The sequence below is a fragment of the Triturus cristatus genome, chromosome 3_1 (genome assembly GCF_964204655.1).
Source record: "Triturus cristatus chromosome 3_1, aTriCri1.1, whole genome shotgun sequence".
Classification (NCBI taxonomy): Eukaryota; Metazoa; Chordata; class Amphibia; order Caudata; family Salamandridae; genus Triturus; species Triturus cristatus.
The window spans coordinates 902923806-903067984 of NC_140583.1; positions in this window are offsets into that span (position 1 = coordinate 902923806).

The following is a 144179-nucleotide window of genomic DNA, read 5'->3' on the forward strand; positions in this document are numbered from 1 at the left end:
TTGCAGGAGAATGTCATGGGAGACCGTGTCAAAGGCGGCGCTTAGGTCTAACAAAACAAGCGCCGCCGTTTGACCTGCATCCAGAACTACCCGAAGGTGCTCGACCATAGATAACAGTGCTGTCTCCGTACTGTGGCCAGCCCGAAAACCATTCTGGGTGTCGTCCAGAATGTTGGCACGCAACAGATGACCAGAGAGGGCGGTGTTGACATGCGCCTCCGCGAGTTTGGCTGGCCACGGGAGAAGTGAAATCGGGCGGTAGTTCTCCGATTTTGTAGGGTCGAGAGATGGTTTTTTCAAAATGGGCATTACTACCGCATGCTTCCATTTCAAAGGCACTTGGCCTGATGATAGCGACGTGTTGATTAAGTCGCAAACCGGGCGAGCAAAAACCTGGTCTCTGAACATAGGTGGCTTGAGCGGGTCGTCCGGCGACCCCGACTTAACTCGGAGAGCCAAGGCCGTGTAAGACTCCAAAGAGAGAGAGGGGAGAGAGTCTAGCACCACCTGATCCAACCGGATGGGAGGCCCCATACTGGTTTGTGCAGTGGAGGAGGGGAAGGCCCTATATATGGTCTGGACCTTCTCCAGGAAGAAAGCCGCCAGCGCTTCACAATGAGTATTGGAGCTGATGGAGTTACCGGCCGGCTTCCTTGCCACAAGGTCTTTAAGGGCCTTAAAGATGGTTTTAACAGGATTCCCACTATTGCGAAACTCCAGAGCGTAGTATTCAGCCCGGGTTCTACAAACCGCGCGGTGATAAGACTTGACCGCAGCCATATACAGGGTTTTTTTGCTGCTGTCATACCTCTTCCTCCAGTCTCTCTCTGTACGTCTGCAGACACTTTTCAGAGCCCTCAGATTGCCATCATACCAGGGACTGGGGGCGCGGGAGCCACACTTACTGGAAACCATCGGGATAAGGGAGTCGAGGGCCCTGGTTACCCATCCTTAGAAATGGTCATAACCAGACTCCACGTTCTCCACTGCACCCAGCGGGTCGTCAGTGAGAAGGCGGTGGAGATCTTCCGCCTTTAATTTGCTCCAGCGCCGTCTGGGCATGGCTCGCAGTGGCACCTTAAGTGGGGCTTCATCAAGACTACAGTGAATGGTCACGAGTGAGTGGTCTGACCAGGTCAGGGGGAGGGGGGGGGCCACTGTAACCCCTTCTAAGTTAGAAAAAAAGGGGTCCAGAGTGTGGCCACCACTATGAGTGGGGTCCGAGACCAGCTGGAACAATTGAAGGGCCTCAAGGTCCGCCACCATCCCTCCCACAGAAGAAAGACACAAAGTGTCAAAATGGAGATTCAAATCACCAATGATAGAAAAATTGGCAGACCCTACTGCTAGTGAACTAACCGCCTCAGGGAGAGCCTCTCGAAATGCCACTGAGCTACCAGGTGGACGGTAAATCAGCAATCCTGACAAGGTAAAATGCGGAGTAACCGCAACCTTGAACAGGGCGCTTTCGCAGCCCGTGATGTTCTGCACACTCCAGGCGCAAGAATAGCACGATTTAACAGCAAGAGCGACGCCACCCCCTCTCGAAGAGCGGTTGAGCGTGTAGATGGAATACTCAACGGGGAACGCCAGATTCAATACCGTAGAATCGGTGTCTTGCAGCCATGTCTCTGTCAGACAAAAGATGTCAGGGGGGTCATTGTCCACAAGATCAGCAATATCCTGATAATGCTTGACCGCCGATCTGACGTTTAAATTCCAGATGGTGAGATGTCGCGAAGAGACCTTACTGCTTATGGCAGGCTGCACTATGCAAGACCCCAAACAGGAAGGGGCTTCGAGTAGCCAGCCGCCACAAGCACAGCGATGGGGGCCACACAAAGGGTCACCGCGGACTTCGGCGCAGGGAGGCAGACAGGTATTAAATGCCAGGAGACTCTCCCTGGTATACATAAGCATGGTTAGAGATGCACCTGATGTAAATATCGCCGCGAAGCCAGCGCAACCGGGCGCGGACGGACGCAGACGGGCAGGACTCTGGCACGACTCCGGCCACGCGAGGACGCGCCCGCTGCGCGATCCCGCTGCGCTAGGGGAGGAGCCTTAAATAGATGTTCCCAGGCGTCACATGTGCATTCAAGCGCTGTCAGCTGGAAAAGCCTCAATCCACTCACCCCACTCCAAGATGTCCGCCAAAAACGAACCAGGCACCCACCCCAAGACCAGACCCGCCAAAACGGCGGTGAAGGGGCACGATTTATGGTGCAGGTAAGGGGCAATTTAAAAAAGGGTCAAAATGACCAAAACAAACAAGAAGAATATATAACGTTTTTAAAACAGCAGTTTTACTGCAAAAACGCGCAAGCGCTCTCGCAGCAGCAGCCGCCTTGTCAGGGGCTGAAAGCAGGAGGGACTCGCCCTAAATAGGTGTTCCCAGGCGTCACATGTGCATTCAAGCGCTGTCAGCTGGAAAAGCCTCAATCCACTCACCCCACTCCAAGATGTCCGCCAAAAACGAACCAGGCACCCACCCCAAGACCAGACCCGCCAAAACGGCGGTGAAGGGGCACGATTTATGGTGCAGGTAAGGGGCAATTTAAAAAAGGGTCAAAATGACCAAAACAAACAAGAAGAATATATAACGTTTTTAAAACAGCAGTTTTACTGCAAAAACGCGCAAGCGCTCTCGCAGCAGCAGCCGCCTTGTCAGGGGCTGAAAGCAGGAGGGACTCGCCCTAAATAGGTGTTCCCAGGCGTCACATGTGCATTCAAGCGCTGTCAGCTGGAAAAGCCTCAATCCACTCACCCCACTCCAAGATGTCCGCCAAAAACGAACCAGGCACCCACCCCAAGACCAGACCCGCCAAAACGGCGGTGAAGGGGCACGATTTATGGTGCAGGTAAGGGGCAATTTAAAAAAGGGTCAAAATGACCAAAACAAACAAGAAGAATATATAACGTTTTTAAAACAGCAGTTTTACTGCAAAAACGCGCAAGCGCTCTCGCAGCAGCAGCCGCCTTGTGTCTCTATAAGTGATTGTTTAAAAGACTGAGGTGCCAATTACGATCCGGCAAAAACCGGGTACGAACCGTCGGACGGAGGCTTTTTTCCGTCCGACTCATACCCGGTCGTAAAACTTTACAAACATGCAAGTACGATTCGCACGGAAACACCATTTCCGTACGAGTCGTACAAAACACCGACCGACGAAAAGATACATACAAATGGGATCCGGGAAATGCGCCGACGTGACGTCGGGACGCTCTCAGGCCGCGTTTCACGAACCAGGAAGTACGATTCGAACCGACAGCGCTCCGGAAGGCAATATATTTACGGCACCCGAAAAGTGCCGCAAAAGCGAAGTACGCCGCGATGCGAGTGGAATCGGGGGCCCGGTACGCGCCGTACCCCCCCCAGCCCCCGTGAGTACGCGCTGACCCCCCCCAGCCCCCATGAGTATGGTGCGTACCCCCCCGTATGTACGGTGCGTACCCCCCATGTATGTACGGTGCGTACCCCCCCGTGTATGTACGGTGCGTATCACCCCGTGTATGTACGGTGCGTACCCCCCCGTGTGGGTACGGTGCGTACCCCCGTGTATGTACGGTGCGTACCCCCGTGTATGTACGGTGTGTACCCCCCCGTGTGGGTACGGTGCGTACCCCCCCGTATGTACGGTGCGTACCCCCCGTGTGGGTACGGTGCGTACCCCCCGTGTATGTACGGTGCGTACCCCCCCGTTTGTACGGTGCGTACCCCCGTGTATGTACGGTGCGAACCCCCAGCGCTACGCGCTGGGGGTTCACACCGTACATACACGGGGGGTACGCACCGTACATACGGGGGGGTTCGGCGCGTACAGGGGTGTACATACACGGGGGTTCGGCGCGTACTCACGGGGGCTGGGGGGGGTACGGCACGTACTCACGGGGGCTGGGGGGGTGGTTCGGCGCATATGCGGGCACATGTCTCCATGGTTGCAATGGGAGTTCGGTGCGGCTGGTGTTTTTTCCATACGGTTGTGACATCGGACGCACGGGATGGATCGTAATTCCGCGGTCGGACTTCACTTTTCACGTTTGTACAGTAAATCGTCCGGGGAGGTGTCGGACACATTTTCCGACCCGAGGACGTGTGGGGAATTATTCCCAATGCGACTCGTATGGGCTTTTTACCATGCGAATCGTGATTGCCAGTTTGTACGGCACTTGTACGATTCGTACGGTAAAAAGACCGGATACGAGTCGGACGGGCAATTTTTTTACCGGATCGTGATCGGCACCTAAGTATGAGTAGGTTTCTGTAGAAGTAAGTGTGGTGGGGTGTGTATAACTATATGCAAATAAATGGATGTTTGATTCTTTATTAGCATAAGGGACTATGTGTGTGAGTAACTCTATGGATGAGTGGTGGTGTGTAACAGGATGTATAGGTGTATGATTACATATGATGAGTGAGTACATGTATGAGTGACTGTATAGGACTGTTGGTGAATGAGTGGATGTGTATGTGGATCTTAGAATTACTGAATATGTTGTTGTAACTAGGCCTGGGCTAAAATTCCGTTCCGCTCGCGGAAATTGCGATAATTTGACATTTTTGCTTTCCGCGGAGAGCGCGAAAATGTCAAAATTTCCGCAATCCGCATTTTTGCGCAATTTTTTTGCTTGCTCGCGCTGTAAAATAATACATTCTCGCGTGCGCGCGATCGCCTTACCTGAATCCCCGCGTTCGCCGCCAAGTTTCCCTGATCCGGTCGTGTTCTCCACGAGATGTTGGATTGTTGGTAGCCATTTGCGCTGTCTCGCTACAGTTCGCGCCCGCAGTAACATCATTCGTCGTGTGATCACGTCTTTCTTCTCGTGATTATGCACCGTGAGACAAGTGAAAACAAGATGGTCGCGCCCGCGAGCAACCGCATGGGTAAGTTGGTGAGCCGCGACCACGCAGAAAATACCGCGAACGGGCGGGAAAAAAACTTCCGCATCTTCGCGATATTTCTGCGTGTCTGCAGAGACTTTTAACATTTTCGCGATAATTTGCGAAAGTGAATTTCGCAAATTCTGCCCACCCCTAGTTTTTAGTTTCTATTTTTGAATCTGTGTATCAAAGGATATATTAGGGTGAGAGGAGGTCTGCCACTCTATCACAAGGATGATGTCATCAGTGTTGTCATGAGTGATGTTATTTGAGATGCCATCAGTGATGTCACGAGTGATGTCACTGACCATGTCATGAGTGATGTAATATGTGACGTAATCAGCAGTGCATTGTGGGCACGCGAGTTATAGTTAGCTGAACTAACTATAACGGGGGAATTTCAATGGTTTTGTACGAGTGAAATGCCCAGCTAACTATAACGCCCCTGAAACCTATGGTTTTTTCAGTGAATTTCTAAGGTTTTTTAAATGCTAATTTCTAACTATGTCTACAGAGATAGGACATGTGAAGAAAGAAGAAAAAATGCACAGAAAGAAAAAAAAGAAATGCAGAAAGAAACAACAGAAGTCCTCAAAGATGAAGAAAAGTGCAGGAAGAAGGAAAACGTGAACAAAGAACAAACAGAAGAGCAGAAAGAATCCTTGTTGCAAAATCATCCTGTACCCTCAACTTTTTCAGACGGATACTGGTGTTAACTGAGTCTGACTAACCAGTCCTAGAGCCAGTGCTATGTTAAAAGACACTTAGAACACAGTGAAAACACCTACATGCACTAGGGAACACTATGCGTTGGGGTCCCCCTGTGATTAGCATGACCTCCTCTGTGAGCCCCTAGTATATAATAGGGCAGGAGGTTAAAACTACCTCTTAAAACATGCCACAGGGTGTTTGCACTTGTCACCTCAGGCCCCGTCCCCTCCCTTCACCAATGTGAAAACACGCTCTGTGACCGTTTTAAGTTGGGAGATTAAGTCCCCTTGAATCCTAAGGGTCCCTAGGGTCCAACTAGCCCACTAGGTACCGCCAGTAAGTGCCACAGAGCTGCGTTGCAGAGAGAAGTAAAAAGGGGCACGGCCTAGACCACCTCTCTGCAACGCAGCGCAGTGGCACTTAATGGAAGCACCTGGTGGGCTAGTTGGCCCCCAGGGTCCCTCAGGATTGAAGGTGAATTATTTCCCCAACTTAAAGCGCGCCACAGGGCGTGTTTGCTCACGTCACCTCAGGCCCCGTCCCCTCCCTTCCCCACTGTGTAAACACGCCCTATGGCTGTTTTTAGTTGGGAGATTAAGTTCATTTGAATCCTGAGGGTCCCTAGGGTTCAACTAGCCCACTAGGTACCTCCAGTAAGCGCCACAGAGCTGCGTTGCAGAGAGGTGTAAAAAGTGGCACGGCCTGGACCACCTCTCTGCAATGCAGCACAGTGGCACTTACTGGAAGCACCTGGTGGGCTAGTTAACCCCCAGGGGCCTCAGGATTGAAGGGGAATTATTTCCCCAAATTAAAACGTGCCATAGGGCGTGGTTGCACACGTCACCTCAAGCCCCGTTCCCTCCCTTCCACACTGTGTAAACAAACCCTGTGGCCATTTTAAGTTGGGAGATTAAGTCCCCTTGAATCCTGAGGGTCTCTAGGGGCAAATTAGTCCACTAGGTACGTCCAGTAAGCACCATTGCAGAGAGGTGTAAAAAGGGGCATGGCCTGCACCACCTCTCTGCAACGCAGCGCAGTGGTGCTTACTGGAAGCACCTGGTGGGCTGGTTGGCCCCCAGGGTCCCTCAGAATTGAAGGGGAATTATTTCCCCAACTTAAAATGCACCACATAGCGAGTTTGAACACGTCACCTCAGGCCCTGTCCCCTCCCTTCACCACTGTGTAAATGCGCCCTGTGGCCGTTCTAAGTTGAGAGATTAAGTCCCCTTGAATACTAAGGGTCCCTAGGGTCAAACTAGCCCATGAGGTACCTCCAGTAAGCGCCACAGAGCTGCAATGCAGAGAAGTGTAAAAAGGGGCATGGCCTCAGAACATCTGTCTGCAACGCAGCTCCCTGGCGCATACTGGAGATACCTGTTGGGCTAGTTGGCCCTCAGGGACCCTCAGTATTGAAGGGGAATTAATTCTCCAATTTACAACATGCCAGGGGACGCGTTTGCACAATGGTGAAGGAAGGGGGCATGGCCTGAGGTGACATGTCTGCAAACATGCCCTGTGGCGCGTTTTAAGTTGGAGAATTAATTCCGCCTCACTCCTGATACAGATATTGCCCCAGGATTTGGCCCACCCAGGGGCTAAATAGTAACAAAGCGCGGGAGTCCGCGCTTTGTTTTTGTTTTTTTATTTCAGCCGAAATTCACGCTGGGTGCGAGAATCTTGCCGATTTAAAAAAATATATATGTTTTTTGGTCCCCTTGGGTCCTTGTGGGACCCCCTAAGCAGGCCTGGGGGTCAGGGTGTTTCTACCCTGCCCCCTTTGTGCGTTATGTGCATTACTTTTTCTGTTTTCTTGTGCTCATATATATAGTGGTCGAGTGGTCGCCATTGGGTAGGGATGGTTAGGTCAGCATTCCATAGGAAATGCCTTTTTTGGCTTGCTAGTAACTTTGGTGCCATTTGAGTAATCTCAGGAAAATTTCCAAATAATGTATCCTTTTTTCTAGCTTGTTTATGGAAGGTTTTGGGGTGACCCTCAAGCAGGAGCTGAGAAAAAAGCAGGGGTAGGCAAAACATTGCATTGCGTGGCCAAACTTCTTCTCACATGTGGTTCGAAAGTGGTAAGTAGCGAGTGGGAGTAAGATTTGGCATTCCCTAGCATGATTTTCAGTCACTCGGAGGAAAGCCAGTGAGGTTTTTCAAACGCGGGTGGTCACGACTGTTTATGATCAGAAGGCTGCCGCTCAAGTAGAAAATCTACTTAGGCAACAGCATTTTAAAGTCGAGTGACTCTGGTGACTCTGGTGCTCTGCGTGGCTTTACTCTGATTTTTTATAGTGGAATGCACTCTCGGTACTAAATCACAGCACGAGCAATGCAACATGCCTATTTCTACCCTTTGATGGAACTTCACAGAATCTCGCTGAGCTATTATGTAACCCCGAGGAATTCTCTGATGTCCAATTCCATGAGTTCTACCCACCCCTAGAAAAAAGGGGATCCCAAAATGCAAATTCCTATGCATTTTCAATTAACTTTTATAAGAAGCACTACCACAAAATCTGCTGTCAGAACTAAACCAAATTTGGCAGGAAGCTAGATCTTGATCCATAGATTTTGCCCTTTGTGATTTTGGTCAAATCTGTTCTGTAGTTTTGGAGATCTTAAGCTTCAGAAATATTTGTACATTTAGATGGTTGGGTTCAAGTCCGTGTTTAAACAATAGAGACTTTTGATTGGCCCATATTGCTTTTTTCCCTTGGGACCATTCACTTCTGTGGTAGTCAGACTCCCCCATGCCCCCCCGGAGTGAGCACTCTGACAAGCTGCCTGCATCATGAGAAAAATATTGCTAGCAGCATTACAGGACTATTGGACTTAGTCCCCTGTCCTGCACTGCTTCTTGAAAAATAAAATAGGGGCAGGGTAGGGGTACCCTGCCCCCCAGGCCCTTTGTTGGTGGCCCAGAGTAACTCCCCCGGGCCAAAGTTAAAAAAATATGTCAGTTTTTGCCACAATCCTATAGGGAATGAGTGGAGAAGGTGTTATTGTTTACTACCTTTGACAGCAATCACGCCCCTTCCTGAGCACCTTCAGCAATCATGTGCCCACTGGCAACCGCCATGCTCTGTTTGGAGTATTCAGGCCAGCGAGTACCCTGTCGATACCCGAACATGCAGTGTTACCCAGAGGTTGCAACTCGAGGAGGAGAGTCAGAGGACGCTTCTCGAATCAGCAAGCTCCCTGGGGTGAGTGATTCAAGATATTCATGGTGGCGGTCGGAGCGGGACTGTACGGAGCAAGTGAAAGTGTTGAAGTCAGTGGAGTACTGTGGGTATACAAGAGCAGAGAAATATAAAATGATGTCAGAGAACTTTCAAGCCTGGCACGAAGCGGCAGATAAACATTTTGTTGATGTATGCAGCAGAGGCAGTTCAGATAATGACACAAGACAAGTGATATCATAGTCAAGTCATGATCTGCAACCCTAACTATTGAGATTAGAACAGTTACACAAAAATTAGCCTAACAAATGGTAGGAAAGCACATAATTGAAAGAAACATAGAGTTGGGCCAAGTATCGAGTGGTTTATGGATTACGATTGCTCTTAGTTACAAATACCCCAATCCGGCTATGCTGAAAGAATGGGCTGAACACAACACTACCAGTTCAATTTGAATACTTTGCATTCTAATCAAGTATGCAGAGATTGATAGAAAGGATCTCTTGAAACAAATCAGAGAATTGAATAGGTATCGGACAGGAAAGTTAATAAAGAAAGAATATGTGAGCTTAATAAACAAATAGTGGAAAGATAAATTGCTCTAGAACTAACCATAAAATTGAAAAGGGCACAAAAGTGTCTAAGAGAACAGGGGGTATGAAAAAGGGCAAATCTGTACTTGGCACAAAAGCTTTATACACTGTAGGAACAGAAAGGTTTGGAATGCAATAGAACCAAACAGGATGCTACAGTCAGTGAGATAGGCATGGACTAGAATTCGAACACAGCCCAAGATGAAATACAAGGTCCATCCTCAGAGAGATATTGAATCACACCTCAATACTGGGTGAATTTCATTTTTTACATGTGTATCGATACACAAATCACAGGCCAAAGATAGGATTGAGAAAATAAAAAGGAAACAAAGGAGAGGTGGTGAAGGCAGACGGATCAAGAAATGTAAAGAGTGGAAAAACGTTAAGGAACGAAAATCAATGAGAGATGAGAATACAGTAATCAATCAATATTGATGTTACAGAGACTGAAATACAAGCAATCACATTGGGATTACCTTACTGTGAAACCATATTTGGGGGGGCTGAATCTCCTTAGGATCGCTCCCAGGTACCTTCTCAGACACTGTGGTACTCACACAGAGGTCTGCCTCATTTGCAAGCGCCATGGGATCAATAAGATTGCAGTCAACCAGGTGTTGGCGTATCTCTATAAAACAATGATTGAACATGTGCTCACAAGGGGCAAGTACACGAATAAGACAGGGATTTTACACAAAGTAACCATTCGAAAATTGAGTAATAACAAAGATGTGGTTATCAGGAGTTCAGTCAAAGGGAAAAATGTGAATTTGTGGCCATTGGAAATGTATTTGACATAAACCAATTGCCAATTATCTGATGTTGAGTGTTATAAAGAGGTAGAAATGAACTATTATTTGAAAGTGAAAACTGAATACTTTTCCAAACTGGTTGAATTGAGAGATCTGGGATTAATTCATTTTGATGAATACATTTTTCTGATAACAGACCATCTCAAAATATCAGTGTTGTGTCTGATTCCTAAACTACACAAAAACTAAAACATAACCCCACAGATGACTGATTATAATGGCACAAGGAAGCCTATTTGAAAATACATTGAAATAGGTTGATAGTTTCCTTCGAACATTTGTGGAAAGTTTACCCTCATACACAAAGGATTCTTCAGATTTTTTAAAAAGAATCTTTAGAAAAGGTTGGGAGAAAAACATGTTCATGGTGAAACTGGGTGAGTCATCATTGTACACAAGTATTTCTCACAAATATGGTATAAGAGTGGTTAGGTACTTTTTGAAAACAAGATCAATAAAGGTTTTCTAACTTACTTGTATGTTGTTGAGTGGTGTCCGACTAAAAACATCTTTATATTCGATGATATTTCTTATGAACAACAATGAGGAACTGCGATGGGTACTTTCTTCACCCCCAGCTGTGCAAATCTGCATATCGGCTGGTGGGAGGAGCAGGCACTCAATGGTCCAGACATGGAGGGTCTTACAGGACACATTTTATTGTGGGTGAGGTTTATAGATGACGTGTTTGTTATTTCAAAATGCAAGTTAGCACCAGATGAATAATTTGTAAAGAAAATTAACAACAATGATTCAAACATCACTTTCATGAGTAACATCACTAACCAAAAGCTGACATTTTTGGATATTTCATTGGAGGTATCAGGTGGAAAATGCATTTAGAAAACCCAGTGCAGAGAACAGCACATTCCATGCGATTAGTTTTCATCCAGCTCCATTGAAAGCAAGTATCCCCTATAGGGAACTCCTCAGGGCTAAGAGGATATGTAGCACAGAAGAAAAATATGAGACTACTAAAAAATATATGTACAGATAAAGGGTACAAGAAAAACATCTGGGAACATGCCAAGAGGATGGTATCTAAATAAAAAAAGGGAGAATATTTAATTTAGGAAACAGGTGAAGAAGAACAATGACAATAAGTACAGATTCATCACTACATACAATAAATCACATCACAAGGTGAGAGCCATTTTCAAAAAACATTGGCATTTATTGAAGAGTGATCCCATCATGGGACAAGAAATAACACATAGATCTGTCATCACATAAAAAAAACAAGTCCATGAGAGACATGCGGTTTAATAGTGAAATGAAATCAGCAAAGGGTACGGAAGGATGGTTGAAATCTGAATTAGGTTTATTCTAATGTTTGAGCTGCAAATATGATGAAAACTTCACCAAGTTGACAATGAAAAGGGGGTGGGTGTGGCCAGCTGCCGCAAGATGGCAGGCGGGCTTTAGGACTGCTTCATTGGGATACTCATAATCCCTCAACACCTTCCCCCATCTGCACTTCCAGAGCCCCACTTTGGCCATCTCCAAGATGGGGAGCTGTTGCGGCATCATTTGAGCCATAGGGTGGAGCTCTCTGGGAACTGGGCTCACACTACACCTCAGGAAACCCCTTGGGCCTGCGCATTCTGCATCAGGGCCTGCCACTTAAGCAGGAGGCCCCAGAGCTGCAGCACACTCCAAATGCAGGGGCTGGCAGGAGAAAAAGAGGCACCCCTGTCGGCAGAAGCAAATAGGAGGATGTGAGAAGTTGGCCTGGTATATGCTGTCCACTAATTAGAGTGGGCACCCTATACCAGTCCAAACAGCCCTTATGCTGATTTAAAAGGTCAAAGAGAACCCTAGAAAGCTATCCAAGTAGTAGCTGTGGAGAGCAGCCTTCAAGCTTAATCTTGAAGAAATGTTAAGCAGCTTGGTTTACCAGAATGCAATCTTATAGTATTGGTTAAACAAAAGGAGAACCACACAGTAGTTGTAAAAATATGTATTTATTGATATAACACTCTTTAAGTATAACAGAGTATGTTCTGTATGAAGATACTCACAAAACACACAATACTGTACCACAGAAACAATCATAAGTAGCACTAATACACAGTGGGCTCCAGGGGGAGACCAAACCATATACTAAAATAGTGGTATAAGAACCACGACTCGGGTCAAGACAGTGTCTAGAGGATGTAGAATCGCTGGTACCCCAAGGAACCACCCAAGGTGAGTAAGTAGGGACCCCACGGAGGATGGGTGCAGTGTGGGAACACAACTGAATGTGCCGTACAATTCTATGGGAGAGTCGTGGTTGAAGTTTAAAAGTTCACGACCCTTCCAAGTGGACTTCGAAGAAACACTGTGGAACTTAGGAGGTTGGAGAGTCACCCTACCCATGGATACTGTAGTACTAGAGTTACCTATCCCAGGGAAGCCGGGTAACATAGGGCTGAAGTGGCGTTAGAAACCGCTGTCGAACGCAATGGAGGAAAAGTAGTCAGTGAAATCCAAAGGTGGATTTTTGTTGAAGAGTACCTGAAAGAAGCAGAGGGGATAGAGTCTGGGTCACTCAGGAGTGACCAGGGACTCGGTAGACCAATGCCCACCAATGTCGAGTGCTTAAAGTGTGTTCGGGGGGTTCTTGATTCTGCAGCCACAGGGACATGGAGACGTTGAGGATGACCAGGAGCTGGATGCGAGCTGTTCCATGAAGGATGTCGAGTGATGAGGGGTCGGTGTCTGGCAGGAGCACCAGCAAGCCTTGGCAGTGGGAACCCACGCAGGAGGTCAAAGAAGGTTACGGTTCGGACCAGCAAGGTCCAGGAGACTTACAGGGGAATCAGGCAAGCCTGGAGCAACCAGGGGAGCCCAAGGCGACCCTTGACCCTGGTTAAGGCCAGTCGCTCCCCACGCCGCACAGCTCCACCTGAGTGCGCCCGTCCCTGCTGCTGCTGAGAGTCCAGTTTTCGAGGCTACTTGTCATCCCCGATATTGCTTAGTGTGCCGGGGTTGCGCTGTAATTTCTGTTGTATTTCTCCGCAATTTCTGATGTTTTTCACTGTATAATCTGTTGTGTTTTTGCCCTTCTCTGTAGTATCCTTCGTCATTTTCCCTGCTCCCGCCACCTTCGCTGCCCCTCTCCTGCCGCCGCCCCCTGTGGCCCCACCCCCTTGCCTTCCTGGCTTCCCGCCGCTGCGTCCCTGCCCCCCCAACCCCATTGGCTGCCTCACACCCACCTCCCAGCTGCTCCTCCCTCCCTCCTCCCTACTTATGGCGGCCGCTGCGCGGCAGTGAGTGCGACCCCACCACCACCTCATCAGAACAGCCAAGAGATCGTCCTTCAAAGCCCGACTGGACAACAACGCACACGACAGCAAAGAACTTTTCAACATAGTGAAGGAACTCTCCAACCCCAGCGCCAACACCAATGACATCCCGCCCTCGCAAGATCTGTACGACTCACTGGCCACCTTCTTCCATCACAAGATCGTCGACATCCACGAGAGCTTCAACTCCTCATCCGCCCCGACCACAACAAACCACACCCCGAACGCCAGCTGCACCAACCAGCTGGCCTTCTGGTCCCACGTCAACGACGAAGAGACACGCAAGGTCATGAACTCCATCCACTCAGGATCTCCGTCAGACCCCTGCCCACACCACGTGTTCAACAAAGCAGACGCAACCATCGCTCCCCAACTGTGGAAGATCATCAACATCTCCTTCGACACAGCAACATTTCCAGAATGCTGGAAGCACGCCAAAATCAATGCCCTCCTCAAGAAGCCCAAAGCGGACACCAAAGACCTCAAGAACTTCCGGCCCATCTCTCTGCTCCCCTTTCCGGCGAAAGTCATCGAGAAAATCGCCAACATGCAGCTGACCCGCCACCTAGAAGGACAACAAAATCCTAGACCCATCCCAATTCGGATTCAGATGCAACCACAGCACCGAGACTGCCCTCATCGCCACCACAGACGACATCAGGCACCAACTAGACAACGGCGAAACTTCAGCCCTCATCCTCCTGGACCTGTCAGCTGCCTTTGACACGGTCTGCCAACGCACACTAAGAACACGCCTCCAAGAAGCCGGTATCCAGAAGAAGGCCATGGACTGGACCACGTCCTTCCTCTCCGGCAGAACCCAGAGAGTCCGCCTCCTGCCCTTCCGCTCCGAAGCCACCGACATCATCTGCGGCGTACCCCAGAGCTCATCCCTCGGCCCGAAGCTGTTCAACATCTACATGGCCCCCCTCGCACAAGTGGCCTGCCAGCACGACCTGAACATCATCTCCTACGCCGACAACACCCAGCTCATTCTCTCCCTAACCAAGGACCCGCACACCGCCAAAACCTACCTCCACAAGGGAATGAAGGCCGTCGCCGAGTGGATGAGGAGCAGCCACCTGAAACTGAACTCGGACAAGACGGTGGTCCTCATCCTAGGTCCCACCCCCTCTGTGTGGGACAACTCATGGTGGCCGACCACACTAGGAGCAGCTCCAACTCCCACAGACCACGCACGCAACCTAGGGTTCGTCGTCGACTCCTCCCTCTCCATGTCGAAACAGGTCATTGCCATCTCCTCCTTCTGCTACAACACCCTCCGCATGCTTCGCAGGATATACAAGTTGATCCTAATCGAAACAAGAAAAACAGTGACCCAAGCCCTCGTCAGCAGCAGGCTGGACTACGGCAACGCACTCTATGCAGGAATCCCGGCCAAACACCGGCGATGACTACAACGCATCCAGAACGCCTCAGCCCGACTGATCCTCAACGTTCCCCGCCGCAGCCACATCACCTCCCACCTCAGAGACCTGCACTGGCTCCCCGTCAACAAGAGGATCACATTCAAACGCCTCACCCACGCACACAAAGCTCTCCACAACACCGGACCAGCCTACCTGAACAACAGACTCAACTTCTACACCCCCGCCCGCCAGCTCTGCTCCGCCAACCTCGCCCTTGCCACTGTACCGCGCATCCAATGAACAACCTCTGGCGGCAGATCTTTTTCTTTCCTCGCTGCCAAGACCTGGAACACCCTCCCCACCCATCTACGACAGACCCAAGACCTGCTCACCTTCAGAAGGCTCCTCAAGACTTGGCTCTTCGAGCAGTAGCAGCACCCCCTCCCCTCACCGCCTTGAGACCCTCACGGGTAAGTAGCGCGCTTTACAAGTTCACTGATTGATTGATTGAAGAAAAGCAAAGTTGGCCCTCAGGCCTGAGGCACAGGAGTAGCGAGGGGACCTCGAGAAGTTTGACAAAGCACCAGCCCATGGAGCACTCGGTGCGAGGAGGCTAGAATTATTTGTAGGAAAATGTGCCAGAGGTTGGGGCTAATTGGAGCCCAGTGCACATGTCTGGAACAGGATATTGAATGGTTTATCCTGGAAAAAATTACCATTGATAGAAGAGGAGGTAATATTAATCAGAAACGAAAAGAGAACAATGGTACATTTCCAAACCAAACACAGTTCATAAGGGGCTTAATTCTAGGCAAGAATGGGACCGTTTACTTACTGACAATTAACCATTGGTCCCCAATCTCTAAGAGTGGGATCAATTTCAAATTCTGTATTTCTTGTATTTCTAAATGATTAAAAAGGATATACTTTAGGGGGATACGATAAGTTTGTTCCATTTTTTTTTAAACGCATCCATGACAATATTGTGACTCTTTAGAAAGATATCAGTGTAATATTAGTTGGTGGGTTACTATAAGAACCATATAGAATGAACTCAGTATGGCTATCCTATGTTAGATGCACTTGGGAGTGCCTCCCCTATTTCCATGCCCTGGAGAGACCTATTTTTTTAATGTAGAAGAGCCAACAGATTGGTTCGTGGATTAGAACAACTATTCTCGATAAGGGATGTCAATGTCCTTTTGGTTAAACCCATTCGGGTAATTCAGCTTAGGTTACCTTTAATGTTTATCTTTTATGGGTTTATTTTTAGAAAATTCCGGATTTAGTCCTTATGAAACAATCTAGCTCTACTATGGATTGGTAAGGAGATGGGCTCCATTTCAAGATGGCGCCCACGATATAGGCTGACATTACTTGCGTTTGTAATCACATGATCGGCGTCTTTTGAAATAAAAAAGCACCAGTGTTGCATGGTAGGGTTGATAGAACGCGAATGTTTTGGCCCCGGACAATACTAGATTTTTAAGGTAAGGAGATTTTGTTGTGGATAGGTACTTCTTTAAATAATAAGAATGCTCTGGGAAAGGTCCTAAATAATGATGAGGATCGAGAGAGATGTGTGTTTATGGTATATTCGAGCCCTATTTTAATCCATGATTTTTAACTTTACGTACGACATAGCATGCCCAGGTTTATGCAAGATAGCCACTGGGTAGAGACTTCTGTACAAGCTGGGTAACGCGCAGATGATTTTGATACTTTCTGAGCCCTAGAAAGTGACGTGATATTTTCGCTTATGCAATCTCCACGATTGTATATAGAGTAAGAGGATTTTCTGTAGTGAGTAACTCCGAGATTTATTGGCATTGCGCTATATGGACAAGATTATATGTCTAGGCCTTTTTAATGTATTTAGTCGGATTTTGAGTGACCTAGTAAAAGTAGTGCAATATAGGCACTAAAACTGACATGAATTTTTTATATATATTTTTGTCCTACAGACAACAAGTCAGTTGAGGGTGAGGCAAGAGCGACCCACTCTATAAGAGAAATCCTCTTTTCTGTACTTGTACAGATTCCCGGGCTGTATATTTGTCAGAGGGAATCATCATTTACCTGATCTTAAGGTACAGAATACATTTATGAATAAGAATTAGTTTTAATTATTTTAAGAAATGTTACTGAAATATATCTTTTCTTACTAGATACAGATATCGGAGTCTTTTACCAAGTTTATATTCTACTCATCACCGCTATTCCTTTCAAGGGGACGTTTAAAATAGGTAATTTCTAAAAACCGGTTGAATAGCTGATGTGGGTGTGTATCTGCCACTTATATGGTATTAACTTTGGGCAGCTCTGACTCATTTGCAGGTCCATGTGCGATTAAAAGTAATACATTCTACTTTGATTACCCCATTAGGGTTGCTCTATCATTCACAGTAATACCTGTCTGATGCGGTTTTCAACTTTTATTGAGGTACTACTTCATCAACTAGCTGGGAGACTCCCTACACTTACGCCTGTATTTATGTGTGGGTTTTTGTCGATTTGTGGTGCATTACATGCTCTGATAATTAATCATGTGTTTCTATCTGTCAGAGGTTACCAATGCACTCTTACCTGCAAGGTTCTGTAATCTTACCTGTAAGGTGATTGGAAGAGTTTCGCAGAGGCGCTATGGACCAACCTCCCAGTATTCCTATTCAACAACCCAAGTTTTTATTTTCACTATGGCTTTTCGAACAGAAGTTTAGGAAGGAGGGCCGGTTTTCGGACGCTAGTAAGGTTTCTTGTTGTCGACCTGCGAGGCAGCAAGAAATATGTTCAAAGCTAGATTCTACTACTATACTCTTAGTTTATTAGATCTGGCTAGTGTGTTTTAAGCGTCAAAAACGAAGGAATAAATCCTACCTGCGATCAACACTCTTATTACGTCGCGTCCTGTTGTCGTCTTGAAGGTGTAGTCAAGTAGGTATTTCCGATGAGGCAGGTTGTGGGGGATGTAGTCAAGTGTTACTCTGGTATGGAAGATGCGAAGTTTCTCTGTAACCAGAATTCATAAATAAATACTTCCATTCCTTAGATACAAATTTACACTTTCATTTTGTAATCAGCCTTTTTGTTGTTTTGACAATAATGACTTACTCCTAATGTGCCCCTTGTCTAGAGTTCCTTCACGCTGCTGTAAATGAAAAGATTCACCAGAAACAATAATATAAACTTTTACAATCTGGTACAATTTTTTTTTTAATGGCCTTTAAATGTCTTTCTTATCTTCAGAAAGTTATTCCAAAAATTATTCCAAAAGTCTCAGGAATAGGTGTTTTATTCTATTGCTGCTTTCTTGCACTGGGCGCCTTGTCAGGAAAGAAGAAATGTGCACGTATCTTTCTTTTCTTTCTTTTCAGGTTTCCAGTGCCACCACTGAAGATCGTTTGACTGCAAACAGATGAGTCATCGTTCTTTAGGGAAGCTGCGTCCTTGGAACGAAACCGGAAGGCAAAGAGTCTTCCAGAACTTGGGTGTGGGTTTTATAGCTGCCACGCCCGAAGGCGGCCGTTACGTAGAGCGCATCTCCACGTGTTTATGCTCTCGGAACGTTTCTCGGCAATTGCGAGTGAGCACACTGTAATTGCGAGCGAGCGTCTTTTACATTGTTAATTCAAGCGGTAATACAGTAACAAGTCTAAGGCCACGGTTCAAAAGATAATAAAGCGCATTTAAGGAACATTCCTCTTCAGTAAATGACCACTGCGAGCGCTACGATGATTGAAGTCTCAGAATTCACAATGAAAACATAAACACCAACAAATAAGCATTTCTACAACACACAGAATACAGTTAGTCATCGTTATTATTCTTGGTAAACACAATTCTATTTTTGCTATAATACACCTCGGAGTGCTGGATGCATGGGACAGGGGTGGGTTTTAATCGGGGAAAATGGATTAATCAAGGGGGAAACGATAGATGTGTGACGTGGAACCATGACACTATCATTAGAAAGGGAAGTTGGGAGTATATATGCCCCACACCTTTGATAAATTTATCATGTGGGTATAGGCCAAGGAAGGCTCTAGCCTGTGTATTATAGAGTAGGTTATCACTAAGGGAGGTCAGGAGCTGGCTAATTTGGACACCTTCTGGTCACTCTTTTTGTGTTCTAACAACCCATTGTGGGTGATTAAAATAATATTGTGGGTTTTGCTAGGTAAAGAGTGGCTGTGATTATGAATTGATCTGTATCACCAGGATATAAATGTTTTAGTTTGGGTGGAGTTAATATCTTATGCTTAATTTTGATGTCTGTTTTTTTATATATTATATTGTATAGCGAATAAACTGTTGCTGGGAGATATCTCTTTCCTGAAGAAGGTGGCAGTGATATTGTAAGGCCCACCGAAACGCGGCGATGCTCTACTATTTCTTAGAATGCTAGATCTCTGGGACGTTTGTGAGGCAAGAGACATTGAAGTTTTGTCAGGAAACAAATGATCCGACACAGACTAGTGCTGATTCAATTACATGATATTCTGTCTTATTTGTTCTTCACCGGTGTCACACCCATGTGTTGTTGTTTTTTAAATGAAATTTCACTACTTTTATATGAAATTGAATAGTTGTATTCATGCGTTATTAACTGTGATGTCATATGTTTATTGTCTATCTGAAAGGATTCAAGAGTTGGGTGGTTTTAACTTCTAAATGTACATACTAGAATAACTTTTTATGCTGAATGTGATGTCCAAGAATATTTATATGCAGTACATATTGGCTTAATAAATGTGTTCCTTTTTGCAATAGTGGAAATATTCCTGTTTATTTGTCGTATATGCTTTTTATTTTGACCTTTATATTTTGGTGATATGGGCTGTATGGCAATTAAGTGATCGAGTGAACCAAAGAGGATTTTATTTGACCTTGGTCAACTGGTGCCACACCTCTTTGGTGTTTAAAGGGCCCCTCTCTTGCTTTTTGAGATTGCCCCATGTTAACCACTGTATGCAGCGATTCTTAAGTGGGGAACGGAGGAGGCGATATCATTGAGACGAGAGGAGGTCCGCGGATTGAGCAGGATCCCCATTGTAGCAGACTGGGAAGTGTTAATACAGGACCTACAAACTTACAAAGAGGAACTAAATAACTGAGCCCTGGTCTAGATCCGCACATAGTGTTGGCCTCTGGGTACTCAGAGATATGACCTTTCTCTTGCCCCTCCTACCTCTTCTTCTCTATTCCTTCCCCCTCATTCCCTCTCCCCCTTCCTCACACTATTCCCTTCCCCCCACTGATCCAGAATCCTTCCAATTCCTTCCCTGCAGCGATTTCGAACCTCCCTCACATGACTACACGCATGCCGATTCCTGTTATGTATATCCTAATACTGAATTGTATGTCTCATTTGCATAATATGTAGCAAAATTGTAGAAGGTGACAAAAATGTCAGTAATAGATGGAAGCAGGTTAACCATTCAGAGTAACAAAAAATGTGATGATACCACTGGACGACTTGTTTTTACCTACTGTTTACAGTGTTCTGTTGAAAAAACCTGTAACAGTGATTCCTGTTATTAAGATTCTGCTGGAATGCAAATATAAGTTATGTAAGTGCATCCCCTCATGTAAGTGATATAATTATACTGTTGCAAAATGTATCTACATGCCATAATGATGAAACTCAATAAAATTGGTTTAAAAGAAAGTTAACGTTAAAAGGCAGGTTGGTTGTAAAAGTCAAACATCACTTAACCTGCATGAAACAATGTGGCATATTTACAAGGATTTAACTCCTCTGTCGCAATTTGTTTTACACTGCAACTGGTTTATTATTGCCTTATTTACAAAGTGATGCTAGACCCCTCTAGTGTCACTTTTCGACAACTAGTGCCTATTTTCAACAATGCCAGTTCAGCAAGTGGCACTTACTGAAAAAGATATGCAAGGTATGCACCTGCAAAACACACTCTGCCATATATACAAGGATTTTCAGGAACGAGCTAAAAAGAAAACACTGCTGCCAGGTTCCATTACTGGCATTTCTTTTGTTGCTGGGAAATTGTTGGTTTTAAAAATTACGCTAACACACTTGTATAAAAGTAGAATAGACCCAAATCACCTTGGCAAGCTCAATTATGCCATGGATCTACTGCTATTGCAGCTAGGAGCATAAAGGAGACCTTCTGCACAGAGGCCAACCCAGGAGAAGGGAGCAGACATACCATCAAAGGATTTCCCTCATTGACCTCAGGGAAGAGGAGGTCAAAACCTATTAAAGACCCAAGTGGGGGTCTATTGTCTGTCTCCAGCACCAGATTGCGCCAAGGCTGCAGCCCACATCCCAGTGCTGCACCAACATCCCCCTGCCCCGCAGGCGAAGCTAGACACTGTCCAGCACATTCTGGCATCAGGAACTTTTCAACCCACCACAGCCTCACGCTACAGTACCTCTACTTCCCCAACACTGTGCAGCAACAACAGGACAAAAAGGATGACTCTTATGCCATTGCTGGATTCCAGCATGTTTTGGGGCAATGGAATGCACACATGTACAACTTATGCCTCCTGTGGAAACATCACACATATTCTGCAACAGGAAGCACATCTATTCAATGAAGGTACAGGCAATCGTGTACAATCTGGGCTTCTTCATTTATGTACTTGCGAAGTACCCTGGCAGTGTGCATGACTCCCACATCTCCTGGCAATCCCCCATTAATGAGAGTTTCCAGAATGGGACATATGGGAATGGCCTTCTTTTTGGTAAGTACATCTCAAATGCACAACAGACCACAAGGCACTAAATCATGTAGGAAAACATTGACAAACTGGTCTTGTGTTGAATTACACTGTGCATACATTGTTGCTGTGGCCCCATATACTTTTCTATATAAAATGGCAAATGTGCAACAATTAGTTAACAATTCACACATGTTGACCCTTACTAAGCCAGTTTGGCACACATGAACAAGTATAATGGGGTGAGGGACTATCATCTATCATGATGCCATGTTGGAGTACATGCCCATATAATGTCAATTTGGCAATGGGAAATATGTCTGCATAACACTGCAAGGTCTAATAGGTATGAAGTAAACCATGCCACTACAACGTACATAATTCATTCTTCTAATATCAAATGTGTATCCCATGGACAATGTGGTGCCCCTTCCCATACAATAACAATGTATACCACAAAATACATACACACATCCTACTTACAGGGACCATGTGACAGTGTGCAAGTGGTGTGCCACCCTAGGGGACCAGAAAAGAGGTTACATAAGCACTGGGCTCATTTCCATTTCCAATATGATTTTGTACCTCAATCTGTATCACACAGTGTAAGAGGGAATAGCACAGATACTATGACAATGGGTTTGGAAACTGTCACTCAAAACATAATGTCATGTCTGGACAATAAGCTGGCACATATGCACCATGGTGGAAGTGTGGATGGTTATTTTGCCATTACACACTATTATGTCATGATTTGAACGTAGAACACTATTGATGTGCCAAATGTTAAAGAAATGCACATTCTACCACTTCGCTTTGGATGCAGGTTGGCTCAGCCTTTTCCGCACGCATCGATGTACAGTGGCAGAAAGACAAAATGAGGTCCTATGTGCCCATCCAATTATTGCTAAGACATTCACATAACACTAAATTATTATGATTATGCACAAATAGACATTACTGAAGCAAGGCATTCCCTGTGTGAAATCTGATTACTACAAGTTAATCCCACGGGCAAGAGGAGAGAAGATATATCACACATGTGAGAATGAGAAACATGGCCTCACATGATAAATATTGCAATGTTTACCCTCAAACATCACATCACAAATCACAGACACACATCACTTCCAATGTGCACAACACGCAAAAAAAGTGTGTTGCAAAAATCACTACAGCTGTCATCCAAGGTTCCAGGCCATGCAGCAAGGTGCCCCCTCATGCACAAACTATATCCCCCCATGACAGCTAACAACTATGTTTCCAGGGATATATCATGACTGTCATAGAGAAAAGCTGCACTGCTCCAGCCAGCGCAGACATAAAATGAATAGATACTGATTAATGTCAAAGCTATGCCCCCCAGAAGTGTTGCTTTGTAGTGTACACAGACTACTTGTTCAACTGTTCTGTTTACCATCACAACCTATCCACTAATTTCTGCAGACTGTCCCCACAGGGAGCTCTGGGCACTACCATGTGTAGACTAACATGTCACATATGCACATGCATCCACTTTAATTTCCATGCCTGACACATAGAAACAGGTCTATGTAATAAAAAAGTATAAAAGTTGCGTACCAGAAGGAAGATACTTCAAGAGCTACTGTCATTTGTCATGCAATCAGGAAGATAATGGTTTAGGATTTGGCATGGTACGCATACATCAACACAATAAAAGCTTGTCAGATAATTGCCTAATCAATGTCAAAGAAACTATTGTCATTGGTGAGTACCTACAAGGCATTAACACTCAGATGAATGTAAATAATTGGAGGCATCACAGAGGATGATGTAAATTGGTGTAGAGGTAAATGAAGAAAAATGGCCACAGGCCACAATGGAGACAAATGTTGTACTCACCCTCATCATGAGTGCTGACTAATGTAACACTTTTTTTTCCAGCTCACCAAGGGTGTGCACTGATGCCATGGGTAATGACACCGGTGAAGTTTCGTCAAAACCAAGGACAGATGACCTACAACTAAGCTCTAGGCTGCACCATGTCTATTGTTGAGCAGACCTTTGGTGTCCTCAAGTCACGGCTCCTCTGCCTTCATGCATCTAGGGGTAGATTACTATACTCCCCACCCATGGTCTGTGAGATCATATTGGTATGCTGTATCCTGCACAACACATGAGTCAGGACCAATGTGCAATTGCCAGAGTACAATGTGAAACAGGAAATGCCGGATGATGAAAAGGAAAGAGATGAGGAGCATAAGAAACCTGCAACATCAGTTACAGCAACAAGGTGGAGAGATAACATCATTGTTAGAAATGGGGGTCTCTAGTTGGTAGAGGGAGGTACCTTTGTCCAAATAGGGACCCTTGCTTCTACTCAGGGTCAGGGGGATGCACTCCCAAAATAACCCCTGCTCACCCCCTTTGTAGCTTGGCATGAGCAGACAGGCTTATCTCAGAGGAAGTGTGTGAAGCATTTGTGAACACATACAGTAATACAGTGAAAACACTACAAATGGACACCACACCAGTTTAGAAAAATAAGTAATCTTTATCTAAACCAAAACAAGACCAGACAACAAAAATCCACAATACAGTATTAAAAATAAGTCTTTCAAATGGTAGAATTAGTTCAGATCAATGCAAGTTGTAAATGCAACACTTTTCTCACAAAGTACCTGGGATGCGTCACGCAAAACAAACAAAATGGCCACAGGGAAGGTGATGCGTCTGTTCCTTACACGCGGGGAAGGTGATGCGTCGGTTCCTTGCTTCGGGGGAGGTGATGGGTTGGTTACATACCAGGGAGGAGGTGATGCGTCATTTTCCTACTGCGTGGGGGAGTTTATGCGTCTGTTTCTTATTGCGTCCCCCAACGATGCAACAGTCTTGGAACCTCGATGCGATGCGTCAATCCAGTACGATGCGTGGCTTCATGCAGCCACACAGCAGACTTGCGTCGGGATCGGTGCGGTGATCTTGGACTTCGGGGATCGTTGCACCCGATGCGTCATGCGGTGAATTCTCGAGCCGCGGCACGAGCTGCGACGGTTTCTTCGGTGATGCATCAGAACCAGGTGCGGATGCGATGCGCTTCCTCGATGTTGCATTGATTTCCCAGCTCCCAGTGACAACAGTCTCTAGAGGTCCTAAACAGCAGCAGGCACCACTTTTCAGGTTGTAATTCCCAGCAAGGAAATTCAGGGGAGCTGGTGATGAAGTTTTTGTGTCCCTGAAACTTCAGAACAGGAGGCAAGCTCAGTATCAAGCCCTTGGAGATATGTTCTTCAAGCAGGTGACAAAGCAAACAACAAAGTCCTTTTTCTCCTTTTCTTTGCAGCAAGAAGCCACTGCAGGCCAACCCCAGATGGCAAACAGCACAGGGGCTGTATTCCTTCTCAGCTTATCTGGCTCTTCTCCCTGGCAAAGGTTCCTCTTTATTTCCCAGAAGTGATCTAAAAGTCTGGGGTCTGGGCCCTTCTTTTTATACACAAAAATCATTTGTTCTCTGAAGGCAGAGAGTGTCTGTACCCAGCCAAAACCAGTTCTCTGGGGCACTTTGCACGTGCATAACAAACTCCATTGTAAGTGTGAGCCCTGGCTCCAGACACACCACAGGGGGGCGGATCCGTCATTGTTGAAGGCAGGTACAGCCCTATTCAGGTAAAGGTGCTACTCCTCCTACCACTCCAAATGAAGACCAGGCCTAGCCAGCCCTGACTCATCAGACATCTGGAGCCACTGCCCCTCTCCAGCCACTGTCATCCAAAAGCCAGACAAGCAATACACAAACCTAGCAGAGGCACAGTGGATGGTTAGGCAAGAAAATACCTACTTTGTAAAAGTGGTATTTTCAAACACAGAATGTAAAAATCAGCCTCACTAAAAGATGCACTTTAACTTTCTGAGTTCTCTATGGGGACAGATAGCCTTGCAATAGTGAAAAAGGAAATTGGCAGTATTTCACTATCAGGGCATGCCACAAACATCAGGGCATGCCCTATCTTTCACGTACACTGCACCCTGTCCACAGGGCTGCATTGGGCCTACCTTTGGGGGACTAATATGGTGAAAAGGGAAGGGTTAGGGACTGGCAAGTGTGTGCACTTACCAAGTCGACATGGCTGTCCCAGACTGCACACAGGCTCTGCAATGGCAGGCCTGAGTCACATTTTACAAGCTACTCCTGTGGGTGGCACAATCAGTGCTGCAAGCCCACCAGCAGCGTTTTACAAGCCCTGGGCACACATAATGCACTGTACTAGGGTCTGACAAGTAAATTAAATAGCCAATCATGGAAACACTAATCCATAACACAATTTTCAAAAGAGAGCATATGCACTTTAGCACTGATAAGCAGTGGTAAAGTGCCCTGAGTCATAAAACCACAAACAACAGGTAAGAAAAAATACAGGAGGATGGCAAAAGGTTCTGGGATGACACTGCAAAAAGGGCCAAGTCCAATAACCATCAACCATTTTTTCACCGATTAATATATAACAACACCATCTGGTACAAAAAAAATACTGTGCATGCCAACTACCAGTCGGTGCCCACCATCTATGCTATGACTCCAAGATCATAGTGGCTATCACTGGTGACCACAATAGAGGCATCACTGCAGCAAAATGGATGTGCTGGTTTAGCAACACAGCAACAATGTCGTGGTGATAGACAGCCATGGCAGCCATGCGAGTGTCCTGCTTCCGCTACATGCTCTTCAAAATATTTAGAGGAGCCCCCAGTTCTTTGGCTACATAGCTAATGCCACTTTGGCAGGGCAGTTGTTGATTCCTCTGCCTCATGACACCAGAGATGTCAGGCAGAGACTGCTGGAAGCCATGGAGCGGAGAGTAGGTGCCCCTGATTGCAGCACAGTTGTCCCTAATGGAACTAAGGCACCGACGGACAACCTCTAGTGTGGCTGATAGGGTCTCCATACCCGCCCGCCCCTGATCGGCTGGACTCCTACCACAGCCCATTTGAAGGAGATATGTGGGTCCTCAGTGTCCATGGGTGTGGGTGTGTTGGTAGGTGGTACCTGGTGGTTGTTTGGTGGGTGTGTGGAGATGCCATGATGCCGCTGACCATCCCCAGGACCAGAGATGGTGTTCCAATGGAGTCCAGGAGCTCTTTAAGGGTGTTGTGGTTGATGGTTGGTAGGTTGTCATCATCATCGCAATCATTGGTGATGTCTGTGACAGGGTTCTGACCAGGAGGTAAGAATCCATCCTCTGCAGTGGAAAGGGGAAATACTATTGCTGCTGTCTGCTACATATTGACATGTTTCAAGCACTTGACAAACAAAGTGCATGACATGACACATTTCATTCTCTTGTGATACATTGGACACCTGTCACATTAGGCTGTGTGTGTCAGATAGCACTGTCTATTATTATTACATGCTGCAATGTAAAAAATGATGGATGGAATGCTGAATGAATAAAACATGTACCCTCAGTCAAGAGATCTGGGTTAAATAATTATTTTGCTCACTTTGCAACCCCAGTTTGGACCCAGCCATATGCAAATCAGTCTTGTCCCTGCTACTCATGTGAACATTCCATCCAGAACTGCCAAGCTGAGTCCTCCCTGGACCAGAAGGAAGCATCCGGGGAATAGTTTTGAAATAACACTCCTCATCACCCAGGCTAGCTTAAATCCAGTGCCACAGCGAGCAAGGGACCCACTTCTCAGCATACCTAGCCCACTTTGGGCAAAAGGTGCTGTGGCAGCATATGATGGATGGAATGCTGAATGAATCAAGCATTCACTCTCAGTCAAGAGATCTAGGTTAAAGCCATTGCTCTTTTGCTCACTACAGAACCCCAATTTGTACCCAGTCATTTGCAAATCAGTATTTACCCTGCTATGCATGGGAACAGTCTAGCCCAAACTGCCAAGACGAGTCCTCACTGGAACGGAAACACGCACCCTGGGACAGGTTTTGGGGTAACCCAGCTCTCGGTACTGGGGTAAATGTTTGACTTTGTTCCACATTCTGTCCATCAATTGTTCTTTTTGCATTTGTCACCCTGAGTGGGAAAGGTATGCCCAAAAGTGAGTCCCATGCGCTCCATGCCACTGGAGTCAAGCTAGCGTGCCTGATGAGGGGTGATACCTCAAACTCGGTCCCAGGATGCTTGTTTCTGGTCCAGGAAGACCCTGGCCTGGCAGCTCAGGCTGGAGTGTTCCCATGGGGAAGAGGGTCAATACTGATTTGCATATATAAAAAAAATGAAAGGATTTTGCTGGCCCAAACTGTGTGACTAGGGAAGTGCAGGGTTGCACTGTATGTAGGTCAGTAGAACGTATCCCTTTTCTTTCCTTTCTGCTGGTGCACAATCAGCTGTGTAGGGCTTACGCAGGTGCCTATTGAACTATGGTGCAGGGAGTCCTGCATTGGTGTACATCTGCTATATGTATGTACCCCAGCACATGCAGTTACTACAGGAAAGCACTGTATCTTGTCAAGAATGCACATGGCTGCTCTTACAATGTGTGTTAGTATAGCCCAGCTGTGACACTTGCAACGCCGCCCTATGCAAACATTTGAGGAAAACACACATGAATATTCAATTGATATCATTTCTATGCATAGAGTACCAAGGTGGCTACCGTTTGACCTGCACACAGTGTAGGAGAGCTCTGAGACATAGATACCGGAACTGGACAACATTATGTATTCCCCCCTATGTTTTTTGTTGGTACTTACCTTGTTGCTGATGCAGATAGTCATAGTCAGCACTGTACTGTCCGCTACTCCAACCACCGACTCCTCACAGATGACTGCAGACACCTGCTGCTCCAAGGGATTGAGCTACTCCTGGTGCACTGGGACTAACACCCTCGGTCTGCAATGCTGCTTGTCAATGGGTTGCCAGTTTCTGCTCAGTTTTGTGATTGACATCATGCCTGTGCTTCTTGCAGTCCATCATTGTCCTCTTGACTTCAGCGATGTAGTTCACCTTGTTGACTATGGACCGCCATATAGCCCATTTGTTCCCCAATGACACTTTGAGCTGACAAAGAGCTGGTGTTGATGCTCCCTCTGTGATCTCATTCTCCCCCTGTCTCAACCTGTATTTCCTCTTCCCCTTGGGCTTTGGCTGGTCATCCAGGCTGTTGGTGGAGTTGGGGATTGTGGTCCTGTGCTATACTGGTTACTAGCTACTCCATTAGGCATTCAGGTGCTTTTTCATCCTTAGCACAGTTTTTGTGCGTTTCTTTTCACGCTAGACTCATATGTGTGATGCTTACCTGCCGAGAGTGATTTTTTCTTGTCGCTAATTGGCCGTCACTTTTTTCATGTTAGCGTGTATTTTTGTTATGACTTGACGCTTGCGTTAGCGTCATTTTATTCACATGCTAGCTGTTCCTAACACCACATAGAGCTGTATTTAACTAGCATGGCATTAGGAATTAGCGTACATCAGCGGTAAATTAAAATATGTTCCGCTGCATGAAAACAGCGGAGCGCCATTTCTTGTAAATATGCCCCAATATGTGAATTATTTACTCAGTTGGCAGCATATAAAATTATATATAGGTAGTATTACATTACTAGCGCACAAAAGAGTACTTCAACACTTGAGACCAATTAAAAACAAAGATGCAAGTTACCCAGTCACCTGATATGCTCATCAATATCATGAAAGTGACACAAGCAAATTAAAATATAGTATCATTGACCAAGTCCCTAGGAAACTGAGGGCTTGTGAAATGGAAAGAGAACTAAGTAGATTAGAGTCTAGATATATTCTTACACTGGGCACACGAGCCGGAGGGACTGAGCATTGATGAAGCATTGCATTATCATTTGTAAAATATCAAATTTTACTGAGTTTTTATTGCTTTGAATTATTGCATATGCCTGTCTATAAAATTGGATCTCAGAATGTAATATTCAATGATGCATTGTATTTAACTAGTTCCTTTTTCCCGGTTTTAGATGAGTCGATGTGAGCAATTTGTATGGAGTGGTTCTGGCAAGATTGTCAACAAGGGCATGAATACATAAGTTGCAGAGTCCATGCTTAGAGAGGAAGATGGCAACAATTGAGGTTGACTTGCATATATAATGTTATTCAATGCAAAATGTAATTGATTCTCTCGTGATTGATTGTACAAGATGCTTATCAAATAATTTAGACTTTGCCCACAGGGGCTATATGTTAAGAACATAAAACAACAATGTACTAAAATTATTTCTACATTATTTTACTATATTTAATAATCTTGCATGTTAAATCAATTAACATGTATTAATTTGGAATATTGAGGAACCAATGTATTGTACGTTTCCTTTCTCATTAAATCTTGAAACAGAAAGTCTGTTATTGATGATTTCTATGATGTCAGAGTACGCACAGCATCTGTTTGTGAATACATAATCAAATATGGCATCTTCAAACATCAAAAAAGCTGGTTACAGACGAAACCCATCATTTCTTTGCACCTTTGCTCAGCATTTTTAAAGATGGGGCTGACATCTCCTTGGGAAACCAGTGGAGAAAATGTTGATCTTTATATTTATAAATTACCCAGTGGAGGTCATCACTGGGTAGTTATAGTTAGGTCAGCTGTTCCATTGGAAAAGTGTTTGTGTTGCTAGTAACATGAGCACTGTTTAATGAATCTCCACAAAGCTTTGCAAAAAGGTGCTACTTTGTGACTAGTTTGTGCATGGAAAGGTTCGGGGTAATCCGTCAAGTGGGGTCCGAGAAAAAATACAAAATCCACATTCATGTTCTATAGACTTATTTAAGAAGGGCTAAAGCAAAAACTGCTTAAAGAAATTACATAAAATTTGTCAGGAAGCTAGATCTTGGGAGACAGATTGTGTTTTGTGTGATTTGGTGTAAATCCATTCAGTAGCCTTTGAAGGATTAAGATTAAAAAAATTATAGACATCTGAATGGTTGGGTCTGCGAGGGTCTGTGAGAGGCTCCAGAGTTTTTCACGGGAGTGCCATTTTAAAAATAGAGCGTTCTGATTGGCCCAGGGACCTTCATGTCCCTTGAGTCATATCACTCCTGTGTGAGTCAGAAATATTTTGCTAGCAAACATTACAGCATGAAAATAGGAATCTGAAAGTTAGATATATAGTGGATTTGGGATCGACAAGCCGTAATTTTTATTATTTGAAGGTAAGAGAAGATGTATTTGAAAGTAATAGGGAGCAAAAATTCGAAGGCGTAGTGGCTTAATGGTACTAATAGATTATTATTGGTTTATTTAGATTTGAAGCTTATTTTTTCTGGAAACTTTCGACTCTGAAAAGAACAAAATGGTTGGATCTAACATGGATGTATATTTCTAGAGGTAGGAACCATTTTGATAAATATAGAGGTTAATACTTGCGTTTTTAAGCTGACAGACCCTTGCCTCGCGTACTCTACAATGACAGGAGATTTCTTCTTTTTTACTTTGGATTAACAGAAACGCCTTTGAAAAACTTAAGGTATTGGCGTCATTTTTTCTTCCCCTTCTCACATGGGTTATATAAAAGTAAAAACACTTGGGTTCAGGCAAAAGACCTAAAGATCATGATCACAATATCACAACAACTGGATGTAAGCAATAAATCACAATAATCATTCAAACGAGATGAATTTGAATAATGCATTTTGATGTGATTCAATAATTTGTGTTTGAGTAGTGATGTAATATGGATTCATGCATAGATTGTGTCGCACCAAACATAGGCTTGAATAGTCCTTTGCACAAGGTGGTTCAAAGTTGGACTCTATGGCACTACTGTTAAGTGCCACATAATGTGATTATAAGTGTGTATTTTGTATTATTTCCAGCCCTGAGGAAGCCGTAGGTTATCCCGACCACGGCGAAATGCGTTGGCGTAAGGGATTGGAAGTTGAATCTGACATTATTAAAGAAGACGAACACTAAGAGCCTAATTGAACTATGTTAGATTTTGCTTTATTCTAATGCTTAATTTGATCTTAAAGGTTGTGTGCTCCGGAAAATTGTTAAAATATTTATAAATTACCCAGTGGAGGTCATCACTGGGTAGTTATAGTTAGGTCAGCTGTTCCATTGGAAAAGTGTTTGTGTTGCTAGTAACATGAGCACTGTTTAATGAATCTCCACAAAGCTTTGCAAAAAGGTGCTACTTTGTGACTAGTTTGTGCATGGAAAGGTTCGGGGTAATCCGTCAAGTGGGGTCCGAGAAAAAATACAAAATCCACATTCATGTTCTATAGACTTATTTAAGAAGGGCTAAAGCAAAAACTGCTGAAAGAAATTACATAAAATTTGTCAGGAAGCTAGATCTTGGGAGGCAGATTGTGTTTTGTGTGATGTGGTGTAAATCCATTCAGTAGCCTTTGAAGGATTAAGATTAAAAAAATTATAGACATCTGAATGGTTGGGTCTGCGAAGGTCTGTGAGAGGCTCTAGAGTTTTTCACGGGAGTGCCATTTTAAAAATAGAGCATTCTGATTGGCCCAGGGACCTTCATGTCCCTTGAGTCATCTCACTCCTGTGTGAGTCAGAAATATGTTGCTAGCAAACATTACAGAACTCGAGGACTTAGTCCCCTGTCCTGAATATGTAAAAAACAAATAATACAGGGCCAGGTTAGGGAGTCCCTGATCCCATAGGACTGAAACCATTGGGGGGAAGACTTTGTTTCAGTTTTATTGTTTCGGTGTGGATGGGGCTATCTCAGTCCCGAGCACCAAAAGACTTGAGAGAGGTATCGTTGAAAAGGAGAGAGTCTCCCCTTTCCAATGGTACCCTTTCCTAGTTGATCCCTGCTTTGGGATTGCCTCAGTAAGACAATCCCCAAGCAGGGATCCACCCACTAGCCACCAGGGAGGGGGGAGTGGCAAGGGCCTTCGCTCCCCCATTTCATTTTGCCACATACAGTCTTTCTCCTCCCCTGGGAGGCATATGGGGCCAGGAATTATTTTTTTATAGGCCAGGGGTGTGGGCTGCCAAGAATAGGCATGCCAATGCCCACACCCTACCCCCCCAAAGAAGGCAAAATACTTTCTGCCTCACCAGGAGGCAGATGAGGGAATAGCTCCTGATCTACCCCCCGGGTGAGGCAGAAAGCCCACTAGGCACCCGTGATTTTGTTTTATATACGTAAGGGTGGGCACAGCCCAGAATGGGCATGCCAATGCCCCCACCCCAAACAGAAATGCTACAGTCTTTCTACCCCCCCAGGAGGCATATGGGGCAATAGTCCATTGCCTGCCCCCCGGGGGGACAGAAAGCCCAATAGGCAGCAGGGATTTTTTTCCCTCCAAAGTTCAGGTGGGGCTGCCCAGAATGGGCGTGCCAAGGCCCCCCCAAAAATGCCACAGTCTCAATGCCTCCCTAAGAGGCAGATGAGGGCAGGAGCCCCTGATCTGCCCCCTGGGGGGCAGAAATCCCTCTAGGCACCAGTGACTTTTTTGATACTTAGGGCTGTTCAGACTCGGCATGCCAATGCCCCCCTGAAAGAAAATTGCAACAGTCTTTCTGCCCCCCCTTGGGAGGCAGATGGGGTCAATAGCCCGTAATCTGCCCTCTGGGAGGACCAATATCCCACTAGGCACAAGGGATACATTTTGTTTAAGATTCAGGGGTGGGGGCTGCCCAGAATGGGTATGCCAATGCCAATGCCCCCTCCCAAAAAAGATACACAGTGTTTATGCCTCCCTGGAGGCAGGTGGGGGCAGTAGCCCCTGATCTGACCCCCAGGCGGGCAGAGATCCCATGAGGCGCCAGCGATTATGCTGGCTTTTACATACGTAGGGGTGTGGTCTGCCCAGAATGGGCATCCCAATGCCCCCACACCCCCCAAAAAAATTCCACAGTCTTTCGACCCCCTCTTGGGGGCATATCAGGCAATAGCCTGGATTACCCCCTCCCTAGGGTGGCGGAAAGCCCACTAGGCACAGGCTTTTTTCTGGAATGCACCTAACTGGGTATTTTGGGTCCTAGAGCAGCCGGCACCTGGTTGAACATAGCAAACCAGTATATTTTTTAAAACTAGACACAAAGGGGATTTCAGGATGGAGTGACTTGTGTGCCCGGAACCAAAAAAACAGGTACCCCCACCCTGCAAAACCAGGTCGTTTTATGATTTGGGCCATTTCCTGTTGCAGCCTCTGTGCCTACCCACACAAGTGAGGTACCATTTTTATTGGGAGACCTGGAGGAACGCTGGGTGGTAGGTCAGCCCAGTGATCCCACAACTTTCCTGCACAGAAAAGTGAGGAAAATTAGATTTTTTATCTAAATTTGAGGTTTGCAAGGGATTCTGGGTAGGGAAACATTGGGGGATCAATGCAAGTCATGCCTCATTTTACTCCCCAGGATGTCTAATTTTCAGAAATGTGTGGGTTTGGTATATTTCCCAAGATGGCCACTGAGCATTGGGCCAAAAACCCAGGTGCCCCCTCCCTTGCAAAACCAGGTTGTTTTATGATAGGTAATTTGTCTCCACAATACGTTTTGGGCCCTTGCCTGTCACGGGTAGTTGACCCACCCACATGAGTGAGGCACCATTTTTATCAGGAGACTTTGAAGAATGCTGGGTGGGTGGAAGTTTGTGCACCCACGCAGTTTCCAGAACTTTCCATCACAGAAATGTGTGGAATTTATTATTTTTTTACAAAGTTTGAGGTTTGCAAGGGATTCTGGGTAACAGAACCTGGTGAGAGCCACAAAAGTCACCACATCCTGGATTCCCCTAGGTGCTTAGTTTTTTTTAAATGTGTAGGTTTGCTAGGTTTCCCTAGGTGCCGGCAGAGCTAGGGTTCAAAATCTACATATGGAACTTTGCAAAAATGGGGTCAGTTTTCACTGTAAAAATTAGGTGTGTCCACGTTGCGTTTTGGGCCATTTCCTGTCGCAGGCACTAGGCCTACTCACACAAGAGAGGTACCATTTTTATCGTAACACTTTGAGTAATAGGGTTAGTAAGAATGTAATCGATCCACGCAGATTCCAAAACTTTCCATCACAGAAATATGAGAAAAATGTTGTTGTTTTTTTTACAATTTTGAGGTTTGCAAGGGATTCTGGGTAACAATACCTGGTGAGAGCCACACATGTCACCCCATCCTGGATTTAACTGGGTGTCTAGTTTTAATAAATGTATAGGTTTGCTAGTTTTTCCTAGGTGACAGCAGATCTAGGGTTCAAATTATACAGCTAGGCACTTTGCAAAAAATGGTCAGTATTCACTGTAAAAATGTGGTGTGTCCACGTTGCGTTTTGGACCACTTCCTGTCGCAGGTACTAGGCCTTCCCACACAAGTGAGGTACCATTGTTCTCAAAAGACCTTAGGGAATGCGGGTTGGGAGGAAGTTTGTGGATTCTGGGTTACAGAACATGGTGAGAGCCACTCAAGTCACCCCATACTTGATTCCCCTGGGTGTCCAATTTTCAAAAACATATAGGTTTGCTCGGTTTCCCTAGGTGCCGTCTGAGCTAGGGTTCAAAATCCACAGCAAGAGTCTGTTTTCACTGTAAATGTGGAGTGTCCACGTTGAATTTTGGGCCATTTCCTGTTGAGGGCATGAGGCCTACCTACACAAGTGAGGTACCATTTTTCTCTGAAGTCTTTGGGGAATGCGGGGTGGGAGGAATTTTGTGGATCTATGCAGATTCCAGAACGTTTCATCACAGAAATGTTAGGAACATGTGTTTTTGTTGACAAAGTTTGAGGTTTGCAAGGGAATCTGGGTAACAGAACCTGGTGAGACCACACAAATCACCCCTTCCTAGATTTTTCTCAGTGTCTAGTTTTAAAAAATGTGTAGGCTTGCTCGGTTTCCCTAGGTATTGGCTGGGCTAGGGTTCGAAATCCACAGCTAGGCACTTTCCCAAAAAAAGGGTCTGTTTTCACTATGAAAATTTGGAGTGTCCATGTTGTGTTTTGGGCCGTTTCCTGTCACGGGCACTAGGCCTACCCACACAAGTGAGGTACTATTTTTCTCAGAAGACTTTGGGGAATGTAGAGTGGGAGGAATTTTGTGGATCCATGCAGATTCCAGTACTTCACATCAAAGAAATGTTAGGAACATGTGTTTTGTTGAGAAAGTTTGATTTTTGCAAAGGATTCTGAGTAACAGAACCTGGTGAGAGCCACTCAAGGCACCCCTTCCTAGATTCCTCTCGGTGTCTCATTTAAAAAAATGAATAGGTATGCCCAGTTTCCCTAGGTGCCTGCTGAGCTAGGGTTCAAAATCAACAGTTAGGCACTTTCCAAAAAAGGGTCTGTTTCACTGTAAAAATTTGGAGGTCCATGTTGCATTTTGGGACGTTTTCTGCCGCGGGCACTAGGCCTACCCACACAAGTGAGTCACCTTTTTTCTCGGATGACTTTGGGGAATGCGGGGTGGGAAGAATTTTGTGCATCCACTCAGATTCCAGAACTTTCCATCACAGAAATGTGAGGAAAATGTTTTTTTTTTCTCAAAGTATGCGATTTGCAGGGGATTCTGGGTAACAGAACCTGGTGAAAGCTGACTGGTCACCCCATCCTGGATGCCACTGGGTGTCTATGTTTAAAAAATGTATAGGTTTGCTCAGTTTCCCTAGGTGCCATCAGAACTAGGGTTCACAATCTTCATCTAGGCACTTTGCAAAAATTGGGTCAGTTTTCACTGTAAAAATGTGGTGTGACCATTTTGCGTTTTGGGCTGTTTCCTGTCGTGGGCACTAGGCCTACCCACACAAGTGAGGTACCATTTTCCTCAGAAGACTATTTGGAATGCAGGGAGGGTAGAATTGTGAGGATCCACGTAGATTCCAGAACTTTCCATCACAGACATAGGAGGAAAATTATTTCTTTTTAGAAAGTTTGAGGTTTGCAAGGTATTCTGGGTAACCGAACCTGGTGAGAGCCAGACTAGTCACCCCATCCTGGATGCCCCTGGATGTCTAGGTTTAAAAAATATATGGGTTTGCTCAGTTTCCCTAGGTGCCATCAACTCAGAACTAGGGTTCAAATTCTACACCTAGACACTTTGCAAAAATTGGCTCAGTTTTCACTGTAAAAATGTGGTGTGTCCACATTGCGTTTTGGGCCATTTCCTGTTGCGGGCAATAGGCCTATCCACACAGGTGAGGTACCATTTTTGTCAGAACACTTTGTGGAATGTGGGGTGGGTGGAATTTTGAGGAGCCACGTAGATTCCAGAACTTTTCATCACAGAAATGTGAGGAAAATTTGTTTATTTTACAAAGTTTGAGGTTTGCAAGGTATTCTGGGTAACAGAACCTGGTGAGAGCCAGACTAGTCACCCCATCCTGGATGCCCCTGGGTGTCTAGTTTCTAAAAATGTATAGGTTTTCTAGTTTTCCCGACATGCAGACAGAGCTAGGGTTTAAATTCCACAGCTAAGCACTTTGCAAAAAAGGGTCAGTTTTCACTGTAAAACTGGTGTGTCCACGTAGCATTTTGGGCCGTTTCCTGTCGCGGGTACTAGGCCTACCAAACAAAAGTGAGATACCATTTTTATCAGAAGACTTTGAGTAATGCGGTGTGGTTAGAATTTTATGGATCCATGCAGATTCCAGAACTTTCCATCATAGAAATGTGAGAAAAATGTTTGTTTGTTTTTTTACAAATTTTGAGGTTTGCAAGGGATTCTGGGCAACAGAACCTGGTGAGAGCCTGACAAGCCACCCCATCCTGGATTGAACTGGGTGTCTAGTTTTCAGAAACTTATAGGTTTGCTAGTTTTACCTAGGTGCCGGCAAAGCTAGGGTTCAAATTCCACAGCTAGGCACTTTGCAAAAAAGGGTTGGTATTCACTGTAAAAATGTGGTGTGTCCACGTTACGTTTTGGACCATTCCTGTCGCAGGCACTAGGCCTTCCCACACAAGTGAGGTACCATTTTTCTCAAAAGACATTGGGGAATGCGGGGTGGGAGGAATTTTGTGGATCCTCGCAGATTACAGAATTTTCCATCACAGAAATGTGAGGAACATGTGTTTTTGTTGAGAAAGTTTGGGGTTTGCAAGGGATTCTGGGTAAGAGAACCCGATGAGAGCCACTCAAGTCACCTCTTCCTAGATTCCTGTCGGTGTCTAGATTTCAAACATTTATAGGTTTGCTCGGTGTTCATAGGTGCCGAATGAGCTATGGTTCAAAATCCACCAGTAGGCACTTTGCAACTAAAGGGTCTGTTTTCACTGTAAAAATTTGGAGTGTCCATGTTGCATTTTGGGCCATTTCCTGTTGTGGGCACTAGGCCTACCCACAAAAGTAAGGTACCATTTTTCTTGGAAGACTTTGGGGAATGCGGGGTGGGAGGAATGTTGTGGATACACGCAGATTACAGAACTTTCCATCACAGAAATGTGAGGAAAATGTTTTTTTGTTTTACAAACTTTGAGGTTTGCAAGGGAGTCTGGGTAACATTACCTTGTGAGAGCCAGACAAGTTACACAATCCTGGATTCACCTTGGTGTCTAGTTTTCAAAACTGTATAGGTATGCTATGTTTCCCTAGTTGCTGGCAGAGCTAGGTATCAAAATCTACAGCTAGGCACTTTGCAAAAAAAGGGTCGGTTTTCACTGCAAAAATGTGATGTGTCCACGTTGTGTTTTGGGCCTTTTCCTGTAGCGGCCACTAGGCCTACCCACACATGTAAGGTACCATTTTGTATTGGAAGACTGTGGGGAATGTGGGGTGGGAGAAATCTTGTGGATCCATGTAGATTCCAGAACTTTCCATCACACAAATGTTAGGAACATGAGTTTTTGACAAAGTTTGAGGTTTGCAAGGGATTCTGGGGAACAGAACCTGGTGAGAGCCATTCAACTCACGCCTTCCTAGATTGCTCTTGGTGTCTAGTTTAAAAAAATGTATAGGTTTGCTCGGTTTCCCTAGGTGCTGGCTGAGCTAGGATTCAAAATCCACAGCTAGGCACTTTGCAAAAAAAAGGTCTGTTTTCACTGTAAAAATGTGGAATGTCCATGTAGCGTTTTTGGCCGTTTCCTGCTGCGGGCACTAGGCCTACCCACACAAGTGAGGTACCATTTTTATCGAGAGACTTAGGGGAACAAGGAATTGTAGAGCAACTGTTATTATGTATTGCCTTTCAATACATTTCTGCCTTCCAAATGTAAGTCACTTTGAAAAATGTCCTATAATTCACATGCTAGTAAGGGTACCCACAATTTCGGAGATGTGCAAATAGCTACTGTTTCTAAACTCTATATTTTGTTCCCATTTCAGAAATACATAGGTGTCTCTCATACCTATTTTTTACTGTTTATATTTTCCCAAATGAATTGCTATGTACTCAGTACACAATAAAAAACCATTGCAAGATGCTGCTCAGTTATTGGCCCTGGGTTCGTCGGGTTCTTGGTGAACCTGCAAGTCCAATATATCTCCACCACTATAACGGTCCAGCTGATGTAACGGTATATTGGTTTTAAAAAGCTGTCATACTTAGCAGAAGTTCCAGGTGGAAACATTGCCACAAATGGCTGTTCTTTTCAACTCATTTTCAATTTTCCTCTTTTCAACTGTTAGTTTCTATTAAAAAAAAAACCTGAAGGATATACCCAAATGGCCCCTTGATGAATGCAGAATTTTGTCTAATTTTCTGAAATGTATAGCTTTCCAGGATCCATTATTTCTTTCATACCCATTTCTACCATTAACTGGAAGGAGGTTAGAAGCACACAAAAAATAGCAAACTTAAGCTATGTCCCAGTAAAAAGCCAAAACTGTGCAAATAATTTTTGGCTTTCTGACAAAAGTCTGTCAGTCCCTGACAGCTGGGAAGATGGGGATTGCAGCACTAGAAATGTTTTGTTGATACCATTTGCCGGTAAAAAAAACAGGCACTTTCATCTGCAGCCCTTTTTCCCCATTTTAAAAAGAAACTATATTTAGTTGTATTTTGGCTAATTTCTGAGTCCCCTCCAGGGATATCAACAAACCCTGGATCCCTTTGAAATCTCCATGATGTTGGAAGAAAAGGACGCAAATTTGGAGTGGATACCATATGTGATCAGAAAGTTACAGGGGCCTAAGCGCGAACTACCCCTTAGCATGGGGGGGGGTGGGAGGGCAAGCAGCAAAGGGGTTAAAAAAAAAGAAAAGGTTCAAAATTCACTGAAAAAAACAAAGGTTAAAAATGTTAATGTTATAGTGAGGTGCATATGTTAGTGGCAACATTAACTTTTTGAACAAAAAAAACAACATACATTCTCCATTTTTAGTTAGCAGAGCTAACTATAAGTTGTGCTCCTGCCATGCACTGCATATGACCTCACATATTATATCACTCATGACATGTTCTATAACATCATTTATGACATCACTCATGCCATCTCAAATTACATCATTGATGACATCCCCAATGACATCATCCAAGCTTAATTTGTGCTCGTATTGGTCTATAAATTAGTATGGCATAAGAGACCTGAAAGTAAATACAAAATAGCTCAGAAGAATATGAGGCATCATTAATGCCATCACAGATGCAAGTTCCATAGGCGTTGAAAGCATGGGTTATGTGCAGCACTGACCCTATGCCATACACTTCACGGGCAGTGTAGTTCATATTAAGAATCAAACACAAATATGTGGGAAACCCTCATTGCATATGGTGTTCAATCTGTATACAACTGTTCAGAGAAAGCCCACTTCTTAGAGATACTGAACATCCATTCCAAAACAAATGCCCTACTAACAACAGCTTTAAGCCCAAAATTAAACCGTACCTGGGAGGTTTGAAAAACCAGTGAAACTCTGCCCCACAGCAGCGGCTCATCATCTTGTCTGCCTGAGAATCCTGTCCGACAGCTCCTCCATTGCTGTAGTCCCCCCGCCGCTCCTGCCATCAGCGGCCGCAGAGCGGGGGACTACATTTCCCTTGGTGTTTTGTGGCAGGAGCCGCCACCGGCATCTCCCGCCCCCCAGGAGGCTGTATAAAGGCCTGTGCTGCCCACGTCATGGGACACGAGCGGGACGCCGGGCTAAGCCCGGGCAAAGGACGGGCCCTCTGTGGCCCTCAGAGGCCTGAGGAGTCTGGGCTGGGCCAGAGACTTTGGTTCTGCAGGGAATGTTCATATGTTGCGATCTGTGAGTGTATATTTTAATACTTGTGTGGGTAAAAAGTGCTGACTGTTTTAGGGCTGTATCATTGTAGCAATTTTTTTTTTTTTAGACAGTGGGTAGAAATAAGTTAACTTGATGTCTAAAGGAAAAAGTGATAACATTTCGTCTGGGGTGGGTACAATGGATAATTATCTGATCAGGAAGGTAAATCAGATCAATAACGATAGAAGGGCATCCCTGGGACAGGAGACCCCTATAACGATACAGGAAGAGGCGCCTCTCTTAGTGGCGGATACACTCGTGCCCAGTAACCCCACTATTGGCGTAAGGAAAGTTGTAACGGCTATAGTCTGAGAGGTATGACGATCGGCCAGACATCTCTAGGGCTGAAATAGAGCATGCTTTGTCACCCCTAAGATCGGTTAGAAAATATAAAAAAGTACAACGGAGATGTAGGGGGAAGTATAATCAAAAAAGAGTAGTCATATCCAATCATAAAAGGGGCTTTTCCCTGGAGTCAATGACGGGAAAAAGTTCTTCTCTGGGGCAAAAAGGGACTGTGCCATCGCCATCGACAAATCCAACAAAACATCTTAGTAGAACATACTGGGTTATTAAATACTGGTGATACAGAGGATAAAGGAGGAGTACCGGTTAGTTTCTGCACTGATGATTCTCTGCTAAGTATGCTTGCCAATACCTGTGAGTCTTTGCCGAGTTTCTATAATAGCAATGATGATGAAGGGTTACCAAATCTCTCTAGACTCTCCATTGCATCTCCCACAAACTCAAACGATATGTCATCACCTAAGGTTAAAAGCAAAAAAAGAGGGGGTGGTCTATTAAAAAAGCGGCAAGCCAAAATACAAAAGAGGAGTTCAACCTCAATTTTGGGGGATGTGGTTGATTCATTGGCTCCTCTCATGGTCCCCTTAATGGCAACCCACTGTTCTATTAGTGAGGGTGGTTTGTTGGAAGAAATTGAAAACTTGGTAAAATTATTATTGCATCCCCTTTTAGAAAAGACGACTTTGATTAGCACGCACTTGGACTTGATCGAGAAAAAGGTAGAGGTTAATACACTCTTACTATCTGACTTGGCGAAAGGGTTAATTAATATAAACCCCAGTAAAATACCTGTCAAAATGACAACAGCAATAACACAAGCCCCACTATGTCCCACTCCATCTTCAAAATTTAACCAGCTCGGGAAAAAGCCAACTTGTCCTTCCCCGAATAAAGTACAAACACCTCCCTTGCTGAAGAAGAAGCCTGCCTCTAAGGTGCAACTCCAAAGTAAAGTAGGTGACCAAATGGGGGATAACTTGATCTTAGAAGAAAAAGCAGTACCACCGCAAAACAAGGCCAATAAGGATAATGGGCCCGGGAATTTTCATAACAAAAACTAGCAATCACACAGAATCGTAGATTTACCGCCAGAAGCAGCCCCTTATGTGATTGTCATGGCGGGTGTCCCCGAGCTCCCTTTTGGGAATAGGGAAGATCATCAAGCCTTAAGGAACAAAGTCACTCATTGGCTTCGTAATAATAGACCCTTGCCTGCCTACATAAATGGGGAAATTTTAAATGTTAGGCGTTCAAATTGGGTGGGGTCAAGACCTAAAGAAAAGAAAGGGGATGTAATCATCGTAAACTTTAAAGATCATAGAGCTGTTAGGCATATTGGGGATTGGTATGACTCAAGTAGTAGTGACTCCATCTCTACACATTATCTTAGTTACTTCTATCCATACTCTCCAGTTCAACATCCTATAAATCAGGAGGTAAGAAGGCAGCCTGTAAATAGGCTTGGCTTTAACCATCATGGATATAGCCGGATTCCTTTTTTGCAACCACAGAGCTCTTCTAATTTCCATCCTAGGCAGTTTTATCCTTCCACCCCAGGCCCTAATTATGGAAATAATTATTTTTGGGACAACAGAGGTATGGCTCTACCTGTTTATAACATACCAACTCACAATCGGTTTGATGCTTTTTCAGGCCTTGAATATGTGGATTGACACAAGAAGGATACTCGTTATAGTAAAACATTAGGATTAGGTGGGCACACTGACGAAATCAAGGGGAACGCAAAAGAACAGAGGCTTTGGGATGGTAATGAGGATATTATACAAGCACAAATTGCCCAAAGAGTGATTTATGCTGATATTGAGGAGGACTGTTGCAAGATCTTGTGCAACCTTGACTTAAAAGAGGGGGGAAATAATAGAGGAGTTAGTTACCCGCGACATGAAAAGGTGTTGGGCAATGCCTCCTTGGTTGATTTTGGAGCAAATGAAACAAGGAAATCCTGTACACTCCTATTTTGGAATGTGGCAGGATTAAGGGAGAGAATTAAAAACCCATCTTGGGAAACTGTTACAAATGGACATTACATTTTGGCCCTCCAAGAAACCTGGTCTATTGAACCAGTGTATATAAGTGGCTATAGAAGCTTTTTTACTCCGGCCGTGGGGGGCCAATATGGGAGAACAAAGTGAGGTTTAATTACGTTCCTCTCAAACCAGCTCAAATGTGAGCAGGTTTGTTTTACGCCAAAATCTAGTTATTATCAATTAATAACCTTAAGCAACAAGAAGGGAGTTAATGTTGTTGTTATAAATTTTTATAATAATATTCAGAGAAAAGAAATTCCTAGCATTTTGAAAATGCTGAGGGAGGACATACAACACGAAATGGATAAAACCGACAGGGAATTAATAATTTTATGGGGAGGGGATTTTAATTGCCCACTCTGTATAAAGGGCAAACAGGGTATCTGTGGCTTAATGTTAGAGCAGGAGATAAACCTAACCCATTTTGATCACTCTCTGACCGGGGACCTATTAAATGATATATTGTTTATGTACGATCTGGGTTATGCAAATGAAATAGCCCAAAAACCTACTACCTTTGTGCCCACATTTATGGTAGAGGAGCATTGTCCACTATTGACTTTATCATTGCCTCAAACAGTTGCAGCTATAAGATCAATAGGATAAAAATTATGGAGTTGCCATTAAGTGACCATATGCCTCAAATAATGGAGGTCGAAAACCCATTTTTTGATCGGCATGAGGATGTGCCCTCTATATGTACAGCTCCTGATGTGGCCCTTGGGAGACAGAATGGGTACACTCTAAAATGGGGTAAGGTTGTCCCAGAAATGTTTTTAGGTAAATTGTTGAATGTTTGCTCAAATAGTTTTGTGATCTGCCTGGAAGAAAAGTCTAAAATGAGGTGATAATAGAGCATTTTAATATAATAGCTTCCACAATTAAGAATAGTCTGCGGGTGGAGGTAAAGAATAGGGCAAAGGGTAATAAAAGTTGGTTTGACAATGCCTGCACAAGGGCATTGACTGACTTGAAACATGCTAATCATAGGATACCCCGAGATCTTTTAGAAATAAGAGGTTTTAGGAAAAAATATAATGAGGTTTTAAAAAATAGAAAAAATGCTATAAAAAAGGAGGCCCTAGAAGCTCTATGTGAAGCATCACAGCTTAAGGATGCATTTGCATTCTGGAGGGCCGTAAATACCCCTTTCCTCTATGACAAGTTTAAAGCGCGCATGGAGATTGCAATTGCTGAGGAGGACTGGGTGGAGCATTTCTCGAACCTTTATAGGTCCCAAGATGAAAGCCATATTATAGATCCTGTTACAATGGGTAATATAGGTGCAGGGGCTGAAAATTGGTAATAACCCTGGAGGAAGTTATGATGGATCTGAAAGCAACGAAGGGTGGCAAGGCCGCAGGGCCTGATGGGATCCCAGCAGACCTGTACAAAGCAAACATGGAGATCTGGGGACCCATGCTGGTACAACTCTTTAATGCAGCACTGACAAGGGGTTTAAACCCGTCCTGGTTTACCTCGGTCATTGTACCTATATACAAGAAGGGAGATAGACAAAGCTGCGTATGTTACAGACCAATCTCCCTTCTAGACTCATCTGTAAAAATCCTTGGGAGAATCATTCTGGCAAGACTACAAAGCTGGGCTGAGGAGAACGAGATAATGAGTGACCTACAGTATGGATTTCAAAAGGGTATTGGTACTGTCGAACAATGTTTAAACTTAATGATTTTGCAATCTAAGTACACGAGGATAAAAGGTGAACATCTGTACCTCACGTTTGTTGATCTCACGTCGGCGTTCGATTGTGTGTCACATGTTAAATTATGGGCAATCCTGAGAGGGCTGGGTGTGGAAGATTCCATCATTTGCTTTCTGAGAGAATTATACTCAGGAGCCACAGCATCGGTCTGTTATGGTAGGGGGGGCCAATGTACCAGAAAATTTGGGGTGGGTCGTGGTGTACGCCAAGGGTGCGTCCTGGCCCCATTCTTATTTCTGGTGTACATAAATGGACTTGAGCATCGCCTGCTGCAGGAGTGCAGGGATATGCCTAGGGTTGGGAAGAGATCTATCCCTGCACTCTTGTATGCGGACGATGCAGTCCTAATGGCTCGCACTCCCTTGGCCCTACAAAACTTGATAATATCTTTTGAGAAGTTCATGTCGAGTTTAGATTTAAAAGTTAATTGTAGCAAAACCTTCTCCATGAACTGTGGCACAAGATCTGGAAAGCAGACAAAAAGAATGTTTATAAATAATGTTCCGTTGGAAAATACTTCTACTTTCCCTTATCTTGGTATTTTGTTCCATGAATCTGGGGTGTGGACAAGTGCTGTAAAGGCCAGAACCCTTTTGTTCTTAAAAACAATAATGGCCTTAAAGAATTTTACTAAAAAGCTGGGCAAGAAACCGATAAAAGAAATTTTAACAATATATAACGCCAAGTGTACATCAGTAGCCCTGTATGGCTCGGGTCTTTGGGGGTATTCCAACATAGATTCAATTCAAATAGCCGAGAATAAGTTTATGAGGGAAGTCCTGACAGTACCACAAAGTGTTGCCACCTACATCTGTCATAATGAATTTGGACAACCTCATATATCAGACTTAATTAGAATACAACCCATCCTCTTGTGGCATAGGGTATGGATAACAAATGAGTGTGTCATGAACCGGGCTATATTGCAGGATGTATTAAAATTGGAAAATGTGGGTAGATCTGATTGGCTAAATTATGTTAAATATTTCCTTATTGAAATTGGCTGCCAACTATATTTTGATGACCCACTTTCAATGGGTAATAATGAAGTACTGGGTTTTTCAGAACCAACCCAGCGGTGGCAGGGGACACACCCGAAGACTTCGAGTTCTTCCTGTTTCGGACCACAGAAACACAGAGTCTTCTAGGTGAAGTCAAAGATCGTATTTATTGGCTGCAGACCAATCACAGGTATCCGAGAAGTACAACACGGTGTATGTTCTCACGAGACTGCTCCCAACCAACAACCAGTCTTTTCTTATATACAGAATATTACGCTCTGGGCAACACCGCCCCTATTTTACAAATGGTCGTTCACATATTTTCACTTCAAAGGAAGAGCACAGTCATGATGATAATCCCACATTTCAGCTCGGTCAGCACATAATTATTTACCCAGCGAGGCTCAGAACCCTCATCAGATATCAGCAGACCCCAATAAAACGGACACCTCCTACTCGTAAAACAAGCCATAAAGTAGGAAACAGAGTAGAGTGTGAAAGGGATTAGTCAGGAGTCGCGTGGGATACACAACTTTATGATGTGTTGGGCCCTGATGCTAATCCCATAAGGCCGCAGTAAAAGGAACCGGCCGGGCAGGACTGACCTCGGGCAGCGGAGTCAGTTTGCATAGGTCACACAGAAACAAAAGAAAGATTGCGTGTCCTTTAGGCCTGGGCATGGCCTCAATGCGCAGCCTATGTGAGGGCAACCACAAAATGGTTACCCTTTTAAAATGGAACCCGAGGGTTCGACATGTAGTATCGTATACACGGTGAATTCATCGGTGAAACATGACGAAAACACTCATACATACCGCATTAGTCATTTGCGGTTCGCTGATACCAAAATCGGCAGGGTAGGACCATGTTACCAACATGGTTCCGAAATTTACAGTACCACAGACCCTCCTTTTGCCCTTACATAGGCAATAACTATACTCATACTAATCTGAGTCCAGGTCTATATTCATAAAGTCATGAAGATGTTGCTGTAGCATCATCCTATTGCTTAGTTCGTCCCTTGATACAGGTCTCCTTACACATGATGTAACACAAAGGCTACACACTACAGGAGCACACTGTACACATAGACAGAACAGGAAAAGGATGGCTAAGATCGTCCCAATGACTATTAGAATCTTCCATCCCCAAGCTGATATCAGTCCCCAGAACCACCCCATCATCGACCAGTCTCCTTTATCCACATGAATGGATTCGGAAATCTTATGCAGTTTGGAGATGGCTTGATAGACGGTCGGAGCGCTATCTGTTATGAAAACACAACAGCTTGATTGGATAACCTTGCATACCCCACCACGGTCTGCAAGTATGACATCTAGAACCATACGGTTCTGCAACATCATGAGGCGATCCGCTTGGAGCTCAGCTGTCAAGTTACCAAGGCCACCAGCCGTTACATTAACAGTGGTTTCAACTACACGAGTCAGTTGTCTCAGGTTCCTACTATTGACCATTGGTCCCCAAAACGGCAGGAAACCCAGGAAAAAGTCTCCCGCTTCCTGACCGGCAGTATCCTCCTTACTAACAACGCCTCTCACAACTCTGGTCTTGTGATAATCAGAGGCGGCAGTAAATGTCGGCGGTAGCAAATTTGCAACATAACACGTGCCCGAGAAATCAGGGGGCAACCATGTATATGCTCGATCATTACAAACAAAATATGTACCCTTGGCAGCCAAAAATGCAGGGGAAAACTGTGATGGGAAAATGTACAGCACAGTCACTCTTCCCTAACTGAGCTCTTGGATTCTGACCATTACCTTGTAAACAGAACCGACCTATGTGGGGTACGACCCAAATCGGGGATGAACTTTTACGCTGTTTCTCGCCCAGACTAATGCTATACCCCGTCGCGTTCCAACCCACATAAGCTCGCAACTCATCCTTGGGAATAGATGAATATGCATCGATATCTCTGCTCATATCAGCAACTCCTCTCATCAAGGCTTTATTGTTCGTGCTAGGTCTAATGGATGGTCGTGGGGAATAGGTCTCAAGTGCAAAAAGAAACATAGTCTGGAATGCCCATGATGACCCATTATAGCTAAACGGCAGCACTAGATATGGGATACCCTTATTAATTGTTTGCGGCATCAAACCACACACCCAGCAATTTGTCGTATTCATAACTAGTTGGTGCTGGTGCAGAAGTTGAATAAACGAATTGTTTACGAACTCAGAACGTCTAGCTTGTTCGTGTTCAGGCAGAGGGTGGAAAGAGTGTGACGAAACAGTAGGAAGAGGTATGGGCTGTATAGTGGGTGCAAACGGCACTTGAAAAGACAATAATACATAACCTACAGAAAACATCATCATGCTAAATAGGACAAACAGACATAATATTACAAAATGTTTGCTATTCATTACTTTACATATTCTGCTCTTAAAATGTATTTCCTCAGCGGGTCTCTTCATCTCGAAAACTCCATCCTCTAATCGTGCTGTTCGTGGCGGATGAGTGTCTTCTGCTAAGGAGTACACCTGTCAGTCCGGGGAACGCCCTAGACCAACCAGACCGTTGACCTAACGTCTCCGGCTTGTACCCCGAAGTCTTGGCACCGCGACCCTGCAGCTGAACCCGGATGGCGGTTCGAAAAAGCAAAAATAAGAAAGTTTTTCAGATGGAAGAGAGAGCTGCACTTCTCACAAACAAAAAAACAAAAAAAAATATATCAAAGAAAAATAATTTTTATTCGTCCATAGTTCTCGGCCTCAGATTGTAGCGACTTCTTGTAGGTACTGTTTGGTCTTGAAACAAGAGTTCAGGCTCTGTAGTGTCCAATTGAATTGACGGTGGCACAGTTTCTTGCAAGATGTCATCGCTTTCCTTCTCAGAAAGCGTTCCTTTTACTCGTGCATCGCTAAACGGCAGGAAACGAGGCACAGTCTCAGTCTCTGAGTCAGCGATTCCTTTCTGGACCCACTGGTCATAAGGCAAAGGCAAAGGGACCCTTTTGCAGTGAACGCCGTGTATCCAGTTCTTTTTCCCTTTTACTCGAACAGCCGATCTCGTGGAAAGAAGGACGAGATGGGGGCCGGTCCAATGGGGCCCATCATTCTTTGTCCTTTTGAAATTTTTTACCAGCACCCATGATCCAGGATCGATAGGATGTCCTGGAGCTTCAGAGACCTGGGGCAGAGTATCATGCACCTGTTGGTGTAAAACACGCAATTTAGCCGTCAATTCATACAAATAATCAAGCAGTATTGGGTGTTCGATCTCGCTGAATTTTGTAGGCCTTGGCACTCCCCATATATTGGCCGGGCGGCCAAACACGATTTCGTAGGGACTAAGTCTCACCCGTGAATGCACAGTCATTCTTGTTGATAGGAGTGCTAAGGGCAGAGCGTCAGGCCATTTAAGACCAGAACTCGCTTGGATCTTGGCTAATTTGAGCTTCAATGTGCCATTGTAACACTCTACTAGTCCAGCTGATTGGGGGTGATTTGCAGCGTGGAATTTCTGCTTTATACCTAGTCCCTCACATACATTCTTCATCACTCGTCCCACAAATTCACTCCCATTATCACTCCATACCATCCTTGGCATTCCAAACCTAGGGAAGAATTCTTTGACAAGGGCTTTAGCTGTGGCTAAGGCAGTATTGTCTTTTAGGGGATAGGCTTCTATCCACCTTGAAAAAGTGCAGACAACAACAAGTACATATTTCAAATTGTTGCACCTTTCCATGTGGATGAAATCTAGCTGCAAAACCTCAAACGGATACGTTGGAGGCGCAAAATGGCCAGCTGGAGTTGGGGTTCCCCTACCAGGATTGTATTTCAAACATACCATGCAATTTTTGACCACATTCTCTGCACACTTGGGAATTCCAGCGTTCTGCCATACTGGAGCCAACAACTTACAAATCCCTTTCACACTGATATGCGCCATTCCATGTGCCATCGTGACCACTGGAAGCACATATGCATCAGGTAACAACCATCGCCGGTGTTCTGACAGATCAATCCAACAACCATTTTCATCCAATTTACCCTTACTTTCTTTCCACATGCTCAATTCTTTCTCTGTGGCTTCAGCTTGAAGGGACTTCACACTCTCTATCGTGTCTTCACACATTCCAACATCACCCACCCATCTTGCAGGGCCTGCAACATACATTCGATTCGTCACATCTTTTGCTGTTTCTTTCGCGATTTCGTCAGTAAATGCATTACCACGAACAACATCATCAATAACCTTCTTGTGTGCACTGCATTTCACAATCGCAACTTGTAATGGCAAGGTCAACGACTCAAGGAGATCATTCACCAACTGACCGTTCTGAATCTTAGTTCCATGCGAAGTCAGGAACCCACATTCTTTCCACAAGCGCCCAAAACTATGGGCCACGCCAAAGGCATACTGACTGTCAGTATATATGTTCACTTTCATTCCTTTCGACAACACGCATGCTCTTGTAAGTGCAATTAATTCCGCTGCTTGAGCCGAATTATGTGGTATACGTGCAGTTTCAACAATCGTGCGCAAAGTCGTGATAGCATATGCAGCAGTCGTATCACCATTCGGAAGCTTGAAGCACGAACCATCCACCCATAAGGTACCATCACACTCAACCAGCGGAGTATCTTTAAGATCCACTCTCCCTTTTGTTTCGTCTTCTGTTCTGAACAGACAATCATTCTGTTCAATCTCATCTGTGTCTCCCGAAATCGGCAGTAAGGTAGCTGGATTCAACGTGTTGCACCTCTTTATGTGCACATGACTCGCTAGCAGTGTCAACTCATAACCTGACAATCAAGCACTAGTTAAGTGCTGTGTCTTGGTCCTGTTTAATAACTTGTCCACTGCGTGTGGCACCATCACAATCAACGTGTTATTCATCACTAACCCAGCAGACTGTCGAATAGAAACAGCTGCTGCCGCTGTGGCTCTCAAACAACTTGGCAATGCCTTGGCTACCGGATCCAAAGTCGACGAAAAATACACGCATGGACGCTGTCTGTCTCCAAAAGACTGTGTCAGCACTGACAACGCACAACTTTCTTTCTCGTGAACATACAATGTAAAAGGTTTACTGTAGTCGTAATTCCGAAAAACTTTTCAGACCATGGGACGGGATTCAGTGTATCTTTGCATGTTAATGCTATCAAAGGTTTTGCCAGCAAAGAAAAACTCGGGATCCACTGCCTACAGTATGAAGTAATACCCAAGAAAGCACGCACTTCTCTCTGTGTTCTTGGCACGCTCAATTGTGCAATGGCCTGAATTCTTTCTGGGGTCAGTTTCCTTCCCTCATTCGACAAGTGATGACCTAAGTAGGTCACTTCTTGTCGACAATATTGCAGTTTTGAGAGAGACACTTTGTGATGAAAGGCAGACAAATGACGCAACAATGACAATGTAGCTTCTTTACAAATCTCCTCAGTATCCGCGGCGATTAGTAAATCGTCAACATACTGAATAAGGGTAGCACCACTGGGTAAGACAATTGTATAAAGCTGCGCTTTTAAAGCCTGACTGTATATTGATGGACTTTCACAGTAGCCCTGCGGGGCGCGTTTAAAGCGGAAGCTGCGACCTCCTAAACTAAAACCAAAAATGTCCCTGCTTTCCTCTGTAATCGGAATGCTAAAGAAAGCGTTCTTTAAATCAATCACTGAGAACCAAGCAGCGGAAGCTGGGATCATAGTTAACAAGGCAGTTATATCAGGGACAACTGGAAACTGTGGCACAACTATCTTATTTACCTCTCTAAGATCGATCACAAATCTGTAAACAGGTGGCTGAGAAGGGTCAGTACATTTTAAAACAGGCAAAACAGGACTATTGCAAACGTTGCCTCTTGTCTCTTCGATTACATCCTTTTCAATCAGGTCATAGATGATCGCTAACAACGCTTTCTCACCTTCATTAGAGATCTTGTACTGAGGAATGCATGGCAATTTAACACTGGCTTTCAAAGTGACCACATATGGCGGTATTTCCAAGCGACCCACATCGTTAGGACCAGCAGCCCAAAGGACATCCGGAAGAGACGACAATTCAGCTGGCAGTTTATTCTTCGACAAATACATTGGAGAAATCACCTCCCTACCCAGTGTAAGTTGTACTCCCGAGGGGGAACAATATAATGTCGCATGTAATCTCTTTAACAAATCCAATCCTAACAGATTTTCACCACTACCTGTCGTTAGGATAAGGGGTGCTTTCAGCTCACAAGGTCCAACAGAAAGGGGCATAGGACTAGAGATCGGGTTCCTAACCGGGGCGCCAGAAAAACCTACTGAAACATTCATTTCGCCAGACAAAGGCGCGCCAGGGAGTTTTGAGTGCATAATTGAACTCTTTGCAGCACCAGTATCCAATAGAAAAGGCTCTGATACAACCGCTGTAGTCACCTTGACATACGGTCCACTCTGGTCCACTGGTACTGAAACAACTCCCTCTCTCTGTCTATGGCTGTCCTAGTAATCATCACCTTCCGCATTTCAATCTTCTGCATAATAGTCGTTATTATAGTACTGAGCTGTCCCACCAGTTACATTGGCCTGCTGATCAAAACTGTTCATCGTATTTTGAGGCGGAAGAGGACGCACGTTCTGGGGAACATTCCCATGCCCTCTACCTCTAGGAGCTTGCTGACCACCTCTACCTCTCGCGCCATAAGCATTATTCGTGCGCTGCAACAATATAGGACAACTATACTTAAAATGACCTTCTTGTTTGCAATACGAACACTGATTGAGACCCACAGGAACACGCGGTTGGGAATACCCGAACCTTTGCGAGTTACTCTGAAACTGTTGGGGTTGTTGAAAGTTACTCTGACCTTGCTTATAGTTATTCTGATCTCCACGTGGCGGGTAAGCCTGCTGTAAAAGAACCTTTGTCTTTAATTCTTTTGTTTTCTTGTCTGCTCTATCCTTCTCATCTTTATCCCTATTTTCGTAATACTGTGCAGTAGCCAGTATTTGCGCTGATGAGGAAACAGCCCAAGAACTCTCTGAATCTTTTAATTTCTTACACAACTCGGGAAGCAAATTATGCACAAATTTATCAACAAATAACCGTTGACCACCTTCCGTACTCATGTCTTGACCACCGTGGTCGATAAATGTTTCTTCAAACCTGGTGAAGAAATCAGACACTGTTTCGTCTTTCTTTTGTTTGCATGCGGATAATTTATCCCAATTCACACGCATCGCTGGCATTAAAGTCTTCATGTAGGTAATAATTCTACCAGGGAGTTCTGCTACTAAGGGCTCAGGTTTCGCACCACCAACTTGTCTAGTGTCTGTAGCAATGATATTAGCCCATGTGCCACCTAGTTCTGCAGCATGATCTGTATTACGAATCAACCCCCATAAAGGCTCCGGAACGACATTCCCGAACAACATATCTATGTCAGCTAGGTTCATGACACACGATTCTGCAGTCTGTGATAACTCCTTATAATATCCTGCGGAGTTTTTACGGGGGTCAGGCAATGTCTGCTTAAGGGCTAAAACTTCTGATCGCTTCCAAGGAACATGTACCCAAACACGTTGGAAATGAGCTGGCATAGCAGCAATACCTCGAGCGGCATCAGCCGCAACCGCGTCCTTCCATAACGGAGGGACTTCTCTCATAGGGTATTGTCTAACCTTCCTATCAGAAGAGTCACGTTCAAACAGTGACTGAGAAGGACCCTCGATCCTAAAAGACAATAATGTCACAACTGCCTTCTCAACATCGGGACCCACAATCGTTCCTTTTCCAAATTCAAACCGTACATGACACAATTCCTGCGGGCTTAAGTCCAAACCATGATCTTCCAATTCCTCACAGAGGAATACACACATTTTCTCGAAAATGTATCTCTGTTTTGGTGCTTCCCATTGATAAAAAACATTTACAACAGACTCTACATCATATCTTGAAGGAAAAACAATCCATTTATATGCCATGCGGTCTAATACTTCTTTCTCTTCAGAACCTGGCAGCTGACTACGCAACTGCGTACGTTGTGAACCAGGGGTCGTACTAGATGACCCAAAGAGAGGCGATATAAAACTAGTGACCGCACTAGCTATTCGTTGTCGTGTAGAAGGAGAAGTTGAGGCAAGAACAGGGGGGAAAGACAGAGGGAAGAAAAATGGGTGGAGATACAGGTACAGGGGTCATATCAGGAAGAGCGCCGAGGGAGGCAGCTGATGTACTAAGTAAAGTCGCAGGAAGCGCAGAAGAGATAGGCAGCGCAGAAGAGATAGGCAGCGAAACCGGCAGCCCTTGAGAGGGCTGCGCCGTAGGCATAGGAGCCGGGTGAGGAGGAGCTGGCGGCTGTGGGAAAGCTTACGGCAAATTAACTGGAGGCCGTACATTTAAAGGCTGCAGAGGCGCTGTAGCACTCTGCGCATACGGGGGTGGCGAACTCAGCAAATGTGACATTAGGGGATCTTTCTCCTTTTCTTCTGACGCATCTTGCTGAAGGGGCGGCAAAACTGGGTAGCATTTATCAATCACTAATTTACGTTGCCTGTGCAGCTGCTCATTCATTTGCTCTTCTTCATTATCTTTAAACTGCAAGGCTGCTTGCATTATCGACATACCTTTCTCTCTTTTATTTTGCTTGGCTAATTTGATTTCTTTCTGCTTGGCTTCCTTTCGCCATAGGCGGAAAGAATCAAACATCGCTGGCCGGGCTTTCTTTTTAAATAATTTAACTTCTAAGTTATCTAGGATTTCTGTGTCGAAACTACTATTTTGGGGCCATTTTAAAACACCATCCTTCCTGGTGTATCAGATCCATACTTCATTATATGCAATGGGGTCCACGCCATGTTTTACATAAAGCTCATACGTTGGAGTTCCAATTGGAGGAACCGGACACGAATCCTCTAATCGGGAGTCCCTATTACAACCCAAACAAAACAAATTTCCAAATATACAAGAACCAGGCATCGTCGCTCACTAGTCCAGTTTCAAACTTCAAAGGATTATCGAATACGATAGTCTCGTGAATACACGAGTCCTTCGGCTTTGGCACTTGCAAGTTCCAAATCAAAGCGATCCCAAAGGGATACCAAACCAAACTAAGGACTGGGAGACGCTCCACTTATACTTAACTGAGGTATCGATGACGTCACCAGAAGACTCGTTAAATCGTTTCGCTCTACCAAATCATCAAGGGTCCAAAACAGGGCGATAGTCAGGGCAGCAGTCCTTTGTAGCCGTCGGGACGCGGAGAACCTCGCAGCAAAGACTTTCGGACCACGTCGACATGCAGGGGTCGATGAAGTGGCGGCCTTCCTCCAGAATTTTCACACGAAGCTCCTCACGAACCTCTGGCTTGGACCGGTACCGCTGAAATCGCCCCAGGTTGGGCGCCAAATGAAGTACTGGGTTTTTCAGAACCAACCCAGCGGTGCCAGGGGACACACCCGAAGACTTCGAGTTCTTCCTGTTTTGGACCACAGAAACACAGAGTCTTCTAGGTGAAGTCAAAGATCGTATTTATTGGCTGCAGACCAATCACAGGTATCCGAGAAGTACAACACAGTGTATGTTCTCACGAGACTGCTCCCAACCAACAACCAGTCTTTTCTTATATACAGAATATTACGCTCTGGGCAACACCGCCCCTATTTTACAAGTGGTCGTTCACATATTTTCACTTCAAAGGAAGAGCACAGTCATGATGATAATCCCACATTTCAGCTCGGTCAGCACATAATTATTTACCCAGCGAGGCTCAGAACCCTCATCAGATATCAGCAGACCCCAATAAAACGGACACCTCCTACTCGTAAAAGAAGCCATAAAGTAGGAAACAGAGTAGAGTGTGAAAGGGATTAGTCAGGAGTCGCGTGGGATACACGACTTTATGATGTGTTGGGCCCTGATGCTAATCCCATAAGGCCGCAGTAAAAGGAACCGGCCGGGCAGGACTGACCTCGGGCAGCGGAGTCAGTTTGCATAGGTCACACAGAAACAAAAGAAAGATTGCGTGTCCTTTAGGCCTGGGCATGGCCTCAATGCGCAGCCTATGTGAGGGCAACCACAAAATGGTTACCCTTTTAAAATGGAACCCGAGGGTTCGACATGTAGTATCGTATACATGGTGAATTCATCGGTGAAACATGACGAAAACACTCATACATACCGCATTAGTCATTTGCGGTTCGCTGATACCAAAATCGGCAGGGTAGGACCATGTTACCAACATGGTTCCGAAATTTACAGTACCACAATATATCCAGAAAAATGTTGAAAAAGCTATGTATGGAATACCTCGAGGAAAAGAGAAGGCGAGAGGAAATGAAGAAAAAGACAGTAACCTTGCATCTCTTGTTGTTAACTGGCAATAAAGTACAGCCATACTTAACCCTGCCGATATCAAATTATGATCGATTTCTTTTGACCCGTTTTAGATTAAATATTGTTTTTAGACTCTTGTCCTTCCCAGAAATGAATTCATGGTTGCGAAATTTGCCTATGTGCCCGTGTGATGACTCCTCGTCCCAATCTGACATCCATATTTTATTTTTCTGTAAATTTTATATTTCACCACGTAGAAAATTCATTATCCCACTCCTCAAAGAAATTAACTTAAATAAATGCCGCCCAGCTTTCTTAGAATTTCAGAGAATGGACACTGTTTTGACTGTCGCTGTAGTTTCAAGCTTTTTTAAAAATGTTTTTAAATTACGGAAAACAATGGGTAATGATGAAATATAATAGATTTGTTCTTTTTATATTTTCCCTGTGTAAATTGTAAATTGATGTTGCTTTCATGGTTATTGTCTTTTAACCGAATAAAGTACTTTTTGAATTTGAATTTTGAACAGCTTTAATTTGTAGCAAACCCCTGACAGTCACCAAATCTACAATGAGAAATGAAGTTGATATGAGTATTGAAGTGGGTACTATAAACAGTATTCTCTCTATGGAACGAGTTTACTCTGTGCCACACAGTTTGCACTCTATCCAACACTGGGCATAAAAGACATTATTTGCTTAAAATAAGCAACGTCTGAAGGTGTTGAAGATTATACTACTGGGAGCCTTTACACTGTGATGAAAACTTTACAGATAAACCATCTTATGAAACAAAACAAGCATATGTACATTTCTTAATACCTGGTGTACACAGTCTCTTATGTTACATAGTAATTGTCATGCTGAGATGATTCTAATAGCTCAGGTTTGCTTACAATACTATCATGTTGTACGTAGAATCTTTGCCCCAAAGCAAACTTTTTCTACAGAGCCTAAAAACATGTGTGGAACATGCTGAAAACAAGTTGTCAATTGTCACCTACACACAGGATTACTCTTCAATGTAAACATTGATAATGAGTTCAATGCCTGGTACAGAGTTATGATGTATTAGGAGCACATGCCTATTTTCTAAACACTTACATCCATTAGCGGGACACAGGCTGCACAAAATGAGATAAAGAAGTACTATGGTGGTTATGCGCCACTGTGTACACTATAAATCAAAATAATACACTCATTGGATGATGTCATCAGTGATGTCATCAATTGTGTCATAGAACATATCATGAGTGTTGTAATATGTGAGGTAATTTGCATGGCGGGGGTGTAAATTATAGTTAGCTCTGCCAACCATAACTGGTGAATTTCTTTGATTTATTTAGTTCAAAACATTAATGTTGCTAATGTTAATGTTAATAGGATTTATAAAGCACATGGCTGCCCCAGCAATGTGGCTTCCCAGTGCTGATCGCCTGACCCAAACAACCAAACCTGGGGAATAGTAGAAAAAAACTGATCTTATAATGTTGTCACTGACATATTTATCTAACTATGACAATGCATTCCCATTTACCTTTTTCAGTGATACATATATATATATATATATATATATATATATATATATATATATATATATATATATATATATATAATATATATATATATATATATATATATATATATATATATATTCACTGAAAAAACCATAGGTTTCACACATGTTATAGTTAGCGGAAATTTTACTGATAAAAAACCAATGAAATTGCCCCGTTATAGTTAGTGCTGGCAACTATAACTCACGCGACCGCAATCCTCTGCTGATGCTAATACTGTATTTAGACACTTATTTGCCCATGTCTTCTTCCATACATTTTTAGCTATACATATATTACAAATATTTTTTTTTCATAAAGACACATATGTCATCAGCAGAAGATTGCGGTCGCGTGAGTTATAGTTGCCAGCACTAACTATAACGGGGCAATTTCATTGGTTTTTTATCAGTAAAATTTCCGCTAACTATAACGTGTGTGAAACCTATGGTTTTTTCAGTGAATTTGTACGGTTTTTTAAATGCTAAGTGACTTTACGCCATTCGTGGCGTGCGCGCCCACTTAACGCAGTTCGTTCCGTGCGCGCACGGTGCGCTTCGCGCACCGTGCGCGCACAGTGAGCATGCGGTGCGCTTCGCGCACCGCGCACCCACTTTACGCAGTTAGTGCCGTGCCCACGTTACGCTAGATGGGCCATGTACGCACGATGCGCTTCGCGCACCGTGCGCACATGGAGGACATATTATGCGCTTCCTTGTGATAGGTAATCTGTTGAAATTTTTTGGGAAAATTTTCTGTGCTCTGATAAGCCATGCACAAATGGTGGCCTTCGCCCACCATTTGCACAAGGGGTGGAGAAAGTGTGGATAGTTTTTTTTTTATTTTTATTTTTTTACCGTACGCTTACGGTAAGCGTACGGTAAGCGTACCCCGCGAAATTGCCGAAAAAAAAATAATGCCGTTTTTGCTCTTGGGGGATGTTTGGGGACTCCCTCAACATGACTATGTGAGAGGGAGTTGTCAAAACATCCCCGTAACATGTTTTTGGCCATCATGTTTGATACATAACACTCAGTGCGGTAAACAAAATGGCGGACGCCGCTTCCTGGTTTCTGCCGATTCGAATGTTTACTAAGATCTAAGAGCCAATCAGAATCGCGCTCGCGCACGCCACCGTACGCTTACCGTAAGCGTACGGTAAGCGTACCTTAAGCGGGCTCAGATATATATATTGATTTAAAGGCTATTTTCTCAGAATCTACTGAACAGATTTACACCAAACCTACAAAAGGCACTTCCTTGACCTAGGGACTACCTCTCTGCCAAATTTCTAGTAATTCTGTTCAGCCGTTCGGGCTGTAGCTCGTTCTAAAGGTCCTATGGAAAAATGCATGGGAAAAACGCGTTTTGGGACCCCCCTTTTATCTCAGCCCCCGCTTGACGAATCCCCCCGAGACTTTCAGGGTAGGAGCGGAGCGTAGCGCCCCACCTATTTTGAGAAATTCGCGAGGATTCGTCGACCGGCGCCAAAGTTATTCAAAATAGAATGTTGAGGTTTTCCTATGGAAACGTGGTCCTAACTATAACTACCTACTGGCGACCGCCAGTAGGTAATATATATATATATCCGTTTGACAGTGTGCCCAAACATCCTAGAGGTGGCCACAGAATACAGTCCCTCAGGAGACTTGAATCCCGCTTCATACTACAGACAGGCAGCCTTTTTCCGATAGGGCTTAACAATGATGAAGAAATGTATTCACATTTATTGAATTCTTGTATGTTTTTAGCTAGTCTCGGCCCCCTCTTTTGAAACCAGTTGTTTCCCTTACAATTGATTTTAACTTCACCTTGCACATTGTGGTCAATCGTGTTATGTTTCCCTTTTTCCTTGTTTGGTGTGTCGCATTTTATGGACTATATGTAAATCTTAGATACGTATGTTATATTTTGATTACAGCTGTAACATGATTGCTTTAATGTTTAAATACCTGTCCAAGCACTAATATAATACTATCTTCTCTTTTTGTTGTTTCTGCAGCTTGGGGGCTCACGGATAGACCAGCTCACTACAATAGTCACAGATATGACATATCGATATAGTTCCTGGTATGCGCACATCCTTCACTTGATTAAGATGCACTAATGCAAATACAAGGGTACTATACCTCCATTTTACACCTTTAGTTCACATATATGGATACATAGTGCTAATCTAGGACGAATTATCATGGTACTATACCCTCTATGCACTAGCACATTAATAACGACGTAACATACTTACTATGTTATGCGTAGGTCTACCCCACAAGAATACTCCCCACCTGCAGAATTTTAATCATTGTGCACTGACAACAATTATTAATTTATCATGAGATCTACTACAAATGAAAATTACCAAACAATGACTCAGTTACCCACTGTTTTCGTTTGAATATTGTACAGTTGTCATAGCAATGAATAGTTTGATACTTTGGATTATAAAAAATATCTCTCTCTTGGACTACTACAGCTTATATAATGTGTGACATTTAAATTTTGATGAATTTTGTAAAAAATCACGATTGACCAAGTCTGTCTTCACTATCACTTAGTGCACGCTGTGACGTGCTCAACACATATTATATACTTCCTGGTTTACAGAGGAGGTAATGTGACCAAGGCTGCTTGACAGCCGAAGCGCGTCTTTTGCCCTTTGTGTGAATAAATCCTTATTTTCCAGCAAGACCGGTGTGGCTCGCCTTCTTTCCCTACGGAACTGTGGGGAGAACTTCTGTGCAATATATATATATATATATATATATATATATATATATATATATATATTGCAATACTTCTTCTCGTGTTTCCTTCCAACAAAGAACGGAACGGACTCCGGCTATTTGGTGCTTTCAGAATTTTATTTTGCTTGTACCGCCATTACGCGTTTCGTGCCACCCAGAGCCCTTGATCACATGACATGCTTGTTTTTTCCCTGATTTTTAAAGTGACACCGTGCTTGATAGTGCTCATGAATATAAAAAACAGACTAATCATCTTGTTCTCTGTTCGTTGTACTATTGCATTTGTGATTTGTCTTAATACATATTATAAAAAACATTTTAAAAACGTCATCACAATGTTTGTATGAATAAATAAATATTTTTACAAAACCATTTATAAATATGCAACTATATTAATGAATATTAGTGACTGTCGCTATGGATTTATGTGTTTGACTAAAGCGCACACCCACTCGTTAAAAGACCACATTTCTGTCAGTGTCCATATTTTCCAATATATCTGCATAAATGCATAATTGTTATCCATATTTCAATATTGTTCACATCTGCTATTTTCCTAAAACAAATATAATTTGTAAAATACTTATTTCATTTATAAAAAAATAACGTAAACATGACACATAAAAATTCCAATTAGGTCATCATTTTAACATTTGGTATCATTATTATGTTGTTACTGGCTAATCCAAATCTACCCATTTCAATCACTGTTAATCAGTGTGTACCTATATTAGGACCAACTTGTATAGTTGTGTTGAAGTTCTTGATACAGTACATGACATGTGCAAAGTACGCTACAAAAAGTGCTAAAGTGCTTATTTGACAATATTAAAGTGACACTGGTTTATAGTGCAAAAGGTTTTTGTCTGGAATTTTACTGTATACCATGAGCCCATGGTACCACTAGTAAAAACATCGGGTATTGTGACAGGTAGGAGGGGCAGATTAAAATGTCATAATATATTTACAGCATTGTATTATTATTTATATTCTTATTCTTAAGTTTCTGAGTCTTGAATTTAAAGCCAGGTGTACAAATCTTTAGTAGTATTTAAACCGTGCGGATACTTAGTGTCTAAATCTTTGTTGTGTAATTCGTAGAAGTGACGGGCTACCGGAAATGAACTATCGTTGTTGGTGATGGCCCGTAAATGTTGAAATATCCTCTTGTGGACCTGGAGACGTGTACTACCAATATATCTCAGTCAACAAGAGCACTCCAATATGTAGACCTCAAACTCTGACTTGCACGTTAAAAATGTACTGATAAGAATAGGTTTATCATTAAAAGGTGAGAGGTACGTAGTTTGGCTTTCCCCATATTTACATGCCTTGCATGTTGCACACCTTACAAAACCTTTACATTTAGTCAACCAGTTGGAATTGGTAGGAACTTCAGGACTGCTATTCACTAAATGATCACTGGTACTTCATGCCTTTCTAAAGGTGATAGTAGGAGAGGCAGGCATTTTATCACCAATAACAGGATCACTCAGGACCAGATGCCAATTATTTTTAATTATATTCCTGATACAGTTTCTTTGGTTATTATATGTTAGAGTTCATCTGGGGTTGTTTATGGCGTTCTCAATGCCGTTTAATTGTTTCTTCTTATTACGTGAGGGTTTGAACAGTAAGTCACTACTGGTAACTGTTTTAGTAGTACGAGCAATTGCCTGATCCAACACCTTTTGTCCATAGCCTCTAGCCAAAAATCTAGATTTACATTCCTGCTGTGCTATGTTTAGGTCGTTGTCATTGCTACATATCCTGTGTATGCGCAGCATCTCCCCATATGGAATACTTTCAATTGTATGTCTTGGGTGGAAGCTGCTACTGTGCAAGATAGTGTTCCCTGATGTAGGTTTACGATGTAATCGTGTTTGTATGCTGTTGTTTTGTATATATACCTCTACATCTAGGAAACATATACTGCTTGTACTAATCTCTGACATAAATTGTAAATTCATATCATTTACATTCAAATCCATGATGAACTGATCTGCACTTGTTCTATTGCCTCGCCAAATTATAAACAGGTCACCTATAAACCGAATCCACTTTACCACATTATTATTCCAACAATCAATATGTTTGGTCTTCAATATTTTCTCCTCCCACCACCCCATATGGAGACAGGCGTAGCTGGGCAAAAAACTTGCGCCCATGGCTACGCCTCTCTCTTGGTGGTATATCTGCTGTTGAAAAATAAAATAGTTATTGTTTAGACAAAAAGCTGTAAGATCCATCAATAATCTGTTATGTGCATGGAATTCTATGGGTATCGTGTCCGGGAAGTACTCTATTGCTCTCAATCCATCCCTATGGTGGATTGAGGTATACAAATTAGATACATCCATTGATATAAGCACATATTCATCTTCCCATTTGAATTCATGCAATTGTCTTAAAAAATCCGTAGTGTCCTGGATATATGACGGCAATGCCCTCACGTGTTCTTGCAAGAATGCATCAATATAGATTGACACATTTTCCAATAGACTATCTTTTGCGGATATAATAGGTCTACCGGGAGGTCTTAATTTGTCCATATGAATTTTTGGAATAAAATTAATTGCTGGAATTCTTGCATGTTCATTTTTTAAAAATGTAAGTTCTTCCTGGTTGTTTAAACCTTTATTTTTCCATGCCAATAATTTTCCAAATAATTCATCTTGTTTTGCATTAATGACAAATTTCGAACTCAATTTGTAGCAGTTGCGATCGCCTAGTTGTTTTAAAGCTTCTTCCATATATTGCTCCTTGGGCCAGATGACTATATTACCCCCCTTGTCGGAGTTGCGTATAATTATGGAATCGTTCTCCCACAATTTTTTCATTAATTGATGATATTTATGCAACTGGTTGTTATATTTTCTTTTCTGTTTTTGAGTTTTTAAATGCATTTTCCGGACTTCAGATGTTATTATTTCACTAAAGGTATCAATGGAATCCCTGGTCATTATTGGCACAAACTTTGATTTTGCTCTAAAATTAGTTGTTGGTGCTATATTGATGTTAAAGTCCATTTCTTCCATGGTTGTCTGAGTGGGTTCCTTGTTAATCAAAACATTTCTTTCCATCATAGTCAAGTCACGGATTAGATTGACATCAGCGGCTGTGAGGTTGGTGTCTCCTTTGTGTTGTTGTTGGACACCCATAGGGTCTATATTCATTGTTTTGTTATCTTTCAGCTGATGAAATTTCTGAAGTTTTATCTTTCTGATAAATTGATATATGTCCACCCGTGTCTGTGGGTATTCAAAATTACTCTCTGCACAGAAAGAAAGCCCCAATTTTAGGAGTTGTTCTTCCGCTTGATCCAAATCTACATTTGCCAAATTTATGATGGAGTTTATTTGTTTGATTAGTATTTATTTCTGGCGCCACCCTTTGTTGTTCAAATTCTTGGTGTTTTGTTTTTGCCCTTCTCCATTTCCTTCTTTCCCTGCACCTCGAATTTCTCCTTTGTTTGAGTAATTGCTTGGTTTCCTCAGACGGAGTGTTTGGCGCCTTTGATCTCGTAAAAAACTCAACTCATCAACTAAAGTATGGCCCCTTCTATTGTGTTTCGCCTGTTTTGACGTACAGGGATTCATCACTGTTTCTGATTCTGTTTCTCCCGTAGAGCTAAGGTCCAATATTGATGATATCGATTGAATTTCACTTGCTATTCCCTCTCTGGGGCCTTTTCCTGTTTGTTGATTTGTTTGGCCCTTCGCTGCTTTAACAGCATCGCACTTGCATGAGAAAGTAAAAATTTGACCCTGTAGTCATTTTTATCGTGCTGAAATTTGAAGGTTTTTCTTTTTTTGATTACTTCCTCTTCTTTCTTCAAGCGCGATATCATTTCTTCTCTTAATTTATGTTGTACATTGCCATTTTCAAGTGCTTCAATCTTTAAGTTGATGTCATCTATTTGTACTTGTAGCTCTTTCCTATCAATATCCGCATATTTAATTAATATCTCCATTAAGCTTTTGGACGAGTCTAAATTGCATTCTCCCCACTCTTTCAACATGTTGGGGTTAGGGGTATCATAGCTGGGGGACAGCATAATGCATAGTCCCTTAGGAATTCTACCCACTTCCAAGTATTGAGACAAATATCTGTGTTCCCACCATTTCACTTGTTCACTTTTGGATAATGTCTCTAATCTTTTATACAGTTCCTTAAGACTTGTGCCATTAATGTTGCCTTCCCCACTCGCTTCTTCTCGGGTTGGCATACTGGCAGACTCCGCGAACATTTCCTCTGCCGCCTCCTCCTGTTCTCGGAGCACGTTGGTGGCCATTGTTTTGCAATAAAGTTATAAGAGCGGTCACTGCTAACCTCCACAGCTTCTCCGCTACTGCACACCTCTCACCAGGCTATATTTGGTGCTTCTTACCTTTCCGGTGCTCGCTACGTGTTTCTCGTCCTCCAACGCTGAATCCGTTGCTCCTCCGTACCCGGTAAGTAGCTTCCCACCGTCTGGGGGCTTGCGGCGTTCTCCTTCCAGAGACCTTTTTTTTGTTCCGGTTTTCACCAGATTTGGCTTTGTGCCGTATCGCCCAATTCAAGAGGGGGTCCGTTATTCCAAGCAAGCCATCTTGGATAGTATTGCAATACTTCTTCTTGTGTTTCCTTCCAACAAAGAACGGAACGGACTCCAATTATTTGGTGCTTTCAGAATTTTATTTTGCTTGTACCGCCATTACACGTTTCGGGCCACCCAGAGCCCTTGATCACATGATATGCTTGTTTTTACCCCGATTTTTTAAGTGACACAGTGATTGATAGTGCTCATGAATATAAAAAACAGACTAATCATCTTGTTCTCTGTTCGTTGTACTATTGCATTTGTCATTTGTCTTAATACATATTATAAAAAACTTTTAAAAAACGTCATCACAATGTTTGTATAAATAAATAAATACATATTTTTTAAAAAACCATTTATAAATATTCAAATATATTAATAAATATTAGTGACTGGATTTTTGTCTTTGAATAAAGCGCACACTCACTCGTTAAAAGACCACATTTCTGTCAGTGTCCATAAATGCATGATTGTTATCCATATTTCAATATATATATATATATATGAATCACACAATCTTTCTCAGAAAAAAGATGGATAGCCAGCCACGCCATTGGTGCCTATTTCAGTTTCATTATTCCTCGGACAAACGACGCGTTTTGACCTACATCGGTCTTTCTCACATAACTGCTGTCTCCTGGCAACAAACATAAATACACGTCACACAGGACGCAACAACAGAAATGAAAAAACTACTTCACTTTCTTGTATTCCTTTCCTCAATTCTTAGTAGTTCATATATTTTTTTTTATTCAAATTCAACAATATTAAAACGTTTCAAAGACTTTGTAATTCTTGACAAATAACTCACTGTATTTAGAAACAAATGTTATGTTTTTATCGTCGTGCCATCATCGTCTTAATCTCTTTGCTCTATCGTTTCATAGAAAAATGTTGGTATAGTACCCATGTTACCACTTCAAAACAGAGATGGGACAGATAGAGAGTAGAGGGGAAAAGAAGAAAAAGAGTATGGGGTGTGTGGGAGATCTGGAAAATCAATTGGTACTCAACTGCAATTTACCACATGGTACTTTAACAGGTGTCAATAAATTCTAAAGTAGGGATACAAGCTATAGTAGCTTAAACCTTTTCCACCTAGTTGTCGAGTAGTCCGTCTACTGAGTTTTCAGGTAAAAAGAAGAGGTTTTCAAAGTGGAGAATCTTACTCCCTACGTGCCAATTTCCCTTGATGCAGTGAAGTGTGCTTCTCGCTGTCTGCAAAAGTAAAATACAATAAATGAACATTTTGAAAACACAGCGCATCTATACACTTGGGAAATTACTTAGCAAGGTTCCTTACAGGGGCACTCAGATACCCTTTGGAAATACATAGCCCCCAGCAAATTTAAATGGGCGCTTTCATGATTTACAATTTCTTGAATTTAGACTTTCAAAGATATTAAGCCCTGATGAAGCTCCAAGTGTTTTGGAACAAAACGCTTTGGCTGGACTGCGTGTTGTAAATATAAAGAAAGAACATTTGAAAAATGAAGTATCTATGAAAAGATATTTGATTGGACTTCTTTACCTGGTGCGCCTCCAAATGACTCGAATATCCAGGATCTGTTGAACAGTGGCACCGAACAACGGCAGGTGCCAGAGAATTTGTGCACAGGACAATCTACTTTTTCAAGTACTAAAGCATGAGGTGTAGATTGGACAGTCCTCTGTTGGTTCGCTTCTCTTATTAAAACAATAAATAATGTAATTAATATTGTACCGTGGAGCGAATTATACATAGTCAGATAGCCCATATAGTCTGTCCTATTGATTTTCAAAAGTACCAATGAGGAAAGGAAGACTAATAATTTATAACAAATGACCAAAGAGTTGCTAAAAAGGAAAATGTACATATTACATGAATTGTGATCTGCTCTCAACAAATGTGTATGCAGTTCCTCATCATTATACCATGTGGGATCAGGCAACCGGCTTGTATGATGAAACTCATATCTATCATGAATCATAAGGGAATGGATCACTTGTAACTGGAAATAGGGGTCTTTCGGGTCGTTTCCTGGACCACTAATACCTGAATAGGTATTATGAGAACCCTCAATCACGTATTTTTGATGATGGTAATGGCGGTGTATCTTGGTTCTCCGCCTTTTAAATGCGTTTAAGCATTATCATCGGGTCTCTTGTGTGTTATGCTTTCCTCCACCCGGAGGGAACCGCTAATTCGCAGTAGTGATCAGAAATATTGGTGCAAAAAAGGGTGCAAAATAACGTGAAAAGTTTATGTTAACAATGTCTTACCAGTACTGCCTTCAAAAAGCAAAATTTATTCTGTCAGGTGTATTGGTAGACTTTTAAAAAAGGTGGTGCAGTAGGTCAGATTATGTGACCCCAGCATTTTAAAGTGTCCAAAACAAAAATGGTCGACATGTTTCTGCCCCTCTAGCGCCCCTGGAGGGGGTCGTTGGGCATTCCTCAGGACCTAGTGAATGTGTGAACCGGTATTCTCCAGTTCAAAGAATGAGGTTTATGATGATTTTCATAAACATTATTTTATGGTTATTCTGTTCCTACAAAAAGGAAGAACGGGTAAAATAAAATAGAATAAAATTAAATAAAAGAGACAATCCAATGAAATACACACCACTCTGGGCGATTATACAGCAGATTTCTTATTGGAAAATGGCAATTCTTTAAAATACTGTAATGTAAAGCAATGTAAAAAATGGCAAATCTTCACTGTATTCCAAGCAAACGATCTCAGGATGTTCGTATCTGTATATTGTTTTAGCACACAGGACCTGAATGGAGGGCTGGGTATGAGGAGAGATAGTATGTGGTTCTTACTATCACAACGAGAAATTAAGGAAGTTGAGTAATCTGGTAATGTACAGTTTCGATACTTTTGATTGTTTGACATTCAGATGAAAAGTCACAATGTCAGGGTTATAAAACTCACAAGCGGCACGTTTTTTTATCAAAACAGAAAAGAGAACGAAACCTCGTCAATTACCTTTAGGGCGCATCCGTGTTGCGGCTGCTGCCTGCCACCGTAAGCGCGTAGCCTGTAAATAGAAACGGGATAGGGCTGGGATGGGTGGGGGTAGGTTGGTTTTAAATACCGTGTGGTTGTAGAGGGTTGTAGAGCTGTTCGCCGTTCACCGGATTCCCCGGATTCCTCCTTCGTACCTCCTTTGCGGGCTTTGCACAACTTGTGCTGACGCTGGCTTGCAGGGCTCGTACTGAGCGAGATCCCGTGTTCTTGCCGTTTTGTGCTTTCTTCATAGATATCGAGGAAGGACTATATCTGCCATCGTTTGTATGCATCGAAGAAAGACTCATAATGTGTATGACATGATATGTCCTATGAAGTATGGTTTGGATTAGGAAAGAAGTGATATTTACAAAAGGCTTATTTTTAATGTTATAGATAATTTATGAGGCTATACAAGTAAAAGAAATTACTTTTAAAATTAAATACATATGATATGTGTCGGTGATTGGTTAGCACATCTACTGTAGATTTGGTTTTCACGGCAGGAGCCTTGTGATGTTTTGTGAATGTCTTTCTCTTTACGGCTGAACAAAGGGAGGTTTTGGTTGGGAGCAGGTTAAGGTCTGAAATTTATGATAATCTCGTGTTAAAACATGATATTGTCCATCGCATCAGAGGTACAACTTGAGATTTCACCTGGCATAGTTGGGTATTCAGCGTCAAGACCTTGCACGAAATTATTTGAAACTTAACCAGGGTATGTTATCGTTCAATCCATTGGTGTCTGTGCAAAGGCGGTGTACCCATCTTTGTTCTCTTTCAAATAGGATTTTTTCGGCATTGGTCTTTGATCCTACTAATGTTTCGATTACGGTCCATTTCAGATCGTCAACTGAGTGTTTTTGTTCGATGTAATGTCGGCTCATCTTTGTAGTTTCTCGTTTGCATTTTACGTTGCTCTTATGTTCGCAAATTCTTACTTTGATTTTCCTGCATGTCATGCCGATGTATCTAAGGTTGCAGGGACATGTGATCATGTAGACAACAAAGGATGTGTTACAGTTTGTGTGTTGTCTTATGGTCCACTTCATGTTTGGAGTTAGTTGGATAGTCTTTGTCGGTGTGGTCAGGTGACAAACTGAACACTGTCCGCAAGGGTAATGTCCTGTGACTGGTTGTAGGTCCCACAAGGTGTTGATCATATTAGGGGAGGGAAGGGGTGGTCGGGTGTGTACCAGAATGTCTTTTATGTTCCTTGTTCTTTTATTGGCAAACCTCGGTTTTTGCCATTTTAAGGTACCTGAGGTCAGGATCCGCCAATTCTTTTGGATTATTTTCTTTACAGCATTGCTCGCTGTACTGTAGGTTGTCACGCATGTAGGTGTGCCATCTGCAGGGTCTCTCTTTGTTGTTTCCAGAAGACAATCCCTGGGCTGGTTTCTCGCCCTTTTCTTACATTTAGATATTATTCTGGTTGGATAGTCCCGTTTGAGAAGCTTTTGGCTAAGGTCATTAGCTTGTTTCTTATATTCTGCTAGATCACTGCAGTTACGTTTCAGCCTGAGAAACTGGCTGTATGGTAGATTTTCTTTTAACGGCCGAGGGTGGAAGCTGTTAAATGATAAGAGGCTGTTTCTGGCAGTCGGTTTGAAGAAAGTACGTGTCTTGATGGTGTCTTCTTCAGTGTAGATCGTCAGATCCAAGAAATCCAGCTGTCTTTCATTGGCTGTGTAAGTGAATCTCAGACATTCGTCTTGTTCATTCATCCATTGATGGAAATTCCTCAGGCTTTCTTGGTCACCTTCCCAGATTACTATGATGTCATCAATGTACCGTTTCCAAAAACGGATGTGGGTTTGATAAGGATTTCTTGCATTTTGTATAAAGGTTTTCTCAAAAGTGCTCACATATAGTCCCGCTACGCTCGGCGCAAATGTGCTCCCCATCGATGTTCCGTGTCGTTGATGGTATAGTTTCCCTTCGTACTCGAAGTAGTTCTCTGTAAGAGCCAGGGTGCAACATTGTAATACAAAATGTCGTGGAGTCTGGTATGTCCAGTCTTGGTCAAAAAGTATTGTTTCGAGGGTTTCGAGAGTTTTCTGCTGAGGCAGGCTGGTGTACAAACTCTCTACATCAAAACCTGCCAAGAGCATGGATTTTGAGGTGAAATTTTCATTGTTTAGAAGGTTCAATAGATCGCGTGTGTCTTTCAGATAAGTTGGAGTTTGTTGAACCAAAGGCTTTAGGAAATGGTCTGCAAATTGTGAAAGAGGCTCTAAAATAGATCCAATGCCTGACACAATTGGGCGGCCTGGGGGTGGTCTCTTCTCTTTATGTATCTTGGGGAGAGAATAGAAGTATGGTATTTTTGGTGATGTAGTCTTCAGGAAGTCTGCTTCTTTTTGTGATATCCATCTGTTGATTTCGGCTTCTTCTACCATGATCTTGATTGTTTGTTGTAGTCTTGCAGTCGGGTCTGTTGTAGTGATGGTATAGAATTTATCGTCGGATAGTAGGTCTAGGCACTGTTGATTGTAGCCTTCCTTACTTATTAAGACGATTCCTCCTCCCTTGTCTGCTGGTTTTATTATCATGTCTTTGGCATTCTTTAAAGATTCCAGGGCTTGTTTTTCAACTCTTGTTAGATTCATGAATGGTTTTTTTGTAGATTCTGTCAATTCACCAATTCCCTTCATAATTGCTTGTTCAAATGTCTGGAGTTCAATGGGAACTTGGTGATTCAGTGGACAGAAGGTGGATTTGAGGCGTAGTGGTGTATCACCTACTTTCTCCTCGATATCTTCAGTGCCTTTATTCGAGAAGTAGGCTTTGAGTTTTAGTTTCCTACAAAATTCGGCGGCTTCACATTTTATCTTGAAGACGTCTAGGTTTGGTGTTGGTACATATCCGAGTCCTTTGTTTAATACCTTTTCTTGTGCCTCTGTCAGAACTATATCTGTGAGGTTGATTACGAGCGAGTCGTGCTCGTTCCTGGTTTCTCCTTGGGCATGTTGGACATGCTCCTGGTTTGGACTTGTCTTTCTTGATCTGTCCACGTCACTCCTTTTCTTCGTCCTCTCTGGTTCGTCTGGCCACGTCCTAAAAAAGACGGTTGTTGCATGTATGGTCCTGGGTAGTGTCCCATTGGTGGAGGCCCTGGAGTGAATGGATTCATCCAACCTTGAAAGTTTGGTGTGTATGGTTGGAAGGGGAGTGGTTGTTGGTTTCCGTAATGGGGAGTCCGCCAGAAATTTGGTCTCCGTTGTTGTTGACGTCTGTAGCTACCTCGGTTCCGTCTTGGTGGTCTTGTCTCTCCATTGTTCCAGTCGGAACTGTCAATTGATGATCCACTATTATCGGTATCGGACTGGTAGTCTGGTATTTCATAGTCGTCTTTACTGTATGGGTGCATTTTCTCCATGGAGAAGCGTTTGAGATCTTTTCCTAGTTTCTGTATTTTGTTGTTGGTTATGTACTCCTTGGTTTCATTCATGTCTTTATTAATTTCCTCTAGTCTCTTTTTATAGACAGATAGTTGAACCATGTTCTTGATCTTGGTTTCATGTAATTGAATCTTGATAGTTAGGGCATCAGTGAGTCTTGTGGCTGTTTTTATTATTAACACAAGATAATCTCTTGTGCACTTCCACGAAATCGCAGACCAATCCTTTCGGAATGCTAGATCTTTTAGGAAAATCCGTGGTGCATTGTGTACCCAGAGGCCCCTCGGGGCCGCGTTGGCTCGCAAGTACTCGGTCATTATGACGCCGTGGATGGCAGTCCTTACTTGCTCCTTTTTCAGCTCAGAGAGTTCTTCCCAGTCTGTATTCTGTTCCAGTGCTTGTGTGAGATCGTTATTCTGAAGTAGTGATGGTAACGAAAGAATTGCATTTATTTCATCCGCTGAATAACTCAGACCTAGATTTTCGGCCATGGTTGCTGTAGTAGGTTAGAAGTTTCTATTCGGACTTTTGTGTTTTGTAAGTCAAGTCCTTAATTCCTCAATAGCGAAAGAAAAGGGGGGGGGGTTCACTTAGTCTTCCCAGATGTGGGGAGGTAGTCAGAGACGCTCCCACAGCTGTGCGCTGCTTAATAACTTGTAATCAAAAGAAGGGAGCTAGAAGGAGCAGTCATCCATTCTTCTTCCTAGTTATATATCATGAATCATAAGGGAATGGATCACTTGTAACTGGAAATAGGGGTCTTTCGGGTCGTTTCCTGGACCACTAATACCTGAATAGGTATTATGAGAACCCTCAAGCACGTATTTTTGATGATGGTAATGGCGGTGTATCTTGGTTCTCCGCCTTTTAAATACGTTTAAGCATTATCATCGGGTCTCTTGTGTGTTATGCTTTCCTCCACCCGGAGGGAACCGCTAATTCGCAGTAGTGATCAGAAATATTGGTGCAAAAAAGGGTGCAAAATAACGTGAAAAGTTTACGTTAAAAATGTCTTACCAGTACTGCCTTCAAAAAGCAAAATTTATTCTGTCAGGTGTATTGGTAGACTTTTAAAAAAGGTGGTGCAGTAGGTCAGATTATGTGACCCCAGCATTTTAAAGTGTCCAAAACAAAAATGGTCGACATGTTTCTGCCCCTCTAGCGCCCCTGGAGGGGGTCGTTGGGCATTCCTCAGGACCTAGTGAATGTGTGAACCGGTATTCTCCAGTTCAAAGAAAGAGGTTTATGATGATTTTCATAAACATTATTTTATGGTTATTCTGTTCCTACAAAAAGGAAGAACGGGTAAAATAAAATAGAATAAAATTAAATAAAAGAGACAATCCAATGAAATACACACCACTCTGGGCGATTATACAGCAGATTTCTTATTGGAAAATGGCAATTCTTTAAAATACTGTAATGTAAAGCAATGTCAAAAATGGCAAATCTTCACTGTATTCCAAGCAAACGATCTCAGGATGTTCGTATCTGTATATTGTTTTAGCACACAGGACCTGAATGGAGGGCTGGGTATGAGGAGAGATAGTATGTGGTTCTTACTATCACAACGAGAAATTAAGGAAGTTGAGTAATCTGGTAATGTACAGTTTCGATACTTTTGATTGTTTGACATTCAGATGAAAAGTCACAATGTCAGGGTTATAAAACTCACAAGCGGCACGTTTTTTTATCAAAACAGAAAAGAGAACGAAACCTCGTCAATTACCTTTGGGGCGCATCCGTGTTGCGGCTGCTGCCTGCCACCGTAAGCGCGTAGCCTGTAAATAGAAACGGGATAGAGCTGGGATGGGTGGGGGTAGGTTGGTTTTAAATACCGTGTGGTTGTAGAGGGTTGTAGAGCTGTTCGCCTTTCACCGGATTCCCCGGATTCCTCCTTCGTACCTCCTTTGCGGGCTTTGCACAACTTGTGCTGACGCTGGCTTGCAGGGCTCGTACTGAGCGAGATCCCGTGTTCTTGCCGTTTTGTGCTTTCTTCATAGATATCGAGGAAGGACTATATCTGCCATCGTTTGTATGCATCGAAGAAAGACTCATAATGTGTATGACATGATATGTCCTATGAAGTATGGTTTGGATTAGGAAAGAAGTGATATTTACAAAAGGCTTATTTTTAATGTTATAGATAATTTATGAGGCTATACAAGTAAAAGAAATTACTTTTAAAATTAAATACATATGATATGTGTCGGTGATTGGTTAGTACATCTACTGTAGATTTGGTTTTCACGGCAGGAGCCTTGTGATGTTTTGTGAATGTCTTTCTCTTTACGGCTGAACAAAGGGAGGTTTTGGTTGGGAGCAGGTTAAGGTCTGAAATGTATGATAATCTCGTGTTAAAACATGATATTGTCCATCGCATCAGAGGTACAACTTGAGATTTCACCTGGCATAGTTGGGTATTCAGGGTCAAGACCTTGCATGAAATTATTTGAAACTTAACCAGGGTATATTATCGTTCAATCCATTGGTGTCTGTGCAAAGGCGGTGTACCCATCTTTGTTCTCTTTCAAATAGGATTTTTTCGGCATTGGTCTTTGATCCTACTAATGTTTCGATTACGGTCCATTTCAGATCGTCAACTGAGTGTTTTTGTTCGATGTAATGTCGGCTCATCTTTGTAGTTTCTCGTTTGCATTTTACGTTGCTCTTATGTTCGCAAATTCTTACTTTGATTTTCCTGCATGTCATGCCGATGTATCTAAGGTTGCAGGGACATGTGATCATGTAGACAACAAAGGATGTGTTACAGTTTGTGTGTTGTCTTATGGTCCACTTCATGTTTGGAGTTAGTTGGATAGTCTTTGTCGGTGTGGTCAGGTGACAAACTGAACACTGTCCGCAAGGGTAATGTCCTGTGACTGGTTGTAGGTCCCACAAGGTGTTGATCATATTAGGGGAGGGAAGGGGTGGTCGGGTGTGTACCAGAATGTCTTTTATGTTCCTTGTTCTTTTATTGGCAAACCTCGGTTTTTGCCATTTTAAGGTACCTGAGGTCAGGATCCGCCAATTCTTTTGGATTATTTTCTTTACAGCATTGCTCGCTGTACTGTAGGTTGTCACGCATGTAGGTGTGCCATCTGCAGGGTCTCTCTTTGTTGTTTCCAGAAGACAATCCCTGGGCTGGTTTCTCGCCCTTTTCTTACATTTAGATATTATTCTGGTTGGATAGTCCCGTTTGAGAAGCTTTTGGCTAAGGTCATTAGCTTGTTTCTTATATTCTGCTAGATCACTGCAGTTACGTTTCAGCCTGAGAAACTGGCTGTATGGTAGATTTTCTTTTAACGGCCGAGGGTGGAAGCTGTTAAATGATAAGAGGCTGTTTCTGGCAGTCGGTTTGAAGAAAGTACGTGTCTTGATGGTGTCTTCTTCAATGTAGATCGTCAGATCCAAGAAATCCAGCTGTCTTTCATTGGCTGTGTAAGTGAATCTCAGACATTCGTCTTGTTCATTCATCCATTGATGGAAATTCCTCAGGCTTTCTTGGTCACCTTCCCAGATTACTATGATGTCATCAATGTACCGTTTCCAAAAACGGATGTGGGTTTGATAAGGATTTCTTGCATTTTGTATAAAGGTTTTCTCAAAAGTGCTCACATATAGTCCCGCTACGCTCGGCGCAAATGTGCTCCCCATCGATGTTCCGTGTCGTTGATGGTATAGTTTCCCTTCGTACTCGAAGTAGTTCTCTGTAAGAGCCAGGGTGCAACATTGTAATACAAAATGTCGTGGAGTCTGGTATGTCCAGTCTTGGTCAAAAAGTATTGTTTCGAGGGTTTCGAGAGTTTTCTGCTGAGGCAGGCTGGTGTACAAACTCTCTACATCAAAACCTGCCAAGAGCATGGATTTTGAGGTGAAATTTTCATTGTTTAGAAGGTTCAATAGATCGCGTGTGTCTTTCAGATAAGTTGGAGTTTGTTGAACCAAAGGCTTTAGGAAATGGTCTGCAAATTGTGAAAGAGGCTCTAAAATAGATCCAATGCCTGACACAATTGGGCGGCCTGGGGGTGGTCTCTTCTCTTTATGTATCTTGGGGAGAGAATAGAAGTATGGTATTTTTGGTGATGTAGTCTTCAGGAAGTCTGCTTCTTTTTGTGATATCCATCTGTTGATTTCGGCTTCTTCTACCATGATCTTGATTGTTTGTTGTAGTCTTGCAGTCGGGTCTGTTATAGTGATGGTATAGAATTTATCGTCGGATAGTAGGTCTAGGCACTGTTGATTGTAGCCTTCCTTACTTATTAAGACGATTCCTCCTCCCTTGTCTGCTGGTTTTATTATCATGTCTTTGGCATTCTTTAAAGATTCCAGGGCTTGTTTTTCAACTCTTGTTAGATTCATGAATGGTTTTTTGTAGATTCTGTCAATTCACCAATTCCCTTCATAATTGCTTGTTCAAATGTCTGGAGTTCAATGGGAACTTGGTGATTCAGTGGACAGAAGGTGGATTTGAGGCGTAGTGGTGTATCACCTACTTTCTCCTCAATATCTTCAGTGCCTTTATTCGAGAAGTAGGCTTTGAGTTTTAGTTTCCTACAAAATTCGGCGGCTTCACATTTTATCTTGAAGACGTCTAGGTTTGGTGTTGGTACATATCCGAGTCCTTTGTTTAATACCTTTTCTTGTGCCTCTGTCAGAACTATATCTGTGAGGTTGATTACGAGCGAGTCGTGCTCGTTCCTGGTTTCTCCTTGGGCATGTTGGACATGCTCCTGGTTTGGACTTGTCTTTCTTGATCTGTCCACGTCACTCCTTTTCTTCGTCCTCTCTGGTTCGTCTGGCCACGTCCTAAAAAAGACGGTTGTTGCATGTATGGTCCTGGGTAGTGTCCCATTGGTGGAGGCCCTGGAGTGAATGGATTCATCCAACCTTGAAAGTTTGGTGTGTATGGTTGGAAGGGGAGTGGTTGTTGGTTTCCGTAATGGGGAGTCCGCCAGAAATTTGGTCTCCGTTGTTGTTGACGTCTGTAGCTACCTCGGTTCCGTCTTGGTGGTCTTGTCTCTCCATTGTTCCAGTCGGAACTGTCAATTGATGATCCACTATTATCGGTATCGGACTGGTAGTCTGGTATTTCATAGTCGTCTTTACTGTATGGGTGCATTTTCTCCATGGAGAAGCGTTTGAGATCTTTTCCTAGTTTCTGTATTTTGTTGTTGGTTATGTACTCCTTGGTTTCATTCATGTCTTTATTAATTTCCTCGAGTCTCTTTTTATAGACAGATAGTTGAACCATGTTCTTGATCTTGGTTTCATGTAATTGAATCTTGATAGTTAGGGCATCAGTGAGTCTTGTGGCTGTTTTTATTATTAACACAAGATAATCTCTTGTGCACTTCCACGAAATCGCAGACCAATCCTTTCGGAATGCTAGATCTTTTAGGAAAATCCGTGGTGCATTGTGTACCCAGAGGCCCCTCGGGGCCGCGTTGGCTCGCAAGTACTCGGTCATTATGACGCCGTGGATGGCAGTCCTTACTTGCTCCTTTTTCAGCTCAGAGAGTTCTTCCCAGTCTGTATTCTGTTCCAGTGCTTGTGTGAAATCGTTATTCTGAAGTAGTGATGGTAACGAAAGAATTGCATTTATTTCATCCGCTGAATAACTCAGACCTAGATTTTCGGCCAGTGTTGCTGTAGTAGGTTAGAAGTTTCTATTCGGACTTTTGTGTTTTGTAAGTCAAGTCCTTAATTCCTCAATAGAGAAAGAAAAGGGGGGGGGTTCACTTAGTCTTCCCAGATGTGGGGAGGTAGTCAGAGACGCTCCCACAGCTGTGCGCTGCTTAATATCTTGTAATCAAAAGAAGGGAGCTAGAAGGAGCAGTCATCCATTCTTCTTCCTAGTTATATATCATGAATCATAAGGGAATGGATCACTTGTAACTGGAAATAGGGGTCTTTCGGGTCGTTTCCTGGACCACTAATACCTGAATAGGTATTATGAGAACCCTCAATCACGTATTTTTGATGATGGTAATGGCGGTGTATCTTGGTTCTCCGCCTTTTAAATACGTTTAAGCATTATCATCGGGTCTCTTGTGTGTTATGCTTTCCTCCACCCGGAGGGAACCGCTAATTCGCAGTAGTGATCAGAAATATTGGTGCAAAAAAGGGTGCAAAATAACGTGAAAAGTTTACGTTAAAAATGTCTTACCAGTACTGCCTTCAAAAAGCAAAATTTATTCTGTCAGGTGTATTGGTAGACTTTTAAAAAAGGTGGTGCAGTAGGTCAGATTATGTGACCCCAGCATTTTAAAGTGTCCAAAACAAAAATGGTCGACATGTTTCTGCCCCTCTAGCGCCCCTGGAGGGGGTCGTTGGGCATTCCTCAGGACCTAGTGAATGTGTGAACCGGTATTCTCCAGTTCAAAGAATGAGGTTTATGATGATTTTCATAAACATTATTTTATGGTTATTCTGTTCCGACAAAAAGGAAGAACGGGTAAAATAAAATAGAATAAAATTAAATAAAAGAGACAATCCAATGAAATACACACCACTCTGGGCGATTATACAGCAGATTTCTTATTGGAAAATGGCAATTCTTTAAAATACTGTAATGTAAAGCAATGTCAAAAATGGCAAATCTTCACTGTATTCCAAGCAAACGATCTCAGGATGTTCGTATCTGTATATTGTTTTAGCACACAGGACCTGAATGGAGGACTGGGTATGAGGAGAGATAGTATGTGGTTCTTACTATCACAACGAGAAATTAAGGAAGTTGAGTAATCTGGTAATGTACAGTTTCGATACTTTTGATTGTTTGACATTCAGATGAAAAGTCACAATGTCAGGGTTATAAAACTCACAAGCGGCACGTTTTTTTATCAAAACAGAAAAGAGAACGAAACCTCGTCAATTACCTTTAGGGCGCATCCGTGTTGCGGCTGCTGCCTGCCACCGTAAGCGCGTAGCCTGTAAATAGAAACGGGATAGGGCTGGGATGGGTGGGGGTAGGTTGGTTTTAAATACCGTGTGGTTGTAGAGGGTTGTAGAGCTGTTCGCCGTTCACCGGATTCCCCGGATTCCTCCTTCGTACCTCCTTTGCGGGCTTTGCACAACTTGTGCTGAAGCAAGACTGGACATACCAGACTCCACGACATTTTGTATTACAATGTTGCACCCTGGCTCTTACAGAGAACTACTTCGAGTACGAAGGGAAACTATACCATCAACGACACGGAACATCGATGGGGAGCACATTTGCGCCGAGCGTAGCGGGACTATATGTGAGCACTTTTGAGAAAACCTTTATACAAAATGCAAGAAATCCTTATCAAACCCACATCCGTTTTTGGAAACGGTACATTGATGACATCATAGTAATCTGGGAAGGTGACCAAGAAAGCCTGAGGAATTTCCATCAATGGATGAATGAACAAGACGAATGTCTGAGATTCACTTACACAGCCAATGAAAGACAGCTGGATTTCTTGGATCTGACGATCTACATTGAAGAAGACACCATCAAGACACGTACTTTCTTCAAACCGACTGCCAGAAACAGCCTCTTATCATTTAACAGCTTCCACCCTCGGCCGTTAAAAGAAAATCTACCATACAGCCAGTTTCTCAGGCTGAAACGTAACTGCAGTGATCTAGCAGAATATAAGAAACAAGCTAATGACCTTAGCCAAAAGCTTCTCAAACTGGACTATCCAACCAGAATAATATCTAAATGTAAGAAAAGGGCGAGAAACCAGCCCAGGGATTGTCTTCTGGAAACAACAAAGAGAGACCCTGCAGATGGCACACCTACATGCGTGACAACCTACAGTACAGCGAGCAATGCTGTAAAGAAAATAATCCAAAAGAATTGGCGGATCCTGACCTCAGGTACCTTAAAATGGCAAAAACCGAGGTTTGCCAATAAAAGAACAAGGAACATAAAAGACATTCTGGTACACACCCGACCACCCCTTCCCTCCCCTAATATGATCAACACCTTGTGGGACCTACAACCAGTCACAGGACATTACCCTTGCGGACAGTGTTCAGTTTGTCACCTGACCACACCGACAAAGACTATCCAACTAACTCCAAACATGAAGTGGACCATAAGACAACACACAAACTGTAACACATCCTTTGTTGTCTACATGATCACATGTCCCTGCAACCTTAGATACATCGGCATGACATGCAGGAAAATCAAAGTAAGAATTTGCGAACATAAGAGCAACGTAAAATGCAAACGAGAAACTACAAAGATGAGCCGACATTACATCGAACAAAAACACTCAGTTGACGATCTGAAATGGACCGTAATCGAAACATTAGTAGGATCAAAGACCAATGCCGAAAAAATCCTATTTGAAAGAGAACAAAGATGGGTACACCGCCTTTGCACAGACACCAATGGATTGAACGATAATATACCCTGGTTAAGTTTCAAATAATTTCATGCAAGGTCTTGACCCTGAATACCCAACTATGCCAGGTGAAATCTCAAGTTGTACCTCTGATGCGATGGACAATATCATGTTTTAACACGAGATTATCATACATTTCAGACCTTAACCTGCTCCCAACCAAAACCTCCCTTTGTTCAGCCGTAAAGAGAAAGACATTCACAAAACATCACAAGGCTCCTGCCGTGAAAACCAAATCTACAGTAGATGTACTAACCAATCACCGACACATATCATATGTATTTAATTTTAAAAGTAATTTCTTTTACTTGTATAGCCTCATAAATTATCTATAACATTAAAAATAAGCCTTTTGTAAATATCACTTCTTTCCTAATCCAAACCATACTTCATAGGACATATCATGTCATACACATTATGAGTCTTTCTTCGATGCATACAAACGATGGCAGATATAGTCCTTCCTCGATATCTATGAAGAAAGCACAAAACGGCAAGAACACGGGATCTCGCTCAGTACGAGCCCTGCAAGCCAGCGTCAGCACAAGTTGTGCAAAGCCCGCAAAGGAGGTACGAAGGAGGAATCCGGGGAATCCGGTGAAAGGCGAACAGCTCTACAACCCTCTACAACCACACGGTATTTAAAACCAACCTACCCCCACCCATCCCAGCCCTATCCCGTTTCTATTTACAGGCTACGCGCTTACGGTGGCAGGCAGCAGCCGCAACACGGATGCGCCCCAAAGGTAATTGACGAGGTTTCGTTCTCTTTTCTGTTTTGATAAAAAAACGTGCCACTTGTGAGTTTTATAACCCTGACATTGTGACTTTTCATCTGAATGTCAAACAATCAAAAGTATCGAAACTGTACATTACCAGATTACTCAACTTCCTTAATTTCTCGTTGTGATAGTAAGAACCACATACTATCTCTCCTCATAACCAGCCCTCCATTCAGGTCCTGTGTGCTAAAACAATATACAGATACGAACATCCTGAGATCGTTTGCTTGGAATACAGTGAAGATTTGCCATTTTTGACATTGCTTTACATTACAGTATTTTAAAGAATTGCCATTTTCCAATAAGAAATCTGCTGTATAATCGCCCAGAGTGGTGTGTATTTCATTGGATTGTCTCTTTTATTTAATTTTATTCTATTTTATTTTACCCGTTCTTCCTTTTTGTAGGAACAGAATAACCATAAAATAATGTTTATGAAAATCATCATAAACCTCATTCTTTGAACTGGAGAATACCGGTTCACACATTCACTAGGTCCTGAGGAATGCCCAACGACCCCCTCCAGGGGCGCTAGAGGGGCAGAAACATGTCGACCATTTTTGTATTGGACACTTTAAAATGCTGGGGTCACATAATCTGACCTACTGCACCACCTTTTTTAAAAGTCTACCAATACACCTGACAGAATAAATTTTGCTTTTTGAAGGCAGTACTGGTAAGACATTTTTAACGTAAACTTTTCACGTTATTTTGCACCCTTTTTTGCACCAATATTTCTGATCACTACTGCGAATTAGCGGTTCCCTCCGGGTGGAGGAAAGCATAACACACAAGAGACCCGATGATAATGCTTAAACGTATTTAAAAGGCGGAGAACCAAGATACACCGCCATTACCATCATCAAAAATACGTGCTTGAGGGTTCTCATAATACCTATTCAGGTATTAGTGGTCCAGGAAACGACCCGAAACACCCCTATTTCCAGTTACAAGTGATCCATTCCCTTATGATTCATGATATATAACTAGGAAGAAGAATGGATGACTGCTCCTTCTAGCTCCCTTCTTTTGATTACAAGATATTAAGCAGCGCACAGCTGTGGGAGCGTCTCTGACTACCTCCCCACATCTGGGAAGACTAAGTGAACCCCCCCCCTTTTCTTTCTCTATTGAGGAATTAAGGACTTGACTTACAAAACACAAAAGTCCGAATAGAAACTTCTAACCTACTACAGCAACCATGGCCGAAAATCTAGGTCTGAGTTATTCAGCGGATGAAATAAATGCAATTCTTTCGTTACCATCACTACTTCAGAATAACAATCTCACACAAGCACTGGAACAGAATACAGACTGGGAAGAACTCTCTGAGCTGAAAAAGGAGCAAGTAAGGACTGCCATCCACGGCGTCATAATGACCGAGTACTTGCGAGCCAACGCGGCCCCGAGGGGCCTCTGGGTACACAATGCACCACGGATTTTCCTAAAAGATCTAGCATTCCGAAAGGATTGGTCTGCGATTTCGTGGAAGTGCACAAGAGATTATCTTGTGTTAATAATAAAAACAGCCACAAGACTCACTGATGCCCTAACTATCAAGATTCAATTACATGAAACCAAGATCAAGAACATGGTTCAACTATCTGTCTATAAAAAGAGACTCGAGGAAATTAATAAAGACATGAATGAAACCAAGGAGTACATAACTAACAACAAAATACAGAAACTAGGAAAAGATCTCAAACGCTTCTCCATGGAGAAAATGCACCCATACAGTAAAGACGACTATGAAATACCAGACTACCAGTCCGATACCGATAATAGTGGATCATCAATTGACAGTTCCGACTGGAACAATGGAGAGACAAGACCACCAAGACGGAACCGAGGTAGCTACAGACGTCAACAACAACGGAGACCAAATTTCTGGCGGACTCCCCAATACGGAAACCAACAACCACTCCCCTTCCAACCATACACACCAAACTTTCAAGGTTGGATGAATCCATTCACTCCAGGGCCTCCACCAATGGGACACTACCCAGGACCATACATGCAACAACCGTCTTTTTTAGGACGTGGCCAGACGAACCAGAGAGGACGAAGAAAAGGAGTGACGTGGACAGATCAAGAAAGACAAGTCCAAACCAGGAGCATGTCCAACATGCCCAAGGAGAAACCAGGAACGAGCACGACTCGCTCGTAATCAACCTCACAGATATAGTTCTGACAGAGGCACAAGAAAAGGTATTAAACAAAGGACTCGGATATGTACCAACACCAAACCTAGACGTCTTCAAGATAAAATGTGAAGCCGCCGAATTTTGTAGGAAACTAAAACTCAAAGCCTTCTTCTCGAATAAAGGTACTGAAGATATTGAGGAGAAAGTAGGTGATACACCACTACGCCTCAAATCCACCTTCTGTCCACTGAATCACCAAGTTCCCATTGAACTCCAGACATTTGAACAAGCAATTATGAAGGGAATTGGTGAATTGACAGAATCTACAAAAAACCATTCATGAATCTAACAAGAGTTGAAAAACAAGCCCTGGAATCTTTAAAGAATGCCAAAGACATGATAATAAAACCAGCAGACAAGGGAGGAGGAATCGTCTTAATAAGTAAGGAAGGCTACAATCAACAGTGCCTAGACCTACTATCCGACGATAAATTCTATACCATCACTACAACAGACCCGACTGCAAGACTACAACAAACAATCAAGATCATGGTAGAAGAAGCCGAAATCAACAGATGGATATCACAAAAAGAAGCAGACTTCCTGAAGACTACATCACCAAAAATACCATACTTCTATTCTCTCCCCAAGATACATAAAGAGAAGAGACCACCCCCTGGCCGCCCAATTGTGTCAAGCATTGGATCTATTTTAGAGCCTCTTTCACAATTTGCAGACCATTTCCTAAAGCCTTTGGTTCAACAAACTCCAACTTATCTGATAGACACACGCGATCTATTGAACCTTCTAAAAAATGAAAATTTCACCTCAAAATCCATGCTCTTGGCAGGTTTTGATGTAGAGAGTTTGTACACCAGCCTGCCTCAGCAGAAAACTCTCGAAACCCTCGAAACAATACTTTTTGACCAAGACTGGACATACCAGACTCCACGACATTTTGTATTACAATGTTGCACCCTGGCTCTTACAGAGAACTACTTCGAGTACGAAGGGAAACTATACCATCAACGACACGGAACATCGATGGGGAGCACATTTGCGCCGAGCGTAGCGGGACTATATGTGAGCACTTTTGAGAAAACCTTTATACAAAATGCAAGAAATCCTTATCAAACCCACATCCGTTTTTGGAAACGGTACATTGATGACATCATAGTAATCTGGGAAGGTGACCAAGAAAGCCTGAGGAATTTCCATCAATGGATGAATGAACAAGACGAATGTCTGAGATTCACTTACACAGCCAATGAAAGACAGCTGGATTTCTTGGATCTGACGATCTACATTGAAGAAGACACCATCAAGACACGTACTTTCTTCAAACCGACTGCCAGAAACAGCCTCTTATCATTTAACAGCTTCCACCCTCGGCCGTTAAAAGAAAATCTACCATACAGCCAGTTTCTCAGGCTGAAACGTAACTGCAGTGATCTAGCAGAATATAAGAAACAAGCTAATGACCTTAGCCAAAAGCTTCTCAAACGGGACTATCCAACCAGAATAATATCTAAATGTAAGAAAAGGGCGAGAAACCAGCCCAGGGATTGTCTTCTGGAAACAACAAAGAGAGACCCTGCAGATGGCACACCTACATGCGTGACAACCTACAGTACAGCGAGCAATGATGTAAAGAAAATAATCCAAAAGAATTGGCGGATCCTGACCTCAGGTACCTTAAAATGGCAAAAACCGAGGTTTGCCAATAAAAGAACCAGGAACATAAAAGACATTCTGGTACACACCCGACCACCCCTTCCCTCCCCTAATATGATCAACACCTTGTGGGACCTACAACCAGTCACAGGACATTACCCTTGCGGACAGTGTTCAGTTTGTCACCTGACCACACCGACAAAGACTATCCAACTAACTCCAAACATGAAGTGGACCATAAGACAACACACAAACTGTAACACATCCTTTGTTGTCTACATGATCACATGTCCCTGCAACCTTAGATACATCGGCATGACATGCAGGAAAATCAAAGTAAGAATTTGCGAACATAAGAGCAACGTAAAATGCAAACGAGAAACTACAAAGATGAGCCGACATTACATCGAACAAAAACACTCAGTTGACGATCTGAAATGGACCGTAATCGAAACATTAGTAGGATCAAAGACCAATGCCGAAAAAATCCTATTTGAAAGAGAACAAAGATGGGTACACCGCCTTTGCACAGACACCAATGGATTGAACGATAATATACCCTGGTTAAGTTTCAAATAATTTCGTGCAAGGTCTTGACCCTGAATACCCAGCTATGCCAGGTGAAATCTCAAGTTGTACCTCTGATGCGATGGACAATATCATGTTTTAACACGAGATTATCATAAATTTCAGACCTTAACCTGCTCCCAACCAAAACCTCCCTTTGTTCAGCCGTAAAGAGAAAGACATTCACAAAACATCACAAGGCTCCTGCCGTGAAAACCAAATCTACAGTAGATGTGCTAACCAATCACCAACACATATCATATGTATTTAATTTTAAAAGTAATTTATTTTACTTGTATAGCCTCATAAATTATCTATAACATTAAAAATAAGCCTTTTGTAAATATCACTTCTTTCCTAATCCAAACCATACTTCATAGGACATATCATGTCATACACATTATGAGTCTTTCTTCGATGCATACAAACGATGGCAGATATAGTCCTTCCTCGATATCTATGAAGAAAGCACAAAACGGCAAGAACACGGGATCTCGCTCAGTACGAGCCCTGCAAGCCAGCGTCAGCACAAGTTGTGCAAAGCCCGCAAAGGCGGTACGAAGGAGGAATCTGGGGAATCCGGTGAACGGCGAACAGCTCTACAACCCTCTACAACCACACGGTATTTAAAACCAACCTACCCCCACCCATCCCAGCCCTATCCCGTTTCTATTTACAGGCTACGCGCTTACGGTGGCAGGCAGCAGCCGCAACACGGATGCGCCCTAAAGGTAATTGACGAGGTTTCGTTCTCTTTTCTGTTTTGATAAAAAAACGTGCCGCTTGTGAGTTTTATAACCCTGACATTGTGACTTTTCATCTGAATGTCAAACAATCAAAAGTATCGAAACTGTACATTACCAGATGACTCAACTTCCTTAATTTCTCGTTGTGATAGTAAGAACCACATACTATCTCTCCTCATACCCAGCCCTCCATTCAGGTCCTGTGTGCTAAAACAATATACAGATACGAACATCCTGAGATCGTTTGCTTGGAATACAGTGAAGATTTGCCATTTTTGACATTGCTTTACATTACAGTATTTTAAAGAATTGCCATTTTCCAATAAGAAATCTGCTGTATAATCGCCCAGAGTGGTGTGTATTTCATTGGATTGTCTCTTTTATTTAATTTTATTCTATTTTATTTTACCCGTTCTTCCTTTTTGTAGGAACAGAATAACCATAAAATAATGTTTATGAAAATCATCATAAACCTCATTCTTTGAACTGGAGAATACCGGTTCACACATTCACTAGGTCCTGAGTAATGCCCAACGACCCCCTCCAGGGGCGCTAGAGGGGCAGAAACATGTCGACCATTTTTGTTTTGGATACTTTAAAATGCTGGGGTCACATAATCTGACCTACTGCACCACCTTTTTTAAAAGTCTACCAATACACCTGACAGAATAAATTTTGCTTTTTGAAGGCAGTACTGGTAAGACATTTTTAACGTAAACTTTTCACGTTATTTTGCACCCTTTTTTGCACCAATATTTCTGTTCACTACTGCGAATTAGCGGTTCCCTCCGGGTGGAGGAAAGCATAACACACAAGAGACCCGATGATAATGCTTAAACGTATTTAAAAGGCGGAGAACCAAGATACACCGCCATTACCATCATCAAAAATACGTGATTGAGGGTTCTCATAATACCTATTCAGGTATTAGTGGTCCAGGAAACGACCCGAAAGACCCCTATTTCCAGTTACAAGTGATCCATTCCCTTATGATTCATGATATATAACTAGGAAGAAGAATGGATGACTGCTCCTTCTAGCTCCCTTCTTTTGATTACAAGAAACTCATATCTAGTCTGCGTAACGCAGCTATCCTGTTCCCCCCCCTAGGGTTCCTAGGTACAGAGTCAATGGCAAAAAACGTGGCCTTCGTCCAGTCTCCATCATGGTAATCTCAGAAGTGTCTCGCTGTATTGTAGCTCATGTCTGTGTTGGTGATTGCTCGCCAATGCTCTAACATTCTTTTTTGTACTGGGAAAGTAGATGAGCCTAATTACCATTTGACACATGGGCATATGAGTTTTGTGATGAACCACTTCCTTTGTACCCTCTCCGATGTGACCTCCTGAATGTTTGTGCTGTGTTTGCATGCTTTGCAGTGCCCACATCATTAGAACCCGTTGCTCAAGTGTAGCCAATTAGTATTGACTTGTGTCAGGTGGCTATGTACTAGCATGTCTTTTAGGGATAGATTACGTTGAAAGGTGATGTTTTCCCCATGCACTTTTCCATAAGAACCATTAATCGCAGCTACAGTCCGAACTGCTGAACGGAATTACGCCAAATTTGGCAAAGAGGTACCCCTTGGTTCACACTCGTGCCTTTTGGTTAAATGGTGTAAATCCATTCAGTAGTTGCTGAGAAAATCAAGAGTAAATTCACATATATATCTATGGCCTCGGAGGATCCGCGCACCCTATGCGTACCCAGCATGCACCCTCCAGAGCTGCAGGCTATTTGGCTGTCAACTGGCTGTCAACACTCCAAACCAGGAAGTGTTCTCACTCATTTTGTGCCTCGGTAGAAGCGAGGCTCAAGAAATCAGTGGATCAAGTGTGCAAAACGTATAAAGGGGGCAGGGTAGAAATACCCTGACCCTCTAGACCTGCTTAGGGGGTCCCACAAGGACCTCCAGGGCCCAAATAAAATGTTATTTTTTTAAACGGCAAAATGTGCGGGCCCTGCCGTAAAAAAAAAACGAAGCGCTGCCTCCCGCGCTTCTTTAATAATTAGCCCCCGGGGGGTCCAAATCTCGGGGGCAAAAATATTAAATTTGATGGGGGGCCCAGAGGGGCCTCCCAGCCCCAGGGACCACCACCCCACGGGCTAAGAAATAAATGGCTGGGGGGGCTCAAAGCCCCCCCAGCCCCGGGACCGCTACCCCTGGGACTTTAAAAAAAATGGGTGGGTGGCTCAAAGACCCCCCAAGCCTCGGGGACCACCACCCACCAGGGCTTTTTATATTGTTGGAGGGGGTCCGCGTGGCCCCCTCCTGGAGCCGCCGATGGCCATGGGGACTGCCACCCCCCAGGACCAGCTCCTGCAATGTCTTGGGGTGCCCACCCCCGGGACACTGCTGTCTGCTATGGCAGGGCGGGAGATAAGGCTCCCGTCTTGTCATAGCAAACTTGGTTTGGATTTTGAAAGAGAGAGCAGGGAAATCTGCTCTCTCTCTCAAAATGCAAACCATATTGCATTTCTATACGGGGAGCTGCATATTAGTAGCACACTGTGTGGAAAAGCAGTGCCAGCTCCCTAAGGTCGCGGGGAGCTGTCTGGGACCGTGGGGGCATTGGGGCTCCCCCCACTGTCCCCAACGTTGTATATAGGCCCCGGGGGATGGAGTCCCTGGGGAGAATAGAAATTAGTGGTAGGTGCTAATTTTATTTTACGGGCAAATTAGGAGTCCCGCACCCAGCGTGGTGCTCATCGTGGCCCCCTGGTGTACACGCACTGGGTGCGCGACTCCTAACACGTCGAACACGTATATGACGACACGTGCAAGCGCACGAGTGTCACGTAAAGTAATACGTATGTGTCGTGTATGCGCCTGTAGTCGCGTACCGGTCACATAGCAATTGCGCAGGAAAATACACACCCATCGCACATCCTACGCGGATCCTACACAACAATCCTAAAATGGCAGCTAGGTTCCGCGCAGCGATCGCGAAAGATACGCTTTGGGTGCGCGACTCCACAAAAAAATTGAAAAAAAACAATAAAGAAAATAATATAAATATATTTTTAAAAAAATATAAAACCAAAAAAAAACATTCAAGTTTCAATATTTAAAAAAAAAATTAAAAAATACATTTATCTTCAAAATATCTAATGTAATTTAAAAAATAAAATTTGTAAAAATAAATTGTTAAAAAAATTTAGAAAATCAGTACCCAAAAAATTAATATAACTATTATTATATTTAAAAATTTTAATTTAAGAAATCTTTGAAATTTACTGAAAAACTATAGGTTTCAGACATGTTATAGTTAGCAATTAGCATTTAAAAAACCTTTGAAATTCACTGAAAAAACCATATGTTTCAGACATGTTATAGTTAGGAATTAGCACTTAAAAAACCTTTGAAATTCTCTGAAAAAACCAAGGGGCATATTAACAAGCCAGGCGATAAAATTATCGCCGCTTTAGCGGCAGAAAACTGCAGCTAAAACGGCGATAATGGGCTTGATAATATGCTCTATGGAATTCCAATTGAAGCCCATGTTAGATGTCCTTCACATCCTCAGTTAACCCATGTGCAGAAAGATGTGACTTACTTTCTACCCCTTTTAAAGAAAGCATCTCACTCTCAGCACATCCTTGTACATCAGGAAACAACGACTTAGACAATAATCCTCACTGTCTCATCCAAGCTGGACACATGCTAAATGTGGCAACTCTCCCTCTCAATAGCTCAAAAGGACTTTTCCTACCCTCAGCACCCGGTGTGGTGCGATGAGCCCACAGCATACTCTGAACCGCTCCCTAATATCAATCTTACTGGAAATAGCCCATTGCACACAATCCACCAAAATACGGTTCATGCGCTCAATAAAACCATTTCCTTGTGGGTGGTAAAGAGCGACACGTCGGTGGTTAATACCAGACTGATTAAGAAAACCTGACATTTCTTTGGAGACAAACTGTACCCCATTGTCTGACACTAACTCCTTAGGAAATCCTTCCCTGGCAAAAAGACTCCCTAGAAACCTAATAACTTCATTCGTGTTGGGATCAGTCATGAAACAAACCTCCCACCATTTACTATAGTGATCTGCAACTACCAAAGCAAACCTATATTTGTTGGGCAAAGCATTAAACGGCCCAATAACATCCAATGCCAATTTCATCCATGGACCAGTAGGCAAGTCTACAGTAATTTTGGGAGGAGTACTAGTCTTGATAACTTTATCACTTGTACAACAAGTTAAACAACTCTCAACCATTTTTTCAATATGACGATCCATTGAAGGCCACCAGTAAATTGACCGAATCCTACGTTTGGTACAAGTCTGACCCAGATGCCCTTCATGTCCAGCCATAATTATACGATCTCTCAGACTTGAAGGCGGTACAAATCTATCACCCCGAAGAATCATCTCCCCACCCTCAAGAGATAACTCATCAGCCACTTTCGAAAACGGTTGTATTTCACAATCCAAATGCTTTTCCTTTGGCCAACCATTTATAATGTACTTTCGCACTTCTTTCAGAACCAAATCCGAATGCAAAGCGTCAAACCACTCTTCCTCCTTGAAGCATTCATCTTTGCATGCATCAATACATGCAATCAGACATTACTCATCCTCATCTCCAGTGATTTCCTTCCTTCCAACCGGTATAGGTAATCTAGAAAGGAGATCTGGTCTGATGTTTTTTCCCCCAGGAATGTGTTCAACAACAAAATTATATTGCAATAGTTTAGCACTTAATCTAGTAATCCTGGGAGTGTGGTCTTTCACCACAACTCCATTGAGAATGGGAATAAGGAATTTGTGATCAGTTAATAACTTGAACGATCTACCCCAAAGAAAACTTTTGAACCTTTCAATCACCCAACAACAAGCCAGAAGCTCTCTTTCAATGACCGAATAGTTCTTCTCACTGGGACGTAGTGAACGAGAAATAAAACCAATTGTATGTTCAACATTGCCCTCCATTTGAGTCAACACGCCACCGAGACCATCTAAACTTGCATCCACTGATACAATAGATTCAAGAGAAGAGTCAAATGGAGTCAAAATTTTGCAAGCACCAAGTTCACTCTTGATATTATCAAAATCAATTTGACATCTTTGATCCCATACAAACATTGATCCTTTCTTCAAGAGTTCTCGTAAATGAGTTGTTCTAGCCGCAAAATTAGAAATGAACTTTGAATAAAACTCACACATCCCCAAGAAAGAAGAAAGCTGCTCCTTGGTCTTGGGAGATGGAACCTTGACAATTGACTCAATCAGGCCTACTTTAGGAAGAATGCCCTTGCCCGATATGCAATGTCCTAGATAGTCAATAGAATCTACAATAAAAACACACTTACTCAGGTTACCTACAATACCCTTTTCTTGTAGTCTATTCAAAACCTCTTCCAAACTCTTGTCTGTGCAGCGGGCGGGCGCAGCGGGCGTGCCGGCGGCGCGCCGAAGGCGCGCCAAAGGCAAGCCCGTCTGCGCCCGTCAGCGGCCGACCGGGGCTCGGGGCACGGGGCCAGGACCCCTGCCCCTGTTATCTCCACTGCCAGCAACGAAAACAGACCCATCCATTATACCACCTATGATCTGCGGGCCCTCCGCCCCAAGGTTGTAGATAGCTGTTACCACACTATGTCAGTAGACTCAGATTCATTTTCGCCTCATTGCGCTACCTGCCATTTTACCACCCATGGTTGGAGTAATGATGAGTTGATGCTGATTAATATGAAACTTATATTATTAAACTGCAGATCAATGAAAAAGCACAAACAAGAGATATATGATCTGGTATTGGATAGGGATCTCGATGTGCTCTTTTTAACAGAGACATGGTTAGATGATGCCTCTACCCCAGAGACTTTGGAAGCTGTTCCTGTTAACTACCGCTTGCTCAGACTTGACAGAGAAAAGCAGAAAGGGGGGGGTTTGGCAATAATCTATAAAAACAATCTACAATGCAGCTTAGAGAAGGCCACACTATCCGACTGTGAAGGTGGTTTTTTCACCATTAAAGTTAATCCTAAAACTATTATTAATGGACTCCTCCTGTATCGGCCTCCAGGCAAGTCCTCCCAATTTAGCAACCAACTTGCAGAGCTAATAACTCAGCATGCACTGCGGTACAAGAAATTTCTTATTTTGGGTGATCTCAACTTTCACTTTGAGGATCCTAATTGTAAGGAGGCACAAGGAGTAGTAGATATATTTAAATCCTTGGCACTTAAACTTCAATCTACCTCTCCGTCACATCAACTAGGACATCTTCTAGATCCTGTTTTTGCTAACTGGGAGGGGATCACAGTTGCCACACCGATTAAAATAACATGGTCAGATCATTTCATTATTCCTATTGAGGTAGTAATTGCCCAACAGAAAGACAGACTGACCAAGCCCAAGCCCCAAAAACGCAGAGATTGGAGAAAGTATACGCCGGATGATTTTAAATCCGCCTTCTTAAAAGATCCTCCTCAGCTTAGTGATACTCTGCTTAAGGCATGGAATGACTATGAGACATGGATGTCTAGGGCTCTTGACTCTGTAGCACCATGGACACTCAAGCCATCTGCTAGAAAAATTAAAACTGCCCCTTGGTTTTCTAAAGAACTTATAGTAGCCAAGGCCAAATGTAAAAATCTAGAACGTGGCTGGAGGAAAAATTATACTCCAGAAGACATGCTGCACTATAAAAGAGAACTAAAAATATATCACAAACTCATAACAGCAGCTAAAGGCGCTTATTTTAAGGAACGTATTGAACTTGCAAAGAATCCCACTAAAGAACTTTTCTCTATCTACAAAGAAATTACCGTTCCCTTTAGATTGGAGGCCCAAGACACCTGCTCCAATGAGTTATGTGATGACATTGCGGACTTTTTTGTGAAGAAGGTTGACATAATACATGCCACATTTGCTGACAACATGCGAACTAAACATATGGCAGAGAGAAATTACCATGCCTCTAAACCCCTCCTGACATGTTTTAAAGTCCCTGAGAGACAGGATCTGATCACTATCATAAACAGCATCAAGTCTGGCTCCCCACTTGATGTGATCTCTCCTAAGCGTTGTACGGGTGTTTTAGAAGGTATGACGGATCAGATTGATCATCTTATCACCCTATCTTTTCAGGAGTGCTATGTGCCAGATGAATGGAAAACGGCTCAAGTAATTCCCTTGAAAAAAAAAGCCACCATGCATGTTTCTCAGCTACATAATCTTCGCCCTATTTCCCTTCTCCCTTTTTGTGCGAAAGTGGTAGAGAAGGTAGTAAATATACAAATCACGAAATTTGTTGAGGAGAATCTCCTTCTCCATTCAACACAGTCAGGATTTAGAGCGGGCCACTCCACGGAGTCAGCGGTTCTCTTCTCCTCTGAATGCCTGAGACAACTAGTTGATGAGGGGCAGACGGCAGCGTTGGTTTTATTAGATCTAAGTGCAGCCTTCGACACTGTGCTGCACTCAACGCTGCTGTCTCGCCTCTCAGACATGGGAGTGGAGGGATCTGCACTGGAATGGATAAAATCCTTTTTAGAAAACAGGAGCTTCCAGGTACATTGTCCCCCTTATAAGTCTTCCCTCAGAAAGCTCAGACATGGAGTTCCTCAGGGCTCCAGTCTGAGCCCTACATTGTTCAATCTTTATATGGAGCCTTTGGCTCATATTGTGGAAGCGTTTGGAGTGGATATCGTCACATATGCTGACGATACCCAACTAATTATTAAACTCACTCATAATCAGGCAGAGGCGGCCACTAATTTTTCAAATTGTATGCTTTCTGTGGCAGGGTGGATGAACAACAACTGTTTGCGCCTAAACGGCGACAAAACTGAACTTCTAGTGGTTGGTAAATCCCCCTCCGCCTGGTCGCAGGCCTGGTGGCCTACGGAACTAGGAATAACTCCCCATCCAGTGGAGTCAGTCAGAAATCTAGGGATCTTGTTGGACACGGAGCTTTCCTTTAAGCATCAGATTAGTAAAATCACGGGTAAATGCTTTGGAATACTCAAAACTAGGCCTGGGCGGTAAATTCCGTTCCGCTCGCGGAATTTGCGAAATTTAGGTAATTTCGCGTTCCGCGGAGAACGCGGAATTGCCCAAAATTCTGCTTTCCGCGGCTTCGCGGAATTTTTGCTTGTTCGCGATCTCAAAATGTGTGTTCGCGAGATATTTCCCCCCGAGCACGCAAACAGCAGTCACGAACAGGAAAAAAGCATCGCGAACAAGCAATTCCGCGTGTTCGCGGAATTTCTGCGTGTTCGCGGAGATTTTAAACCATTTTGCGGAGATTTGCGTAACGCGACTACGCAAATTCCGCCCACCCCTACTCAAAACACTCCGTAAAGTTCTCGATCTACTTCCCATCAGTGCTAGAAAAACACTTATTCATGCCTTAGTCACGCCTCATTTAGACTATGGCAATGCTCTTCTCCTGGGCCTTAGCAAAAAAGGTATTCACCAACTGCAGTGCGTTCAAAATGCTGCTGCGCGTATGGTGTTAAACCTTCCACGCAGAGCATCAGGTAATATGGCACTATTCGAACTTCACTGGCTCCCTATTGAGGAGCGAATCAGGTTCAAGGCTCTCTGTTTTGCCCATCGCATTGCCCAGGGAAAAGGCCCTGGCTATTTGCGTAACCTTCTTACTCTCCACCGTCCCATCCGTAATCTTAGATCTGCCGGAGTAATGTTGTTCCAACTTCCCCGCGTTCGTAAGATCAAGATGGGAGGCGGTTCCTTTAGGTTTCTAGCCAGCAAACACTGGAACAGGCTTCCTCTGGATCTACGCATGGAGCCCTCTGAAGCAAGATTCAGATTAAAATTGAAAACTCACTTATTCCCACGTAAATAATAGCCTTTTGTCCAGGGATCTAGGCGTGCCCCGGACTTTGGCCTTTCAGGGAGTAGCGGCACTCGTCAGCGCGGGGACACACTGTGCTAGTGTAACCAGGCGCTTTTAGAAATGGTTTTATTATTATTATTATTATTATTTACACAATCCTGCCACTAAAATGTCATCTTGAAAGACGACCGTGTTTTTAACACCCTTCAACACTTTTTCCATGATGCGTTGGAACACAGAAGCAGCCGAAGCTAGCCCAAACGGCATTCTTCTGAATTGGAAAGTCCCCGAGGGGCAAACAAAAGCTGTCAAATGTTTAGATGAAGGATCCAATTCAACCTGGTGGTAAGCTGAAGATAAGTCTATTTTCGAAAACCATTACTTGGCTACAATGTCGTCAATACGGGGTAGAGGGGGTGAATCTACCCATATATTTTTGTTGAGACAGCGTAAGTCAATGCAGACCCTGAGATTCCCATTTTTTTTCCTTGTGACCACTAATGGACTCAACCAAAGTGAGGACTCAATGGGCTCAATCACGCCTGTTTCACACATCCTCTCCAACTCTTTCGATAGATCCTCTCTGACACTCAAAGGTACATTACGCAATTTATGTTTCATCGGAATAGATCCCTCTTTTACTTTAATAAGGTATTTAAAACCCTTGATTAAACCAAGTGTGTCATTGAAAACTTTTTGAAAAGTAATTCCCCAGTTTGAAGGTTCTTCATGACCTGTAAATTCATTAACAATAGAAACAGGTTCCTTTGTGCCAGGTCTAAGGGTCATTCCAAATAAACCTTGGTGGTACCACCCTAATATGTTTAGCCCCTTTATGGCAACATACATTTTCCCAGTGATAATCCTCTCTTTGAAGGCCAATGTTTAAAGAAGCCCTTAAGTTGGATCTTCCTTCCTTCATATGACACAGGACTTCTGTCCGGAGATTCCAGGTGCCTATCACCCCACACCGACTCAAACAACTCTTCAGTTATCATTGTCATACGTGCCCCTGAATCAGCCAGTAATTTCAAACTTTTCCCCTCAACTACGATGTCAACAATGGGATCTACACATTCCTCACATTCATCTTTGACCACTAACATTAGATCACTCATAGAGCTTACTACTTCTGCATCACATTGCGCATTGTCATTTTCTTCCCACACAACGTTTATATTCCTCTTAGCAGTACACATTTTTTCAAAATGACCCAATTTCCCACAATTTCTGCATGGAGCATTTCTGGCAGGGCATATTCGTGAATTGGGAAAATGAACAGGAAAACCACATTTGGGACACACATTTTTCTTTTGAACAAAAGACTGTTTCTTATCTTGTCTACCTGTAGACGGTTTCCCTTTCATGTCATTACTGTTTTTCCCAGTGCCAACATTTCTCTCTAACCCATTTTTCTCTTCATTTACAACACCAATTGTTGACTTATCCGACCTAAGCTTATTTGATGATGTCTGAGATAGTTCAATGCTTTTGACAACAGAGACTGTTTCCTCTAAAGATGGATTTTTTAACGTTAATAATTTCTGTTGAACTTTCTTGTCTCTGCAACGTACAACAATTTGATCCCTGATAAGTTGAGAAGTAAAATTCTCGAACTCACATTCAGAAGCTAATATACGCAATGAAGCTACATATGACACTATGCTTTCTGACGTTTGTTGTTCTCTTGTAAAGAATTTGTGTCTAGCAACAACCAGACTCTTCTCAACATCAAATTGTTTTTCTAACATAGAAATAGCTTGGTCGAAATCATTCAAAGGTTCATCACCCTCAGCTACTGCCGGTAAAGGTAGATGCTCCAACACCGCCTGACCCTCAAAACCTAAATTATGTTCAAGGATGAACCTCTTGCGTTCAGCACTAAATCTAAGACCACCAATGGCCCCTAGATATTTAGTGAATGCCCTGTACCACACTTTCCACTCCACTGGCGGATCCCCTTGAAGCTGAAGAAAAGGAACAGGTGCTTGTACACTCTGCATGGTAAGTAGAGACAATAACTAATACTTAGAGTAAATAAATATCCTTAACTCTTCCCCACCTAATGCTATACAGCAAACTTTCCCTTCTTTGATTAACCCGCAGTTTGTATAAGTTTTTTTGTATATTCTAAATATGAGAAAACATATGGACACTTCTTACACAATACCCAAAGAAAAGAAAAAAACAAATATATTGTACCACTAGATGGCGCTCTAACATCAATAATATGTCTCGTTAATTTTAACATGACAAACAAGACGAAAATAAGCACAGTCAAAATACTTGGACTAATTATCCATGTCAAATGAGCAACGGTGGGACATAAGCCAGGAAGGACAGTCCTCAGCCTCAGCGATTGGATGCAATTACCAACACGGGATCAGAGACAGCGTGACTGACTTTACACTCTAGACATCGCTGAAACTGACGCTTGACACGATGATCACCGATGCAACTCCAACATAGGCAAGCGCGCACACGACTTGACAAGCTGCCCGACGTAGATACGAACACCGCAGGAGTGACGCCGACGCTCACGCTTCTGGAGTCACCAATCCCCCTTGGACGTTCCACTGCGTCATCAAAGCTGAGAGAGCCTCACTGGGACTTGACCAGCTGCCTGACGTAGATACGAACACTGCAGGAGTGACGCTGACGCTCACGCTTCTGGAGTCACCAATCCCCCTTGGACGTTCCACTGCGTCATCAAAGCTGAGAGAGCCTCACCGGGAAAGGAGCTCCGTCTGCCAACGGTCACCACATGGCTTCTCTATCAGAATCCTGATGCGGAGAAACACCCGATCGTTGGCTGAAACCCAGAATGCTGAATCGCCGCCTACTGCACAGCAGGCAACCTCAGACCAGCAAGATCCTCTGATTCCGGCGCCTCGGCATCCAGAGTACAGCAAGTAGAACGTAGTTCCTTCGTTTTCTCCCTCCTTTTAACACCGATGTTCTTTGGCCAGTGGGTGTTGGTGGCAATTCTTCTTCCTCTTTTTTTCAAAGCATACACCAGAGTATTGGATTGTAGTTGCACACCGCCCAAGAATGTCCCTCGTAGCAATAAAAAATGTTCCTCTTCTTTTAAAAATAACTTAACTCCATTCAGTCTTAACTCCTACACGCATGGGTTTTTAGATGAGCGATGAATCCCATCCCGTCGCCAATTGAAGTGACCACAAATACAAGTTGAGGGTAGAGGAGTGGAGTTTATTACCGCTTATCTAAACAGCTTCCAGGGAATGACAGCAATAAACATTCCACAGTTTGAACATATACATTCCATCCCCAAGCCAATGTCAGAACCCTCAGTCTATGATGACATAGCTTCCCAGGATACTACACAATTACAACTCCTCCCAGTCAGGAACTGTGTGAAAAAATTGGCCAAATTCTTCTACGGGAAAGTGGTGGCCATCTTCTCCACTTTCTCTAACGTAACATCTAAGACTACCTTGGGCCAAATGGATGATTTAAGTACAGAAAAGAAAGCACACCTGGACAATTTTGCCCAGCTCACAGTTACGGATACTTTTAATCTTCTTATGTTGGTTAAGTCTGGCTTCCCTTCTGACCCGTGCCCGATACCCATATTAAAGCTAGTGGCAGAACCAGTTTCCCGAGTCTTGACCCCCATTTTTAATACAATGTACTCAGAAGGGTATTTCCCGTAAGAGTGGAAAAAAACTCTATTCTGCCTCTACTAAAAAAACGAATCTTGACTTAAAAGCCCCCAACAATTTCAGGCTTATATCCAGACTCCCGTTACCTACAAAAATTGTTAAGAGGAACCTAAGCGTGCAACTTCGTCAATTTCTGGAGTCCTCACAAGCACTGGACCCAACCCAGCATGCCTTCAGAGGGGGGCATAGCACCGAATCTGCACTCCTGAAATCTACTGAAGAGATCAGGACCATTTTAGATCAAGGAGGCAAGGCTGCATTGATCATGTTTGTCATTACCATGTGGGGTCCCGCTGTGGTCCTCATTGAGTCCGACACTTTTTAACATTTATGTGTCCTCATTGGTGCCCCTTATTCAGTCATTTGGGTTTAGCCTGACCTCCTACGTTGATGACACCCAAATCGTGGTCTCATTACAACCAGATGAGTGGCGGAGCACTGCGGTCCGATTTAAGGACTGCATGAATGCCGTAGGGATTTGGATGGCCCAAAACTGCCTTAAATTGAACTCCGGCAAAACGGAGGTGGTGTGTTTTGGCAATGATCCAAATTTTTGGACTCCGGACCGCCAGACCCCTTGGGTCCTCTCCCCTCACCTAGCAGGAAGGTAAAAAACCTGGTAGTGTGGGTGGACCAGAAGCTTAGTTTTAGAGACCAAGGGAATTCAGTGGCCTCTGCTACGTCCTTTGCTCTCAGGTCCTGCAAGAAAATCTTGCCTCTTTTACCTAAAGAGTGTCATCAAACAGTCATCACAGCACTTACCATGTCTAAGCTTGATTATTGTAACTGTCTGTATTTTCATATCCAGGAAGGAATAATGCAAAAGTTGCAACTCCTGCAGAATGCGGCTGCTAGACTGGTGTCGGGCATTCCAAAATACGCACCAATCTCGAAGGAGATATGGAAGCTTCATTGGTTGCCAGTTAGGAAGCGTACCCAGTTTAAAGCATTGTGTTTGGTCCACAAAGCGCTTCATGGGAAGGGACCAGCTTATTTAAAGAGCGGCTGCATTGGAATATACCAATCAGATCACTGCACTCATCTGATGCTAAGCTGGTTTATGTGCCACTTGTGAAAAAGGCCACCTGGGGTGGAAGAAGTTTTGTAGTGAATGCAGACAAGGCTTGGAATAATCTCCCACTATACCTAAGAGGTACGACCAGCTTATTGGCTTTTCGAAAAGCCTTAAAAACTTGGCTGTTTACACGATTATCTGACCTCTGCTTTGAGCCTGGGCAAGATCTCACATAGCGCCAGGACACCTACGGGTATCAGTAGCGCTTAATAAATGTTATAATAATAATAATAATAATAATAATAATAATTTATCACCAATGAGGTTAGTCTCTTTGCCTTTGAGTAGGCACATGTCTCACTATCATCTATTGTGTCTATTTTTGGCTACTATCGTAAATCCTGAACTGATACCTGTCTGATTTGACAAGTACCAGTAGCTGGTGATGTGTCTCACTTCTGTCACACATATTTTGTATTCATGATTTTGACAAAAAAATTTCCATGTGTTCAGCTATGGGAAGAATAGTGGGTGTATGTAAATATTGGACAAGGGAGTATACACATGCCAATGCACAGAGTCCGCTATGGTGACAGTACACAAATGTTTTTAGATATGTGTCAATGCAACAGGTAGAATCTGTACATTAAAGTGCCACATGTACTGTGGACAGTGAAGGCTATATCTTCCACATGATTCAGTGTCCATGGCTGTCTGTCTGTGCAGGCAGGAGCAGTGCAGCATATCTCCATAACACTTACATGGATGTAGTTTGTGCATGATGGGGCACCTTGCTGCACAGTCTGGCACCTTGGATGACTCCTTTAGTGGTTTCAGCACCAGAAATAATACCTGTTGTGCAAATTAGATGTGATGTGTGCATATGATGTGTGGCGTAATGTAGAATAGTTGAGTGAATCCAGTGAGGTTCATTTATACCCATATTTCTCATTTTAACAGGTGTAGTATAGCTCTTTATGCCTCCTGCGCTTGGGATTGACATGTGATTTACAGACTTGAGACAGGGATTGCCTTGCTTCAAAAATGTGTTTGGAAGCCTCATTTTACTATTTTGTACATATTTGAGGGTCTTTGACACAATCCATTGCATGCACAGCGCCTCATTTTGCATATGTAGCCACTGGGAATCAATGGGCGTAAAAAGGCTGATCTAACTTGCAGCCTAAATGAAGTGATGGAATGTGCCTTTCAGTTGACAAACAGCACATCCACTGTTTGTCCACATTTGCTGCATCACATGATAGTGATTGGTGCCAACACCCTCAGCCCTTGCGCTTTGGTGCACCTGTGTCAGCTTAGTGTCCACACATGTCGTCATGCTTTAAGGCAACACTGAGTGGGGCAACATTTTGCCCCAAACCAATTGCACAGCGAAGTTGAGCCTCAATGGCAAAAATTAATAGTCCATATTAAGCTCCGAGTTTCCTCCATTTTAACCATATTCTCCATCCTTTTCATTCTTCTGTTATTCATCCGCATTGAGTTTCAATTCACACACGGGAAATTCTGCCATTTTCCACGTTTCTAATGCTGAAGCTGTGTCCAACCGGACCTCTCGACAAATGCAGGAGTTCGTTCAAAGCAGCGTTTATTTAAAAAAGACCCAATGCTTTTCGGGCTACAAGCGCCCTTCGTCAGGGGTCACTGAAAATGTATAATAAAATACATGACCATTACCATATTACCTGTATCTGCACATCCTACGTCATCTACATAAATCACTAATCATTTCCTCAACAATGCCTTGCGTGTTTCCTACAGACACCCTTCATAACCAATGTCAATATTGCCCCTCCACTCTCAAGGAAAAACCAATCTTACTGCAGATCAGTTAACTCTATTTAACCCCTTAATACCTCTATTCAACAAATCAACCAACTACCCCATCTTTTTGCGCTGTTTCTTTAACTTGATTCATTTTAAACCCTCTATTAATCCCCTTCCACACTCACAGTGCCATTTCCCGTAGCCTAAATGAAACACTCTCCTATACGCTCCTTTCCTCTCTCACCTTCTAACTTCACACTCGAGTTCAACACACAGCCTCAACAACCCATTTACTCACTCCCCATTCTCATACACACATCTCTCACTCCCACTCGGCATTACTTAAATCCTAACTTTATGTAAACTTGCACACTACCAACTCACGTGACTTTGACTACACAGACCTTCCCATGCATTCCTTTCATCTCTTACCTCCTAACTCCGCACACCCATTCAACGCGCAGCCTCAACGGCCCCTTACCTACCGCCCCATTTTCATACACACAAAATTTCCCACACCATTCCCTTCTACCAGAATTAAATCAACATTTACTTAAAACCTAACTGCCTACCCATGTATATTACATCAGTATTCATATGCTTATTCATTCCCATTCATTACTTGCTTTCACTCTACCATTTACCCTCACTTCAATCTCCACACACTATCCGCATTCCCCTCAAACCTGAACCAAACAAAGCGGCGTTTTCACCTACCTGCTTTAAACTTCCAAGCTAAACCTTCGTCATCTTCGTTAAAGAGATTGTTAATTAAACCCCTACTTCCGTCCAATATTTATCCTTCAATATTCCGCCCTTATTGGCCCAATAATTAACGTTTTCCCGCCATGAAGGTCAGTGACAAATTCGAATTTAAATTGAATAAACTACCCTACCCATAATGCAGTTCACTCATCTGCTCAAAACATGCAAGACATTTACAGATTGCCCCTTAACTTTTGAAAACGATTATTGTCATGATGCAAATTTTTTGTAAAAACTGTAAATAAAAGTCAATTGTTTACAATCCATGTTTCTCCAATGATTGTCCTAGAATGCGTGTGCATGTTTTAAGGGAAACAATCCAGAACCACTTTCATACAATGTCTGCCATTCCCTCCTTCAATGTGTCATGTTGAATGCTGGACACATAGTAAGTGGACATGAGAATGAGACATTTGATTATGCATCCTCTTTTTACCTCCCCTGGGGAGACACGCTACTTGCACACTGCCCCAGCATTCCTGTACATAGGATGTGTGTCACCATGTGTGATCTTCATTGGTGTTGGATAGGAAAGGCCACCACAAGGCCCATGGTAGTCCTCCTTAACGTAGGATAAATGAGAGATGCATTATGTTGTGTTTTCCAGTACTGCATACATATGAGGCCTTGCTATGTCATGCAGACATACTTAGCATTGCCACATTGACATGATTTGGGTAGCTGCTCCACCACAGCATCATAACTGATGATACTCTATCAGCCCAGTTGACTTGTACATGTGGGCCACAGTGGCTTAGGAGGTGTCGACATGTGTGACTTGTAGGAAATGTGTTGGGCATATTCCATGTAGTATGGGACAAACATATCAGGTCACAGCAACAATGTATGCACTATCTCATTCAATCCAAAACTGATAGGTCTACGTTTTCCTACTTTTTTTTTTTAGTTTTGTAGAGCGCAACCTTGACCCAAAGATATCAGGTATCAGAGCGCTATACATGAACACCAGTTTCGTTACAGACGGATACATTATGTTTTTGTGGGGCACCGGGAGATGAAGTGATTTGCCCAGAATCACAGGATGTTGAGCATCATTGCCAAGACTCAAACCGGTTTCCCAGATTTGATGTCGACCACTTTAGCTGTAAGGCTACATCCTCTCCCCTGATTGAGTGCCTTGCAGACTGTCATGTGCTTGAGAGGTAATTACCAACAAGCGGGCCATCTCCATGGGTCCCATTCTGGAAACACTTGTTGATGGTCGAATGCGGGAATTTGAATAAGTCATGTGCACTGCCCAGGTACTTGCAAGGCGGCTGATGAGAGGCCAAGATGTTCCACGATTGCCTGCAGGTTAAAGGAATATATGTGCTTATTGTTGCAGTAGATATGGGATGTGGCCACAGGAGGCACAAGTTGCACATGTGTGCAGTCCACTTTCCCCAACACATGTGGTAATCCTGCAATGACATAAAAGCCTTGATTGTATTTCTGTTGTTGCTGCCCTGCTTTGGGGAAGTAGATGTAATGGGGCGGGAGCCTTATGATGGCATCCAGGATGGTGGGGAGAAACCTGCAGGAAGATGCCTGGAATACTCCTGCAACTCTGACTGTGGTGGGTTGAAAAGTTCCAGACACCAGTATGTGTAGGACAGCCAGTAGTTTGGTCTGCAGGGGGATGTTGGCTGCAGCCTTGGCACAATCTGGTGCAGGAGGCGGACAATGGACTCCCTCCTGAGATGTAATGGGCAATGACCTCTTCCTCCCTGAGGTCAATGAGGGTTATCCTCTTGTGGTATGTCCACTCCCTTCTCTTGCACTGTTTCTATGTTGGTGGTGGTAGTGGTCTCCTTGGCGCTCGTAGCTGCAAAAGCATTAGGTCCATGGCGTATTTGAGCTTGCCAAATGGCTTTGGGGCACTTTTACCTTTACACCAGTGTGCCAGCATCATTCTTGGGACCAGCTTTAAGCGGTAAGAAACTACTGCTAATGGAACCTAGCAGCAGGTTTTTAAAAATATCGGCATTTCCAAAAATCCTTGTACATAAGCAGCGCCAGTTTTGTGATTGTTTCTCCGAGGGAACACGTATCATTTTTGGAAAATGCCACAAGCAGTGCAGGCATTGTGAAAAATAGGAGCTAGAAGTTGAAAATTGACACTAAACTGCTCTAGCATCACTTTGTAATATGGTGGTAAAAAAAATGCTGCAGTGTCACTTTATTGACTCCTTGTAAATATGCCCCTATCTGTTCTGCTTTACAGCACTTTGAATTCAAGGGGGGGGGGGTGCTTTAAATGAGTGATTCTAGTGTAAGCACCTTTTAGGCAAAGCTCTATCTCCTAAATTGTCAGCCTAGGCTTGTGCCACAAAATTATGCCCCTTTGAGGAAGGTGCAAAGTTGAAGAAGTATATTTCTCTGGAGTGTGAACTGTTCACCCACGTTATGTGTACTACACTGTACAGCACACATTCAATGTGTGAAATGTTTTAACATTTTTCTAGATATAGGAATCTGTACTGGAGGAATATACTTCTAAGAAAAAGTCTCTTTTTTAGATCACCCACATGTTTACACCATGGTGTAAAGGTGTGTTTATTGTGCTAAGCATCCTGGGGCAGATTTATGAGGCCCGTTGCGCCATCGGAACGTCACTTTTTGTGACGTTCCGTGGCGCAGAAGCCTGCGTGATATTTATCAGGCAGCACTGAGCCACTTTTTGTGGCTTAATGCTGCCTCATAAATATCAGTCCCTTTAACGCAGTGTTCTGCGATAAAGGGGCGTGCAATGGGTGTTGCTCGGTGCGTTCCTAGCAACATCCATGGCCTTTTGACACTGCCCCAGATTTACGAGAAATCGTAAATCTGAGGCAGCGCCAAAAGCTTACGCCTCCCCAGGGGAGGCGTAAGGGAGGCGCAACGGGGAGAAATATCTTTATTTCTCCTCGTTTTTCCTTTTTCTATGTGTGCTGCATTCTGCAGCACCCATACAAAGAGGAAAAACCTCTTGTGATTATTTTTGTACAGAAAGGTTTCCCTTCCTGTACAAAAATATTCATCTCTGCAACGCAGGCATCCTTGCACCATGGTGCAGAGCTGCCTGCGTTGGCGCAGGCAGCCCATTGTGCGCCAGCGCAGGGGAAAAGGACAGGAATGCGCCGCATTTTATAGATACGGCGCATCCCTACCTTTTCTTTTGCCGTAGGGAAGCGCAGCAGGAAGGCCTGCTGTGCTTCCCTACGGCAAAGCCTCATAAATCTGCCCCCCTGTTTTTCTGCTAGCCCAGGGAAAGAGAGCTGCAGCAGTCAATTTTTTGAAAAAATGGCTCTGCGCTGCTTTTCACATCTTTGCACAGCGCAGCATCAACTGAGGTTGCTGCTCTGCACTGGGTCATGGATAGAATGCTTGAATTAATTTCAGCCACTGATGATCCCCCAGGGCCATCTTTTTTTGTATACTTTGGTATGTCACTCTAAGTGGAATGGGTATGTCCAGGCGTGGGTCCCGTGCACACTGTGTCACTGGAACCAAGCTATAACCGGCTGAAGAGCACATAGCATGGTGAACCGGTCCTGGGTTGCTTGTGTTCTAGTTCAGGGAGGACGTGCCTTGACAGTTCTGACTGTACTGTTCCCATCAGGAGCAGGGTCAATACTGATTAGCATATATCTAGGTCCAAACTGAGGTGACCTGATGTGCAAAATAACGAAGGATGCGACCTAGAGAAATTACCTCAGATTAATTCAATCCATCCATAAATCCATTTTTGCATACTTTAAAATATAGTAAATCTGCAGTGAACGTCTTTCACTGTGTGTGTGGTAAGCCCGTACTGATTTTCGGATAAGAGCTACCGTTTTATTCTCCGTTTTTCCTCTCCTCTGTGCGCTGTCGTTTCAACTTCAAAATCGGCCTTATATTAATTAGTGTACAATTCTAAACTGAGTTTCCTCCTCAGAAAAAATTGTACATCGCTGATATTGAGATAACATTTCAGTGGCTGTTGTTAATCAATAATACCACTGGATGTCACCCTACACCCAGAAGAAGAAAACAAGAATTCTTTGCCTGAACGAAGACAACTCACTCTCAGCTGACATCCATTTTTTACAGTGCCAAAAGCTTGTTTTATACTTGAAGTAGGCACATCCTATAAAACAAATCACATATATTTGAAGAAAAAAGTACCTTGACAAAATAATTTCTTCTATTTTTTTTGTGTTTATCCAATGAGAACTGGATAAACTACATTACTTCATTTTCAATTCTGAATTTCCTTTTTGACGTCCACAGCAATGCCGGACTGGGAACAGAAATAAGCCCTCACAAATATTGTCAGACCCGCCCCAACCCTATGTATCCAGCGAGCGAGTGTGATCACTGCAAGGAGGCTTTGGGGGGGTTCTACCCCAAAATATTATTAAAAAATATGGGGGCATATTAACTAGGCCTGGGCTAAATTTCCGTTCCGCTCGCGGAAATTGCGATAATTTGACATTTTCGCGTTCCGCGGAGAGCGCGAAAATGTTAAAATTTCCGCATTCCGCAGTTTAGCGATAATTTGGTTCTTGCTCGCGCTGTAAAATAATACATTCTCGCGCGCGCGCTATCGCCTTACCTGAATCCCCGCGTTCGCCGACAAGTTTTCCCGATCCGGTCGCGTTCTCCACAAGATGTTGGATTGTTGGTAGCCATTTGCGCTGTCTCGCGACAGTTCGCGCCCGCAGTAACGTCACGCGTCGCACGATCACGTCTTTCTTCTCGCGATCATGCACCGCGAGAAGAGTGAAAACAAGATGGCCGCGCCCGCAAGCAACCGCATGGGTAAGTTGGCGAGCTGCGAACACGCAGAAAATACCGCGAACGGGCGGGAAAAAAACTTCCGCATCTTCGCGATATTTCCGCGTGTTTGCGGAGATTTTTAACATTTTCGCGATAATTTGCGAAAGTCGCTTTCACAAATTCCGCCCACCCCTAATATTAACATTCCAATAGAAGCCCAGTTTAGATGTCCTCCACATCTAACATGGGCTTCAATTGGAATTCCATAGAGCATATTATCAAGCCCATTATCGCCGTTTTAGCTGCAGTTTTCTGCCGCTGAAGTGGCTATAATTTTATCACCTGTCTTGATAATATGCCCCATGGTGCGCTTTACAACACATTTTAGTTATCAAACCTTTACAATTACTAAATGGACAAATGGAGAAAGAGCTGCATGTCTCAATGAATACAAATCTGGATGGTGAAGGGTGGGTAGATGAATTAATTCAAGAATGGATGACATTGGGTAAAGACTTTTTGCTACGTAGAACAAATGGTCGCAATATACTGACCAAAGGCGGGTGCTCTGGTTTTCATTTTAGCTCCTGCATTAATGCAAAACCTTCCACAAACATAACTACCATCAATCCCTATGAAGCATGCATAACCTGAGTGTATGTAACATACTCCACTGATTTAGCACTTCATACAATTAAACATAAAGGGGCATATATAAGAAAAAGAAACAGAGCAGCAAAAAACCTTACTGCGCTGCGCTGCACTGCATTACAGGAAAAGGGCAGGAATGTGCTGCATTTATTATAATACAGTGCATTCATGTCGTTTCCCCAGCACTGGTGCACAATGGCCAGACTACTGCCTGTGCAGGCACCCTTGAACCATGGTGCAAGGGTGCCTGTGTTGCATGCAGGAATGTTTTTGTGCAGGAAGAGGCACCTTCCTACACAAAAACAATCCAGAGAGGCATATTCCTCTTTCCATGTGTGATGCAGAAGGCAGGTCTTTTTCGCAAAGTTATGGCAATCCTGGGAATGTGTCAAAATCCATGGGAGTTGCATGGGAATACCCACTCCCTGCCCATGGAATGTCTTTCCAGGGAAGAGTAACGCAACGTAGCAATTTGCAGTGTGTTACTCCTGATTCATTAAGTAATTAAGCCATGCAAGGCCTCGCAAAGTAGTCATTGCAAACATGGTTACTGCAGCGGAGGGCAATGTATCGGTGCTCCAGAAGGAGTTGAATGTCTTGAAACGGATACTATTTTTTAAAGAAACCACAGTGTGGGCTTAAATGGCTGCACCAGTATATTAGTTCCCATAAAATGTTTAAATCATAATGCTCCACTTTTCGTAACCCCACTGCTATAGAAGTCACACTATACGAGAAGAAACTTCTCTTAGAAATAATGAAAAGGAGCATATATTAAAATATAATACATTTATAAATTATAAACAATATCAAATTCATGCAAATTGAAACAAAATTAAAGTGCGGGGAGTCTTGAAATTTCCTTTCTTCATATAATCTTTATTTTTATTTCCAATCAGAAGCATAAAGCCCAGCCAATGCATTTCGTCCAATAGATGGACTTCAATAGGGATGTGAATCAGATCACAAAGTTCAGCAAAACAATCTACGAATGTGAAATCTGGAAAGCCAAGAATCTCGTGACGTCTTGTTAATAATATATATCCAAGTTGGAAATAGCTCATGTAAATCACCAAACAAGTTTAGTGATCTATATATATATGCATCGATATTCCAATAGCACCAATGTCTTCTGGATTTTCAAAGGATTATTGCCTTCTATCCATGCCGGTATCATATGAAGTCGTGCCCAAAGTATCGCCCGTATGACCGTGGTCTTGAAACGGATGGTGGTGTCTCTCCAATCACAGTTCACTAGACTGGAAGATCGCATGGAAGATTCTGAAAGACAACAGGATAACTTGAGGCTGATGGGCTTCCCACGGTGTACAGAGGGGCAATTTGCAGAGCTATTCCTGGAGGATTAGATTTTCAACACCCTGAAACTGTGAAAACTCTCCAAATGTTTTACCATCGAGAGGGTGCATCCGGCTTTGGCGCCGACCCCGAGGTCGGGGGTGCACCTAAGGGCCCTCATTGCCCACCTCTTCAACTTCTGCAGCATGTTCAAGAACACAGGACACCACTATTTGAAGGCCACAACATCATGGTGTTCCCGAGTAACACACAGAGAGTATAGGGTCTTTGAAAAGACAGAGGGTCTCATTTACAAGAGGCCTGCACCACTGGAGTGTCACTTTTTATGAAGCTGTGGTGGCACAGGCCTCTCAATTATATCTATGGGGTGATGCAAAGCCACACTGCACAGCTTTGCATGACCTCATAGATATGGAGTAAGGCAAGGCAGCAGAAATTGCTGTGTCACCTTTCTCTACATCAAGAAGGCGTTCCATGGGCATCGCTTGTGAGTTTTCCCAGGCAACACCCATGAGCTTTGACACATTCTCATATTTACAAGGATCTGTAAACCTGGGAATGCATAAAATCTGTGCGCCTCCCCAGGGAAGGCGTAACATAGAGAAAAAGCTTTATTTCTCCTTGATTTTTCCTCTTGCTATGTGTGCTGCATTTTGCAGCACACATAGAAAGAGGAAATGCATTTATTTGTGCGGGAAGACGTCCCTTTTGGACAAAATGAATCCTACCAACAATGCAGGCACCCGTGCACCATGGTGAAATGGGTGCCTGCATTGGCGGTAGGCAACAATTTGTGCACAGGCAGAGAGGACAGGAATGCGCCATATTTAATTAATATGGTGCAATTCTGCCCTCCTTTTGATACCATTCAGGTCAGCAAGGAGACTTGCAGCACTGCCCTACACTACAAAGTAGTAACTGAGGCCCTGTGTGTCATAAGAAAGAGGTTGCAGGACCTAAACATCTGTTATAGCCTGATGTTCCCGGTGTGGCTGAGGGTACAATATAAAAGCAAGGCTTTCTTCTTCAACAAACCTGCGGAGGCAGGAGATTGGGCAGATACATTGGGTGTGCTGGTATGAGGGCAGTCTGTTGCAAACAACCACCTGGCTGTGGGCCCCAGCAGTAAATCTGCATGGCTGAGCAGGCACTCTGTCGGCTCTGGAGAACCAAGTGGAACACACAGGAGCAGGATTGTGGTATGCCCAGATGGGACTCTAATGGACTGGATTCCCGACACCAGGGACTCCTTTCTGTGTCTTAGGGGGGAACTGAGACTCTCCAAGTGACAGTACATACCAGGTGGACCTCCATGGGAAGTGAACAGAAGGATTGTCTATTAATACTGACAGAGGGTGTAGAGCACCCCACAAAGGTGCCAAGTGCCCAGTGAATTGGGGAGGCCTGAGTTGTGGGATGGGGTGCTGCTTCATTGGGCATTTCTGGACTGTGAGAAAATAGGGCTTTTTGCAGTGTCCCCCCACTTTTACTCCCATTTGGATTACTAGATGCTGGTTTTCTGACTCTGATTGTGCCTTGGGTTTTGGTAGCTAGGGCCAGTGCTCTGTTAAAAAGGTACACGGTAATTAGGTGCAATTACTATTGCTATTGACAACCTACCGGTAAGTCCCTAGTATGTGGTAGGGCATGAAGGCTTAGAGGCTCAGTGGATTTAATGCACTTAAATGTGCACTGCTGTGGTGCCTGCTGTAATTTTAAATCCAGACCTGCTTTGCAGGCTACTTTTAAAATATAAATATGTCCACATTTGACTTTGGAATTGAAAGTACTTCCAAAGTCTTAACTACCTCTTTTTTTACAGATAAAACACCCGTACGGTCTGCCCTAGGTGCTCCAAGGGTAGGGTGCATTTGTAGTAATAAGCAGAGACATGATAACATATGTTTTAATGTGCCCTAGTGAGGGAAAAGCTGCCAATTTAATTTTCCCCATTGTAGTACATTAGCCCCATAGGCTAATATGGGAAGGCATTATTAATCTTTAATAAACCTGACTTTGGTAGGAGTGAGCTAAAATAATAATTCAAGGTGTAGAACAATGAGCACACTGATTTAAATTGTGCTATAATTAGGTACTGCCCTAATTCAAGTTTATACCAGTGTATGCCGTGGTTTGTTCTCATTCAATATTTCTGCCATGACCTGGTTCATCCTGATTATTTTGAGAAGTCTGAAACACTAGATCTTATCAGTAGAAAAGCTATGACACATCTGGAAAATCATAGACTGATAATCGAAATTCCAAAGCCTATTGTTCTGAAAAATGAAATGATCTTAACTACTGTTGATACGCAACCCTATCTTAAAGCTGTTTTAAAGGCAAGACATAGGTTTGTTTTGACTCGCTTAAAGCTCGACATTTTTCACCGACTAATCAGCTTCCCAAACACAAACAATTGGTCTACAACCCTAATCAATTGTCCCTGTGATGGAGTGATGGCTCAGAATACTATGCATGTGGTCTTTTATTATAGGTTTTACTACCACCTAAGGATATTTTACCGATTATAAGATCATCACATTTTATACACTGACTCCCTGCATATTTATATTTACAATGTTTGCCTTCCTTGGAGAGTTATTGTACTATGGCATCCTTTTTATGGGCTGCCTTTTATGCCAGAAAGAATATTTCTCCAGCTTTCCACAGTAATGGGACATAGTGTGCAATTCGTGTATGGTTCTAATATATATGATTTATGTCTCTTAAAGGAACTGAGTATTGTACATATTCACTGTATCTCCACGTTTTTATAATTGAAATAGATTTATGCACGTTTGGATGGGGTAGGAGTGAGTGCACGGAGGTCTCATTATCAGGTTTTTTTTAATCTCTCTTTTTGCACTAGTTTCACTTAATCTTAATCCGTGCTATTAGAAAGTAATGCTCATGTTCCCTTCTAATTTAGATGTATGATGAATTCGATGAAATATTTTAACCAGATGTGAAAGCACTTTCTTTTATTTTTAACCTCTAATTGTTGCACACCGGTCATTTTAATCAGTGACATATTGTGGTATTGTTTTATATTTTACGCTTTTTTACCTTTTACTGTGCATTTTATAGTATCTTCATGCAAATACCTTCATTTTATGCTATGAATAGAATTCATATGTTTGTTTTGTATTGTGCAATGCTTTTATAGATGGCTAATTGCCTCCGAATAAAGTTGATTTATTGATTGAATGATTGAATTCAAGGTGTGAAAATAATAGTCCCAATAAATCCAGCAACTTGCTGATTACTAAAGCTATTGCAGGTATGAAAGATACCAGGTCTGATATAGTAGCTTTGGAGCCTGGGTTAAAGATTGATAACTCTTCAAAGAGGGCAACTACGACCCGGCAAAATACAAAAAAAGCACCATGTGTCTCGACCTAGCCACTGGAGATATCAATCTTATCAAATAGCACAGGTCTGATATCTCCCTCCGCCAAGAAGAGCAAACAACCGCCGAACACGACAGGAATTGGACTTACCACCCAGACAAAAAAGCTGAAACCTAAAAAATCATTATGGGGAAAAGTGGGCATCTTAACTCTCAACTATCCACAAAACATGGAAACCCTACTTAAAAAACTTCATGGGAAGATCGATACTATGGAAAGGAGACCACTGGCTGAGATAAATACGATTAAAAGCGACGTTGCCCAGATTGTGGAACTGATAACAGATTCATTACCATCTGATAAAATCCATAGTGCAACACATCCTAAGATCTCAACTAGTGGCTCTGCTGTTGAACATTGTCAACAAGTAGCCACACATGTCACCACATTAGATCCAGCAGCCACTTGCCAAGTGAAAGAGAACACAACCATGCATAAATGACCCCCTGTTTCCTCTATTAAAGATCAGGCTAAAACATTAACTAATAATAGTCATATGGACAAATGTACCACTACCTCCAGGCCAACAAGAAATCACCAGGAATCTTTACACTTACCACACCAGGCAACTCGATATACAATTGTCTTGAAAAATGTGCCACAGTTGACAAATAAGGCCACAGAGACATGGGGGGACCTGAAGAACAAGGTTGTCTATTGGTTCACCAAGAACAGTAATTGCAGCTCTAACCCCCTTTTTCAGAATATCATTTTGGGAAGAAGAGTAAGCTGGGTTGGGAACTCCAAAAAACGCTATCAAGGGGGCTGTGTTGTCATAACTTTTCATTCTCCGGAGATGGTAAGAGCATTAATCAGCAAACTTTATTACAGATGCATAATGCCCCTGAAACATCTAGATGATATCATCATTGTAGTCCCATTGGGGTATTTTTATAAACCTGGCATAGAGCAATTTACCTATTCTGATAATGGACCAATATCAGCTGATCGGCACACCACTCTTTCACTGTCAAATAGATCCTTGCCCCTCATATGTTGCAGCGACCTTGAATGACTACAAAAGGACACAGATCATGAAACTGTTGCTGTTTAAGGCGCAAAGAACAATAGAACGCCTAAACAAGCCCAAATTAATGAAGACCCCGACTTAAATAAATCGTTACCATATACAAACCTGATCATCACTACACGGAACATAGCTGGCATAAAAAAAAAAAGCTGAATGATGAAGGGTGGCTTGAATCCATTAAAAACTGTCAAATAATCTTTCTACAAGATACTTGGCACACTAACGCCTTTTATGTCATTGGATTCTCTAAGGTTGCTAGTTCAGTGACCGCAACCCGGAATGCAAGGGCTAAAGGAGGACTTGCCACTTTGGTTTCAGTTACATGGCCCTGTTCCTAAAAAAAGCCTATACTAACTTGCAATTTTTTATATATATGATACATTTTTATAACAATGTATTCAATAATTCAAGAAGCAAGGTAGTAATGCCCCTGGAGAATGAGTTGGATATACTTACAAAACATATTAGGAGCAATTGTTTCTTTATTTGGGCTAGTGATTTTAAATATGATTTTAAATATGATATTCTGGAAGGGAAGTATTGTGTTTACAGGGATGAATACGGTAAAACCTATTCCCACTTTCAACATATTTTTATGGAGAGACATTTAATGGTGTAAATCAAAAGTAGAACCTAGAATTACTGGAGCAGTCCACTGGTGAAGGACAAGCAATGATACCAACTTATGATGGTCATAGACAATCATCGACCATTGATCACATATTGATTTTCAGAAATTGGACGAGGGCAAATTGTAAAACTTGAAGTGATAGAAAGTTCTTTTAGTGATCACCATCCACTTTTCCTGACTTTTAGACCTAACACGATGTCCTGGGAGGGGGCTTGCTTAGTTGCCATTATCAAAACGCAAGGAGAGAATGGTATTAGCATCAAATGGTCAGGCATTAATCCAACCTCCTTTCAAGATAAAACAGTGCATGAAAGACAACATGATTTTGATATTTGTATGAAGGGAGATTCTACTGACCTACAAATTATTAGGGCATTTTGTATTATTACCTCTGCAATTTCATGTGGCCTAAAAATTAAGAACAAACAGATCGCACCCCATAGTGTTAGTTGGTTTGATCAACAATATACCAAAGCCAACCAGACTTTAAAAAAATGCCCTAAAGGCTAAACCAAGAGATGGTGAACTGATAAAAACCTTAAGGAAGTCACATAAACAAACTCTCAATAGAAGGAGACAAAAACTCCAAGAACAAGCGTGGGGAAAACTGGCACAAGCAGCTGATACTCGGGATGTTACACTATTTTGGAAAACAATTAATCATCCCGATTTTAAAGATCAGTACGCAGTGAAAATTGAGACCTTGGTACAGTCTTCAGACTGGCTAAAACATTTCGGATTTTTTTTTAACCCAAATAAAGAAAACGTATCACATTTAGAAAATAGAAATTTTATGGTAATAGACTCTCTTAATTTGATTCCTATCACTTTAGATGAGGTAAAAGCTGCCTTAGATAGATGCGCTAATGGGAAGGTGCCCGGCCCTAACAGAGTACCTGTAGACATTTTTAAGACAGATACTGGCTTTTGGGCCCCAATCCTATTAAGAGTCTGCAACACTTCAGTGGATGGCCTCTTGCCTGTAACCAGGACAGAAAGTGTCATCGTACCAATTTTCAAGAAGGAGACAGAGGTGATGCAAAATGCTAATGCCCTATATCCCTTCTTGATTCAACCTCAAAACGGATGGGTAGAATTCTCCTGTAGAGACTGGTAACTTGGGTAAATTTTAGCCTAATTCTTACAGAATCTCAGAATGGATTCAGAAGAGAGATAGGGACCATCGAGCAGTGTGTCAATCTTCACCTAATAATCAGCAAATACAAACTCTCTAAAATAGGCCACCTACACCTATGTTTTGAAGATTTAACAAGCACCTTCAATCTATGTAATCACGCAAAATTATGGCAGACCTTAGTTATGATGGGCCCCCTCAGTGAAATTATCATTTATTTATCACAACTATATAAGTTATTAACAGCAAGAGTTCGTTTTTGGCTCAGATTTGAGTGCACTCCTCAGTTCAGAGTCACCCCTGGGATCAGGCAAGGTTGTGTCCTTGCTCCGCTTTTATTTTCCCTTTATATCAACGGTGCTGATTAAGGCCTGCAAAAGCTGAATGCTGATGCTCCTAGGGTTGCCAACGGCGTCACCCCGACCTTATTATGCGCAGATGACATGCTACTGCTATCAACCACTAATGGGCTTCAATGTTTAATTGAAAAATTTGCAGAATACATGCAAGAAAAGGATTTAAAACTTAATTGAAAGAAAACATTTATGCTGATTTGTGAAAAAGGGAAACCAAAGACCAGGACACACCATAGCAATAGGGTGCCCATAGCAGAAACGCACTCATTCTTGTACTTGCGCCTGTTAGTTACATTCAAGAGCCGCTGGGGAGCGCACATCAATTCCTGCACATCAAAATGTTTACGGATAACAGAGGCCGTTTTTAGATTTTAAAAAAATATGGGGAATAAGCCAATTGGGGAAACTCTGACTCTCTATAGGAGCAAGTGCCTCACAGGAACTTGCTATGGCGCTGCGTTATGGGGAACGGCTGACCATGCTGCACTCAAGACCCAAGAAAACATCTTCCTAAAAAGATTATTAGCAGTCCCTAATTCAACTCCTCATACACCACACATAAAGAGCTAGCAGTTCCATATATTGCCGATTATATCAGTATCAGTGTAGCAGCTCTTACTGTCAGGTAAGGGATCTGGAGTAAAGATGGAACAAAATTTACTCAGGAAATTATAAGGCACTGCCTTCGCCCTTGGGCATTGAAAAAAAAATCCCATGGTTGACTTATATTAATAATCTTTTAAACGAGTGCATTGAGAACATTGATTTTAATGACCCTACATAAATCATTGGTATTAAAAAAAAGGATATGAAAATTGGGCTCATAGAATCAAGAAAACTGTTAAGAAAAGTTGATGCAAATTCAAAACAGATGACCAAGGCCTACTGTGAAGGTCCAATTGCATTAGGCACACAGCAATATTCACTCAAGGTAACAAATTTAAAACACATATTTCATCTCACAAGGCTGAGAATGGGTACTCTCAATTTCTTAATAGCTTTTCCAATCATGGGCAAATGGAATCGAAACCTCCCAAGGTGCCTTCCATGTTTTAATTATCACTGGCACTCAATCGATTAATTATTGTATTTTGCCAAACCATCTCCAGAATACTTTTAAAGCTTTTATTTGTTTTTGTACTGATGATCTGACTAATTACGAGGAGAATATCATCTTTTTTAGAATGCTTTTATGGTTTTACCTATTTTACCCCAATAAAACTAAAAATTGAATTGAATTGAACTATTTTAGGAAAATAGTTTTAGAGCTGCTTTCCTAAAGTTATCTCAACTCAGCCCTGTAGCAACCTATTCTGATTGGCCAGCCTTTGAGTGGTTGAGCCATGCTACCATAATGAGTTGTGAGGTGGCCTGGGCTGAGACTAAGGAGATACCTGGTGGGAGGAGATCTGGAGCTGCAGATGCCAGGACAAGAAGGTGGCTGAGTGGCCAAGCTGGTCTTCAAATGGAAAAAGACAGCGGGGATATGAACCAGGCCAATGCCGACTTCCTGCACCCCCATCCAGATAGAAGCCCCTGTAATTGAAGTAGGAGAGAGCCTGGAAGGGCAATGAAGGAAAAAGTGAGTTGGATTTGCCAGACCTGAACCGCCAGGAGAAATGTTCTCAATTTTGGATTTATGTTGAGAAGGGCTTTCAGAGACAAACTTATGCTACACTTCTAATGGAGTTGTCATCACAGAGGGTGCCATTCTGCACCACATTGGTCAAGAATGGCCCCTCTTGCCAGCCCAGAAACACAAATAAATATGGGAGAGCTGTCCAGCAACTCAGACCCCTGCAAGGAAACAAGGAAAAAATGACTGCCCTGCTAAACTCTTGGGGGCAGATTTATGTGGGACTTGCGCCCCTTTTACGCCGCCGTTGCGTCACTTTTGTGATGCAGCGGCGGCGTAAACCCTGCGCCACGTTGCGCCCAATTTACATCGTGATGCATCTATAGAGATGCGTCACGGTGTAAAGCCCTGCACCACGTGAAACCTGCGTCAGATTTCATGTGGGCATTTCGACACAGGGGGGGTGTTCCGTCGCAGGAACGCCCCTGAAAAGTGACTCCGTGAAATCTATAATATTTCACTGTGTCACTTTCCCAACGCTGATGCATCAAAACCCTGCGCCTGCTTGAAGCAGGCGTAAGGCTTGACGCACCATGTTAGGGATAGGGTAGGTTCGAACAGTGCTGGAGTTGTGTCGCGCTTGCGACACAACTTCAGCACTGCGCCAACCTTACGCCGGCAGATGCGTCACGCATCTGCTTGTCCTTGCGCCACGATGCACCGCATTGTAAATGCGGCGCATCTGCGGTGGCGCAAGGGCAAACTTGCGTGACGCATCTTCCCTGGCGCATCCATGCTGATTTGCAGGGATGCGCCAGGGAACATAAATCTGCACCGAGATCTGTACCAAGAAATACTGCATTCATAAGGCTGAACCTGCTGCACACTCTGGACTTCATAAAAAGAGGACTTGCTTTAAAGTTTAAGAAAAGGATTCCCTGAAAGCAACAGGTACAAAGGAACTTCAAGAAGTCACCTGCATCAACAAGGATTTGACCAGGTGCATTGTGGAAATTGTTGTTCCAACTCTCCAAGGAACATCTCAGAGCCTCTGATGTTGTGGATCCTTCAGAATCCCAAAGCAACCTTCTGGAAGAAGATCCAGAAATTAGGAATCATTTGGAGAATTTTTGGTGTCAAGCTCCATAAGTTGACCGACCCATCGTCGAGAGTCTAGCCGGTGACATTGAACCGCTACTCAGCCTGGTCTTTGTCATTGACGACAAGAACCAAGACTTCCAGGAACCACAGAGGCCTCACGCTGAAGAATGCCACCATCATCAAACCACAACTCGGCCTGCTGAGGAGACGCACTCGATGTTCAGAGAAAAAGATTCAAAAAGTGACTAGCAACTAGTGCTTCATCGCGGTCAGCCTGAAATTGTGAGTTGGTCCTTATCAGGCATGACCAGATGTCCTCTGTTGGCGCTTTATGCTTTTAAGCTCTAGAAAGAACATTTTTACATTTAACTATTAAAAATTCATATCTCCGTTTTCCTACATTGGACTTTTGTCACTTTGCAGTCATTTGAAAGATAGGAAATATTTCTATTTTTATAAATTGGAGTTGGATTTTTATCGCATGTTCTGTCTTACCTATTTACTGTAGTGGTGTTTTAAATGCTTTACACACCTGTCTTCAAAGTTAAGTCAGTCTACTCACAGCCAAGCTACCAAGGGCTGATTACCTTGCACCATGTTGCGTGGTACAGGAGCGATGCAAACTGGGTCATAAATCTAGCCCTTAGTGTATAATCCTGAAGCAGTGATATTGAGAGAGCCAGTGTTGTTTTGTGTAAAGATGCTGAGGATATATTTCAGTACCTGTTGAAAGCTGAATGTTTGAAACTTGTCCATGGCTAAATGTAGATGTTCATGGGGAATGAAACAATCAAAAGGCTAACAACAGGTTAGCAAATATCAATCCTGCTGCAATTCTATAGGATGATTCCTAAATTAGCCTTTGGCCTTAGGTTATAGCTTCGATGTCACTTCTTGGTTCCTGGACTTCATCTGACTCTCCGAGGCAGTCCCCGATGGACTATTTCAGAAAATAATTTTCTTCCACACTTCTGCAATTAAGACCGGTAAGTAGAAATTTAAGACAGAGGAAGCATAAAAAACTGTTCCGTCATCAGGCAGCATAAAATCATCTTGAAAACTGAAGGCGGTATTCTTAATTCTTCTGGATAAATGCTGGTTCTTAAATCTAATTTCACAAATTACCCTCTCATCCTACACTATGATGTAACTCCTATATTGATAAGGAATAGCATCTTCATGTAGTCTTTTGTGAGGTAAAATGTAGATTTTCTTGTCTTTAGCACAATGAAATCTAAGATGTAATTAAAGACAGTGAGGGTATTTTAATATCCCTGTCAGAAAGTGGGTTATTCATGTAGGAAAGGGAGACCTTATCTAACTTACTATACACATCCTGGTTAGATCTCAAAAACACGTTTCAGCAAAACTCTGCTCAACCCCTGGTACATTTAGTTAAAACAGCAGACAATGCCCCAGAGGAAGGTGTGCTAGTTTTAAGCAGTCCAACCATCTTAAAGTGAAGAAAACACCACAATAAAATTCCCAAATCAATACATGAAAAAGAGAAAACCCAATTATCAAGCACTAAGTCATCAAGTTCATTCAAATTGGATAAGGGTTCCCAGCTATAAGACTTTTTTACAGTTTTAAGGCAAACAGGTACTATAATAAAGAAAGTGGCATTGAAAAATATGAGTTTACAGTTTATTCTCCTTGGAGACCCAGGCAAGATTTCAGGCATTCACATCAGATACAAAAAGCATGTCCTCCGGGTCAGACATTTACCCTCTGACCTGGTCTGTAATATGAAAGGCAAAACATTTCAGTAGACCAATGTCTAAGTCTGAAACTGGCGATGATCTCTCAGAGTAGATTATGCCATTATAGATTTCCTGCTAAAGTTGTTTGTTTTGACGCAAAAAGCTATGAGCAAGAAAAAGATGGATTTCAAAGTCATCTAGGCTGCTTCACCACTGATAAAGATTTGCTGCCTCTCCTGAGCCAATGTTTTACTTTCAGACTTAGAACCCAATGTATAACTTGTCAGTAAGCATACTCCATCACAATGGCAAAGGAGTATACTTACCACCAAGATAGTGGTCTGCCTACCAGATATAGATGCAGATAGAGGTTTAGCTATCGCAGTACCATTGCGGGATTTTCTTTTTGAAAATTAAAAATGAAAACAATTTGAATTTGATGCAGGGCTCCGTCATGTAGCCAGAGTCCTGTATCAAACAGCGAAGAGCACTGATAGGAACCACCGTGATGGCAATTCCTGACAATGCTTTATAAGTGAGCGCCAGCTTGATGGTTATTTATAAATTCAGCAGGCGGCCCTTCCACTAGGAGGAGTGGTGTAATCTACTCTAGTCCCCTGGAGGCACAACCGAAGATCCACCAAAATATAAATTAGGCCCTAAGTCACTTACTGAATATCAAAATCTTCCAGAGGGGAGGATTGAAAGCTACAACTAGGCGGGGCTCTAAAAATGTGGATACCTTTACTGCGAGGTCCCACAGAACCTATTTTCTGTGTGGCACAAATAACTCCGAGGATGATAAACGTAATGCCTTGCCTTCCTTGTGGGATCTGTCCCTCAGCAATTTTCAACACCTTTTCCAGTTCCTCCAGAACTAGAAAGAAGGACTAACTCACACTTTTCTCCAACTACTGAAAAGGTTCTCCTTGGTCACTCCTGAACCCCTCAGTTCCTATAGACAGGCTTCTAGGTGCCAGATCTCTCTTCAGCCAGAGCTCCTTGAGTGCCCAGTCCTCTGTATTTTCTGGTCCACCTCGTAGCCAAGAATCCTTTTTCTTTTCAGCAGTTGAATAGGATATCAGTTCTAGTCCCTTCGGTGTCAGAATGAATTAGGAGTCCAAGAGTCTTCTTACTATTATCATTGACTTCTTATTCTGTATTGTCTTCCTAGGTCAAAGCATTTTCTGAGGAAATGATGATGAGATGCCAGTTGTATCCCATGCCCTCAGTAGTAATTGGATAATTTCCCCACCCAATTCTCTCTACTCTCTTGCCTACCTACGTTTTCAGCCCCTTGGTTTTGCTTTATTGTATAAAGCCTTAGAAGCCTTGTGTCTAAGGGGCATATTAACAAGGCGACGATAAGAAATTAACGCCGCTTTTGCAGCCATTTTCGGACGAAAAGCGGCTATTGCGTGAATCCTTGCCTTAGCGCCCTTTCTCGTAACGCCAACCTCTAATGAGATGCAATGTGGGCGATCCAGCTGAAAATAACTGGAGAAATGTAGCTAACCGACATTTCTCCAATTATCAATGGGCACGATGACAAACACAGCGATAAGAAAAGTAGCGCTAACCTTGGTTATCGCTACTTTCCTTATGCCTGCTTCCAGAAAGTTCACTGACAGAATATCGATGTAACAAAATATAGAAGAAAAAAATATCGATGCAAAAATATAGAATGCAAAAATATTGACTCTCTATACTTAAACAGGTAAGTACAAAAATATAGAAGAAAAAAATATCGATGTATTAAAAATATAGTTGTACAAAATATTGATTTTGATATATTTATATAAAGTAAAAGAATAAATATTAAGTATGCTAAATAATAAAATTAATTTAAAAAAGGAAGTAGATTTAATATAAATTAAAAAAATATAACAAATAAACTTTAAAAAAAATTCCAATCAGAGATTCACACCAGGTAAGACACCACACCACTTCTTTGGATTTGCGCTTGGATTTATTCCGCTGTAACGCGTTTCGGCATTACTGCCTTGATCACACATCAAGTGTTTGTTTCACAACATTTACTTAAAAACCATTGGATACTTCTGTTCACATGAGTCGCAGCAACCATTATCACTGAAGAAAGACTTCGCCTTACATCGGTATCTATACATAAATGTAACTGGTGATGCTGACATTCACTTTTAAGCCCCAGGAATTGTTTAAATATCATAAATGATTCACTTTTTTTGGACACGAAATTGCATTCATTAATATCAATCATAAATTCATTGTGTTAGTGATAAATCACTACAGCATACATATTAATTTGATTCAATACGAGTAAATATTGGAGTCATGGTTAAAAATAAAATGCAAATGCATTATGCATGTATTTTCCTTTTTAACTTCATAACGGTTAACTATCCAGTGTTATATAAAAAGTATGATATATATATATACATATATTATCTACTGGCGGTCGCCAGTAGATAGTTATAGTTACAACCTAGTTTCCATAGGAAATCTCAAAATTCTAATTTGAATAACTCTGGCGCCGGTTGACGAATCCTCGCGAAATTTTCAAAACTAATGGGGCGCTCCGTTCAGCTCCTACCCTGAAAGTCTCGGGGTGATTCATCAAGCGGGGGCCGAGAAAAAGGGGCGGTCCCAAAACGCGTTTTCCCCATGCATTTTTCCATAGGACCTTTAGTCACAGCTACAGCCCAAACGGCTGAACAGAATTACGTGAAATTTGGCAGAGAGGTAGCCATAAGGTCAAGGAAGTGCTTTTTGCAGGTCTGGTGTAAATCTGTTCAGTATTTCCTGAGAAAATAGCATTTAAAAGCATATCAATATCTATATGCGCGCAATTCTGATTGGTTGTTAGATGTCGGTAAACATTCGAATCGGTCGAAACCAGGAAGTGTCGGCCGCCATTTCGTCTCTCGCAGTCTGAGGGGGAGAAAAAAAAAGGTGGAGAACGTGAAAAGGGGGCAGAGTGGACAGTTCCTGACCCCCTACCCTTGGTCAGGGGATCACAGAAGGACCCCCAAGGGGGGTGCGCACACCGTGGGCGCACGGCACACCCTGCGACCTGTGGGTGCTCGGTGCGCGCATGTGTCTTTAATATACATATTATGGCAAGAGATTATCTAAGATATTCATAAAAATAATATATTTGCACTTATAATAAACTTATATTGTTTTTAAATATATTTTCGCTAAGTCGGGTGCGTGCATCTTGAGTGCAGAGAACCAGGTCAGAAGAGCTGCTGTAGAGCCAGAGAAACCAGGTCAGCAGAGCCGTTGTAGAGCCAGAGAATCAGGTCAGCAGAGCTGCTCTAGAGCCTAAGAAGCAGGTCAGCAGAGCTGCTCTAAAACCAGAGACCCAGGTCAGCAGAGCTGCTCTAGAGCTAGAGACCCAGGTCCGCAGAGCTGCTCTAGAGGCCGAGAACCAGGTCAGCAGAGCTGCTGTAGAGCCAGAGAAACCAGGTCAGCAGAGCGGCTTTAGAGGGAGACAACCAGGTCAGCAGAACTGCTTTAGAGCCAGAGAACCAGGTTAGCAGAGCTGCTCTAGAGCCAGATAACCAGGTCAGCAGAGCTGCTTTAGAGCCAGAGAACCAGGTCAGCAGAGCTGCTCTAGAGGCAGAGAACCAGGTCAGCAGAACTGCTTTAGAGCCAGAGAACCAGGTCAGCAGAACTCTTTAGAGGGAGAGAACCAGGTCAGCAGAAGTGCTCTAGAGCCAAAAAACCAGATCAGCAGAGCTGCTTAGAGCCAGAGAACCAGGTCAGCAGAGCTGCTTTAGAGCCAGAGAACCAGGTCAGCAGAGCTGCTCTAGAGGCAGAGAACCATGTCAGCAGAGCTGCTTTAGAGGGAGAGAACCAGGTCAGCAGAGCTGCTTTAGAGCCAGAGAACCAGGTCAGCAGAGCTGCTTTAGAGCCAGAGAAAACAGGTCAGCAGAGCTGCTTTAGAGGCAGAGAACCAGGTCAGCAGAGCTGCTTTAGAGCCAGAGAACCAGGTCAGCAGAGCTGCTTTAGAGCCATAGAACCAGGCCAGCAGAGCTGCTCTAGAGGCAGAGAACCAGGTCAGTAGAGCTGATTTAGAGGGAGAGAACCAGGTCAGCAGAGCTGCTCTAGAGGGAGAGAACCAGGTCAGCAGAGCTGCTTTAGAGCCAGAGAACCAGGTCAGCAGAGCTGCTCTAGAGCCAGAGAACCAAGTCAGCAGAGCTGCTTTAGAGCCATAGAACAAGGTCAGTAGAGCTGCTTTAGAGCCAGAGAACCAGGTCAGCAGAGCTGCTCTAGAGCCTAAGAACCAGGTCAGCAGAGCTGCTCTAGAGCCAGAGAACTAGCTCAGCAGAGCTGCTATAGGGCCAGAGAAACCAGGTCAGTAGAGCTGCTTTAGAGGGAGAGAACCAGGTCAGCAGAGCTGCTCTAGAGGGAGAGAACCAGGTCAGCAGAGCTGCTCTAGAGCCAGAGAACCATGTCAGCAGAACTGCTTTAGAGTCATAGAACCGGGTCAGCAGAGCTGCTTTAGAGCCAGAGAACCAGGTCAGCAGAGCTGTTGTAGAGCCAGAGAAACAGATCAGCAGTGCTGCTCTGTAGCCTAAGAACTAGGTCAGCAGAGCTGCTCTAGAGCCAGAGAAACCCGGTCAGGAGAGCTGCTTTAGAGGGAGAGAACCAAGTCAGCAGAGCTGCTTTAGAGCCAGAGAACCAGGTCAGCATGGCTGCTCTAGCTGACACTGACTGACTGACACTGACTGACTGACACTGACTGATTAACACTGACTGACACTGATTGACTGACACTGACACTGACTGACACTGACACTGACTGACACTGACAATGATTGACTGAAACTGTCTGACTGACAATGACTGACACTGATTGACTGACACTGACTGACTGACACTGACTGACTGACACTGACTGACGGACACTGATTGACTGACACTGACTGACTGAAGGACAATGATTGACTGACACTGACTTACACTGAATGACTTACACTGACTGACTGACTGACACTTACTGACTGACACTGACACTGACTGACTGACACTGACTGACTGACACTGACTGACACTGACTGACTACTCTCTACTACTCTACTACTCACTCTCTACTACTCTATACTACTCTCTCTCTACTACTCACTCTCTACTACTCACTCTCTACTACTCACTCTCTATTACTCTCTACTACTCACTCTCTACTACTCTCTCTCTACTACTCACTCTCTACTACTCTCTACTACTCACTCTACTACTCTCTACTACTCTCTACCACTCACTCTCTACTACTCTACTACTCACTCTCTACTACTCTCTCTCTACTACTCACTCTCTACTAGTCTACTACTCTCTACTACTCACTCTCTACTACTCACTCTCTACTATTCTCTACTACTCACTCTCTACTACTCACTCTCTTCTACTCACTCGCTACTACTCTCTACTATTCACTCTCTACTACTCACTCTCTACTACTGACTCTACTACTCTCCACTACTCTCTTGCTACTGCTCACTCTCTACTATTCACTCACTACTCACTCTCTATTTCTCACTCTCTACTACTTGCACTCTACTACTCTCTACTACTCACTCTCCACTACTCACTCTCTACTACTCTCTACTACTCACTCTCTACTACTCTCTACTACTCACTCTCTACTACTTACTCTCTACTAATCTACTACTCTCTACTACTCTCTCTACTACTCTCTCTCTACTACTCTACTACTCTCTACTACTCTACTACTCTCTACTACTCTCTCTCTACCACTCACTCTCTACTAATCTCTACTACTCACTCTACTACTCTCTACTGCTCCCTACCACTCACTCTCTACTACTCACTCTCTACTACTCTACTACTCACTCTCTACTACTCTCTCTCTACTACTCACTCTCTACTACTCACTCTACTACTCTGTACTACTCAATCTCTACTACTCACTCTCTACTATTCTCTACTACTCACTCTCTACTACTCACTCGCTACTACTCTCTACTATTCACTTTCTACTACTCACTCTCTACTACTCTCTACTACTGACTCTACTACTCTCCACTACTCTCTTGCTACTGCTCACTCTCTACTATTCACTCTACTACTCACTCTCTATTTCTCACTCTCTACTACTCGCACTCTACTACTCTCTACTACTCACTCTCCACTACTCACTCTCTACTACTGTCTACTACTCACTCTCTACTACTTACTCTCTACTAATCTCTACTACTCTCTCTACTACTCTCTCTCTCTACTACTCTACTACTCTCTACTACTCTACTACTCTCTACTACTCTCTCTACCACTCACTCTCTACTAATCTCTACTACTCACTCTACTACTCTCTACTGCTCCCTACCACTCACTCTCTACTACTCACTCTCTACTACTCTACTACTCACTCTCTACTACTCTCTCTCTACTACTCATTCTCTACTACTCACTCTACTACTCTGTACTACTCACTCTCTACTACTCTCTCTCTATTACTCTCTCTACTACTCACTCTATACTACTCTCTACTACTCACTCTCTACTACTCACTCTCTACTACTCACTCTCTACTACTCTTTACTGCACACTCTCCACTACTCACTCTCTACTACTCGCTCTCAACTACTCTCTACTGCTCACTCTACTACTCACTCTCTACTACTCTACTAATCTCTTACTCTCTCTACTTCTCACTCTCTACTACTCTCTCTACTACACACTCTCTACTACTTGCTCTCTACTACTCTCTAGTACTCACTCTGCTACTCACTCTCTACTACTCTCTTCTACTCACTCTACTACTCACTCTCTACTACTCTCTACTACTCACTCTCTTCTACTCACTCTCTACTACTCTCTACTACTCACTCTCTGCTACTCTCTCTACTACTCTCTACTACTCACTCTCTACTACTCTCTCTCTACTACTCTCTACTACTCACTCTCTACTACTCACTCTCTACTACTCTCTCTCTACTACTCTCTACTACCCACTCTATTACTCACTCTCTACTACTCTCTAACTCACTCTCTACTACTCACTCTCTACTACTGACTCTCTACTACTCTCTACTACTCACTCTACTACTCCCTCTCTACTACTCTCTACTACTCACTCTCTACTACTCACTCTCTAACACTCACTCTCTACTACTCACTCTACTACTCTCTACTACTCACTCTCTGCTACTCTCTATACTACTCTCTAGTACTCTCTACTACTCACTCTCTACTCGCTATTACTCACTCTCTACTCTCTATCTCTCTACCTCTCTCTACCTCTCTCTCTACTTCTCTTTACCTCTCTACCTCTACCTCTCTACCTCTCTACCTCTCTACCTCTCTATCTCTAAACCTCTACCTCTACACCTCTACCTCTCTACCTCTGTCTACCTCACTCTACACGGCACGCACACATATGCACATATATATGCATATGCATTTATATATATGTATGTATATATATATATATACACACATATATAAACATATATATAATCTGTATATCTATATAAATAACAATATAAATGCATGCATTCATATACATATATGCATACATATGCATGTTATGTACATGAAAGTTTGAAAAACAAAGCTGAAATGCCACCTAATTACAAACAGAATTGCTTTAACTTAAACAAGGGCGAGACCTATTGCATTTTCATTGCTTGTTTACTTTGGTTCCATCAAGAAGGCATTCAGATGTGTCACACATTAGCCATAAATTCTGAGTAGTTGCTCTTTAGATCACTGTAGTAAAGCTACTGCTCACGAGGGAAGTCTGCTGCTGGTATTCAAAGTGCATGTTTCAGTCTGCATGTCAGAATTTTTAATGAAATAGAAGAGGATTTGAGAAGTCAAAATGGGCCCTAATTTTCCTTTATGCAGCAGTAATCATAATTTCTATGGCAAAATGAACCCCCTCATTTTGTTCCTTTGCAAATTAAATGCTTTAAGTGTTACCACTTTATTCCAATCAAGATGGCTTCAGGTGTGCCATACTTTTGTCATAAGTAAGACTGTTAGTGCTCTAGTTGTTCTTTAGAACACTCTGGGACATTCTGTCATTGGGCTATACTTGGGCTACATCTGGGTAGGCCTGGGCGGTAAATTCCGTTCCACTCGCGGAATTTGCGGAATTTGGGTAATTTCGCGTTCCGCGGAGAACGTGAAAGTGCCCAAAAATCTGCGTTCCGCGACTTCGCGGAATTTTTTGCTTGTTCGCGTTCTCAATATGCGTGTTCGCGAGATCTTTCACCCCGAGCACGCAATCAGCGATCGCGAACAGGAAAAAAGTATCGCAAACAAGCAATTCCGCGTGTTCGCGGAATTTCTGCGTGTTCGCAGAGATTTTTTACCGTTTCGCGGAGATTTGCGTAACGCGATTCCGCAAATTCCGCCCACCCCTACATCTGTGTGATATTTGTGCTACATTTAGGCTCTTTAGTCTCTGGTAGCCATCTTGGGAGACTTATTTATTATGAAGTTTCCTAATTTCCTCATTTACTACAGCCTCCTCAGTAGAAAATAATTTCAGGTTTTTTACTTTGATTCCATCAAGAAGGCATTCAGATGTGTCAAACATTTGCCGTAAATTCAGAATGTTAGCACTCTAGTTGCTTATTAGATCACTGTAGTAAAACTACTGCTCACCAGGGAAGTCTGCTGCTGGTATTGAAAGTGCATGTTTCAGTCTGCATGTCAGAATTTTTGAATGAAGTAGAAGAGGATTTGAGAAGTCACTCAAAATGTGCCCTAATTTTTCTTTTTTCAGCACTAATGATAATTTCAATGGCAAAATGAACCCCCTCATTGTGTTCCTTTTAAATTAAACTACTCACTCTCTACTACTCACTCACTACTACTCACTCTCTACTACTCTCTACTACTCTCTACTACTACTCTCTACTACTCTCTACTACTCTCTACTACTACTCTCCACTACTCACTCTCTACTCACTCTCTACTACTCTCTACTACTCACTCTACTACTCTCTACTACTCTCCACCACTCACTCTCTGCTATTCTACTACTCACTCTCTACTGCTCTCCACTACTCTCTCTCTACTACTCCCTCTCTACTACTAACTCTACTACCCTCTGCTACTCACTCTCTACTACTCACTCTCTACTACTCACTCTCTACTACTCACTCTCTACTACTCGCTCTCTACTACTCTCTACTACTCACTCTCCACTACTCACTCTCTATTACTCACTCTCTACTACTCTCTACTACTCACTCTCTACTACTCCCTCTCTACTACTAACTCTACTACCCTCTGCTACTCACTCTCTACTACTCACTCTCCACTACTCACTCTCTACTACTCGCTCTCTACTACTCACTCTCTACTATTCTACTACTCTCTACTACTCACTCTCTACTACTCACTCTCTACTACTCTACTACTCTCTACTACTCTCTCTACTACTCACTCTCTACTACTCTCTACTACTCACTACCACTCACTCTCTACTACTCTACTACTCTCTCTACTACTCACTCTCTACTACTCTCTCTACTACTCACTCTCTACTACTCTCTGCTACTCACTCTCTACTACACACTCTCTACTACTTGCTATCTATCTGCTCTCTACTACTCTCTACTACTCTCTTTACTACTCACTCTCTACTACTCTCTCTACTACTCACTCTCTACTATTCTCTACTACTCACTCTCTACTACACACTCTCTACTACTTGCTCTCTACTACTCGCTCTCTACTACTCTCTACTACTCACTCCACTACTCGCTCTCTACTACTCACTCTCTACTACTCTACTACTCCCTACTATTCTCTCTCTACTACTCACTCTCTACTACTCACTCTTTACTACTCTCTACTACTCACTCTCTACTACTCTCTATCTACTACTCTCTCTCTACTACTCTCTACTACTCACTCTCTACTACTCTCTACTACTCTCTCTCTGCTACTCACGCTCTACTACTCACTCTACTACTCTCTACCACTCACTCTCTACTACTCTTTACTACTCACTCACTACTACTCTCTAATATTCACTCTACTACTCACTCTCTACTACTCTCTAATACTCTCTACTACTCACTCTTTACTACCCACTCTCTACTACTCTCTACTACTCACTCTCTACTACTCTCTACTACTCACTCTCTACTACTCACTCTACTACTCTCTACTACTCACTCTCTGCTACTGTCTCTACTACTCTCTACTACTCACTCTCTACTCTCTATTACTCATCCTCTACTCTCTACCTCTCTACCTCTACCTCTCTACCTCTACCTCGCTACCTCTACACCTCTACCTCTCTACCTCTCTCTACCTCTCTCTACACGCACACATATGCACATATATATGCATATATATATGCATATGCATTTATACATATGTGTGTATATATACATACATATATAAACATATATATAACCTGCATATCTATATAAATACAAATATAAATGCATGCATACATATATGCATGCATATGCATGTTATGTAAATGAAAGTTTGAAAAACACTAATAAAAGCAAAGCTAAAAAGCTACCTAATTACAAACAGATTTGATTTAACTTAAACGAGGGCGAGACCTATTGCATTTTCATTGCTTGTTTACTTTGGTTCCATCAAGAAGGCATTCAGATGTGTCACACATTTGCCATAAATTCTGAATAGTAGCACTCTAGTTGCTCATTAGATCACTGTAGTAAAGCTACTGCTCACCAGGGAAGTCTTATGCTGGTATTCAAAGTGCATGTTTCAGTCTGCATGTCAGAATTTTTTAATGAAATAGAAGAGGATTTGAGAAGTCAAAATGTGCCCTAATTTTTCTTTCTGCAGAACTAATTATAATTTCTATGGCAAAATGAACCCCCTCATTTTGTTCCTTTGCAAATTAAATGTTTTAAGTGTTACCACTTTACTCCAATTAAGATGTCGTCAGGTGTGCCATACTTTTGTCATAAGTAAGATTTTTAGCGCTCTAGTTGTTCTTTAGAACGCTCTGGGACATTCTGTCATTGGGCTATACTTGGGCTACATCTGGGTGATATTTGTGCTACATTTGGGCTCTTTTGTCTCTGGTGGCCATCTTGGGAGACTTATTTGTTATGAAGGTTCCTAATTTCCTCATTTACTACAGTCTCTTCAGTAGGAATACTTTCAGTTTTTTAATTTGATTCCATCAAGAAGGCATTCAGATGTGTCACACATTTGCCATAAATTCAGAATGTTAGCACTCTAGTTGCTCATTAGATCACTGTAGTCAAGGTAGCGCTTACCATGTTTCAGTCTGCATGTCAGAATTTTTTAATGAAATAGAAGAGGATTTGAGGAGTCACTCAAAATGTGCCCTAATTTTTCTTTCTGCAGCACTAATCATACTCTCTATGGCAAAATGAACCCCCTCATTTTCTTCCTTTTTAAATTAAATGTTTTAAGAGTTACCACTTTATTCCAATCAAGATGGCTTCAGGTGTGCCATACGTTTATCATAAGTAGGACTGTTAGCGCTCTAGTTGTTCTTTGGAACACTCTGGGAAGCTGCAATAGAACACAAAAGAATCAACTGACAGTCTCTGCCCTTGTTGGATGTACATGTTTTACTAAGAATGGCAGACTTCATTCTCACATGACTGAGAAAGATAATGTGAATTTACAGAAAATATGCTCTCAGTTTAGCTTATAGATCACCTTCCAAACCTCTGTGGGAAAAGCATAAGAAAATAGTTTTATCTCAAACATGATTCATGATATCCCAGCAGAAGGCATTTTCACATGGTAAAATCCCCTTAGAACATACCACAATTCCTAAAATGAGTATGGTACCATCAACAAATGATTTATAATGTAACTAAAGTCTTAAAACCGTCTATTAACTGCAATGCTTTTTTAATGATTTGCTATCATGTATATTGGTCCCAAGATGGCTGCCAACACTTCTTGGATGAAGTGCTGACAGCCAATCAGATCTCACAATGAGATGTGTGATTAGACTCCGCCCAGATATATATGTGATTTTACTTTTGATTTTCTCAGGAACTACTGAACGGATTTACACCATTTAAGCAAAAGGCACGAGTCTGAACTGAGGACTACCTTTCTGCCAAATTTGGTGTAATTCCGTTCAGCAGTTCGGGCTGTAGCTACGGCTAAAGGTCCAATGGGAAATTGCATGGGGAAAACACGTTTTGTGTCCCCCTTTTTTTGTTGGCCCCGCTACACGAATCATCCTGAGACTTTCAGGATAAGAGCGGAACAGAGCTGGCCAAAAGGTTTGAAAATTTCGCGAAGATTCGTCAATCGGCGCCAAAGTTATTGGTAATAGAATGTTGCGGATATCCTATGGAAAATAGGTCCAAACTATAACTACCTACAGGCGACCGCCAGTAGGTAATATATCTATATATATATATATTCCAAATGTAGGGTGCTCCGAAGATTGAAAGTGCCACACAAAGCATGTTATCGTCCTTTTTATTGCAAGACTTGCAGAGCAAACATCATCGTGGTCACAGCTGAAATATGCCAATTCCACCACACGCGTTCCGGGTGTTCCTCCGCCCTTGCTCACTGGCATGGCATTTAGGGAAAACAGGCAGCAAACTTAACATTGCACTTGCAATGATTATATAGTCCTGCCCAGTGGGCGTATACACACAGTGCATTTTGGTCTTTAGAGTTTATTTAATTCAAAGTGGATACCGCCATCATTCCTCCTCAATATATTGTTTAAACCACAGTGGGTTGCTGTCAACTTACGAGGTTGGCGCCCTGCTTGTTTCATTTCGATGCAATAGGGCACACGTTTTTCCAAATGCGCTCCATATTCGCTGGCGCTCGGACCCGCTCATTCAGCAGTGAGGTTCTTTCACGACCAGAGCCGGCCGACAAATATTCCAAATATAGGGTGCTCCGACCGCCATGCTGTCAGAAAAAATAAAATTATGATGCAACGTATGCAAAATGAGACCGCGGCAGACGGATGTCACAAAACACCGTCCACCACTGTCGTAAAAGCTGCAAATCCAACCATGCAGGACAGCGAAAGCTGTTCAACGGCTCGAAAAGGCTGCCCCTGCCACAGCATGACCGCACAGCCAATTACAATGAGAATGCATAGCTGGCAGACCGAGCACTGCCATCCGACAGCCTCGCACGCACACAGGCCAAATAAATGGCAGGCATAACCAACCCCACAATAACGCCGAAGTGTGCATGTACTCCCTGCCGCCCTCAAAAACAACATACACCCCACAATGACTCACCCCAACTTGCTCCTAGTAGAGGAAGCCATGCGCAGCATGGAAGAGACATCTGGAGGTCATCACCCATGTGAACGCACCAATATACCACAGATGACAACAAACCCCTACCTGGACCACCAGACTCTGCACACCACAAGCCGAGACAGAGAGACAGGACACCATTGACTCACACTGCACAACATCACATCGACCTATCTCCACACAACACCACTTACACCTACACACCTCACACACTACACATATCACCATCACTTTGCACCCTGCAACCTTCATCCATTTACACCATGCCCCCCCTGAAAATGCCCAACTTCACCGACTCAGAGTTGAAAGTGATGGTAGACAAGACAATCAGGGCTGAACCACATTTGTCCATGCACCTGGTCCAACACACCCCACCTGCGCGCAGGAATCATATGTGGTCCAGGATCCACAGCAAAGTCAAGTCCGTAGGGAGCCCCTTATGCACTGTGCGTGATATCAGGAAGCAGTGGGGCAACCCCAAGGGCCGGGACAAGCATCCAGCCCAGAGGAACCATGCGGCGGCCCAGGGAACTGGTGGCGGCCCTCCCATTCCACCACCAACCTTCCCTGAATGGGATGAAAAGGTGCCTGCCATAACGCACCCAGACAGTCTCACATGAAACGAGGGGGGTCCGGAGGCTGGCAAGTCCCAACAAAATGATCATATCACACTACACTACACCGTTGTGCACGTCAAGTGAGCGCCAATTGCCCGCCCACATCAAACTCCTGTGGAATGCACACTTACAATATGAATGAGTCACAAGGACAGCATTTCCTTAATCAGTTCAATCTCACAGGTAGGTGGCCAGCTCAAGCACCCTGGCCTCCCTCCCCAACAGCTTGGCTCACCCTCCCCACCCCACCCCATAGCCATGTGGCAGCTAACACCGTCGACTGTGCCTCCCAACAGGTAGATAGGCATCTCACTGGGGAGGAAGATGTTGAGCCCCAACAGCAACACCACAACTCCCACATGGCCCTCTGTCTCCCCTCACAAACAGCATGGAGCCAAATGAACCCCACATCCTGCACTTCGTAGCCAACTACGCAAACCCCCATCAGTTACTAGGCCATGCAGATACAGAGCAATCCATCCAGAGGCCACATGATTCACAGTGTTAGTGATGAAGGAACATGCAACGGAAAAGCAGAACACAAGAAAGCGACCAGGAAAAGCCTATGTATAAGTTCCATTGCCTCAAACACATGCATTGTAATTATGTCAAACATCACAAAAACACAGGAGGCAAGCACATGGCCGCACCCATTGATCTTTTGTGGGGATTTTAATATTAATATTTCTAGTCAGCTAGATATCAAAAACCATAGTGCGTATACCAGGCGGAAGCCCCAAGTCTATAAGGCGCTTCGTACCTTACTCTTTGAACATGGGCTCGTAGACTTATGGCATGTTAATCATCCAACACATGATGGGTTTACTTTTTATTCAATACCTCACCAAAAGCTAGTACGTATCGATTTTGTTTTTATGTCTTCTGAAGTTCTCGGTTCTGTTAATATCCAGATCAATCCCCGGACCATATCTGATCATAATTCTATTATTTATAGTTTCTCATGGGATCGCTCTGTTAATCGAATTAGACCATGGACTTTCGACAGGAAGCTTCTCTTGGACAAACTCTATCAAGAACGGATGTCGCTTTGGATCCCAGAGTTTTTTTAAATCAATAGTCCCACTTCATCAGCCAGTATAGTCTGGGATACCTTTAAAGCCGCTTTACGCGGCGAAACCAAGAGAATTGCATCCTATCGATGGGTAACCGAGCAACAATCCCTCAAAAAAAGAGTAGTAGCACTTCTACTGGCTGAGTTTGATTTAAGTACTAACATTTGTCGGGGTCAGGATCTAACAACTAGTCAGAAAGCTGTCGCCTTAGCCAAAGCTAACTTTTTGGATCCTCTTTATGAGGACATTGCAGCCAAATATTTTCAATTTCGATCTTCAATGTATGAGGTGGGGGAAGCTCCCGGAAGAGTCCTAGCTAAACGTCTCCAACAAAGGGCCATCACAAATCAAATTTTTAGGGTCAACGACCATTTTGGTATAACTCAGGATTCACCCAGAGCCGTTCTAAATATTTTTGTCGATTTTTATTCGAACTTATACACTGAGGAGTTAAACATAGCTGAGCAGCAACAAACCTCTTTATCGCAATTTTTTGAATCCCTCGATACCCAGAAGGTTACTACCGATCAGAATCTAATTCTTGCAGAACCCATTAGTTGGGAAGAAGCTGAGGCTGCTATAAAATCTCTTTCCAACGGCAAAGCAGCCGGCCCTGATCTTATCCACCTTGAATTTTATAAGATGTTCTCATATCTATTTAAGCGTCAGTTATTAGAAGTTTTTCAACTTGCCCAGATCGGGGTCATCCCCGACTCCTGGCGACAATCCACAATAGTATTATTTAAGAAAAAGGGTAAGGACGAACTTAATCCCGCATCATATCGGCCTATAGCACTCATAAATACAGATAGCAAAATTTACTCGAGGATTTTAGCTTCTCGACTAGCACAAATAATTTCCCCTTTAGTTTCCATCCGTCAGTACGGGTTTATTTCTGGCAGAGACACGACCGACCATATCAGGCGGTTTATTGCCCTTCTAGATTGGGCCAAAGTGTCAAACTCTCCCCTCCCTGTTGGACGCCGAGAAGGCGTTCGACAGGGTCTCCTGGGGGTATCTGTGGGCCGTACTACACTGGAAGGGTCTGTCGCCGGAATTCATTAAGGCTTTACAAACCTTATACATCTCCCCAATTGCTAAAATACATATTTCAGGTAATGAGTCAGGTTTTTTTTCCATCAGTAGGGGCACCAGACAAGGATGCCCCTGCTCCCCTCTACTTTTTGCCCTATTTATCGATCCCTTTCTTTCTCAGATAGAAAAATCACAAAATATCTCTCCAATTTCAGTTCACGGTATTGCATATAAGACATTGGCATACGCCGATGACATAGTAATATTAACAGATAATGTCGCTGGCTCCTTCCCGGCAGTTGAGACTTTAGCAGTTAATTCGGCTCAATTTCGTGCTATAAGCTAAATATTGCAAAAACACAAATTGTTCAAACATCGGCTATGCCAACTTCCCAGGTCCCTATTAGCTCACAGGCAACATATCTGGGCGTTCAGATCTCGGCCGAGGTTGAACTGATTCCGGATCTGAATTACTCTCCTGTTATTGATCTGCTTAATAATAAGTTAGAAAGGCTGAATCATCTCCACCTCTCTCTATATGGACGTTGTAATGTCCTTAAAATGTTTGTCCTTCCTGAATTTTTATATTTATTTAGATCTATCCTATTATTAATCTCTAATTCCACTTTAATAAAAGCTCAAAGGGTTTGTCAAAGGTTTTTATGGGCATATCGGAAACCAAGAAGGGCCACTAAATGGACTTCCCTCCCGCAAGATCGTGGCGGGTGGTCAGTCCCTAATTTAGTTTATTACTATTGGGCAGCCATGATTCAGCAATTCGCTTTTCCATTATCAGGGGAGACTTTTGTGATGCCGCCCCATCTAGCACCATCAATATACGCAATTGCATTAGGTGATGCTACAAAAGGAATACTAACACGTATTCTTGAGCCAAGCTACTTCAAAAAAAACAGATTTAAGGTGCTGTGGGCTTTATTTACGATTTGGCAAAAGGTCAGGCGCCATTTTTCGATCCCTAAGCTCAAATATTATACCCCATTAAATGCTTCTGGATTACTCCCAGCAATATTTCAAGAGGGTGTAGTTTTTACTTGGGCTTCTCTGGGTCTTAGGGACATTGGAGATCTTGCGGATTCTGGCTTGATGGCCTCCTTTCTGTTTTTGAAGCACAAGTTTAAGCTATAGTCCAACCATTTCTTCAAATACTTACAAATCAGAAGCTTTCTTGATAAAAAATCCCTCTCAGATCCAAATCTGTTTGATGAAATTTTAATAATTCAATTAGTTCAAAGAAAAGTCAAAATCAGGATTTTATATCAATCCTTTCTCTCTCAACTCCCAGACGACTTATCTGACCATAATAGCAATTGGGCGACTAAATTTGGAGTACCTTGTATTGATCTAAAAATCCCGTTGATGTTAGCTAGGACTGTCTTGGTTTCCGGTACTCTTTGTACTCAAAGTTATATGGCCATGTTTAATCTTTATTACACGCCTGCAAAATTGGTCAGATGGGGAACCGTTACAGGTGGTAAAAGCTCATCTTGTGCAAGATGTAAACTCCAGTCTGCGGATTCCCTTCATATGTTTTTTGACTGTCCCGAGCTGTCGCTCTTTATCAATCAAATCGAAATTTTTCTCACACGGATTACCCAGTCCCCAATCAAAATCTCGGCAGAATTGGTAATTATTGGTTATCAATATTCTATGGTTTCTGAGAGATCAAGATATTTGCAGGCCTTTCTGTTTACTTCAATGGCAATGATTAGACTTTGTATTACTTCTCTTTGGATAAACCCTGAGCCGCCTACTTTTTGTCATTGGCAGGCGAGGATGTTGGCTTGGTTTAAATTAGAAACTGCTGTACAAAAATTTAGAGGAAAGAAACGACGTTTAATCGCTTCTAAGAATTGGGCTCCTTTTCAAGAATGGTTGGCAAACTAACAATGTACTGTTGCCTATTTATCACGCATTATTTCTTTTTGCATATATTTTTGTGTGATCTTGCCTCTTGTTTTCTTTTAATTTATCTTTGCTGTATAACTTTTTTATGGACATTTGTTTGTATAACTAAGGTTTCATTTTCTTCCTCCCCACCACCATATGGGGTTCTCATGCAAAAACTAAAATAAAAAAAATAAAAAAAAAAAAGGAAAAGCCTATGTATAAGTTCCATTGCCTCAAACACATGCATTGTAATTATGTCAAACATCACAAAAACACAGGAGGCAAGCACAAAAAGCACAATACAAAGCATGAAGTGGCGGCAGAGTAGTCAGATACACATAGAAAAGACACAAATGTCCAAGCATTAACTGAATCGGATGAGCAACAAGTCAGTACCAGAGGACATGTCCTCGAAAATTCTACATTGGCACATATGAAATTGGCCCTTTAGCCATGTCACATCACAACAAGCAATGTAGGCACCCAGGGCTTTAATTGGGATTAAAAAACTGAGGGAGTCCCTCAAAGGGGCCTGAACAATATAATTAAGGGCATGGCCCAAACACCGCAGACAATAATCTGGTTTTAGCAGATTGGGCTACCCCACCAGCATTTCCCTGTCACTGTCATTTCACCCAGATACATGAGACAACAAGGAACATGATAGCTACCACAGCTCCAGACTACTGCCATTGGCAATGTCTGTCAGTTGCATAAGATAAGGTAGCTGTAACTATGGCTTGCATCTAACGTTGGAAAATATCACACTTAAAATCCCGATGACACCACAAGGATGATGCTGCTCATGAGTTTCCAAAGGAGTGATTTCCCGAGACAAAATGAATGCACACAGGATTTCACTTCCCCACAACGCTCACCTGTCATGATGTCATGCCCTAACTACTCCACCAGTGAGAAGTTAGGAGTGTGACCATGCGCCCATCGATGTGCCTGCTGGCCTTGCATTCCAGCAGAAAGGACGGACCGCCTGTAGCAGGGCACAAAACAGAGCAGGAAAGAGACCTGTACCGAGGCACACTCAGAAAAAGGGACGGTGCACGGCACCGGTGAGAACCGGCTCACTGAAAGCCCTGTATGTACATCAACTCCATGTGCGACTGATGACATTCTGAAATGACTGCCCAGTAAAGCCAAGGCAAAAGTCATGTCACCTCACTTCAAATGTGGCAAACATGAACACCTAAGTTGTGCTGTGTGCAGAACATGCTGACAAAAGTGACCTAACTCCAAAAGGTGACTCGATGGCAACAGAAGGTGACCATGCCATAGACGAGCCCAGACAGCCCATTCCCCGGGAAGGTGAAGCCTCGGATGCATAGTCCCTGGTCTGTCCAGGTGAGGAGGACCTACATGGCCTCTCTTGTGTGCACAGGCCAGGCATTATGCATATGGTAATAGTTGCACAACATGTTTTTTCTGTGCCAATGTTCGGCTGACTCCCCCATAAGTGATTGTGGATAGTCAATTGTGGCCTCATATTCCCACAGCTAAAACATACTACCATGAGGGTGCATGCACAATGGGCCTCTGATTGGACAAGTAGTCGCTCCCACACCAGCCCAAAGACCTTCGGATACCAGGTGTCTTCACCGTCCCGAGCGATTTAGCCAGTGCTGAACATGACTCACCCACTATTCTCAAGGTGAACTGAGACACAGAGTGTTAATAGCATCTGATACTGAAGGCCGTTGTGCACTTTTATCAGCCTTGTGGGCTCTGGCCTTGTCCCTTCCTTCCATGCTTTTCCGGGAGTACCTCGGGGTGTCAGTCCTCCAATTAGCACACTGCATTTCACGCTTCAGATCATAAGCTTGGTTGTACAGCTAAGCGCTGGTTCTGACTTTGCTCTTACGCCATGTCTGACCATCCAGTGGGCCAGGCCAAGCCCGGTCACTTGCAACTGTACTGTGACCGCATGCAGCTTCTCTTTGGATGTGTCCCACTGGCTGTGCTGTGCCTCAGTTATGGTCTAACGTTCCGCCATGCATATTTCACCTGCATGCAACCCGTCTTTTCCTGCCGAAGATGTCTGTTTCAGTGGGCCATGGATGTCTGCATTTCAAACACATCCCTTGCTGAACTGGATCATGAGCTGTGGGTGACTTCATTGATGGTCCACATGCAAGACTGCTTTGGTGAGACACGTTTATGGAATGTCTTACAATGTGTCAGGCAGGCTGACAGCTGCGCCTGTGTGCTTGCACAATGGCTCCTGTGAAATGCCTACATCGAACCTCTAACAGGTTGCGATGGGATGCACCTTGCAACCTCGTGGTGCGATGAGCACATCTGTTCCTTCATACTGCTGGATTGGATGGCGGTCCTCTTCGCTGAAGATGAAGTGGATCGTCTCTTTGAATTGATTGCCTTCGAAGCTTCCTATGCCTTCTTGGATTCGTAACTACTTAACAGCAAGAGGAACTGTTGGTGACCAGTGCAATCATCGTTTCCCTTTCTTCACACCTCCTGGCAGGAATTGTCAACCAGCTCTCTGACTCTGGCCCTGTCTGCATTGGCTTGGACTGCGCTGTGCTCTACGGTCTGTTTATCTTGGTACCACAGATCGGAGCCAGGGGAGGCTGTCAGTTGACCGTCGTGGACATTGTCATCTGGCATGAGCCCTGCTTCCATGAAGCAGCTGTAGTACACGAAGATTACATGGCGTTGTTGTTTTGCAAGTACACAGGGCTCGAATCGGGGGCACACGCAGCTACCCGGTGCACTCCCCCTCTTCACACAGGGTGGATACCGTCCCCCTGCTAGGACATTGATCCACACATGGAAATGCTTAACATGTCCCAGTGTACCCTCCAGATACCGGGGAGCGTTCTCCAGCACCTGCACATTGACTGATGTCCATTCCCAGCAGCAACGTGCAGGCAGCGAGTGAGCCTTTTCTCACCTCCAGCCGGGCCGAGGTAAAGGGGCCAGCCGGCCTTCTTTTGTTTGTACATGCTGACTGGGCCCCGCCTTGGACCTTACATATAGATTTAGGTGCCACAGAGGGAACATATGCACACAGCTTGCCGGCTCTTCACAGGAACTTAGGGAAGGCAAGCTTTTGCCGCTCTACAGTCCCTGTATATCAATGCGGACTCTGTTAGACTGTTAGGTTGGTTAGTCTGTCCCAGTATTTGCACATATCATGTTATTCACACTATTTAGCTTCTTGCATAGTGCTACGTCGTTACGTTGTGAGGGCATTTGCATTCTGTCTTACTTGGTCAGTCCCCCCACTTCATTGTTTGGGAGTTGTGCCCTGCAAGTCCCTTAGTACATGTCTGTCACATGAGAGGTGTCCGCACAGCTTGTTCTCTGTGTGGTCCTAGAGTACTGTTTGGACATTCTGTCCGTGGTCGTAGAACATTGTCCCTTGTCATTCAGTTCTGTTCAGGCCCTAGCACCCGACTCTACATAGTCTCACAGCTGCAGGAGGACACGAATCCCCTTTGAATGACATGGGTTTGCAGGCCAGATGCCCGACACTTGGGGGGTGATCCATCCAGTAATGAGTTTGACACAGCCAATGTGGTGTAATTTCACCATTCATAGGCTGAGTAATGGATTCTACTGACAAAGGCAATGGACCACGGACATCCCATAGAACTCCTTCCTATAAGGGGTGGGGGTTATGCACATGGTTCTACGTCCAGAGGGATTGTTGATGCAACATCTAGCTTCATGTTAAATGGATGTGTCACTGTGGTTACTGGTTGCGTACTCTTGCATTTTCAAACTGTTGTGGCACGTATGTTGAATGCTTTGACACTGTAGTAAAAACTTCACTTTTGAAAACGTCTCTTGTCTTCAACTTGCCTGCTTGTGTACAGGCACTTGTATGCCTCAGAGTGAGTAGGGGTGCACGTGGGGCAGTATGGCAATAGTGTCCTGTGCGTAGGGGCGGTGCAAGGCCAATGTGTGTACCATCAATGGCTGCCATCGACATTTGTGATGCCTCCCAGGCAGGGCCGGCTCAGGGTATCTTTATTTGTGTTGTCCAATGAGGCATTAGGGTGCCTGCTTCAGGGCCATCCTTTATCTCTCCTCAATTTTCCAATGGCCAGGGGGATGCATTCTTTCCTTCCTAATTCTCTTGTTAGATGTTGTCACTCTCAAGATGTGTGTTTTTTCCATTGAAGGTCCTCCTGATAGGAGGAGGAGGTTTCCTGAGGTGGGAGTATCAGGCAAGTGACACTTCTCATGCTCTCACTCCTAGGATTCCCTCTCTGCCACCCTCGCCCAGCGCCCCTCATCTACGGGCATAGAATGAGACAGTGCTTTACATCACGCACACATTGTACAGAGACAATCAGTCATGCAAGTATGTTAGTACATCAGTCTACAGCAAATGTCATGGAAGTCAGTGAGTATTGCAAGGTGTAGTAATCACATGTCATACATGCTGGTGGGCAGGATTTTTGAGTGCGTTTGGTCTGGAGTAGCACTGGCTCGGGACGTGTGTCTGATTTGCAGACAATGGACACCTCTGGTTGTCTGCCTATGGCACTGACCCTTCACAAGATGAACCCTGGCCCAGAGACGCCAGTCAGATGTCAATGGACATTCAGGCGGTGTTCACAGGTTGGATGGTTCATTACACAACATTGTTTCAGTGCAGGAGGTCTTTGTCCTTTTTGACTCCTTCCCTCATTTAAGTCCTTGCTGACCACGAGGCATGGCTATGTTTGTAATTTCACTCTCCTTTCCTTGCACATTCCATATATGTGAGGACTTGGCTTACGGGTCACACTCTCTCATCCTTTCACAGTGTAGTGACCAGCTGGTCACTGTTCTAGTTGTTCTGATGTGTCAGCCACTCCCAGAGGGCTGACTTACCCCCACCCCACAGCCACCCAGCACAGGCATCACTGGACATGTGGCCCTGCCAACAAACGGGTCCGGATGCACGTGCCCTGGGCCAGTTCTCCTATGCACGTATGGTGTCTGTGTGGTTACTCAATATGCATGTGGGCCTTGTGCCACACAACATTACACATGGGGTGCACCAGTCACTTTGGGCAAATGAGTTGTGATGTGTGATGTCAGGGGGCCGATGCAAATGCAGTATGTGTTCGCATGCACGGTAGCTGGCATTCGCAGAGATGACACGCATTGGCCACATTTGAAAGTTGCAGTGTTGAGGTCGGAGGTTCCGTGCCACCAGGGTGTGGAACACACAATGCGGATGAGCCATCAGCCGATGGGTGCCTTTGGCATTCATGTTTAGGTGTTGCGGGTTGTGCGCTCTGCAACTGCGATGCTTGTCATTGGCTCCAATTGCCTTCTGGGGCACCGAGGGTCACTCATGGGGATTTGGTGAGCCTCGCACTTTGCATTTGGCAGGTTGCCACATTCGTCGTGGTGCCGCAACGCTTGCTGGGAGTTGTAGTTGTTCAGGGGTTGCATGCGTGGAGATGTCTGGTACGTACCTCTGCTGTTGGGCGCGGCGGCATCTTGTCCACCGGAGGTGCAGCCGGTAGTGCATCGGGCATCGGGGAGTCCTGTGGAGCAGGATCCATGACGGGTCCAGAGGTTTAGATGGGTACTTTATCGGCTCTTCCTCTCCGATGTTGTATTTCCACCATCCGCAGCGTGGTGGTTTTTACGCAACGGTGGGAAGGGTTGTCTGCAACATCATAATTTGCTTGGCAGATGGAACGTGTCTCCGCACACCAGTCATGCCCTGTTGGCTCCATCCACCACCCTTGCATATGCAAAAAAAGTGCGGAGCCTGACAGGCGGCGGCGAACGGTAAATGGCCTCTGTGGATCCATTGTGATTTGTTGATCGCAATGACCGCACCGGCACGGATGGCCTTCCTTCTGTCATCGTAATAGGCCCCTAAATATTATATAAATTTACTTTTCTTATTTCCTACCCTATAACACCATAAAATTTACAACCCACATCAAATTTTATTTTAAAACTCATAAAATGTAATCGAATTCCCACACTTTACTCCTATAATCCTCAAAACCCACAGCTAAAATGAAACTGTAACAAAATTAATTACACAATTAAAATTTATTTTCCATTAAAAAACTAATAGTATTAACAACTTATTATAAAGTAAGTAAAATTAATTTACTAACCACACTGTACCCCTATAACTGTAAAACCCACACACACAAAAACAAACAAACAAATACCCTAATTAAATATTAAAGGTCAACTAATTAATAATTAAACATAAATTACTTCCCACCCTTTACCCATATGAGGCCCACAACCCACCCCTAAAATTAATTACACAATTTCCATATTTAATTTTCAATTAATTAATTAATATTAATTAACAACTAATTATTAACTAATTAAACATAAATTACTTCTCACCCTTTATCCCTATAAGTCCCACAACCTGCATCTAAAGCAAATTACACAATTATCATAATTAATTACCAATTAATTAATTAACATTAATTAACAACTTATTAATAATTAATTGCAAATAATCTACTTCCCACCCTTTACCCCTGATAAACCCCACAACACGCACCTAAAACAAATTACACAATTACCATAATTAATTACCAATCAATTAGTTAATTTTAATTAACAACCAATTAATAATTAATTACAAATAAATTACTTCCCACAATTAACACAATAAAATCTCAAATAAAGAAATATCAATAAATAAAAATAATCATAAATTTATTATAATTCAATTACTTCCCACCCTATTTCCCTATAAACCCACAACCCGCTACAGAACTAAAACATGCTAAATTTACTTAAAATAAAATTGATAACTACTAAAAATGTAACACATATATTAAAAAACATAAACAATACTTTACAAAAAACATACATCACATACGTTTAAACATAAACTAAAATACATAACAATAATTTAAAAATCGATACTTTAAACAACTATATTTTTGTAGACGATATTAATGACTTCTATGTTTTTTAAAACAATATTTCTTACTTTAAATTCAATATTCTTGACCACGATATTCTTGCTGTCAATATTTCTGTGGCACGATATTTCCAACTCAATATTTGTGTA